This window comes from Corapipo altera, unplaced genomic scaffold (genome assembly GCF_003945725.1).
Source record: "Corapipo altera isolate COAL_440 unplaced genomic scaffold, ASM394572v1 23b, whole genome shotgun sequence".
NCBI lineage: Eukaryota > Metazoa > Chordata > Aves > Passeriformes > Pipridae > Corapipo > Corapipo altera.
In genome coordinates, this window is record NW_020884885.1 from 13,326,292 (window position 1) to 13,470,470 (window position 144,179).

Here is a 144,179-nt window from a genome sequence, read left to right on the forward strand (position 1 = left end):
TAAAGCCAGATATATAAACTTTTATGAAAGTAGTGGTATACAAAATGAGTCTTGATACAAATGCTATTGTTTTCTGTTGTTAACAACCATATAATTGCTTCCAATTCCCATAAGAATAAAATAGAAGGGGATCCTAAATAGCAGTGGGTAGTAAACAATGGCCATAAAAACATTGTGCGCAACTGATGCTTTAAAGTATGGAAATCAAGATACAGTTCTATCTCTGGGGATCAAAACCTAGAAATAATCCACAATGCACCTCCCCTGTTAACTTAATTTTACTTAGTTTATTGTAAAAGAATATAAGTAAATGGGGAACAAGCTGAAATCCAAAAGGTTACAGATACCAGCACTTGAAGCAGAACTCTTTGTACTCTATTACAATTTCACAAAATGTGAAAAATACTCTGGAGAGATAATTTACAAATCTGTGAGAATCAACATTGCTTTTATGTGATACACCAAAGTAAAGTAAAACTTAAATGTGAAAACTTGCAAAAACAAGAAAAATGTATGATGGACAGGTTTTAGAGGTACATAGAAAACACATCAGCACATTTAATCAGGTTGAAACATTTTAGAAATAATCATATGAATAAAGTCAATTTTTTTGTATGATTCCTTATATATTATTGTACAAAGTCAACAGGAACTGTTGTAGCCCTTGAATAACCAGTGTTACATCATCTGGACTAAATATTCACCTTGTAATAAAATCTACATGTGATTAATGTGTGTACACAGAGCATTTCCAATACACTTGGTGGTATCTTTAATTCCCTGCAGATCAGTACTCAAAATAACTTCTTCACAGGAAAATTGAAGCAAACATGAAAATGAGACAGCTCCAAACAAAGACTACTTTTTGTAACTTTAAACAGAATGACACAGGTTTCATTGGTGTTCCTTTGATCAAGCTGTTCTGATGGTTCTTGTAAATCTTAACTCTTGAAGAAGAAGGTTGAAGGTTACATCTCCATAATATCAATTAAGCACTAGTAGGTATCATCATTATGATATGAAGAATTATGTTTGTTCCATGTTCACAAGTTTTATAAATCACTAATATTGCTAGAAGTTAGAATTCCTACATATTTATTACTTTTTAGGGCAGCTATTTAGTATTAGATCTCCATCACTTAAGATAAGAGATTCTATTAAAGCATGATTAAGAACAATTTTAATGGAATTTGTTTACCTTGCTTAAGTAAGACTTCCAGTTCCAGAGGGAGGTGTTTCCTGAGCAATGAATGCTTGCATAGCCAGTCTCCAGTGGGGTACTTCATTTTTTCCACTTTTTCTATTGGTTCGATAGACTACTGGAAACTGAATGAGGAGGGAGGAAGAAAAATTTTCAGGAACAAAACAGGAACTAAATATTTCTTTACTAAATGCATTCAATCCCTAAAAGACTGGCATCTATTCAGATATGCCAAGGGTTTTCTAAAGCTACTGTGTAAATGTTCATTGAAAATTACTGTCTTTTCTATTTCTTTTGCACATCTTTAGACACCGAATTCTTTTGGCTATAAAAGGTCAGAATTTTTGTAGGTATTAGACCCGATAAAATATTAAATAAGGAGAGTACAACTTCCATGTTACAAAGTGAGATACATGAAAAATTGGAATGAATGTGGAAATTATGAAAGCAGAAATATAAACAACTTGTAACTGAGGCATGAAATATTTTAATGTATTGAAGCTGGAAGGAGAAAAACAAGAACAACACTACATTCTTCTACCAAATAGTGTGGAAAAACATTCATTGCATTCATCTCTGATAGCAGCAGTAAGACTCCAAGAAAAGCCCTCAGTTGTAAGATAGAATAATTTTAATTCAGGAAGAACTGCATTACAGGGAGATGCTGAATGTAGCACTCGTTGTTAAGGATCCATATTTCTTCACAAAAACAAAAATCTCAAAAATATGCTTGGCTTGAAAAGATTATTCACTCTGTTAGTAAGCTCCTATGGGTGATGTTAGTAAGCTCCTATGGGTGACTGCTTCAACCAGTTTTGCTTTTAACGTGTTGCTTTTAGCTATGCCTATCTCAGGGAATCCCTTTGTCAGGAGAAAGTTCCTTTTTCAAATAAACTTCCATTTTTAAAAACTACTCAAACAATACAATAATCAATTATACAATAAAATTCATCATTTACTTTAAAGAAATGTATAATTTGCCCCATAAAGCCCTTGTGCACACACCTGATGCTTTCAGTGGTTCTGCTGCATGCACTTTTTAGTATGCTTTTGCAATTTTTTTGTTACAGCAATTATCGTGACCTTTTAAATTTGATGATGTAGATTTCTGTGCAGGGCTTTTGTATGTATTTGGTGGATGACTGAAAGGTAGCTTAATGGATAATAAGTAGAGTATTGCACATTACAGTTCATTAACTGTTCTGCTATCTAACTATGGAAGGAGATCACTTAAATGGTGATATGAGGAAATTTCAAGAGCTTCAGGAAGAGGAGGAGAGTTCTGACATTAATTTCAGTGAGAATAAGGTAGGTTTGAAGATTTTTGGTAGGAAAAGGCAGAACATTATGGGGACTACTGCAGTAAGCAGAGTGTATAGCCACCTAAGACTAAGAGTTTACTAGCATAGGAATGCTCTCTTCTGTGACAGCTGGTCTGGCAACAATTCTAGGCTTAAATTAGTAGCATGGATACTGACTCTGAGATTCAGAGTTTAATATACAGATTTATATATAGGGAATTTCCCTGATCCACAGATCATTTAGAGCTAATTCAAGGATGCTAGACAATCTATTGTTAGCAGACTGTCATGGTTTTCTGTGGTACCTTAATACAACTGGAGAATATCGTATCAAGACAAAATACTGCATGTAAACATACCGAGTCATTATACTATTCCTTTTCCTTCCACTTCTGCTTTTAAAAAGTAGTACTGTTTATGGCAAAGCCCAAAAACTTTACTCAGAACACCTGTACTTATAACTTACTTGCACTGAAGAGGAATGAGGAATAGGAATATGCAGTAAGTGCTGGCAAGGGTGCAGCAGGCTAAACAACAGTTTATTTAACAAAAACACTAAGCCTGAAATCAATTAAAACTCAGTTGTGTACAGCAATTGGGAAACAAATAGATTTTGTTCCTTGCAATACTCCTACTTTTCCACATTAAATTCTTTACTGATTTACAGTCAGCTCTAAACTTACTCTTTCTTGATCAATGTGATCCAAGTATAGCCTCAGATAAAGAACAGCCTATAAAAAAAATAAAAAGGCTGGGAAATGTTCCTGTTGATTATTCTTCAATCCAGAGATCAAAGTCAGGTCACAGGTTTTTGTTATAGTCCCTTTACTTTTCTTATCGATACACATGCTCTTCACATCTCCATCTGCTCTCATACCAGCATGATCACAAAAAGTAGGGTTATGTGTGTAGGTTTTGTGTATGTGACTACAGAATCACAGAATCATTTAGGCTGGAAAATATCTCTAAGGCCATCAAGTCCAACCTTTGATCATTCACCATCCTGTTAACTAGACCATAGCACTAGGTGGAAAGCTATCTTGGTTTAAAGACAAATATTGGGGCAGGAACTCCTATAAAATGAACTCTCTCCCCTAATATAGAAATACAAAAATGAGAGGAGGTATGAGTGGGAACAAAGGGGAAAGAGAATGGTGGAGAGTCCACCCCACCAACCACCTCCATCTGTCTAACTAAACAAAAGAAACAATGGGAGAACAGGGCCAAAAGCAAAAAACTCAAGAAAACAGTGCTGCTCACAAGGAGTTACGCTATTAAACTAGCCACTCTACATCCCTGGGTAGGTTCAGGTCTCAGTTGCAGGGGTGGTATTATAGACTAATTGTCTATAAAATAACCATAACAATTGTCCTCATCACTCTGAATTTAAGTAACATAAATTGATTGGAGTGGCCAGTCAGTGGTAGTGAAACGCTCATAATTTCCAGTTATCCAGTTTATAGCAAAAGATGCTCTCACTGGTACCCATTTTCTAGTCTAAATTCATGTCCTGAATAATCTAAGATAATAAAAAGATTATGGTTTGAATAAGTAAACATTTAAAATCATTTTTAATATAATAAAAATAATTATTTCTGGATTTGTTTATAGTCTCAACAAGGTTGTGTTATGTTACCTGTTATCCAACTTGAACTACTAAGTGCATCAACTAAATAATCTTTGCCATTTTTATAGATAAATGTCAGTGGCATCCTGATTTTTCTTATTCTGTTGCAAAATAAAATATTGTAGGAAGGGCCATGAAAACCTAACAATGAAGCTGAATGGAATTAAAATAGAAATTAGTCATAAGGTAACTCCTTTTAAATGTGTGTGTTCTTAGTGATGTTATAATTAGTAATCCTCATCTTTGGCTAAGATTTTAAAAACTGAATACATCAAATACAAAAGTAAAAATAAATGAGGAAATAAAAAGTCTTGATCTATCCTATCACACTCTAATTTCCATTGACTTAGAATGTAAAATGGTTAAGTTCAGCTTTTACTTAATTTTCTTTTTGCATGGTTTTTTAAGTACAAGTTATTTCCTGTAAAATTCTGCATAAACTTGGTAGTATAGCATAGGTTAATTCATAAAAATGCTATTGAATAAATTACAGGTCTACATCTTCTGAAAACAAGCAATACAGAAACTGTCAGGGTACTGCAGGGACTGAGGGTTCCCTGGGGTCAGGGACGTGTCCCACCACCCACACTGAGGGCATCCAAGGGCAACCCCAACCCAGGATATCAGGCACTTCCACGGGGGCAGGAAAAATGAGGACAGGTTGGAATGCCCATCTGAGAATGGGGGACAAAACCCAGGGTGAGACACAGCTCCAGTGTGGCTGGGCAGGACCACAAGGACATGGCCAGGCTGGGTTTCTGTTATCTGCAAGTTCCAGTTCATCTTCTGGTATAATTTAGAGCATCCAGACTGTTGCTGTAAACTATACTAAGCTGCAGTTATAACCAAATTAGTTTGCCTAGTGCTCTGAGAAACTGCTTCCCCAATACTTTAGACTTGTGATAATGCTGGAAAAAAGAAGCTTGGATGGTTCAGCAGGCTCTATCTGTTCATGCAACCTGTCTGATTAAAGGCAGAAGATAGTGGTATGAGAAAGATATAAAAAACAGTGTATTGGATTTGTGTTTTATTTGCTGATGTGCCTTTAAAATTGGGATTTGTTTTTAAATCCTAAAATTTGGATAAGAATGGCAAATTTTAAAATTTTTTTTTAAATGGTAACTGTTTTTCAACCTTAAGCAGAGAGATCATGGTCAGAAGCAGATACATTCAGAAAAGGAATTATTTGAATATACTTTTATTTGCTTTGCCCAGGACTATTAAGATTTGTAGAAATTATCCTGCCTGGGTAGAGAAAGAGATAGGATGACCTAATAGGTCTTTTCCATCTCTTAGTACTATTGTTCTGCTATTACATTAAATACATCAAAAATAGATTTGTATAACACACTGGAACAGCTCCAAGCAAGCCATTTCAATCTCTGAGGAACATAATAAATATGTAATTTAAATACTGCATAAAAATGTATTTACTGATCTGTCTGCATTTATTCTTCCATTGGAGATTACCGAAGAACTCTCCCTAAATAATGTCAAAATCTGTCTTTGCTGATTGAAGTCACACACTCAGAGGAAAGACTGTGGCTTTGTACCTTAGAGCATATTGCCTTATTTTTAAAACCTGTAAGAGCAAGTTTTGAAAGTAGGACTAGTCTTAAATCATTGATGAATTTCAACAGGAGTCTCTTTGGTCACAGTACCATGATTAGCTTTGAAAAATGCACTTTGAACCTACTTTAAAAGAGCTGCATATACATTGCTACACTGGATTTTCCAGCTCTAGTTACTAGATGGCTGTGTTGGTTTAGTTCAACTGTATTGTCTTCACATGTTCCTATGGAGCTGTTTAGTTCTCTTCGAACTTGCAGTACCAAATTCCATGTGCAAAAGACACCAGACTGATCTAAAAAAACAGATTGCAACCATCCCTCTTCAGGTTACTTTCGGGCATGTACAAAACCATGTGCAAGATATACATAATTTAAAAATACCAATAATTTAAAAACAGCTACTGGTTTATACAACATATAATGTAGCTGCAGAAGAAAGCTGCTAGATGCTCAATGTTGACAACCCCTGACAGTACATCTAATGAATCCTTCACCAACTGGTCTTTGATCAGGTGGGGAAGAATGAGGCTTCTTTGCTCCTTGGATCAAGTTGAGCCTTGACATTCCTGAGCTGCTCTCTGCCTAATCTCTATTTTTTCCTTTTATGCTCTGGTAACTTTTTCTGATAGCATTTTTCCTTATGAATGCTTCAGCTGCTCACAATCCTCTTTTTGTTAAGTTTACCCGTCTTTGGTTTTATCTTCCTGTCATGATTTAACCTCATCCAGAAATCAAGTAGCAGCCACTTGCTCACCACTAGCAAGATTGGATAAAGAATCAGAAGAGAAATTGAGAAAACTCATGGGTTGAGATAAAGACAGTTTAATAGGTAAAGGGAAAGCTGGATGTGCAAGCAAGCAAAATGAAGAATTAATTCACTGCTTAAGGGGCAAGTGTTCAGCTATCTCCAGGAAAGCAGGACTCCATCACACTTAATAGTTACCTGGAGAGACAAACGCCATGACTCCAAACATCCCCCCCTTCCACCTTCTTCCCTCTACTTTACATACTGAGCATGATATCATATGCTATGGAATATCCCTTTGGTCAGTTGGAGTCAGCTGTCCCAGCTGTATTTCCTCACACCTTCCCATGCACCCCCAGCCCACTTGCTAGCATGGTAGTATGAAAAGCAGAAGAGGCCTTAGCTCTGTGTAAACACTGCTCAACAATAACGAAAACATCTTTGTATTATCAACAGTTTTCAGCAAAAATTCAAGACATATCCCCACACTAGCCACTGTGAAGAATATTAACTCCACCCAAGCCAAACCCAGCACACTTCTTTACCTTGTATGGATCTAATATGTTCTTTCTCACAGTTCTGTATTACAATTTAGCAATTTTCCTGGAAGTCAAGAACTTAAAGTTTTGCTATATCCCAAATAGAGTTTGGATCCACATTGATAATTAGCAGACTGTAAGTTCAGTGACACGTCTCTGTCTCAATTTTGCAGAAGTCTTAGAAACATGGTACATAGATACCCAAGCTTGTCAAGCAGGAAGTCAGCACAGGTATAACAGAATTCACTAACTCATTGTTCTTCATACCTTAGGAAAATCATAGTTGTTCTGCCATAAAATACAGTTGAGTTATTAAACCTTGTCAGATCCAATCTGATTCTACTATGCTGTCAATTCAAGTGTTTCTGAACCTCTAACACTGTTTACCCACAGCCTGGCTAATTGAAAGGTGCATATTTGATAATATCATGATTATGAAAGCCTTAGTATTTTATTTGGCAATTCTTGAAGAAAGGACATTAGTCTTTGTAGCTTAATTTGTGGAAAGGACAGAGTTCAACAACTGTGGGCCAAACTGCAGGCTATCTTTTAGAAATGTATCATGTCTCTGATAAATTACTTCAAATCATGATGAAATAATGTTCACTTATTTAGCTCTAATACTTTTTGATTCTTTACAATGTTAAGAAGATATTATTGTAAATTGGAATATTCTTTTATGTTTAATTTATATATTTCCAACTTTACCTTTCAATCACTGGATCTTATTATGATTTTATCTATCAGATTAAAGGACTTCTTCACTGGATTTTCTTTAATCAATTTTAAGAAAGAGAAAAGTAGAACTTCTAATAACCATAAGCTTAATGAGCTAATTACTATTGTAAATACTAGGAGCAGAGCTTAAAAAATGTAAGGTAAAAATTGTAAATATGAATTTTCTGAGTCTATATATGAAGTCTATATATGAAGAGGAAAACATAATTAATGAAGCAGACTCAGAATTTGTATTAGAGTGCATTTATAACAGCAAAAATTTTGTCTGGCAAAGTTAAAATAGTCCTTTACCATGCCTGTGTAACAGGAAACAAAATCCACAGGCTGCTTCTGGTGGAAAAGTGTAAGAGTAATGTACGTCAATGTTCTTTGTCTCCTTTCTGGGTTGAAACAAAGCAATGCATCCTGTAGATACGTTAGTCTCATGTTGTTTTTAAGCATTTATATTTTAAGTCTTCCCTATTTTTACAACAAAAATATATACATCACACACCTTTCTGTTAATCTGCTTTGTTCTCTCATGGGGAGAGATACTGGGAGTCACTCTATCTAAGGATAGAAGAACTTAGAAAAGGAGTTTTTCTTTTTGTTATTAAAAAGACCAGCTCTAACTTTGGGTTTATATTCTTTAAAATATATGACAGTTGAAAGAAAGAATTAGAAATAGAAAAAGAATGAAGGCTAATCCTCAATTTAGCAGCATGAATTAAAAAGATCACTTTCAAGGCCTGCTACTTTTCATTCCAAAAATCTTAATAGCAGCGCCTCTTTCTCAGTATGATCCTTCTTATCATTCAGTAAAGGAGAGCTTTTTTTAAAGAAAAAGAAACAGATATGAGAGCTTCAGTAAAGTTTTCAAAGACCACGATGTTGTCATAGAAATTAGAAGAAAAAGATCTCTTCATACAAATCTGTCTATGAAGAAATCAGAATTTTAACATAGGATATGGGTTATCATTTATTTCAGATCTAATTAAGCTAGCGAAATTGCCTGTTTAGGGTTGATTTTAAATCATATATTTGTATATATAAATATAGGTTCCTGTGTTCCTTTCCACTTTCTTCCTGTTTAAATTTCTTAAAATATCAGGCAGCCTACAGATCTGCTGCTGTTGTGCCCATGGCCGACCATTGATTTCAGAGAGCAACAATTGGCAGCCATGCAGCTCTGCTGCCAGCAGGTCCTTCCTCCTTCCCTCCTCTGCGTCAATGAACTCCAGCATCTGAAGAACAGTGATAGCAATGCACTCAAGAGAGTTTTGTAGCAGTTTTAGTTGTTCAGTTGTGCTGTGGTGTTAGAAGTGATTCAGATGTCCTACTAACTAATCTTACATTTCTATTCCATGTTATTTGAGGGGCCTGTCAGTTTCCTTCAGTTCCCTGAGATTTAACATTCACATTACAATTTTGTAACCGAACAAATGCCATTGGAAGCTGTTTCTTTAGTAAATCTTATTTTAGTGAAAAGTAGAGGAAGCATGGAACAAGATTTCCCCAGACAACTAAAGCAATAAAAATAGCATGTATCTCTTTAAAGAGGCATTCATTCTGATTTCCAATCAAACAGGCAAATTTATCTTTCTCTTCTTCTTTCTTTTTCCTTTTTTTTGTCCAAAAGTTTAATAGAGGTTATAGTAGTGTGATTTCAAATAATATCAGAGAATCTAATTATTCTTTTAAGAATCATGAAATACTTCTAAGCAGTACTGTGTTACATACCATTTCAAATCATATTTAATTATTATCTCCTAAAGAAAAGGAAGGAATGAAAAACTATGAAGACTGCACAGATGATCTATTTAAATCCACTCCCTAAACCTTGAGCTCCTAATTTGATTATGAATTGAAACATTTGTGGGGACTACTAATTCCATTGCAATCTTCATTTCGAATACCCAGACTCATGGCTCTACTTCTCTTAATAAGCTTTTGCAGAAAGTACCAAATTCCTTTGGGACTTTTTATTACTTTTTAACAAAGCAAAGAATACTTTCTGACCTCAAGTCTGCAGTTAAAATGACAGCAGATGAGAATGCTGAAATCACAACTGTGGCTTCATTTCCTTTCACTAGATGACTTTCTTCATTTTGAATGGGTACAGGACCAGGGAAGCCCTACTATTGGCAGAAAGGGAATTGTATTACTACCTGAATTGTTTGTATGTGCATCTGAGTATCTGAAATTAAATTAATTATGATTGTCTCTATAAATGCTCGGGAACTTCCTAGCTTGGTTTGATGACAGAATTTGAAGGAGTGATTTTTTTTTCCCCTTCCCATGGTAGATCAATATTCTTCTTTCCACTTAATTTTTAAACATCTTCCCTTACTTTTCTTTAAACTGACTGCCAAATGAGTAAAATGCTCAGATGAAATTAAAGAGTTACACACCAAAAGACAATATTCTTTTGTCCTGTCTACTCATACCTAGGGAATTCATTGAAAATTTTGAATTAGAGGCAGATAAAAATATTGAAAGGCACTTAGAAAGATGTTGCTCAGTTCTCCACTGCAGGTTCATTAGTTTATTGTGGCAATGGATTTGCCATATGCAGGATGGAAGAAGTCCTGTCAGAGATGGATTAGTGAAGAAAATGAGAGCAGTTCAAATGTTACAGAAACTGAAGTTTTTAAGGTGGTTTAAACAGGTTTTAAAATAGCTTTTACCTTTTTGCAGAGTCACTGCCTCTTCTTCCCAACACCCCCTGTGCTCCCACACAAGGTGTCCTGGGAAGGTGTCCTGAAGTGTTTCCCATTGGCCTTTGTTAACCCCTTTCTGTTGGCTGTTGACCCTTCACCTGATGGTTTTTTCTATGTGACCCTGAACTTGTGATTGGTCCCCTTTTGACCCTCCTGAAAGCCTTATAAACCCCTACCCCACAATAAACTTCCTCTTTTGTCCGTCCCTCCCTGGTGGTCTGTGTGCTCCTTGCGGGGTCGCGGGGCCACGTGCTGGGGCGGGGGGAAGGGCATTCACCTCGCAGGTAATGGGCTAGCAGCCTAAAGCCTGGAGGTCTCCCCCATTCCCACTAATCCGTCGGAGTTTATTAAGAAACTTGTATTACCAAAATACCCCTGCAAAAGTCGGAATACTTTACTATGACATCTACCCGATGTACATGGTTCCTGTACTAATGTTTCATGGAGGACAGACAAAGGGCACAACGTGGTAAGTAAACATTTACTCTTTCAGTGCAGCAGACTCTACCTAGAGTAAAACAGGAACATATTTTCCTGTATTCTATTGCAGAGCTTCTGTGGCTACATGGAAAAGTTTCTGGACTTTTCTGTAGGAATGGGCAGCTGACACACTACATGTCTTTAGGAATTCTTTATCTGCTGGCTAATTTGAATCATAAGATAACACAACATTGGTTAAAAAATATCCAAACAACAGAACTGGTGATATCAGAAAAAAGAGGAGCTCTTTAGAGCATACTGACTGACTGTAAATCAGCCCAAATGAAAAGAGTAGGATTTGAATATTTATTTTAAGAAAATTAGAATAGGTAGTGATGTTTTTCATAAAACTTTTAGTTAGGATCTGTAATTTGTGTCCTCTCTATGATGAGTTTGTCCTTCTTCTGATATGAAGGACATTGCTCAAATGCAGCCAATTCCTGCTTTCTCAGGTTATCAAGGCAAGAAGGAAGAATCTATAGTCTGTTAAATAACACAGTTAGGTGTGGTTTCTTGTTGTTTGTTGAGACCTATGCTTCAAGCAGAAGAGACTTTCATAACAAAAGGTACTAAGGATATGTCCTGGATCAAGCTGTGAGGAGATCCCTGGTGAAAAGACTGTATTACTCAGTTCCAGCTTTCTCATACTATTTATGTGATGCTGCACTTTGTTAATAAGCCCTGCTGATTAACAGAGAGATGACTCTTCATAGTTCAGGGAAAGTTCTCCACAAGTGCCTCTAAATAGCTTTTAGGGGTCCAAATTTGTTCAGGTTCCCTTTCTCAGCCCACACTTTTGACAATCGCTATTTCACAAAAGAGATGAACAACTTGGTAGGCAACAATCAAAACTTAGTATGCCACATCTATGCCCTAAACATACATCCTTTACTTGTTATCTACTTGGTTCCATGAATCTTGCAATGTGTCCAGCCCCCAGGCAGTCCATTGCTTAATGTGTTCTCTATTTTTAATCATCATTCTAAGCTATAACTCTCCCCAAATCTTTAGAGAGAGCCTTTATCTTTAGACTTGATTCCAAGAACCAAAAAACTAAAAACAGTATGGTATTTCACTCCTGGACACGTCTCCACTAAATCTACATTTATATATGTATTGAACCGGTTTCTGTTAAGCACTCTGCCTAAGATTTAGGCATGGCAAAGTTTCACAGTACATTTTTTTGAGGATGAAGCCGACTCAGATTTCATGCATTTTCAATAGCAGGTCTGTCTGCAAGGTTTATCTGATTGTTTTTCTTTCTAGAAAAGAGTTTTCACTTCTGTTCGCACTGTAGAGTCAGAGGAGATAATGAGCTGGATTCTGTCCTGTCTCAGCACCTACAGAATTAACAGCTAAATTCTCATTTTAAAAATCATTTTGAGGGAATTATAATAAAGGCAATTAAACAATTTGGTAATATTTTTGTGTCCCTATGTTAATTACAAGTACTAGATGCTGAGAATTCTTCAGAGAATGTGTTTGAACCTTATAGTCAAACCTACAGCTCCCAGTTACATGGAAAAAAATAAGTCAAGCTACTTCAAAGCAAAGACAGTAAAAGATCTCTAATGGCAGTATATTTGTTGTCTGAAACAAATTTACTGTAAATTACATGTTCTAAAGTAGAAGTATAAATTCCACAATCCAAAATTACATTCAAAGGACAAAGTAAAAAAGAATTCCTGCCTTGTGTAAGAAGCATCAGGAATAACAAAAAAAAATGGCTGAAAATTTGTGTGACTGTTGGGAACTATTTTATTAAAAATTGCTAAATTTGTACAGAAGAAAGATGGTAGAAATGTTCAAACACAACATGAACACCATAGTGACAATTCATCAGAATAGCCAGGTGGGACATTTTTGTGTCCATGAAATACACTACAAAATCATAATGCCTTTTTAATTTGCTCTCTCCAAGCCTTCCTGGCTGCTGTCAACATCTTTTCAAACCCATGGCTAGAACTCTTCCACTTCATTGCCAGTTTTGACTTCTGCCATAGCAGCACTACTTAAAATGTTATTTCCTTCTCTAAAATTTCTTAGCTATGTTGGTTTTTTTCAGACCAGAAGTTAGTATGAATCTGAACAGCCTATTCCACCTAATTGCATAAGCTTTTCCTTTAGACTCCTCTGTTCTTCCTGAAAAGAGTGTTTGCCATGTCACAAAAACACGCATACTGTGTTACTCACCTCCTTCAGTTATTGTCTTTAACTGGTTATTACTAGTTCATCCAGTTTGTACTTGCTGATGAGGCAACTTCCTTTAAACAGAAGCATGGTGGGACCTCCTGTAAGGAATTGTATGGGACCTGCTTTCTTAAGTTCTCAGTTCTTCTTGGACTGGTAGAAGGAGCTCTGCTAGGAAATGAAGACAAAGCCAAAGATAGCTTCATTTCAATGTGATTCTGATTTTTTCTGCTTTATTTATTTTAATCTTCTTTGTTAAGAGACAGTCATTGTCTTTAAACTTCACAGAATGCACTTTTGTATCTTTGTTAGGGATCAAGGGACAGAAGGAAATTTTTCTGTAGATTTCTGAAGCTTTCTGTAGTTTAGTAAATCTAGCACAAATATACCATAATGTCTTTCCTTTTAGGGCAGATTAAATTCTCTCCTATATATGTAATACACTGAGCTAGCACCACACTTGACTTTTGTAGGAGTTAAACTCATTTCCTGAGATGCTGCTTTTATTTGATGACAGAGAATAAATTCAAATTGGCGGAATATTTTTCTTGCTTTTTCCTTATAACCATATCCATTTAGGCTTTGCTAAGATATTATCTAAGTGCCCTCTTTCTTTTTCCCAGGATCAGTTTTGGTTTCACCTCAAATTCCTTAAAATATTGATAAGAAAAATATGGATTTTATTTATGATGTCAAGTTTCTGTTTTCACCCCAAGTAGATGCTACACATTTTCTTTATTTAACTATTGGCTTATTGTACATCTATTCTTTAAGAATGAATGAATTTATTTTTTTTAATAGAAAGTTACTCTGTACTTTTGAGAAAATAATAGTGAAATAAGGAGATTGCAGACTGTCACATCACTTGTGAAGTCTTGTTGTTACTGTAGGACTGTTCGCTACAATGTCTCCTAATTATTTTCAAGTAGCTTATAGGATTTCATGAAAGAAGGAAACAAGAAAAACAAAATTAATCAAAATGAATGCTGCTTAACCTTCCCTGTGTTGCTGTTGTTTGGTGAAATGTTATTACTGCAAGTTTAGGCATCTAACTTTAATTTGCAGTTACTCCTCTGAGATCAGTAGCTGATTTTTCTGCCGAGATTTATTTGAAATGCCTCAGTAGCATTAATGCCCCTGCAAGTTGGGCTGGTATCTTCAGTTTGCCATACCTGAGTTTCTCTTATTGCTTAAAAAGAAGAAGAAGAAAAAAAAAAAGGCAACACTGACCATTTTCACTCTGGGTTAAGTACAAAGAGAATAGGGAAGTTGATGGTGTTGATGGTCTCCCCTGATGGGCAAAAAATGTTTAGAGGTTTTCTTCTGTCTTGTAGATGTAAAGATGATTGATTGTGGTTTCTTACTTTTCAAACAGTTTAGTTTTGTAAGTTAACTGTGGTGTAAGCAGATCAAGTGTCTTCAGTTGGAATATCATAACTATCTTTTACTGTTGGTATTGATGCCACTAAGTGCTTTGAACAGAAAATAAAATGGACTGATAGAGCAACAGATATTGGCCTGAAATACTTGAGCCTACATTATTAATTTGAAAGCTACTACACCCACAAATTGCACTAGTTCTGGAGTACTTTGGAACCTTGAATAAAGGAGGTAAATAGCCACAGTCCAAAGCGGGGAGAGGCCTATATGTTTGTATAAATATGTTCATGTGAAATATCCCTGCTATTTCAGCCTGAAAATTCAGCACTTGCTTCCATCAGAAATACTTTGATACTGGGTTAATGGAGTTTATGATGGAAATTAAATTATTAAAATTGATAAGGGAAAGGAACTGGTGTCAACTCTACCCTAGTCTTTCAAAAATTAATAGTCTCTTATGGATGCTATCTTCATTTACCTCCAACAGTTCAATTAATCTTAATTAGACTTGTTTATTAGGAGATTTGAGTATGTGTATTTAGCGCTGAAGCTTTTCTGGTGCAGTCCAAACAGATTGAAAAAGAAGTGCAATCAATTAAATGATGTAGGGAAGTAGGAAATGAATAGTGTTTCAGTAGGATGTAGGTAATGTGTGATCCTAAAGATTCATTGCACCTTTAAATCTTTACTATTTCAAGAAAACCAGTTGAAATACCTCCCAGAACTCACTGTGCAAACACAGGCAATGAAGAGAATATATTAGACCCAGTATCTCCATGACAGCGCCTGTATTAAAAATGGATGGACAGCTTCCGAATACCCATTGTTTGCTGTCTCCACAGATAGGATTCAGCTAATGAAACAGCTAATTAGATTTTTGTAATCCTGTCGTCATTGTTTGAGAGTGACACTTTGCTTGAATTTCTCATGTGGATCTCTTCAGTCTAGGAAGAAATACTTTTTTCAGGCCAATTTGGCTCTCGTCACTTTGCTGGAATGGTGGTTCCCTCTGTTGGTGTAATGAAATCACTGCTTTTCCAAATAGAACTATGTCACTCAGCATTTAAATAGAAAAGAACAGAAAAATGAGGATATGATTAGTCAAACAGGCCCTGTGTTCAAAATCCATTTCTGAAATCAAATAGTAGAATTGGATTGAGTTCATAATGGAAGAATTACTTAGGTATTATTGCAAGCTGTATTGCATATTCATAGACTTGCTGAATGTGCATGGATTTGTCAGGCATTCTCCACTCTCCACTCCTCATTTCTTTCCAGTGCAGATGCAGTGAAGGGATAACCAAGTGAAAAACCATTTAAATTAAGGAGTGATTAAGGCAAGTTTGGGTGTATGCTGAATGTTAATCTCACAGGCCACACGTAAGAAGGTGCAACTTTCACTGGTAGCTCTCTGACTTCAGCAGTGCATCGTGATGAGACTAATACATGAGAGACTGTAGTCCTTGAAGCTTAATTGAGTTGTGTGTTGGTTTTTTTTAAAAGCTTCCTTGGTAATAGCATTTCTGATGGTATTGATTTCTAATGGTAGTTGGGAGGTATATTCCCTTCGAGATTCTTGTAAAATCCCTGCAATTAGAGATACATAACTGCACTGACCAGGAAAGCTGTATTAATTGGTAATTCAATACAGTTTGACCCAGATCACCTGCATTTCTGCATGGATGGTCCCCTGCCATCTGTGGGGCTCTGAGTTCTGCCTGCAAGAAGCTCATTGGGCAGTTCTAATTATACTCTGAAAAGTCTTTGCAATAAGAGTCCCTGCATTTAGTATGTTAAAATAACAAAGTTGAGTGAATCAGTGTGCAAATTGCTAACCTTCACAGCAGGTACAGTCTGCTGAACAACTCTGTGATGTCAAACATATTCTGTAGACTTATAACAACTACTGTTATGTAATTCAAAGAATTTGTGTGAATTTATATAACAAATTACCTGCACAACTGACCAGATTATAGACTTACCTGATAAAGTATCTTGCCTGCTGATATTGTTTTAATATTAACACCACAAGCCTATTTGGTTTAATTACATAAACAGTATATATGAATTTCCTGCATTTCTATAGCACATCTGCATACAGAATCTCAAGGACTTAATGCATAGCCTATCTCATGATATCTCTGTTGTAGTAGATGCCATCTTCACAGCTAATTCTATTTCTGTAAAATTTCATCAAATTTTAGCTCCACTTTTCATTAATTTTCTTTTCCATTGCCATCCTATGTCTGTCTTATGTAAATTAAGAACTCAACTGAATAACTGATTTGGTTTCTACAGATGCTGTCATCCATATTTTGAGAAACTGAGATGTTCTGTTTTCAGAATGCATATGAAATGGACTAAATTATATGGGACATAAATACTTTCACAGCATTGTTGAAAGCCTGCTGCTCTTTTTCATGGATCCTTAAATTCTTAAACATTTAAATGTTTAAACTTAGTGTATGCATCTAAGAGGTTTTGTCTCATAATTTTTAGTTTCTTTTGTTTTTATAAATTCTTGAGATTTTTTGTAAAAATCTTTTATAAACAAAGCAGTATTTACTTATACAAAAGAAATTGGAAATTTTTAATCATAAAGTGTTTTTATGAAAAAAAACACAATTCTTTTTAGGTACTGAAATTTTTTTTTTTTTTTTCTCTTGCTGATATTGAAATACTTTTCTTTCTGAAAATAAGAATGGCTTAAGTAGAGGAAGACGGATTTCTTCAAAATACTTTAGACCTCTCCTGACCTAAAGGGACTATTTTTATCACGTATAGGTCATGTCAACATTTCAAGGATGCTAAAAAGGGCAATTTATATTTTTTTCTGGGAATGTTGGTTCATTTTTTTAAATATGGACATTGTCTAGGAAGAGATAGATGAAAAAGTATTTTCCCGGTCTTCTTGAGTTTTGAGGTATTAATAAGTTTGATCACTACAGAAACAAAGTCAGTCCTCCTAGTAACATAATTTTAGTTTAAAACCCTCTGAGTCATCTAGTCTTTCTTCATAGTTACTAATTATTAGTGGTAATTACATGAAAAGGAAGTTGTTTGTCTGTTCCTGCTGCTTATTCTCTGCTAGAAAGCATAATCCTTTGTTTGTGGACAGCACAATTAGCAGCTTTGGAGATCATAAGTATTTCATACCTGGGGTTTGGAAGAAACCTGGGGAAAAGATATTCTTAAACCTTGTCTGAAAACTGAATTTACTTAGAACTACTTTTCAAAGTTCCGGTTGTTTGAGACATGAGTATATCTGTAAAATGCTCAGTACATGAGTATCTATATGGATGGGTTACTGGAAAATTTGTATGGAACAGTCCTGATCTAGTTACTGTACACAAGGCAAAACACAGCAATAACAAAAAGAAACCCAAAATAACGACACAAGGTGTAGCACAAAAGTAAAGATCCAGGCAACATTATCTTACAATAATTTTCTTAACTGACTGAGAGACAATAGATTTGATATTCCTGTGTAGCTCATCAAACTTACATGAGCTACTTGACTGAGAAGTCTGAGAAAGAGAGAACCAAATCCCTAACTACTTGGTAGACCAAGTAGTGGTAGCTTTTTCTTTCCCTTTGGTAACTTAGGTTCTTGTAATAGGTGTTGATATGGTGTCATTGGCCATATTTCCAGTGTAGGTGTGATGGTATCCAAATACATGAATTTTCCATTTCATACAAGTTCAAACAAACTTACATACTTCAAAAGGCAAATTTATAACAAATTTATAAATTAGCTTACTTATCTAAAGCAGCAGGGATTATAAAACTCACATGTAACTGTTCCAGTTCAACTAGGGAACATTCTGGTGTTCCTGTTCACACTGGATATGCATTGTATCAGACAGCAGCCGATGACAATTTTAGCTCTGTAATAAATCACATTTTCTGTTTTAAAAAGTAGCAGTGGATTTCAGTTTGGTAATTTATCAATACTTTGTATCACTAGGACTCAGTGTAGATAGTATGCTCAGAGATTAGAAATTGCTGAGATTGAAAACCAAATCATCTTAAAACCAGAACTTTCTGGTTCAGTTTATTTCCAAGTCTTTGATTTTGAAAAGTATCAGGTGACTTTGGTGCCTGGGATGAAACTTTATTTCTGTAGGCCCAACTCATCTGTAAAAGAGCAATCTTGATTCTGTTTTGATTTCTTCATCTTCGTTTCTTCAGAAAAATGACCAGCTAAATTGGCAATTTTCTATCAGTGGTAGTAATTTGACAAAAATACAGAGCTCAGTTTTAAACTCTGAGCTGAGTTAGTGGCTAAGACAGCAAAAAAATTCCTCCACTGAAGCTGAGCATACTTGATTTGTGGTTACTGAAAAGGTTAATGTTAAACCTCAAAATACATTTTACTTAACAGAATTGGTTTAAAGTAGATCAACATTAAAACAACACTTAAGCATGTCAAATAAAACATATTAGCATCTGTTTTATTTTTCCAAACCTGTAGTTCATTTCAATTTAATTTTATTTATAACCTATTTAATCTTAAGTAGGAAGAAAACACAAAAGTGGGTAGTTTTTACTTTAAAAATCCCTGAACATTATTTGACCTGTAAGAGCACTTAGTGGTTGCTGTTGAAATAAGAATCCATTATATATACCAAAAATATATATAAAAAAAAGACATTATATATTCTGAAGAATTTGTCTAAACAAAAGTGGTATGTAAGTACCTCTAGGGAATGAAAATGACAGATTTGGTTGTATGAGCACACTGCATAAATTTTAGCATGTGTAGCTTGTTTTTTCTGAATACATTGTTTCATAATGTTAAATATTCTGCACAGACCCATACCATCTTGGTGTTCTCTGAGTGTTCTTTCATATGCAATTACCAACAGTTGCTCTTCTTTATGTAGTTTCCAATATTTCTTTGCTGGTCTGTTTTTTTCTTCATATATGGTAATCCCCAAATACATATGCACTAACCAGCTTTTGAGAAAATTACTTGATTTAGAGTCCAAGGCTCTAAAAGAAGTACTAGATGGGACACATTTTTTTGGTAATAAAGTCATCCATCATCCCACTCGGGAAACAGTAGAGCATGTCTGTTTATAGAAAAGATGTCATCTGAAAAGCAGATTTGTTATGATCCTGTGCTCCTGAAAGCGAGGCCTGGAGAACGGTTTTGTTTATTGACATTGCTTAGTGTCCTGGAATCTCCTTGCAAAGGTATTACCTGAAAGGACAAAAGTAAAATGGAGGGGAAACAAATCCTGGGAACTCATGCACTTTCTAGCTGTTATTTCACAGAAAGATAGTGATGAATATAATTTAGCCCTCTTCCTTGTTTTCTAACATTTATTTACTATGAAAGAGATTTAATATATCCATTTATAAATGTATTTAATAGCTACTGACATATCTTTCAGCAACCAAAATCAGTGTTTTACACATCAGATTGGTCAAAAAAAAACCTTAGTCCAAAGGTCAGCAGTGTTTCTGAGCAGAAATACTGAAAACCTGACAGTAAAATTAGCTGGAGTTATATGTGTCATCACTTCTGGTTATGGGACCTTTACAGCCATTAATTAAAAAAAAAGTAAATTAGAGTGGGGTCCAGTGTTAAGGAATACATCTTGTGTAGGTAGCTCAGGTTGCAAGCTGCCATTTGAGATGCAGATTGAGCTCTGGGTGGGAGCCATGAACTGCCAAACCTCTGGTTAACAAAGGGCATGAAGATTAGTGGTGCCCACCAGGTGAGTGGACACTGAGAGACACAGCAGAAGATTGAAGATCATTGGCACTAGCCAGGTAGAAGGACAGTGGGAGATACAGCAGGAGCGGAGGCCTCAGGAGGAAGAGTGAGACTTGAGTGAGCATAGACTGTGAGAGGACAAAAGCCCAGGGCTCCTTTGTTGGAGGAACCTCCTCAGAGGCACCAGCTTGGGCAGTTTCTGTGTTGCTGTATCATGAATAAATAGCTTTATGGAATGGGATATCTGAGGCTCTGCTATGGGAAACAGGGGGTCAAACTGGTAGGGAAACCTGGTCTGACTGTGTGAGAATGGAGTGTGCAGAGAGACAAATGGGGCACTCGTGGGCTCACTGGAGCTGCCTGATGTGAAGCTTCTGCATGTAGCTTCAGTCAGAAGTGATAGCTATCATGAAACTACATTCTTGTAAAAACTGCTAGAGGCCTAGCCACCCAAACAGCACCTGCTGATCTTCTGTGTACCCGTTGGATTTTCTTCAGTTGCCTTTTCCCTGATAGAACATGTTTCAGAGAAACAGACTTTATGTTCTTGTTATGTATTCTGAAGAAAACAAACAAACAAACAAAATCAAAAAACAAAGGGATAGTTTCTCTATTGTTTAATTAAAAAAAAAAGGAAATAATAATTTTAAATAGTAAAGTGTCTAACTTAGGGTGAGAAAAAAACCCATACAACTATCCATATATTTTTGTTTGGACCCTTCAGTTACGTGTTAAGGTACTTCCTGAAAACATTACCTTTCATTGCCTTGACATATTTCTTGGCCAGAATATCTGAGGAACAACAGGCTTTTCACTAAACACGTTTTAAAGGCAGATGAATGAATAACTGACTTTCTGTTCTTTCTGGAAATGGACTTCACAAAAGAAAGAACTTTTTAAATTTTGATTTTGCCTTGCATCTCAGCAGAGGAAGATCTACACAGATATAGTTTCTAACAACCTGGGCCCTCAGTATTGACCGACATTTCACAAGACAGTTTAAAATTTCAACAGAGCAATTAACCTGTTTGAAAGTGACCATAAAAACGTGATTTAGGCTTGGGATTGCTGGTGAAAAGTAGGTGGTGGTGCTTGTTGAGTAACTAAGGGCACCTAATACAATGGAAACATTAAACAAAAGCAGGAAGAACCCAGTGGGATAGTCCATGGGAACAGTTGTCTCTTACCTTGGTGCAGACAGCAGGTTTTGCTGATGCTGTGCAGTGAAAGTGAATGTTGTGAGGAACTAAAAATATATTCAAACTGTGAAAGAAAGCTGCTTTTCTTTTCTGGCTTAAACTGCAAAAGGATTGTTTTCATTTTGCCACTATTTATGCTTATGCAACCCATTGTTAATATAGCATATCTTACACATTTACGGTAAGTGTCTGTCTAACAGAGGAACTCTCAATTCTTTATATTGTAAACTTGTATGAGAAAGGACTCATAACAAGATTCTATCACTGATTAATTGTTATTTTGGACAATTTGGATAAATGCCTCTTCTCTGTAAAATAGATATGAAAGTTCATGATATAAATGTACATCTCAAAAAATAATACTCTAACTTTTTTAAAAAACCTACTATATGAGTGCTTGCTATTAAATATGAATATCATAAAATAATAAAAATCAGTGCCTAAAGAGGGACAGAAAAAACTCGAAGTAGTTTCTCTTATGAGTATAAACTTTCTTGTTCACCAACTGAACAATGCCCTCTGCTGATTGTGGGTAGAAAAATGACTAAAAATGTGGAAAAATATATCTGAGACAAAACTGTAAGATAAAATAAACTAGATTAATTCTTCTGATGTTTATTGACATATCTAAGGCTCTGTCTATAACTTCTTGGTTTACTGTAGATTATATATGTATACGTGACAAAATGTGTTTGAGGTGACACTTGCAAAGGTTTTATACAAACCTATCTTTGTGTAAATTAAGCCATTGAATAATACAAAAGATGCTGATGTCAATGCATTTTCAGGCTAAGTGGGTGGTGTGTTGTATGCATGTAGCTGTCAGTGTGATCCTAAAACTGGATGACCTATGGTGAAAGTGGAAATTCTGTTGAAATCTACAGATAAAACTAAGAGAACCAGAGTTGTCTCTGTATTGCTCAGTACCTCCCAAAAAGTTTGTACCTCCCTGAAGTGCTTGAGAAGAAGGGAAGGGAAGTGGAAGGGAAGTGGAAAGATTTAGCAAGAGCAGCTTGAATGGGAGTTTCTGTGTTTCTAGGGAGTATTGCCTGATGACAGTGAAAATATCAAATAGTTACTTCTAATCATTTCAATATTGTTTGGATCCATCACTTCATAAATCACTTCAATACTTTGCAATGTTGATTAATGTGTATGTTCCTTGATTCCAGAGAACTTGGGGCTTTTCTGATATATAATTCTCCAGCTAACTTCCCAACACACTCTCTGACAGTGGGGGGGAACTGAAGGCAACATTCCTAAACTCATAATTTCAGTCTTGTAGACTGGAATTCTGAGGTGAAAAATGTGGGTTTGAAGCATCTCCTTCAGAATTCTGAAGGATAAAAATTATTGTGTTTGTGTTTTTCCATGATATGTTTACTGGAAGTTCTTGTGAGCAGTAGAATTTTTTAAAAGTCTCAAAAAATGTCTGTTTGCAAGGGTCTTTTTGTTTTTACCACTCCCACCCTTCTGCTCAGTGCTTATGATGAAAGCCACCTGAGTCAGGTTTTGAGTTGAGACATTCTGTGATGCTCTAGTAACTACTACATTTTAGTTCTTGCTTTATAAACACCTGAGAATTTGGTGGTTTACTGCTCCTTTGAGGCCTTTGTCTCATTAGAATCATAGAATTATAGAATGTCTTGAGTTGGAAGGGACCTTAAAGAATCCAGTTCCAACCCCCTGCCATGGACAGGGACACCTTCCACCAGACTAAGTTGCTCAGAGCCCCATACAACCTGGTCTCAACACCGTCAGGGATGGGGCATCCACAACTCTGTGCAACATGTTCTACTGTCTCTCCACCCTCTGAGTAAAGAATTTCTTCCATACGCCTAGGTTTATTCTTTCCAGTTTCTCAAACATTGAAGAATTTGAATGCTGAAAAAGTGGTTTTTTTGTGAAATGTGTCATGTAAGAATCAATATTATATCAGTCATCTTTGTATTAAGGATTTAGATAATATGTCTGAACAACAAAAAGGTTTTTTTTTTTCTCTTTACAATACACATATACCTACAGGAAAAGAAAAAAAAAAAAAAAAGAAAAGAGAATGCTTAGCTAGTGGAGTGAAAAATTAGTCCTGCTTACCTAGACACCACTGTGTCTCAGGATGTAATATAACATCACTTCGCTTACATCTGCATATATTCAACTGGATTGATATTTTGGTTAATATAATGTTTTTCTCTCAATAAATGTTGGTGTTCCAGATGAACATATTTTTCTTGTTTTCCATGAGAGATGGATAATTGTTGAATGCCCTCTTAATCCTATTTTAATCTCTGCATTCTAGAATACATATCACCAATAATGCATTGCCAGAGTGTTCTCAGTTACTTTTGATGATTTTAGGCAGTATGACAGAAACTTCCCTTGAGATCTGTGGTTTGTTTACAATAGGAAAAACAAAAAAAACCTCCAACCCAAAACAGACAAACAAACAAAAAACCCCAAGCCCCAGTTCTGCACATGATTGTGAACTTTTGACCTTACTGGGCTTAGTGGGAAAGTTATTATTGCTTCAAACAACAGGATCCTGCAGACTTATATTGAAGCAATTACTTGATTAAAAAATACTCGCTTGAGTAAGAACAAAAAGGTCCGACATGCAGATAAAAATTCTCTCTATATCAAGATCTTCCATTCATCTAGAAACACTTATTTCTTGCACATATGTGTCTGCAACTGTAGCAGAGTCAGCTCTGCCATTGCTGTCCTATCGATCAGCTGTTGATTCCTGATGTCATATCTGCATATTGGATATTTCCCAATGACAAAGGGAGCAGCCAACTGTCATGCATTCCTCTCCCTGTTATGGACTGTGATTCAGCCAAACCAGTGTTCTGTTCAAAACTGAAAAGTAACCTGGATTTGAGAGTGCATCTGGGTATGTTTTTAACCCCTGCTTTACACCATCCTCTGACAAGAATACCAATAGAGAGGGCTTATTACAGTGAGGTGCAATATTAAACCTCAGTACAATAAGAAAAACACTTAGGACCAATTGAGGGAATATTGAATGCTTTTTAGGCTATTGTACTGTATTTCTCTGTCTGATATATGTCTCCTGGGTTTGCTTTCTTTCTTTAGACTTTAAAAAGTGTTTTTTACTCTGTTCTGTAGCTGTTGTTGTTTGATGTTTGGTTTTGGTTTGTTTGGGGTTTTTTTGCCCCCCTTCAAGGATTAATTAGCTTTCCTTTTTCTACAGATTTAAATGTCCAGAGTGACAACTAGAATAAATGAGGAGTACAAAGGAAAAAAATGTTAATATGTTTTAGTCTCAAGTTTCAAAGAAAAACAATCTAGTAAATCTTTCCTGTACATCTATGATGTCTTACTGTGTTTTAATTTTAATAGGAAGGCATAAAAGTAAATGGTAGCTTATGGATATTTGTATCAAACAAGTGTTGTGTTAAAGCTGAATGTGTTCTGTAAATTTTATAACAAATGTTTTGTACTATAGATATTTTAAAGACTGGACTACGTCTTGATCCCAAGTTCATTCCAAGATGTTATAATCTGCCAGTAGAAAGGATATGGGAAAGTGAATGGAAGAGATGTGGGGGGGATTGCCTTTGTATGAAACTGGCATAGTTTGTCCAACAGTCCTTGATTCTGCTGTTTTGCTACAACAAGTGTGAGAGAACATGTGTTATTAGTACTTCTAGAAGGGCCTGTTTCCTTCTAGCTGTTGACAGACTCTGAGGTCATCCCAAGTAGACTGACAAACTCATTAAATAATAGCAGCAGTTTCATTAAGGGGTTAAATTTTTAACTTGAAGTGCAGTACATTATTCAACCCTTATACCGACTCATTATAGGCAGAAAGTAAATATTTAACATTGATGCTCTGACTGTTATCTCTGTGACCAACTGTGTGGTATTACAGAAAAGTATATCAAATAAAGAGGACTAATGTACTGAACTGCAGGGAGTTTTTTAGAGGTCAAATACATTAACTTAAAAATTGGGAGGGACATTAAGGAGAAAAATCATAATATTTTTTAGTGCTAATAGCTTTAGGTGAGTATTGTATCTACTGAACAGACTGATATGTGTCTATGTAATTTATTGTTACCTTGCCATGATTTTTCTGTTCATCTGTGTTATTATCTGGTTATTAATATTACAACTTGAAATATTTAAGACCATGTCAGACAGCTGTTTCAACTTCCCTCTTTTAGACTGCAACCACTTGCATTCATGCTTACCTTATAAAAATTCCACTTTTTCATAGCACAAGACTGAAGACTCCAAATTAGTTTAAAACATTTCTTCTATAATTAAAAAATCTAGAAAATATTCTCAGATTTATCACAGTGACAATTGCATCATTATTTTTCTCACTTCCACAGTTTATCCAGTACAAGGTTTGTGATGTTTTGCAGCATGTTGTTAAAAGCTGTGGAGGAATTGGCAGCTATGGTACAGCCCTTTTGGATGTATTTTGTAGACCTCATTTAAGTCTCGCTAGTACTGTTGAATATGGTAGAATGTCGTATAAAACTACTTAATCACATTCAGATATCAATTTGTTCATTTGAAAATATATATATATTGTTTTAATCTTTTATCTTTGTGCCTTTTTTCCCACTGTACAATGAATCAATGGAATTTTTCTGGGATCAGCAGTTTCAGGACAGTTACAACGAGCAAGCCTAAAAAGAACAAATTTGTGCATTGCTGTGGCTAAGTCATAGGCATCAAAGGCCTTGTGTGACAAAAAGAAAGGACATTTCTTAAAATGAAAATGCATAATAAATGTAATTCATTAGAGTTTTGGAGAGAGTAACAATTTATCTTCTATAGGAGCATTGTGTGTTTATAAATTAATGCATTTATCATTTGGAGGATCGTTTTGGTGTTTGGATCCAAATAATTGCTTGAAATAATAATACCTTACAGAGGTTTGGTTCGAGTTTTTAAACATACTTATTTCTTATGCAGTTGTATACATGCAGACCTCTACAGGACTTGAGCTGTTCTGAGGACTGAGCAAACTCCTCCATAGAGGAGTCAGTCTGCCACTCTGTCACTCCATGAAACACTTAAATCAGCTCACAGCAGTAATGACTCAAAGCACAGTGTCCAATAAAAGCATAAGTGTGAAAATAAAAGCAGTGTGAAAATACAAGATATGTATTGTACATATCTGCAAAAAGAGAGGATGTAATGTTGTGGGGTAGAAATACAGAGGAAATATACCTTTATCATCACAGAAGACGTGGCACTCTAGATAAGCTTTTCACGGACTGTGTTGGCTCCATGGGGCATATGAACTGTGTATAGCCATCATTTACCCTACAGAGCTTATTTGCTATATTTTCAGCAATTCTGTATATCTAAAATTTTACTTTCCATCCATACCCTTACAGAAGTGATATGAATGTTATTGTGCTGTTCATAAAAATGTATAAATGTGAATTTGTGAAAAAGTTTGCTCACGTGAGAAATTGTAGAGAGTTCTAGTACATCAGTTTATGTTATTTTGTGGTGTAATACTTGCAAGCACTTTCTACCTCTTCATGACAATGTCACAGTTTGAAAAATATTGTAGTCATAGACAGCCTTCAATTTTTAAAAGCAGTTTGACAAAATGTTTTGTTGCTAATACTAGCTTCTCTGAGATATAGATACTGATATTTTGATTACAGCATTTTTTGTGTATTACAGAAAAGTTTAACACTTGCAATGGTCAGAAGGATTATATTTCTTTGTATGCTTACTACTGTCATTTCTACAATTTCTAACAGTGCAGACACTGAGCACTCTTCTAAAAATTGTCAATGGCAAAAGTAGAAGCAATGCCAATAGCCAAAACTTGCATCTGTTGCTCAAAATTGCATAGTTATTAGAAATTTTAAGTAGGTGGATCTTAAAGGTCTACCTCACCTTATTTTAAATCATAGGAAGTCTTCTTTCTGGCATAATATTGTGTGCAGTTTTGGGCACCACAATATAAGAAACATACTAAGCTATTAGAGAGTGTCCAAAGGAGGGCAACAAAGATGATGAAGGGCCTTGAGGGGAAGCTGTATGAGGAGCAGCAGAGGTCACTCGGTCTTTTCAGCCTGGAGAAGAGGAGACTGAGGGGAGACCTCGTTTCAGTCTACAACTTCCTTGTGAGGGGAAGAAGAAGGGCAGACACTGATCTCTTCTCTGTAGTGACCAGTGACAGGACTCGAGGGAATGATCTGAAATTGTCACAAGGGAGATTTAGATTGGATATCAGGAAAAGGTTCTTCACCCTGATGGTTGTTGGGCACTGGAACAGGCTCCCCAGGTATAGTAGTAGCAGCACAAAGCCTGACAGAGTTCAAAGAGTGTTTGGATGATACTCTTGGGTACATGTTGTGACTCAGGGATGCTCTTGTGATGGTTGGACTTGATGATCCTTCTGTCACCCTTCGAACTCAGTATATTCTGTGATTCTGTGAGTCTATGAATCATATTCCTTTGTACATATCTAAAGATTTCCAGCTTTCCTTTGTAAAAACACTAGTTCTGTGACAGCTTTTTGCAGAAGTGTTATTTTTTTGGATGCATGCCATTTTCTCTGAACATGAGTTCCCACTGTCTTTTACACTTGCAAGAAAAAGTATTGCTGAATCCAAGTCCTGTTTCAAGGTCAACTTTACATTCAGAAAGATTGGAAGTAGTATTACTCATTTTGTGAGTCAGAATTGCATGCAAGATAATACAGGCTCTGCCTCTGTAAAACTGAGTATCTAGCTTTCCTCAGAGTTCTACATTTAGCTTGAAGCTGGACGATTCATGTGCACTAGAAACCATTGCTACTTGTCATCCATTCTTTCTGTCCTGTTGTCATCCACCGTATAAAGTATGCAATCAAATTGAGCACACTGTTTGAACCATCATTGAATACTACAGATTGAGGAGACCACAATCTATTCATTCCTTGTACATTTGGTGTCACTACTCGTCTGTTAATTAGATCTACTTAAATGGCTATTCCGTTGTGTTTTGTTGATTCCAACTGTCCCATAGGAAATGGTTCCTGTTAGCATATTTAAGTATGCGTTAATAACATAGTTTTTAACATGGTCAAATTTGTTGTTTCCCTAGATTAGGAATGTATTTCTGACTTTCGTCCCTACATACTGTGCTTTGGTTCATATTATAGAACTCTCTTGGAGTATTCAGCTGGAATTTTGCTAAAGAACACACAATAATAGGCAATATTAGATATTCAAGAAAACCATTGCAAATGCTTAAAACAACTGTTGGTTCTTTAGCATCAACTATTTTGTTCTACAGAGCTTATACCACACTACTTGCTAATGTAGAAATTTACACTTGAAATGACAATGACTTTTCAAACTAGTTTTTAAGAGACTCATATTTTTTAAAGATGTACAGTCTTCTTGTGTATGTTTGATTTACTTGGAGTCTCCTTGAGTGATCCTTTTTTTGACACAAGACAATTCAAAAGTTTTGTTATTTTTCATTTTAAGCAATCTCAATAATTTCTAGTGATACTGATCCACTAATATTTCATCCCCAGTCAACTTCAGCCACAAGAATGTAATTTTTAGATCTAGACAATTTTCTGAAATGTTTGAAGGTGATATTAGATAAGTATTTGGATCTTCTGCAGCTTCCTAAGTTATTCTCTTCTGTGTTTATTTGTAGATTGTGATCTGGCCTTTTAAATCACTTCTTAGCTCCATGAATTTGACATTTATGCTTCAGTCGTGCAACAAAAAAAATTGTATGTACTCTAATATTTAGGCACTCATGCATCCCCTCCCCCCCAAATAAATCCCTGAAACTATTATTTGGAATCCTATAAATAAAATCAGTAATAGAAATTGTGCAAATTAGATAATTGCTGTAGCACTCAGATTTTGTTTTACTGACCGTTTGCCATTTCATTACCAATATGGTAGAACCTGAAAGTATATGGCTATAACTATTTAATATAAACTTCAATATAAAAAATAAAAGTCTTTTCACAATTATCAACTATGAACTCAACAGTGTTTAATATTATTATTACATACACTGCTGCATGCATATTAAGTGTAATATTTCTTTTCAATGGACTGCGAAATTGCATTCATCTACCTCATAATTACAGAACCTTCATGTGTATGCATCTTCTGCTAAGAATTCATCATACCTTCACTATTTTGCTTAATACACAAGGCTAGGAATTTATTGCAATTTTTATCTGGAGCACCAGGTTTCTAGCTTTAACTCTGGATGTTTCATATTCAAAGATAGTCTGGAATAGCAGCTGTTAAACATTAAGAAAAGGGTTAATCCAGTATACCAGCAGTTACAGATTCCTTATACTTGGAACAAAAGTCTTTTTTATCAATATGTACAAAAAGCCCACAAAGTTTCCTCTGGAATCAGAGGTGACTGTAACAAATCTACAATTCTAGTCTACTGTTGTCATTTTCTGAAACAATCTTGTCAAAACACAGTGATGGTTTTTTTCTATGCTTATGAGAACATTTGCTAATGAAGTGGCCTTTGTATAATGCATCAATTTCTGTGCTTGGTATTGCATATCTGACATTCTAAGAATTACCAGCAAGTATATGGCTATTATGAAGTACAATAAGTTAGACATAAGCAGTAGCTCCTATTATTTCCAATCCAATGGACTGAAATAAAATACTAAATCAGTGTCTGAAAAAGGATATAGAAGAGGACACCAATTCAAAACTAAACTTATTTAATTAGTGCATTTCGCTAATCAAACATTGTCGGCCATAGCAATTCCACTTAATAAGAGACTGAAATGGATTATCTACCATGACAGAACTTGATGTGAGGGACTAGATATTTGCAAAATATTGAATGATAAGTATAAGAAAAAGAAAAGGAAAATAATGAGGGGATCCACAACTGCTTTATAATTATCAAATATTTTCAAGAATGGCAAACAGCAATATTATTACCCACTACTTTATAATCACTCTCTCATATGACTCTTAATTTCAAGAGCACAAAGTGTCAAGAAAAGTAGTCTTATACCTGTTCACACATATGAAATTATTTTAATATTATTCATTTGTTGGCAGAGGAAAATTTGCAATTCTTTTAACTTTTACAAAGTATCTTACAAAATCAAATTAAAATTTTAAAATTAAAATCAAAAAAAAAAAAGAAAAGGCAACTTCTTTGGTAAGAAGTAAATATTGAACATCATTTTAGTGTAACCTTCAAATCTCAGTTGAATTGCACATAGTAAGAAAATATAGTTGTGGCTATGTTTCCAAATCAAGAATGATATTCTCTGTTTAGGGAATTTTGTCTACTGTCAGTTGGGGGTTTAACTGAACATGGTCAACAGAAACTCACAAAGAGAAAACTTACCACCTTTATTTTAGTTATAGCTCTATTTCAAAATTTTGACCCCCAATGTATAAGTGTTTTGACTGAAACAGTCATAAATTTACTCTGAATGTTTTGTCCTCTAGATTACTTTTATGCTCTTACAGACTTGAATAACCTCATCTAGAAAGTTTCAGGAAAATTTTGTAATGTATGTGCTTGCTTGCCATTATGTTACACAATTACTAGCAGGGTTAAAAATAGATCACAGAGTCTTAGAATCACTAAGGTTGAAAAAGATCCGTAAAATCATAGAGTCTCGTTATTACCCTAGCACTACCAAGTCTACCACTAAACCATGTCCATAGATATCGCATCTGCACAGCTTTTAAATACCTCCAGGGATGATGACTCAACCACTTCCCTGGACAGTCTGTTCCAATGCTTGACCACCCTTTCAGTGACGAAATTATTCCTAATATCCAATCTATACTTCCTCCAGAGCAACTTGAGGACATTTCTTTTCCTATCGTCATGGAGGTAGACAAAAATCAACTTCATGCAGGTCATACATTCAGACAAACTAATTTGCAACCAAAATCAATGGCCAAAACTAGTAAAAAATGGGTGTAACCATGATGACACTCCAGTGACATTTAATAGGTTACAGGTTTGGTTTATCAGTCAGGGACACTGGTGCTACACAGACAAGAACAATGATGCAAAATGTGCATGCACGCACATACACAAGGAAGGCCTCTCCCTCATGGGTACCATGACTGGTATCCTGAAGGTTGGTTTGCTTCATTCATTCAAAGTGTTAAAGGATCACTCAAGGGTATCCAGTGGAAAAATAGTCACTCACTATATAGTTGAATACTATATTATTATATAGTTGAAACTATTATAATATAATTGAAACTATTATATAGTTGTATTATATAGTCATAGTAGAATAGTATAGACTATTCATCTTCTTTACCCTAGTCAAAACTAACACAACTGTTTAATTTTTTTCTTTATACAAAGAAATGTAATGTTTAAAATCAGGAGTCACAAAAAAGCCTAGTATTCTCCAGTATTCAACATAAAATTAATAAAGTCATAAAATACTGTTATTATAGAAGTGCAGTGAACTCCTCCTCCCCCAGCTTTCATTTAATAATATATACAAACATGAAAGACAAATATATTAAAATCCTACACTGCAATTTTATAGGACGCTTTCCATTGTCTGATGATACAAATGGAGCTAAAATATTCATTATTATTATAATTTCTGTACCAAATCATTTTAATCTGTATGTTCTCACAAATTACTGGTGAGGAAAGTAGATACTGTCACTTCAATTTTACAGATAGGCTTAGAGAGAAATATATTTGCCCATGTCTTTGAAGGGGACAGGATCTGAGGTCAATCCTCTCAAGTCTCAGGAACTAATTATTAGTTTGTCTTCTTTATAAATTGTAAAAGAAATCCTGCATTGGCATACCTAGGGAATGAACTCCTGTGTTTATTAACAATAGAGGTAAGTCTGCACTGAAAGAAAATTTATATTCACCCTTATTGAGAGGGACAGGTTAGTGAGGAACAGTGGAACAGCCTTTTTGTCTATTCAAGTCTTTGTATCTCAGCTGAGACTACCAAAAGAATGCTGGTTAATGCTGGTGGATTTTATGATAGATCCTTTGACAATCAGAAAGTGGAAAAGCATGGCCAGCTTATTTCGTATAACTTTTTGTTTCCTAAAAAGTACATCAAAGTGGCTTTCAGTAGTTTTGGACAATCAGAAATTTGAAAGGTGTAAGTATGGATTTATCAGTGGGGGACAGGATGTAACACTGGAAATGGAAATATTAAATAATATAATAATTATTAATTTAATAATAACACAAATATTAAATATTTAAATATCTGATTGCTTTAGAGTTGTTCTCTTTGGAGAAGAGTAAACTCGAAAGATGGCCCTCAGTTCATCTCCCATTTCAATTTTACAATTAGAAAGTTACATGTCTTTTTATTCCTGGGTAGATACCAAGCTTCTAAAACAAGATGAGATTTTTTCATCTTCTGCAGCTGAATAGCCATTGATCTGCCAGAGTAATTGACTCCTGATCTAGACCTGTGTGTATGTAATCAGATAGTAGATAACTTTGTAGTATCATTTAAAAAAAAAAAAAAAAGAAGCTTAAGTTACTTAAAACTTAAATGATAGTAAAGCTTGGTATTAGAACAATCCACTTCATTTTTCCAGAAATGTACATCTTAGAATGTGAGAAAGCTCTGGGGATAGCTAAGTCACAAGAATCATCGCTATATCTGTCCCATTTCTAACTCTATAAACTCTTTACCTAAAGATCTGCTAGGTCTTATGCAAGTAGCTCCTGGGACCCATAAAGAAAATCTTTTTAGAGGAATGGTTAAATTGGTTGTTAAATATTAAATGTCTACCTGTAGCATGGACTCAAGTGCCTAAGGGTTTTGAAAGAATTAAAACTGGTTCTTTCTGAATACTTATGTTACTTACCAGGATTTTAGACAGTTTTTCATCTACCCTGCTGATGGCCTTAGGGTGTGACAAAGTCAGTTAGTGTTCAGATGCAAAGAAATTCCATCAATTATTTGTGAAAATCACTTAATAAGTTCCTACAGTAGCTGGCAGATATTTGATATTTTGAAACTACTAAGTAAACCATAACACATTTAATCACAACTACATAACACAACTCTTTTTCATTACGAGACCACATTTAATCTTACTTTCTATCACACATATTTAGGAATTCCATGGACTACTTAGGGTGGATAACACTAAAATAATTAACAATACATGGAACTGTTCCTGCTGAGTGAAATCACATTTTGTGCTTCAGAAATAAAACATTAAAGCTAAATAAGAAATGTCTGGCACTGCAACACAGAGGGCTTCTCTACAAAGTGAGTGTGTTTCAATGACACTTCCATAGGATTCTGGCACAGAGAGCAGTCTTTCTGTCTCCTGGGTTACTTTTGGCCAAACTTAGCACAGCAACACAATAAGTGTGTGCTGTGCAGCCCGTATGTAGGTTCACTACAGGTGAGAGTGCAGCTTTGTCCTTCTACCTTCCCCTACTGTCTAATATAATAAAGATTAAAGAAAATACTTGGGGATTGTAAACAATAATATTCACTCACAGGGAGAAAGTCTCTGAAGAAATGTCAGAAATGGTAATGGTAGTAATTTATGCATGGAATATGATAGTTGTCTTGAATATTTTGTGGAAAAAATAGAACTGCAAGTTTCTGTCTAAAGTGTCTTTATTAATACAAGTTCAGAATTAATGTGGCAAAGCTAAGCTATTTCATAAGTAAACTATAAAAGTTGTCAGAGGTATAAAGAAATTTAATTAAATGTGAAATTATAGACAGGGTAGGAGTAGAGGATGCTGAGTTGATAGATACACCACATTTTAGGATGCATACTTGAATAAGGATATTTTTCATGCAACATAAGTGTAATAGGCAGGAAAATAGAATTAAAATATAAAGGAAATGTTCTAACTGGAGGGTCAGTTTATATAAAAACGTTTTGGTGAATTTAGTACTAGGTACATTTTAGATAATTTGGTAAATAAAAAAAAATGTGGAATAACAAAGTCTGAAAGGAAGTGTTTTGCATTAGCTAGATTGCCTTTTTCATCTTTTGAGTATTTAGCTCTATTTCTTACTTGAACTGGCTAGTTTGGACAAACTGTGATTATCTCTATTTCTGCTCATCTGATTTTAGCTTTGACCATCTCTAAGCTGTGTCAGCGGAAGCAACACTGTCAAAGATATACTCTGCCTTTGGAGTTGTATTTTTAGATTGCAAATGATCAAATAAGAGCTAAGCTTTTCTACAGCTTTTTGACATAGCAGTTGGGTCTGTTTCTTTTAAACTGCTTTTAAAATGATCACTGTAGATGGAATCACAAAATCACAGAATATGCTGAGTTGGAAGGGACCACAAGGATCATTGAGTCCAAGATAATGCAAGATCTGAGTATGTGGATTAGCCACACAAAGCAAACCATTATTCAATTGCTGGGGCATTCATCTGTCACTGGTTAGATGCAAACACTCCCATGGTGTCTTCTCAGCAAGCAACCTTCTACTTACGGTCAGGAGGCATGACAAGTTTAAAGTGTATTTCCCAGAAAATGTGTGATGGATTGGAAGACTATTACACTCCGAGTACTGCCTAGAAACATACATTTTACTAGAAGCAAATATCAATGTAGCAATTATCTGCTGTCACTATTTGCTACAGTCTTGTCAGTGCTCACACATTAAGCAAAATCAAAATAAATAATTAAAATTGTGGTATCAAGGTTTTTCCTCAAAGTTTCCTATGAAAAATAGTATCAAGGCAGAATGAACATTTTTGCATTATGAAAATTTTGTCTTGGCTTGTATGGAGCAGATGTTCCTTATATGGAACATTCAGGTTCTAATGCATATAATTTTGTGTACCTAGAACCCTGGAGGAATATTTGAAGTAATGGCACTTGTAAGGAGAGGTAGAATATTTTATATGTGAAAGTTTCTCAAATAAGCACTGCGTGCATACTTGATACTGTTTGGTTGCATAAAAGGAAACTTGATTAACCGCTGTAGAGATCTCAGAGGACTTGTCACAGAGATGGTACTTCTAGCATATTACCTAACTGGTCTAAATTCATCAGTGGAACTAGTTCTAGTTGCATGCAAAACTCTGATAATCATCCTGTGTGATACAGCTTGTTCTTCTTACATTATATTCCACTTATTATTTATGTTTAGGATGATTTGGGGGAGGGCTGCTTTTCCAGAATGTTGTTAGACTCTGGCAACCCAACAGGTGAGCAGACAGAAAATCAGGCAGTTTGTTGTTCCCAGCCTTTCTGCATTTATTCAGTAATTCATCAAAACCAATCTATTTTTGCAAAATGCTTCCATTTGGCAGATAAGTATTTTGTGACAAAAGTTCAGTTTAATCAGAAAAATCCTACTTAGTGCTATTCATTATATGGTAGGAGAGAGACAAAACAGATGCATTTCAGCCTACTAATCACAGAGCATGACTGGATGAGTTTCAATCATGTCTCTATCCTTTTTCTCTTAATTGCTGTTACTAATACTAAGATGGTAGCTATGAAACCTGCAAACTGCATTGCAACTTTTTATATTGACAGCTGTTGTTTTCAAAATTAGCACTATGTACTTAACATCTTATATGTGGAACACCATCTTCTGAGCAAATGTTGCTCAAGTGTTCTTTGCAGACATCATTGGTAGGTCACTTAAACTTCAGAGGATTCCTCATTATGGTTACGGTGATTGATAGCATCTGAAATATGCACAAAAAATAATACATTTGTAAATAAAATTAAGGCTCAGGTCAAGACAGTATTTATGATCTTATGATTTGAAATGACCTTAAGTATAGGATTGCAGAGGCATAAATGTATATAAATCTTTTTTTGAATTAATGACTAAATACTTAAAGTACAATCAGCAAATGAAACATCTAAATTGTGCACTGAATCTAATAAATAGGACAGCTGTGACCAAATATGTAGCTTACCAGTTTCTGGCTGGTATGGAGTTAATTTTCTTCCTAGCACCTGGTATGGTTCTGTGTTTTGAATTTAGTATGAGACTAATGTTGATAACACACTGATGTTTTAGGTGTTGCTAGGTAGCACTTACCCTAAATCAAGGACTTTTCCAGTTCCCACATTCTGCCAGTGAGAAGGTGCACAAGAAGCTGATAGGGAGTATGGCCAGGAGAGCTGACTCAAATTAACCAAGAGGATATTCCATAATATAGACCATCATGCTCATTATACAAGCTGGAGGAAGCTGGCTGGCAGATACTAGTTGCTTCTGGCTAGGCATTAGTCACCAGGTGTTGAGCAATTGTGCTGTGCATCAATTCTTTTTCTTGGGTTTTATTCCTCTGCGTCATTTTCCTTTATTAATATTATTATCATCATCATTATTATCACCATCATCATCACCATGATCATCATCAATCAATCATCATCATCATTTACATTTTACTTTATTTCAATTATTGAATTCTTCTTACCTCAACCCATACTTTTTTTCCATTCTCCTCCCCATTGCACTGGAGAGAGGCAGAGTGAGCAGTTGGCTACGTGGTACTTATTTGCTAGCTGGGGTAAAACCATGAAACCTAATAAGAATAGCTGAAAAGAATAAACATCATTTCTTTATTATTTTTATTAAAATAGTAAATTTTTATTTTTTAATAAAATTGTTGGTATTCTCAGCAGTGACAATGCCTCGGATTTAACTATTCTTACTTTTTTTGTGGTTGTATGTCATTACTGGGCTTTTGTTTAGTTAGAAGGAGTTTTTGTGAGAAAATACCTGTCATCAAAAGGAAAACTGTTCAAGAAAACATATGTGAGCCCACCCAAACCCTTCTCTTTTTTTCTTTTTTTTTTTTTTCCTTAGGAAGAGATATATTCTGGAATATCCGATAACTGCATGGTTAGAACATTTGAGGGAAACAAGAAACTGAATTTCAGCTTACTGCTTTGCCCTTGAATCATCACCGTTCTCTGCAAATGATCCAGTCACTTTGAAGCATAGCAATGTTTTGCTTTTGCTCAAGTATACAGTAAAATATAGTTAATGTGGTGGTATTATCATTTTAAAGCTTTGGTTACAAAGGAAATGCATGAGAAAATAGTACCTTTTTGGGATATACACTTGTCCAGCTGGTGTAGAAACATTTGATATAGCCTGAAGGCAGCTTTCCACAGTCACAGCTCTGAATAACTTTCAAGCAGCACTGCAGAAGAAACAAAAAATCAAGATTCCCTAATGTTGTTCCCAATATTCAAAGAAACTAACAAAAAAGTAGTATGTAAAGAAATATCTCTGTGAAACTCGATAAATTGGTACAACTCAAGATGTCTGACTAACACTTTTTTTTTCCTTCAATCTAAAGCCTGCCTTTTGATTTTATGCACTTAGTCTCTGTTGATTTGTTGTTGTTTTCAATAAAAAGTTGAATTCGTGACAACACTTTTTTTCCTTTTCCTTGACTTATGAGTGGGTGAAACATGAAGAAACAGAAAGACAAATGGAAAGGGGGAGAGAAATACAAGTTTGACTCTATTAAGCCTTAATTTCTTTCTTTGTTTAAATCTGGAACCTAAATTTATTCCAGCTCTTGGCTGAAGCATAAAGAATGCAAAGCAGAAGAAGTTTTTAACCAAACAGCCCTCATCCTTTCTACTGAATGGTATGGACTTCCATCTACAATTTCTACTTTATGGCAAAGCAAACAAAGGTTCCACTAGAAGGAAATAAAGGGTATTTTCATTTAGCCACCCTAATTTTTTTCTTGGAAGTTCACTTGTATTCATTTCCCTCTTCTAATGCAAGGGGATAGGGTTAGTTTCCTAGTATGCCTATAATCATCATAGAATATCCTCAGGTGTACGAGACCCACAAGTATCTTCCACTTCAACTCCTGACCCTGCACAGGACAGCCCCATGTCCTGAGAGCATTGTGCAAACATTTCTTGAACTCTATCAGGCCTGGTGCTGTGACTCCTTCCCTGGAGGGCTGTTCCAGTCCCCAGCCACCCTCTGGGTGAAGAATCTTTTCCTAATATCCAGCCTAAATCTCTCTGAGACATCTTCATGCCATTCCCTCAGGTCCTGTCACTGGTCACCACAGGGAAGAGATCAGTGTCTGTCCACATCGCCTCAGGAGGAACTTGTAACTGCAATGAGGTCTCCCCTCAGTCTCCTCCACCCTGAACAGACCTTATCTGCTCTTCATATGACTTTCCCTCAAGGCCCTTAATGGACAGGTACGTTGGTATGAATAGAAGAGGATTCAGCTCTATATAATAAACATATTGTTTAGACATTAAATTGACTATTTACTATTTTTCTTGAGTTCCTTTTTTGAAACTTACGTAAATTTTGTCTATTTTGTTCAGTAAGAGTAACTTACATACTTAAAATACTTAGAGAGAAAACAGATGGTACAGTGACCCTGAGATTAGCTCAACTGGTTAGAGCACGGTGCTAATAATACCAAGGTCATGAGTTTAATGCCTATATAGGCCATTCACTCAACAGTTGGACTTGATGATCCTTGTGGGTCCCTTCCAACTCAGAATATTCTGTGAATTATAAAGCTCTTATAATTATGCTAAAAATGTGGTTCTCTGGCTGATCTGGGAATCCAAAAGGAAAAACTAATTTATTTTATATCCATGAATGGGAAAGTTCATTAAACTTCAGGCTTGGGAAACAATTTAGTATTGATTGTGGTTAAGACTAGAGGGCTAAGAACTGGAAGGCTTGGCTACCATATTAAATTCTTGTGCAAATTTGCTCTGTGACCCTGGAAAAATTAATTAATTTACATTCTATAGCTCAAATCTAGTCAATTTTTTAAAGTCAGTCACTTAAATCAAAAGGAAAATAATTTAGTTTCCTGATCATTTGAGTTTAACTACATCTAGCTAATGTGGATGAGAATTGCTACTGCTGACTTTTCTCTCTTAAAATAAACTCTGTTTTTCACCAGCTTATATATAGACAGAGATATCATTATAAGGCCTCAGACTTCAAACCACAGAAGTCTGCCATTGTTAGTTAATGACTTTTTATTTGAGATTTAATACCCCAAGTTTTTTTAAATCTTGATATTAATCAAGGCAGAGTGTTAATAAAGGCTTTCTAATATTTTCAGAAGTAACTACATCTGGTTTAATTAAATTTTACTGAAACTAGATGCAACCTTTCTAAAATTTTGCAACCATTTTGGGGGTTGGAAGGAGATGATCTTTAAAGTCCCTTCCAACTCAAGCTATTCTATGATTTTATGATTCTCGCTGTCACAAAAGATTTCTTTAGCAGGTTTTGACCTAATTGGGGCTTTAGGTTTGGGTTCGGGTTGGGGTTTTTTATTTTTTGTTTCTCTGTTTTTAACTTCTGGGTACTGTAAAACAACTCTCTCATTCTAGTGAATTCATTTTTATTAAATGATGAGTGTGTTTCTGGGAGATTCCTTTACATGAGGAGAAGTGATGTATTCATGCATTTTATTAATATATCTAGGACTACTATAAGCCCTAGTTTATAGCATTCTGTAAGGTTCTGCAGTATATAGATAGTAAAAACTTTTGAGAAAGCTTTTTTTTTCTCTGTTGTTTATCCTTTTCACTATTTCATCCAATTTTGTGGTAGGTATCATCTCTACAAATCAAACTGGGCCTTCACTCTGGGTTTGGTTTTTTTTTAAATCTCCTCTAACAGTAAACATGTAAAATCTACTGTACTGTAACACAGAAAACTTGTTTTATTGAAGTACTTTATTTTAAAATGTCAGAACAAAGAATGAGAACCAGACCTTATACAGTGATGGAAACTTAACATTTGTCTCACAGTAACAGCCAACATCTTCATTATTTACAATACACAGGAAATAGAAGTAACCTCAGTTACACAGAAAATTCTGTTTTGTTTCTTAAGAAAAATATTGGCTAAAATACTCCAAATAAAACCTGAAATAGCTAATTCATGAAACACACATCCAGGCATACTGTTGTGATTGTTGAATAGGATTTGGTTATTGTCCACTACTGACAATTCTTCACACATAAATATACAGAAAGCATAGAGAGATTTTGCAATATATAGCAAAAAATATCTTCTGTTTTTAAGGAACTGATAGATGAATCATAAAAACATCCATACATGATTTCTTTCATTCTTAGTCATAGTCTTCTGGAAAACAAGCTGATATTTATAGGATAAGGATTTCAGGGAATGCAGGGTGTTGAAAGAGCAAAGCTGTGTGTTCCATTTTTTGGCATGCTTTTAAGTATGGAAGCATGAAAACTGGTACCTCAGCTATTTATTGGTCAATAAAAATAAATTAAGAAATGTTTAAACAGATTACCTAGTCCCACTGAAGCTAAAAACTTTTCCATTGGTTTTAATGCAGCTGAGACTTCATCTGAAATTCTCAGCATTCAAATCTTAAGATATTTCCATGTTAACTCAGTCTTCAAAAGAAAACTATGTCATTGATTCTTTTCTTGTACCTACCAGTCTCACAGAATCACAGAATATACCAAGTTGGAAGGGACCCACAAGGATCCTCAAGTCCAACTCCTGGCCCTGTACAAGACCACTCCCAACACTCACACCATGTGCCTGAGAGTATCATCGAAACACTTCTTGATCTCAGACAGCCTTGGTGATGTGACTCTTTCCCTGGGAAGCCTGTTCCAGCACCCAGCCACCAGTAACACTATTACTAACCCATCAATGTAAAAACCCTTCAACCATCATAATGCATTTAAACCTGTGCACCGTGGAGTACCTTCAGAAATGATATTGAGATAGCATGTATATGATATCCATAAGCACTAGATAGCCTCTGAGACAGCTCCAAGGCATAAACAAACCATAAAGATTGAAGAAATTCCAATTCACATCAAACCTTTCCAGACAAGGAGTTTCTTGTATGAATTTGGAGGAATAAGATTCAATGAATTTGGAGTTGAGCAGTGGCAAACTCAGGTTATAGTTGTGGTTTGTCTTCAATAAAGCCTAGTTTGGCTCTAAATAGTTACGTGGAATTGAATTTTGGGAGCTTCAGGTAACCAGAAAAATGCTACTCCAGGCTATGTTTTATTAATTTGCTTTTTTGTGATTATAAAACAAACATATAATTTGTTTCAAAAATCTTAGTTGGTTCTTGTAATTCTCCAGACTATATGATCAGTTCAATACTGTATGTAATATTCAGTAGCACGCATGAGGTGGCTGTTAAACCATCCTCTGTAAGGTTTTTTCTACATTTTGCTGCATATCTCACTTTAAGAGTTTGTTGCATAGCTGCTTTGATTCATTTTAAAACTGAGGTATTGTTTCACATTGTGTTTGATTACAGCTCAATCAATACTAGTTAATTTCCCATTGTCTTTATCTGAAATAGTATATTTCAGGTATGTGTCCACCATAACATTCAGCTATAACATTTTAATGTATTTCTTTTAACTTTGGATTCACTAGTTTTGCTCTTTGCAGGATTGTCTATATGCCTTGGGTCTGTGCCAATTTCATCAGCTCTGATTGGAAATGGCTTAGCTTGGGATGACAGGTTGCTTTCTTTCAACATTCCCTTTCTGTGTTTGTCCATTAATTTCATGTTTCACATTAAAGTTTCACATTGTTATTTCACATTTTGTGAATTCGCATTCACAATATACAGTCATAATATGAGCGCTTATTAGTATGGGTTAATTTATATCTTTTGAAAGTGACCACTGTTTGCCACCTATATCATTGAAACTCTCCATTTTATAGAATTGTATTATAGAAATTCCAGTTTAATTCCCCTCTTGTAGACTCATGTACCATCACTTCACATTTAGTTACATCTATGATCCAAGTCAATCAAATTGAGTGATATTCAGCTATATCTTTAAAGGTAATAGTTCCATATTAATTTTCTATACCAGTATATTTACCCAAGTTTTAAACAAATTAAATGTCATTTTTAGAGTTTAAATCCAGTAGTATAATTTCACATGGTTTCAGAGCTGACAAGCTGTTATTATAGATTCAGTTTCTATCTTTCATTGAAAAGATGTAAGATCAGTAGCTGTTTCTCTCTTCAGTTTATTGTTTGAAGCTGTAGATAGTTCGACAAATACTTTTAAGTTATTTTATCCTAGGGAGCTTTATATGAAGCATGATGAGTTTTATTCTTCAAAATGCTCATTGCAACATTGAAAGTTGCTTACAGCTCATGTTTAAACTCTGCTTGCTCTGTGGACCAGATCCACTCCAAGTTAAAGGATTGTATTTCTATAGGTTTACAGTACACAGTCCAAAATAAATATCTATTCCATAATATTGTATGAGATGATATTGTTAAGGTTCCTTTAATATTTTTAAATAAAAAAATAATTTAGTCTTTTCTATCATGTTTTGCATTGTGCCACAGGACAGAGATTAATTCTTGCTTGAAGTGCAAGTGCTTGGATATTACTGTTATAACTGCATTGGGATTTTTGGGGTTTTGCTGAAATGAAACTCCCAACAACATTATTTTGTGAAACTATAATTTTTACAATTTTAAACTGAATTATTTTATTTTAGAATTTTGTACTACTGATTTCAGCAGCATAGTATTATTAATTCCAATTAAGATAATTTTCACTAATGAAATATGAAATACATGTCAGTCAGATTGCGGTTAGCAGCTTCACTTTCTGTATTTTGTTCCAAATGTCAGTCTGCTTGTTATGTTTTACTCTTTTTTACATTATTTCTATTTTATTAAAATGCAACCAATTCTTTAGCTAAGATAAATTCATTCAGAGTCAAAGGTAGTATCAAAATTCAAAATTCAGATTGCAAAATAATGAGTTTTTATGTTGCTACATAAAATGACCAGCTCAGGTGGTCATTGATTAATATGGGAGAAGGTAGAACAAAACCCAGAAACTTCATCCCTCATATCAAGACTTCCACACCTTAGTAAATCGCTTTCCTTGTATATACATACTTGAATCAATTTAAATTTTTTAGAAAAAATTGCTGGGAAAAAAGGTATAAAGACAACACTACATATTAAACTAGCCCATATGACACACAAAAGTATGATTCAGTAAAGTGTTTATATGACTGGAGCTGCTAGAACTGCTGTATTGCTGCTTGGTTGTTTCAAATTTTTTTGGCCACCCTTTTCTGAGGCAGCTGTATAAGCAAGAACTTAGAAGGAAATAATTTCATTATCAAAGACACTTGAGCTTATGCTTCGTAAAACTTCTCCATTTTACCTGTCTTCTGAATTTATGAGATACCAAATGTGGTTAGTAAAGTAATTTGAAGTAATGCCATAGCTTAAATGCAAAGGTAGTATTTAAACTTGAAATAATTTCAGAGGCAGTAGATCAATGTGGCATCCTATAATGAGCTAAAAGGTTATGAAGCATATGTGAATCACTAATGTCAATTTTTTATTTACATTGAAATGTTTGTATTTGGATACTTCAGAGCAGCGATCTACCTCTAGCTGATATTTAACAACTCCTTTTTAGCCCCATCTAGCCCTCTCATAGGTTCTTCTAAGGCATATGCCTCCAAAGATATTTCTACAATGCTCAGATATTATGTAAATTCATTACATAGGTAGAAGGATGCTTAACAACAGAATTATATTTATTTCGTTGCTCAGTAGAATACTTCTGTCTTCACTATTATACAAGGAGACTAGTACTGTATAATCCTACCTGGGCAACATGAAGAAAATCAATGGGCCAGAGCCACTTCCTGAGGTACTAAAGAAGTGATGTGTTTTATGAGAAAGGGAAGAGCATTCTTCATGTCCTTCAAGGGCAACCAATCCTCATTAGCCCAGTCTGCAACCTGATAAAAATTTGAATATGTTGAATTAGTCATAATTTTTTTCCAGCAGACTTTCTTTCATTTTAGATTTCGTACCTCATAAATTTTACAGTAAGCCTGAACAAATTCCCACAATTAATATAGCAGTCAGTAATTGTGCTTAATAATGGTTTCAGAATTATAGTTATGAACCTGAATTTCTTCAACTTTTTTTGCTGTAAAGAAATAGCTGTCCTTGCTAAAACTATATCTGATTCCTACCTGAAATTAATGAATATAGGTTTGGTTGAGGTTCTACACGAGACCACAAATAAAAACGGAATTAATTAAACATCTGTAGAAGTTGGCATTTGAGACAGCATCTAACCTTATGCATCAAGAAGATTCTTACAGAAGTGTTGCTGCTATTACAAAATCTTCAAAGGTAAAATTCTACCTCACCCCACCTTGCTTTGTCTTAGTACCACTGTCATCTTTAGCAGTGCTTTAGACTAAAACCATATGAAATATCCTCACTAAATCTCAAATGTTATACCATGATCTGAGACATTAATATTTTTTTAAAAATCAGCATATATTCATAACAGTTCACAGGTACTGAAGGAAATAATACAGACACCAAATTTTGCTCCTGCTATTTAACTCACAGAACTGCCTTTCACAATGCCTTAATGCTGTTATTTTGCTATGTGCCATCAATTGACAGAAATGGCAAAGCATCTGCATAATTACAGCATTGACTTCCTTTATATAGTGACCTATGATGAGAAAAAAACCACTTTTTTCATTATTTTGGGAATACTTTGTTGACCTGTACCCTTAATCTTGGTTGGGGTTAAGGAGCAGTAGAACTTCTAAACTACCTATGCAGCTCAGATGAGTATTTCCTGAATATGTCTACCACAGCTGATATACAGTCATGCAAAATGCTCTCCAAGTCTTATATTAGGATGATTTTCAGAAGAACTTCGTAAAATAAAAAGCCTTGTGGTATTGAGCAGAGCATAAATACCACTTTAGCTGAAGGAGGTAACATAGTTTCTTTGCTAGAAAAAAAATTTGTTAAATATAAAAAATTTTCTGAACCTCTGGGTAGAAAATAAAAAAAAGATGTAATGAAAGTTGAAAGTCAGTTGCAGGAAGGAAGGGAATATGTTTCTATGATCTATCAGAAGACACTGAGATGTGATGTCACTTTTCAGGTTTAGTTCTCGTATTTGATATCCACTTGGACATTGAATCCAGCTCTTTGAGTGTCACCTTCCAACCAATTCCTTATTCACCAAGTGGTGCACCCATCAGATCCATGTCTCTCCAGTTTACAGACAAGGCTGTCCCTTTAGTGAATGAAAGTGCACACAGGAAAATAAAGCCTAGTGATGTATTGTGCACAAAGTCATTTTGCCGAATTACTCATAGAATTGATGATTCAGTTAGGAGAACATTTTTCTTTCTCAGGTGTGAAATTCCATGCAAATTGAAAGGAAGTCTTAAAAATAGTAGTGGGTGCAATTATATTTGTAATATGCCAGATAATCATGTAATTTTTCAATGACAAATTAATTAGTGTTATTTTTCATATGAACACTCTAATTGTTTTCCTCTGAGGATTTCTGAATGATACAAAGAACATATAATTAGGCCTCTAAACAACCATTTGAGGTAATCATTGTCTTTCTCTACTCACAGGATACTGAGGTACCAAGTCATGAAATTATATTTCTGCTAACAGACATTGAGGAAAAATAAAAGTATGGATTTTTTTTTAGTGTTAGAACACAGGATATTTTCACTTATAGTGTTTATATAAAAATAGGATAACTTTTAGGCTTCAAGCAAATTTCCTAATTTGAACAACCCTAAAAGAAATAAGTATAGAACACAGCTCTAATCTTAGCAGACGTCACTAAGCACTTTTTCTCATCTACAAAATGTATTAATCTAGTAATTAATCTGATGACCATTTTATTGTTTGCACACAAAGAGAGAGCCACTATTTACATGATCTAGTTCTTTTTCCTGCTGTCTTGACTTGTATCCAAATACTGACCTCCTTGAAAATATTTTACTAATTTTAATATGATGAAAATGAAATCAAAATTCATCAAATCAAATCAGTTTCTACTATAGAACTGATGGTCAAGTACATGACAGTTATATATCCTTTAGTCATAAAAAAGGTATATTTTATGCCAATTATAAGAAGTATGTAGTATTTGGTTAATATTACTAATGACATCCAATCTGTCAGTTTTCAATTACAATTTCTCACATATCTAGAAAGTTACCCGTTTATACATTATTCAGGTAATTATGCAGTGGTAGAAAAAAACCTGAAAACTTGGTCCACAATCAGTGTGTTGCAGGATGACTGATTATGACACCATATTTCCTAATTAGCAGGAAGATTCTGCTTGGCTAATGTCTCTGCCTGACACATTATTCCAACCTGATTTTTGTTAGTTTTTCATCAAGATCGGCAGTCCTTAAAGGACCTTCATTCTTCTGCTTCAGATCTCTCTTCTGCCATTCTTTCTATTTCACCTGAGTTTGACCTCTGAGACTTATGGTATATGTATCTTAAATATAAGTCTTGATGAAAGAATCCCTAGCTACACAAAAGAATTCTATTTTTATAATCCTTTTCCAGTTATTGGACTCAACTCTATGTCTTTGTAAGAAGAGACCTACGATAAAAACGCACACGCAATTCTCAGTTCTTCAATCCGAGTAAATGTAGCAACTTAACAAAGAAAGTTTATGAATAGATTCCTTTCAGTAAAACACCTAGAAAAGTGCGAAATTTTAGGTGTGTCATGAATTTGAAAAACTATGTAGGTTCTCCTCTGAGAATTCACATTATGTTCAATGCTCTGGTGTTTATTACCTTTACTCAAAGGCGTGTTTGTTAAAAAAACCCACCATAAATGGTAGGAAAGATGGGTACTTCAAAGTATCTTCAATGTTTAAGTACAGAGAGTTCTAAAAAAATAGAAATTATCTTCTCTCTATACTTTCCACAATGATTTAAAATGGCATTGAAAATGGCAGTTAAAAATACAAGTAGGACTTAAATTGCAGAAATTCATAGAATTTAGTATTTTTCCAGGAAACACCAATTACTAACTGGCTACAGAAACCCAGATGACAAAGAGTGATGTTTTAAGGATGTTTTATGTATATATATAACAATCTTTTCATCATAGTTTTTAATTGGCTATGTATTTTTTAATGGAAAATAAATCTAAATGTGTCTTCAGCTATTTTTAAGATTTCTGATTAACCACAGTTAATTTTCAGTTTAAATGTTCAAGAGAATTCAAATAGTCTATAGTACTATTAACCCATTCAACAGCTTAATTATTACAGTTTTATATCTAGCTCATTTGTTATTTTATTTCTTTGTCTCATTCTTGGGATATGGAAATATTTATTTTTTTAATTCTAAAAAAAATAAATATAGAAAAAATTATTGAAAGCACTGAAATATTACAGTCAAGAAGGATTTTGATTTTCAGACTGAATTAATTATATATTTTGGTTAACTTAAGGATTTAAAACGAAAACAGAAATATATGCATATGCAATTGAAACTCAGGTTTTGTTAACACAGAAATGTTTATAGGAAATTCAAATACTGAAGAGCATCAACATCTGGCAATAGGGAATATAAAAATTAATAAATTTTGATTTTTGCTTATAGTAATTTACAGTAGTGAAAGTTTAAGCCAAATGGGCTGGGATTTTATGTCTAAGCTTTTTTTTTCAAATAAAAATAAACACTGGGACAATTGAAACATGCCTTTCTTTCAGAAGCATTTGATGTGGTTGTAGAAACCACTTCCCTTACAACTCCGCCTTGTGAAATCACAAAGGGCCACACTCTCTATTTGCTTTAGCTTAAGATGAGGCGTATTAGGTGAATGAATTCAGATGAACCACTGACTATGTTCTCTCATCAGAAAGGACTGATGAGTACTTTTTCCACACCCAGAAGATGAGAGGTGAAATAAGTAAAACTTTGGCAATGGCTGATGTTACATATACTTTATCTCATTCAAAAAAAGACATAATGCACAAGTTCTGAAGGAAGCACTGAAAAAAGAAGGTACATGACAAACAGAAAAGCTTGCTAATGAATCACCTACTGTATGTTATTAAAATCAAACTAAGACCCTAAAAAGGACACCAAGAATAACAAAAATGCAATTAATTTAAGCTTTGTTCTCATTAAGCTCCCATAATTACACTTTCAAGATGATGTGGGGGTCAAGCCATTTGAAACATGATTTCTGTCACTGAAACTATTTTAAGGAAGGTCAGACTGAGCATCTTAAATGTTAACAAGATACATACACACTTGGTTGGAAATGAACAAAAAAGGACAAAATTCATAGCACAACTCCTTTCAAAAGGATTGCTGCAAAGATACTTCTTTTTTGCTTACAGTGTTGAATTTGGTTTTCATCCATTGCATTTACAACAAAGATTGGAAAGAAAAAATATAAGCAAGAGGAAAAATAGATTCAGAATTTAACTCAATGATGCTAATGCTCCCCCTGTAATACTGTATTTGAAACTCTACAAAGGAAACCCATTGAACTGTTTTGAATAAATTTTGCTGAATGAAAGATTAGATTCTGTTAATGGGCAGGAATTACTGAGAGGGCATTTCAGACTTGATCTGAAGCTGGGGAATGGATCAACATCAGAAGAGTCAATCCTATCTTTCCTGTAGTCTTTAGAATTTGTAGCTTTATGTGTTTGAAATGAAGATACAAGGAAAAGATGCCCTAGTGTTCTCCTAAACTTATAATTTCATGGCTCAATTCTAAATAAATAACAGAAAAATAAAAAAACCTAAAATATATAGCTTCTGTTTAATTTGCCATATTTTAAAAGATCTGTGTTCTCCTCCACAATTTTATTATTCTCTTAATACAAGAGTAAGATGGTAGAATAAAGAAATTTAAAGTAACAATTCCTATAAAAAGTATGTTTCCTGTAAAATCTTATTGGTGTTATAGGCTCAACTTCTTTCTGACATTACAGGTGAAATAACTCTGTGCACCAAAGTGAACCATGCAGGCAATCAGGGCTAACCACCACAGGGGGAACATTTTCTACAGAATTATTTTATCTCTGACTCCTCCAGTCCTGATTCTCAAGGGAACCTTTTTAAAATACTTCCAAAAATGAACTTGGGAAATGAAGCTTTTATAGATCTGGAAGCTAGAAATCTTGAATTCCATAGAATTAACATCAGTTTTTATATTCCAATACAATTCTCTCTCTGATTCATCTCTGTTATACAAGTTCGGGAACCTCTTTTCTCTCTTTTCCAAGTGAGTTAACAATGTAACACTTATCTCCTTGATAACACACTTCTCTTTTCTGGTGGTGTTCTTCAATCCTTCCTCTTTCATTATCTAAAATAGGCAGGTTAAGCTAAGAACAGTAGTGTATTGTTCTGTGTTCAGTCTGGATTTTTCTCATTCTTGTCAAACCTGAGTAAAGTACTGTGACCTTGGAAGCTTTTTTTTGATCCAACTGTATGGGTGTTGTATAAACAAACAAACCAAAACACAACCCCTTTCTTCTGGTAGATTTTTTCTGTCTTGTATCTGTACTCCATGTGGCTGCAAGATCATGACTGCAACAATTGAAAACTAGTATAACTCAAAAAACATTGCAGAATTATTTAGTACCTCGATGCTATCCTAGGTTATAACTGGAATATAACCATGCAAAGAGAATATTGAAACCACGCAAATGTTACTACAAGATCTTCAAGTAGTTGCCAATTTTTATTTTTGTATTTTATTTTGTATCTAGTGCCATTATAAAATGTGGAGTCTCAAGGTTGAATATTCCGATCATTGATGCTATCATAGAATATAGTCCTGAAGTAATCTTAAAGGTTGTCTAGTACATATCCACTCATTCAGCATCAAGGCAGAACAAGCTCTACCTATGACATCCTGACAGAGGTGTATATAATTTGTTCTTATATTCTTTCACATTGAAGATTGAAGTTCTTTTGTGTATCTAGTCCATTGCTCTCATTGGTTTTCTCATTTAGCAGAAATTAATGTTAATGTAGGCATTTGTTTTCTTCCATTGTATTTCTGAAAGGTATTCTCAAATTTACCATAGTCCATAATAAATGGATGTGTCCAATGCAGTGTTAGAGAGGTCATCCCAGTGAAAAAAGTCTCAAGGGGATTATTTTTGAGTGGCAGACTTACTTCTAAATACTTAGTTTCAGCCTAGATAATTTTTTTTATTTCTTTATTTGCAACACAGCTTTTTTTGTGTCACAAAGTGTACAGCATAACAGGAAGGAGAGTGAATTGCAATTGAAAAAAGGGATTAAGAAAATGTAGAATAAGTTTCCTAGTTTCCCAGGCAATTTCATATAACTGTGTACCTCTGAGATCCAGTTGTGTCATTATTTGGGCAGTGTTTTGAGGGTTTGGGGGTTTTTTTGAGCTGTTAAGTTTTATAAAGAATTTTAGTATTTATCCAGATACATGCCTTCCTGGGAGCAGCTATTACTATTCAGTCACATTGTTACATTGCACACATCATCAGCTTATGTACAGTGTCTGTCTGGAATTCAGGCTCTTTAAGATTACGTAGCTGAATACTTCCTTTTACAAAGCTTTGTTAAATGACTTCTGTACAATCTCATTCAGCAGAGACTGACAAGACTTGTGTTTTTTCTAGTTGTCCGTGCCTAAATTACATTATGTGGGTTTTATTCTTGTTTGGTTTTGGTTTTGGTTTTGTTTTTTTTTTTCTTTTTCACGACAACTTGATTATTCTTTAGTATAGTATGATTAGAATTCTCCTATAATATCCCCTACTATGTGGAAACAGAGAGAGAAAGACAGGACATGACTGAAAAAAAAAAAGAAGAAAAAAAAAGAAATAATAAAGAAATTAAAATAGAAATAGAAATAAAGATAATAAAAAGTTGATTAGTGCCTTCTGTCTCAAGTGAGAGATCATCATCATGATACCATTGATCATGTTTTCATGAAGCCAGCTACAATTTCCAGACAAATCATTGCATCTTTCATAGATTAAAACAATATTTTAGATTGACTTGCTTTAGCTTATTAAAATATCACACAGTGTGGAAATACTTAGGGTAAAGAAAACAGACAGATGGCTCAGTAAATTAATCTATAAGCAGCAACAGAGCATAAGGTTAGTTGCTGACATTGACTGAATGTTGTGGAACATGGTAGAAAGATGACAGTTAATTAGCAGCAAACATATGAAGGTGAAAAAGGATGTGAAAGGGGATGAGATGGGTTAGGAACCTGTCATTTAAAGGAGGGTGAAAATTCATATTTGAGATTTATAATTGTATTTAAAATTTCCTACAATTTTTTTACATTTTGATCGAAAGCTCCAGTCAAACACATTATGAAAACAGCAACACATATCCAGTGTTGATCTACATTCTTTATTCCAATTTCAAATACAGCCTCCATTTGAGACTGCTTTGAATTCTATTCACCAGTTGTAATCATAATGCAGTAAAATACATCATACAGAAAATAGAAAATAGGTCAGATGGCGTCACAAGGTACTTTGATTGAAACTGCTCTGAAACAGACATTTCCCTGTTCTTCCAAATTACTCAAGATTTTTTCTCTTACAGTGTTTCCAACTGCAATATATTTTTGGGTAATATGTTAGTATAAATTTGGAATTCCAAAAACTACACTATTATATTTATGGTAAACTGCATGCTGTGTTCCAAGCTGGATTGTATTCTTAGCCTTTAGCTCTGGAAGTCAAAACTTCTTGCTCTTTAAACGCTGACAATATTACAGCTATAAAAATTACATTATTTATTTTTCATATATTTTAAAATAGATAATTCAAGTTCACTGACTTTTCTGGAGCTGTATAAATTCATAATAGCTGAAGACCGAGAATAGAATGTTTTCAATTTATTTCACTCTCATTTCTGTAAACTTACTGAACCTGATTTGGAAAAAATCCTGAGCAGTCCTTCAGGTGCTGAGTATTGCATTTACTTGAAATTTCACTTTTTATGGTCTTCTGATGAAGGAACCAGGGTCAAAAAAAAACCCCAAAAAAACAAAAAACACACCACATGAGCACAATTTAATATCTCCATGTATGATCTTCCAAAATCTGCTAGTCTTTTATTCTATGACAATTCATATATAGAGACTAGAAATACATGACAAAATGGTACATAAATGCCTATATTAAAAGTCAAGCATTCCCTTATTTGTTTTCTAGTGATATTTGACACAACTTTTCTCCATTAATAGCCTAGTGGTGGAAATATTTTATTATTTCCACTCAGTGGATTTAAAAGCAAAATAACCAAATATCTTACTACATCATATCTGGCAGAATGACTGATGTCAGAATCAGTTTGGTGTGTTGAATGGGATATGGGGTTCTTTGAGTATTCTTTTGTGATAGAAATCTGCCTTAAGTGCTTCTCTTTGAAGTTTTCACTCCATTCAGAGACATCTCTCTATTTAATCTAGAAAAAAAATATTGCAAGTGTTTTCTTACTCGTATTTACTGATGCATGAAAAGTGAAATTTTTTAGGAAGCATATGGCTTATGGGTTGAATGCATATAATTTTACATTTTTCATTAGTCCTTTTATGCTTCCATACCAAGACTTTCAAATCAAAAAGATTTTTTTTCTTTAAAGAATAAAAAGAAAAATGTAATTTCCCAGGATCTTCTGAGATTTGTCATTGACATCAAGACTGACAATGAGAAAACAAATCTTTGGCTCTATTTCTGTTTTTAGCCTCTTATATTTGTAAAAGATCATGTTACAAAAACAGAAAGTAAGAGTATGTTTATGTATGATAAAGATTTTCATGTAAAAATAATGTTTTAAAAGACAAAAGCATTTGACACTAGGTCATTGGTGATTTAAAATTTCTGATTTATTTATTCATATTTCTTAGCCTGCACTTGACTTTAATTCTGTGCCCTTAAATCCAGCTTTAAAGCCTGAGAAGAATTTAACATGGTCCATGGATCATATAGACATGAGAGAAATCAATTTGCAGCAGAAGCTAAAGACTGAATATTTAAGAGATATGAAGGGAGTGAGACGATGGACTCTGGGACGTGTTCCACAAAAAAATGTTTGATGCTGAAACTCAGGTCCTGAAATGGTGTGTGGTAGTAAAGAAAAATATTTATAAAAGAAGAGATTGGTGGCATAGCAGTGGCTGGGTGCTGATAATCATTCTATAGACTGAATAATACTTCACAGCTCTAAAAAAAAATACTTTCTAATACTAGGATATTTTTCTTTAAATAGTGATTGTTAGACCTATTAAAAGTGGATCTGGTTGCAATAAATCACTGAGTATCTGAAAGCTTATGCTTATCTTTACATGTTTCCAGCTCTTCTTGTTTAGAAAAAAATACTGAATGTGATATTTTACAGTGCACTTCTAATTTAAAAGAGTAATAGATTAAAAACATCACCAGAAGAGAGTGTTTGTCCTCTGGAATGGTTTACACATTAGTGAACATAAAATATATAGCTTAATTCTAGCTGTATAGGTATTTTAAGAAACCTAAGCTGTTATTTGAAAACAAAATCACACCATTCCGCCTTTTTCATAGCCGTTGAATTTCAGGTAGCATAAAGGAGATGGAAACAAACATCTGTGAGTCTCAAAAAGACAGCAGGAAAAAATTAATGGCATATTCTGGCCTGAACCATGGCTGAGTGCTATTCTGATCCTTGTTCCTCCTCAGCAGAGTTCTGCAGGGCTCTGAGCACAGATATAGAAAGCTATGTCCGGACCTGTGAATTCCTAGACCAGGAGCTACTTGTAAATTCTTGAAAGAGAATCATGCTGACTTTCAGCGCAAAGTGTTTGTAAATGTTTCACAACTGTTAGTTCTATTAAAGCATTACCTCTGGAACCATGAAAAAGAGTAAGGAATTTCTTATGGCCAACACATATAGACTCTCATTTCTATGTGCTTACACAGTTGTCATCTGCTGGAGGTACTGATCTATCTGAAAGGAGTTGGCATTGTGTATAATACATGACATAGAATGAGTGGAATACTCTTTTAAAATTAATGTTAGCTCATATCTGGAACTCTGTTTCCAGGTTTCTGATATTATTTCAATAATGTTTTACAAATGCATTTTTAAAGTTTTTTTACATAAATCTCATTGAGAAATTAGGTGTGGTTTTAGTTTTCTCCCCAGCCCCAGCCCCCAGATCACACCCTTGGATTGGAAGGAATTAGGCGTTCTTCACATTCTTTCTAAAAATCTTTTACAAATTCATTCCTTTAAATGGATTTTAGTTAGCAATGTTTACCTCATAAAACAAGTGCTTTGTATCCTCTGAAGACTAATTTACACAAAAATTTACATATCTGCCTACAGTTCTCTGTGCAGTAAGATACTGCGTGGTATAAATAAGTATACCTTAATAAGAGCTGTGCTTTCCATTTCTGAAAATTTTTTATAACCTTGAATTTTGAAAGTCTGTATGACTTTACAGACATAATCCCTACAGATAGGAACTATTACCTTTGTTTTTTCTTTTCATCTTGTTTCAAAATACCTTAAGTTTTAAAAAGGCCTCCAGGTTTTTTTATAAAAGGAAGACACAGTCACACAGATACACACATGCATGCACCTACACACACACACACACTTTGATTTTACATGGACTGTCCTACAGAATCTGATTTGTTGAAGCCCTTAAGGTTTATCTCAAAAGTGCATTGAATACATTCCAAGGATCAAAAGATCTGGAATCTGAATATTGTTATTCTCCTCTTACAATTTTTAAAGAAGAGAAAGCATTCTCCTGTAATAGAAACAGTGGATGTTTCAAGGTCAGGTGGCCATCGCTAGCCTACCTTCTCTTTATCAGCAGTTTGTGGTTAAACAGAGGAATTAAACATCCTTTTTTCCCCTGGAAAATATATGATTATTTTTTCTTCATTTAGCTTGGCATAACTAAATTGGCTTTTCAGTTTTATATGGTTACATATACAAAAGAATGTAAGAAATCTAATTCATTAGTTACTAACATAACTGAATCTGTCAGCTTTGAATACTATGTTATTTTAGAACACTATCTAATCTACTAGTTGTAGACTAAGAATGCTTTTATGTTGTCAGTATTTTGGTTAATTTAATAATTTTAAATAATTTTTTAATACATGGTCCAATTTACTAGATTGTTATTCAGATTCCTCAGTAGTTATTCCTTTTCCTCTTCTTTGACGGGAGGAAACACAAGAAGAGTTTATTATTCAGTGTGCCTTCAGTTCTGTACTATTCAAGTTCTGCTCTCTCCATTTATGATATCAAAAATTCTTGGCTGATTTAGGAGCTGTTTATACATGTATTCCCAGTTACATTCCATTACCTAAAATGCATTGATAACAAAAAGACCTTCTTACAAAATTACCAGTGTCACCTTGATTTCCACAGGTGTTATTTAACAGTGATTGTACTTTTCCAGTTTTATTGTAGAACAAATTGCTCATGATCTCTGATGACATGCAGCTGCTAATGCAGGTGCATTTATAACACAGCCTAAGGTAATACAATGAATATTTGAAGCAATAAATCTCATTTTGATTTCTGTAAGAAGGATAACGTCAGCTCTTTTTCCTGTCCTTCATCTCTTCATCAGTCAAAAAAAATTTAAAAATGCAATTATTTCAAAGGCACTTTAAATAAGAAAAGGAAATAGAGAAAAAAAAGGAGGTGACAGGTGACAATGACATCAGAATGAGAAAATACAGCAAATATTGTAACCAATATTTGAAAGGTGGAGTATTCTAGACTTGCTTTATCTTTTGAGATTCTCCTAGGTGAGTCTATTATATGATTTTCCAATAGCATTTGGAAAGTAATCCAAACAATCTTTTATCTTAGCTAGTACTGATTGGTTACTAATGTTTGAACAACTAATTTTTGTCATACATGGTGATGTCTTCTCTGGTCATGTCGGGGGAGCTGAAGGAAGAGTCAATACCAGAAATCAGGGATTTCAGTGGCATTGACAAGTAGGTGCAAGATGGCTCAGTTTTAGTGTTCGGGAGGGCTCTATGGTCAGTTCACTGACATTGGCCTTTAGCAGCACAGACAATGACAGTAAACATGTTCTGAGAGAAAATGCTAATTGGCATGTCTGGTTCAATTACCCTCTTGGTTTCCTAGTGTAGAACTTCCCCGGAGCATTGAAAATGCCCTTCACTGCAGACTGTTGCACAAAATGAGGCTGACACACAACGCAGCTGAGGCTACAAATGCACAATCAGTTTGTTATAAATGTCTTGCTCATTCTTATTCTAAGTAAATCAAAAAGCACTGAATGGTTTTGAATAATTTTGTAACATGCTTTAAGAAAAATTTTCATTGTTAATCACCTTTCTAGTCAAAATCACACTATTTTAGTCCTGAGAACTAAGGATGGGTAGGGAATAGCGCAGTGTGGCCTTTCCATCACAAAGCATTGCAGAAGCCCTCTCAGTGCACAGCGACTGACATCAGAACATCTTCCTTTGACTCCTCTCTCAGGAAGTAGTTGCTTTGGTGGTTTTTAACTTCAATCATACATCAAGAAAAATCTAATGCCATGTACCTCATTAAATTAATATTCAGTAAAGGCTGACTATATTAATGAAACTTTGAATATTTATTCTCTTTTTTTAAAGATTTTTGTTTCTTTTTAAAGGGGATATATGAAAATTAAAGTCAATAAACTCATTATGATATGAAGATATTCTTTTTCAAAGAATCATCTTTTATGTACCTTAGTTTTGGGGGTTTTTTTATTTATATGAGCTTTTAAAGATACTTGGGATGGTGTATTTTACAGAAGAGTCCTTATAATATAATTTAAGGAGCAGATTAAAGGAATTGATTTCTACAGTGGGACTAATCTCAGTTAACATTAACTTTCTCCAGTTTTTCACTCTCAGTTTATTATCCAAGTTCCCAATACATTCAACAGAATTCTAAAAATCACCTTCAAATAGCAAGGCTTTTCTGCTACAGATATTACCTTTGTGTATTGTTTTCCTTAGATCTGGGTTTTCTGATAAGAAGGCATCTCACAGGGTTCTACCATGTCCCTGGGTCAAGGTGGTCTCATTATGCTGTAGTGCACACTCACCAGGTTAATGGCATCGACTTGAGTTAAAGATTTGTCTCAGTATAGAGAAGTCCACAGACAAAAATTCATCATTTGGCACACCAAATACAAGACACTATATGTGTTTACAGATTACTTATATGGTTAAAAAAATCCTGGTGAAAAATATAAAAGGTCAGAGATGCTCTACTTGGAGTACTTCAGACTTAAGGAAATTTATTAGGGAGCATCCCTCTAGTATATTTTGTTAGGATAAACAAAAGAGGTTCCTCCATTTCATATCTTATGTTTAGGTGGTATTTTGTCTTCCTATGATTTACAAACATTTCATTCACTCTCTTTATTTTGCTGTTAGGTAACTGATAAACAGAAAGGATAAACTGTGGTAAAGATTTAAGAATTAGTCTGTGACAGATCTCAATGGCAATTATTCATCTAAATATCTTTGAGGATCTGGGCCTCACCATTTCATTGTTTGTAATTCTCTGTTCTGACATTACTTTAAAGTTATCTGATTGTTGTTCACTGCTGAGGCTCCTGAATGTTAGTCTCTTAAACAATAACAAAGATGTGTCTAATCCTCACAATCTGTTATTGGAGATACACCAGGACTACTTTGCCATTTCAGCAATTGCAGTTGAATTCTGAAGTGTTTCCGTTTGGGTGAGCTACTGATAATTGTCTGTTAAATAGAAACCTCTGAAAAAGAGGTAACAAACCTCTCCATTTTTAAGAGTGCTATGAAGCTGTAAATAGAGGCACTGTTACTGTCAGTTATGATATTGGAGTTAAAATAAGAGCGAAAAATACAGTGCTATCCTAAGATAATGCAATACATTTCCTATATGGCACAGCTTGATACAAAATGAGGAGCAGAGCAGTGAGAGACCTATTGAAAAAGCTGCTAAGAGAGAAACATGCAATGGTAAGCGGGAAAAGCACTATTAAGCCATGTGAGAAAAGCAGTGCAATGCATTATAGTATGAAGTGGTTGCTTACTTACATGTACAGCTATGTTGTTATACCATCAGTAGAGAAGAAGGAAGATTCATGGTCTTGTTTTCTTATCTTCATGTAACTGGTAAAAGTTGTGTGTATTAGATAAAATAGTTAAAACCACAGACAGCAGAATTTAAGATTTTCAAGCTGGAATCAGGACAGCTGAAGTGGTAAAAGAGTGTAAGATCATAATAATTACTGTGTTTTCTCTCTTGTCAATATTATTTTTTTACCAGTCTTTTTTTTTTTCCCATTTTACTCATTTAAAACCTACAATATATTTCTAGTTGATAGAATTTAATGGTCACGATATATGCAGAGAATTAGATTAAAAGGTACTAGGTTTTTGGTGTAAATTCTGCAATGATCAGAAGCTCGGATTTAGCAAAGAATGTTCTTCCAAATGCCAAGTACTGTAAAATATCTATTGAATCCTTTTTATTTTTTTTCAATATTTCCAGTAATTGTGTTTCCAATACACAATTACTTTGTGGATAGAAATTGATTTCTGAGCTTTGACTATCTCACCAAATAAATTCACAAAAATAAACATTGGAAATATATTTGAAGAAATTTTCCTAGAAATATTTTAATTCATGAAAAATGAAAAAAAAACAACCCACATGTATGGCAAGATTTTGATTTTCTTTTTCAAGAGTATTCAGTATCTGGAGTCTGAAGAAGGAAAGCTGGATTCATATGACCAACTGTAGCTTTTTAGGGAGACTCAATAATAACATATGTATATTCATAAGGAAAAACATTCATTCAATTCATCAGGAGGATGGTAATTACCTCAGTATGCAGATTTTTGCAAAATCTTATTCAGTCACAAATTACCTTTGTCTATATTTAGCTCAGATATGATAAATCCACTGAGCTTACACATTTAAATAACATTTGGAAAAAAAATAAGCTTTCAATAGGCAATTAAACAAAAGGACTACAATTATCACCATGTATATGACCAAGGCAGATATAAAGTTAATAAAAATAATTCTGGTGAGATGTATCACCCTTTAATATTATTTCTGATTGCTATAGCAATTAATGTCCCAAATCTGTACACTCTCAATGTAGTTTTCTATGAAAATCTCTAAAACTATGTAGGTGTTTCCTTTTTCCATTATTTTTTTCATTTTTTTTAACGCCACTATTTCATATTTAAGGAACTGAATTTCTGTGAATATTTAGGAAAATTAAAATCTGAATCCAATTTTGAAAAAAGACTTTTAATTGCATAAGAAAACATTTTTTTTATGATTCACTAAAGTCTCACTTGAGCTAGTTATTATGGGGACTGAAAGTAGTTCAGCTGTGCTAAAAAGAAACTAGAATAAGTGACCTACTCAAACATTTTCTCACTTTCTTGAGTAGATTTTGTAGTAGTGACTATTGTGAAGACACAAGCTGCAAGCGCTTTTTAAAGCCTGTTTAGCTTTTTCAGGTGTCTTTGAAAAATTGGTGCTGAACTGTGTTTTAACACAATTTGTTCAGAATTCCAGATACAAAGAGCAGCTAACAGTTGTACACTGCACATTTCATATGTTTTAATTAAAACATTTTCATGAGGATGTAGGTGCTTTACTACAATAAATCTTGGAAAGAAATATTATTAATAACTTAGAAAAACAGTAAACTTAACTAACACAGTTATTCCAGTGCCATTCAATTCACCGATTGTTTTTAAATAACAACTCCAAGCTATCAATTGAAAAAACTAGTTCCATAAATTGGTGCTCTGAGCCACGATGTGTTAGAGGCTGCTCAAAATGTCCCAAGGGCATGGTGCTCACATGGTGCAAAGGCATCAAGATGTTTTTTTCTCTTCAGTGTTCTCATGCCAAACTTTCATAAGATTATGAGAATTAAGGTAATATTACACACACAAAAAATGTGCTATTTAGTCTCCAATGTTTGCAATCACAGTCATTACTTACTCATACTATTGGCTACTGCACAAAATTATGATAAAAAGAATGGATCTTACAGAGCAAACAGATCACATAAGTGTAAATTTGAGTCACATAAGCAGAAATGTTAACTTTAAGAAAACTACTGGTTTCATGCTTAGAATCAAGATGTACTTCTGTACCTGCAGTTGTGGACCACAATAGAGATAATCTGATAACTCTGAATGTACTGAGCTCTTTAAGATATTGCAAATTTTATTTTGTAAACTGTGTTCATTATTTATTTATATAATTGTTTTCTTTTCTTTCCTTTTTTTTTTTTTTCAAACAGTGAAGAAAAAGGCACAAAAGTTCTTAGAACTATTTCAGTGTCTTGGAACATGAATTCTAAGGGGTTTACAGATTATTTTTGATGACCTGAATGTTTCTGAGGAGCACCTAAATAAGAATGTATAATGCAATAAAATAACTTTAACTGTTGAAAAGGAGACCATATAAAGAAAGAAAAAGCATATTTCATCTAAATTGTTCATAGGGCTTTTTATTCTGTCAAATATGACTGATACAATTTGACTGACATAAATTATTATTGATTTCCAGGCTCTGAGAAATCTTTTAGGCCCTGAAAAAAAGATTTTAACCCTTTTTGGGTTTTAAATATTATTTTTATATTATCTTTTACAGAAGGTTTTATGAAGTTATTCATCTCATAATAATGACTGTAGTTAAACAGTACATTTACAGAAGATGACAAGGAACTGCCTCATCAGAAAGACTTTTATGTCCAGAAGTAAGGCCCAAATCTTTGCTATATATATCAAATGTCAGTAAAAGTTCAATTTAACACAGATAAGTGAATGCATTTGATAGAATTTTTGTCAGGAAAAGCTAAATAATCGAAAATATTTAGGTTCATAGACCTTGTAATGACTTACAAAAAGGTGTGATTAAAAGGATCTCCAAAGATTACCTTCTCCAAAGCTTTTTGCATATGCAGACTCCTTTATTCAGGACTGTAAAGGTATCATGAAGGGATGCTCACAACATAACGCAACGCTTTTATTTAATCCGTAATGAATCACATCATAACCTGCTCTAGCAATTAATATTCAATAGACTGGCAGACACGTAGGCACCAGGCTCTGGATTACTTGCATGTGTGGACTATTTTCTGTGAGACAACTGAGTATTGCTTGTTCCTCTTTGAAGTCATGTGGGAGGAAAAGCAAGTTGAAGCATCAGTGCAAGCATTCCTTCCCAAGGAAAGTCATTAACACATCTGGTCTGTTACCTACAAAACTTGGGAATTAATTGAACAAATATACACAAAGATGTAATGTGTTTGAAGAGATAGGGTCTTTAAGCTCTAAAATTGGTCACGTTTAGCTTTATTCCTTCTACAAGAGAATAGTAACTTGAAGTTCATGTCAGTCTAGTGACCTATGAAAATCCATGGGAACTTTTCCATTGACTTCATTGTATCTTGGATGGGTCCTCTCTTACTCTGATTATAAAAGTACACAAACTTTTAAACATTGCTGTGAAGCAGCATCTTCTGTACATAAATTCTGTAATGGCAAACCCAACATTTATAGTAGATATTAAAGGCAATGGCTGACAATATGTAACCCATGTAAGACAAAAAAACCCTGTAGATCAAAATAAGAATTTCAGAAGAAAATCTGTGCTCCAGAAGGAAATTTGGCCATCGAACTAGAAATCAGCAGAGATAGGGTTAAATACAACTTATGTTACTCTTTGAAACATCAATGCATGACATTTCACAGCAGTTAGTATGCCCAGATGCCCCCAGGGCTCAGCTCGTCCCTCCTCCATTCTCCACTGCGCTTTGAACAGTAAGACACCGCTAACAGGCAGCTAGCCCATGTGCTTTTGAGCCACTTTGCAGTAAAAAAGAGCAACACATGAGCTGGACTTACGTCAAATCCTTTCTGGAAATCTGAACATGTGACGTCCATTGAATTCCATTTTTGTCTCCTGTGGTAGTCTTATCTTCAAAGAAACCTAAGCAGATGGTGAAACTTGCCTTTCCTTTCTTAGAGGACATCAGTCTTTGCTCACACTGTGTATTTCTAAGTGTTTTTCCTGTTTTGATCTCTGAGAAAGACTTTGTAAGACACTTCCTGCAAGTGAAGTTTAACGACATTCTCAGATATGTTCTCTTTTGTTAGTCTATGGCTCCGTGATAACTACCTGAACCTACTGAACTTCAACTAAGACATCTTGAAAAAGTAATACATACAGAAGCTTCCCTGCAACTCTGGTCCTAAATCTCAGCTCACCATGGGTAAATAATAATGACTTCCATTTATAAGAGCACTTTTAAGCCCTAAGATCCCAAAGGTTTTGCAAACTATTGTCCTGATTCTTCAGTCATCTATTTCAACAGGTAGAGGACAAAGTTCTACTGCCACAGATGGTAACTTCTGGAATTGCAGAAGTCACAGACGGGACAAAATTTTTCAGGTACAAAGTAGAATAAAATATATGGTTAGGAATAAATTCATGTTGTCATCATTTTAGAAAATTCTGGTACAATTTGTTCAGCAATTCAAACATCTTGATTCAAACTACATTTTGACAGAAAAGTAGAAGTCAAGACTCCAACAACATTTAAACAGAACCCCAGTAGATTTTAAATGAGCATTAGTCCCTGAGCCTATTTTTATATGTATTTCCTATGGTTCATAAATGCATGATCAGTGTAGACTCTGTTCTATACTACTGAATTACTGTTACTACCTCAAAGAGTAATTACATATTCTTGTAATATTTTCTGTTCAGATACCACCCAGACCAAACACTTTTTAGTCTTTAAGAGTGCAAAACAATGCTGAAAGTTGTGCTTGATCATGCTATATTTGTTCCTGACAGCATAAGAACAATAATAGCAGTGAAATTTTCTAACAACTGCTTCCATATCTCTTTTGGAAGTAATAGTCTTTCAGGGGGTAATTTGTATTGTGTTTGTTTCTCTTCAGTCAAAAAACAAAAATTGTCTGTGTGGACTTAGGGTGAAATCAGTTTGTGGAGGAAAATGAATCCCTTTCTTTCAGGTACTATAAATAAGTGTATATTTTATGCCTGTGTTTTATATTATGCCATAACAATGTAATCTCTTACAGATATACCAGAGAAAATTCTGCAGTAAAGCTATATTATTTGTTGCTGACATATCACATCTAAAACAACATTTCACTGTAGGGTAGGAATTACCCAACAGATAAGAAGTTAATATATTTTCAATGAATAATTTGAAAGTTATGGCCTTTTAGTCTCTTTGGAATCTAACAATAAGTAGTACATGGTATTGCTATTTTTATTCACCATAGTTGGTAATTATTAATAAATAAATAAAAGGTTTTGCATTAGTCATGTCATGGGCCATGCCATTTCTCTTATTTATTAGGTTACTAGTGGCACATGATATAGCTTCTCCCCTAGAAATAAACAAATGGGATTATTTGATAAAAATATAATCAATGATAACAGAGAATAAACGCTATTTATTTATGCTCAAAGGCCTTTGATTGTAGACAAATATAGGCGATCAGAAAAAAAGTACTGAGAAAAATTTTCTCTATTTCCCATTCTGACAGTTTGCACAGTACAGCTATAAGAGATGGGTAGCAGCTTTGGTGACTGAGGAGAAAGTTGTAAAAAGATTAACTGAAGACCATATTAAATTTCAGTTGCCTCAATACGAGCTCGAGAGGACTTACTGTCCTAAATTAGGAACTTTACCTTCAGTTCATCTCTCAGTTATAGAAATTTTATATATCTTGAAATTTATTTCCATTTAGTGAACAATCTTTTATTTCTTATCTGTGAATAAAACACAATCAATAATATATATTTTCTTCTAATCTTTGCCTTTCTAGTCTAATTGTCTGAGATAAAGGCATTGTGATATGTAAAGTATATCTAGTTCAATACAGTGTTTGACTTGGTGGAAGAACTTGTGGGCAGTGATCAAACTAATGCTTGTTATAAAATACAGTATGGAAATTGTTTGTATTTTACTCTATTAATAGACACTTTCAGATTGTCACCAGATAGTTGATTTTTATTAACTGAAAACTCTGCAGTTTCAGGTCATTTCAGTTCAAATATTATAAGCTGAAAACTAAGAATGTATACAAGTTCCAGTAGCAATTAAAAAAAGACAAACACAATCCACTTTCTTTCCAATAATTCTTTTATCCCTATGGTTATGTACTGGGACAAAAAGAGAGGAAGAAGATGAGAATAAAGACATCCTGGACCATGCAATATGTATAATTCCTTTTGGATTTTCACCTAGCAAAAATTTATGAGTTATAATTTCTTTGTCACCCAGGCCTGGAGGGAATACATGGAAAACCTATGTAAAAAAAGCCTATTTTACATATGTTCCTGAGGGATGAATAAGCATTATTTTATGGAGAGCTGTTTAGTTAAGCTAGAGAGTTATGTGTAAGCATACATTCTTCTTTTTCTGCCTAAAATAACTAAGGAAATTGAGTGTTTCAAAGAATAAATTCCAGATGAAAGATGTTTAAGTTATGTGTTGCTTTACACAGATACATAAAGTTGTAAAAAAACCACTTTTTTTTTTATTCTAGACAGAGGTTATTCTTAGTTCATCAGGTACAATGCCTTACCTCCATTATTGACCAAAACTTGTTTATTCAAAAGAGAGTAACAATTACTTGCTCCCTACTTAGCCAAGTGTGCTTGCCACATACAGACAAAGGTATTCATTCTTGTCTCTTCCTGATCAATTTATATCTTGAATTTATGTTCTTTATGTCCTATATTTTCTTTTGCATAGTATTGCTAAGAGCAAATATTTGATAGAAAATCAGAAATAAGTATCTTTCAAAAAATGAAATGTTTAGACACAAAGAAAAAGGAAAGAAAAAATTAAAATTATACCCTGTTTTTCAACATGTATTTTGAAACAATCATACTTATGGTTAAGTGAGACTTTCATCTTTAGCACATCATCCCTACTGTACTTCCATGCAACTCTGATAAAGCTGATAATCATAAATGATTTCCTAACAGTTTCTGATGGAACATTTCCATTTAAATATGGTAGAAGATATTAACAGACAAAGAGAATACATTTCTAGCTGATCATCAAGTAAATTAGTACTTGATTAGCCATAAATATAGTTATCTAAAAGTCTGCTTGCCTGCTTTTTGGTTTATTCAGCATCTGTTGACAATTTGTTATATGACAGATGTGTCATATAATAAAGGCTTGTTTAAATTTGGTTCATTATAACAAAAATAGTGGGTAGTAGATATTTCCAATGTTTTCTGTCATGATTCAGATAAGAATATAATAATGGCTGTAGTGAGTCAATCATTCTGCTCCAATAGTGTCATATAGTCCAATAGCTGTAAGCAGGTGACAATACTATGACAAAAAAAAGGAAAGTATATATTAATAGCAACTTCTAATAATACTCTTCTGACTATTTTCCCAGTACTATTTTTCCAAGTACTTTTACCTCAAGACACACGTGGGGAGATTTTCAAGGAATTGATTTCGTAATCCTGTTCAGTTCTGTTCAGTGTTCCTTGCCTCCATCAAAACTTTCTGCAGCTACACTATCCTTTACTCAGAGTGAAGCAAAATACAAGTAAACCAAGCCAAAAGATTCATATAAAAGTTTATTAACTTGTATAAAAAAAAACTGTCAGTGACAGAAAATATGGTGTCTTATATGCCTAGTCAAAAAGGCAGTTCCTGTAACTGTGACCCAAAGTATAGCACATGACCTAGTAATACTAATTTCTCAATACCTCCTAAATGAGCATTCCATTATCAGTCAGTGGTCCCAGGATAATTATCAGTAAATCTGGAAAATCGTCTACAGGTAAATAGAAACTTAGCTCATGAGGAGACACATTTTCTTTGAGAGAAATGACAGGGCTCTTGGACACAGAAGACTGATTTTGGTAAGGTCTGTCCTCATAGAGAGCTAAGAAGTCAATGTGTTTTTTCTTTTTCTGTCTACTGGTATAATTGTATTACTGTGGCTCTTGCCTATTTCAATTTTTATTGAAGTACCATCTTAGAAGATGGTCCTGAAACAGAGCTCCTACATCAAGGTCTCTCCTGATATTGATACAAAATTTAGAAAGACACTGTGGAAGTGTCATGTCCTCCTATATACTCCTCTTAAAGGGTGATGTTATTTGATCTCTGTCATCACAGAATAACAGTTGTTTTCATTAAGTTACCATTTAGTCCATATAGAACTGCATTTGGAAAGCTTGTGGGTACATCCTTTGAATTCACACAATCATGACTATTCAAAGTACTGTAACACATGAGGAACTTGACTCACTTATTCCTTCATCTTGCCACCTTGGCATATGCATATTTCAAATTTACATTAGCACATTGATTCATGTTTTTCCATGGTTTGATTGACATTCAGAATACTAAATTACCTCAGTTCTGGCACATCTTTAACTGATTATAGCCTTGAGACACCCTCTGATAAATGGCTGTGCTCTAATTTTCAGAAGCAAACACTCTCATAATCAAAGGAACCTTCTGTTTATGCACTTCTCATCTGGCAGTATCACAAAAATGCTTTTAAATTAGTCTGTGAGCTTTAAAATTTATAGGTTTATAAATACTATTATCTAGTTTCATGTTTGAAGTTATAAATCCTTTTTATTCCATGTCACTTGTTTTAAGTTTATTCAGATTTCTATATCATCTGTTTGACTTCTATTCCAAGACAATCCATGGTCCCAAGAAAATGGTTTTTTTGCTACATTTTTGAGAAAGACATAATTGTGACAGCCATATCCAGCTAATAAATAGTTATAAGAGCCAGAAATCAAATTTCTTGGGATGATAAGGAGACTGCAAAAGATTATAAAGAATGATGCATTCTCTAATATATATATAAACCACCTATTTCAAAGATTCAGCATAGACTTTAAGGGAGATCCTAAACTATTTTTGAGATACAACTGCCAGAGAAGATCTAAGAAATTAGTACCACCTCAATAAGAAAAATGTTGGCTTATATTTATGAGATAGGGCAAAAATCTTACCAGGGAATTCTGATCAGAGTTTGGAAGATCCTTGGATTCAACTGAACAGGTTGCTCATTCTAATTAATTCTAATTCACAATCATATTACAAATAAGAGTTTTTTCTGCTCTGGGATTAGCTTCTGTAGGTCCAAAAATTATACCTTAATTAAATGTATCATAGCTAAAACTTACATAAAACATGAAAAGTTCTAGCTGTGTTGAATTTCTCATAGACAAACATTCAGTTGCAAAGAAATTCCTATTGGACCTAGAACTCAGAATCAATATGGGTCGAGATGAATATAAGATTGAATTTTTCCCTCCTTCTTTGTAATGCATTGATAAAAACCGATAAGAAGTTAAAATCTTCAGCCTCACAAATAAAAAGGGAGTTAAAAGAGAAAATTGATTCTCCATTTTCTTTTAAAGATCAATAATATGTTGATAAAAACCAGTTAACATAGAGAAAGAAAACATAATTTGTGAATCTAATAACACCTAAATTGGACCTCTTAATCTCATTTGTTCGTGGTCATTTTGATTTCCAAATTAACAGGAGTGTATGGTCAACAGCAAATTAGGCCACAACTGTCTTACTTTCAAAGTATTTATGTGGTGTGATCACACTGGCCTTTATCTTTGCCATGTCAACTAAAAGCTTAATTTTCAACTCAGGTAATCTTGTGCACTTGTAGCAGGTTTTACCTGTGGATTATGGAATAACTCACATATGGTAGAAAGACCAATTTCACTAAAACTCAGGATCAGAGAAGTTCATTCAGTACATTCTGAAGATCCTTGTTTAATTTAAGCTTGCAACTGTCACTTTCTTTACAAACCATGAACAAGGCCTCCATTTTGTGAAACAAATCTAGATTTGATAATCCTTAGTGATCTATGTGCAATCCTGGAATATATATTCACTTCTTAACTGAAATTATGTAGCTTGTTGGTTTACTGAGAATATTTTACTGTTTTACAGGACCTTTGCAAAAACAGCTTGAGGGGTGCTGTACTGGTTGATTTACCCTCTATGAGCACATAGTTACAATGAAACATGAAGTATTTCAACATAGTGTGGTATAGTGGCATTCGAGGATAACCAAATTGGTTTGTAATAAAGCTTCAATGTTTTTGTCATCATGTGGGATCTGTTAAATGCTTTCCTGTAGGTCACCCAACCCCTGCCTAAACAAAGCAAAACTAATTCTTGGCTTGTGATAAGAGTCAGACCTTAACAACAGTATGCATATTTTAAAGTTTTAAAAGTCTCAAAGCTATATTACATCAAACCCACTTCAGCTATTTAATTTATTTCATTCATCTATGACTACAAAAATGTAGTATTCTTATGGCACCTTATGTTTTAATATGTAAAAAAAAAAAATGGACTGGGGCTGGGACATTTAAGAATGCGCTCCCTTCCTTCTCTGCTCAAACCCCCCAGAAATCTCAAAGCGATTTAAAATGTCCAGGATTCTTATTCTCATTTTTTACCAGAAGTGATAGAGTCACTGAGGCCTAGAAACATTGAAGTAACTTGCAAAAGTTCAAGAAGTTTGTGACCTTGCTAATCAGTCATCGGATAAGAATAAAAGCTAAAACCACTGGCACTCAGGAAAGGTCATTAGGCTGTACCTTGCAACTTGCAGTAGAATAAAGCCATTCTTCATATGCCTTCATTCAACTATTCTTCAAAGCCTATGGTAGTATGTAACCACTGAATACAGAATTACCTGTACATAGAGAAAGTAAAACTACTAGACTGCTTAGTCTGTCCTCCTACTACCACGGAATTTTAAATTTTTTCAGAATTTTGTCAAGTATGATATTAATCGTTGATGTCAAATAGTAGCAAACATATGAAGTAATCAGGGCTAAGATACCATATTTATGATGTAAATATGACACACAAATACAGTCTTTTTCTGACCCTACAATTAATAAAGTAGGATTAATTTAGTAGCCTCTGTTATCAATCCCAAAATACTATTCTCTCTGGCTATAGCTGGTAGATGGACTGAAATCCAGGCTATGTCACATCAGGTATTGGAAGTTGCTCTTAGCTTTGTTAAATTCTGTCCTATCTTATGGTTGTTACTGTCCACAGATGACAGTTCCTGTTAGGTCCTCAGTGCCTGGCTTTTGTCCACTCTTATTGAAAACATCAACAGCAAACAAATAAACAAATGAATAATCATATTCTGTGGTTTGATAAATAACATCTTCTTCCTTCCAAATTCCTTTAGGTGAACTTCCATCTTCAGTGATATCCAGGATCAGATTTTCTGACCCCTCTCTCCCCTCTCCCCAGTCATTCTGACAGCCTAGGGGAAAGGAAAGCTCAGATTTTAGCACAGTAATTTAAAGTGTTAATTAATGAATAATGAAGTGACCTTGATATACTTGTTTCTCCAAGACTGTGTGTTACAAACTAACTCTGTGGTTAGTTTGTAAGAGGTAAGGAAAGATAAGGGGGCAAACCTTCTCCCAGTATACTCATCGTTAATCAGAATCATGACTCACATTTGCTTAAAGAAGTATATCAGTAATAAAAACATAAGCAAGTGTCTTCTCAACATCTGGATCCAATTGAGTTGTGCTAATTTTAAAATAAAATTATCCATAAAAACACATTTTTTGAAGAACTAAAACTTCTGTCTTATTAAGCCTTACAGGAAGTTTAAATGTAAGTTACATTGGCAGAACAGAAACAATTCATTCTTTCTTTCAGTATATAAATTAAAGTCTCTAATTCAAAGTGTGGACTCTTAAGAAATTTTCAGTTTTGCCACATTAGTGAATAAATGAATGGAACAGAATTAAAATGGTGATTCATCACTGCAGGATGATACACCACAAAATATGGTTTATTCAATTATCTTGACAACTGAGCTACAGTTTTAACTATTTACAATAATGCTTTCATAAGGTAGTAGTAAATATTTTATAATGTTTTTTATGAAAATAACAAAGACTTATAAATTCTGCACTGCACACTAAAACACTGCAGCACACTGCTGTGAAACCTTTGCCAAGAAGCAGGGAATATGAAGACACTTCGTGTGTAAATCATAAACTTTACACATTATTAAAATACAGCCTCTTCTATGCAATCTTTGAAGAGGTAGCAGAATCAAGTCACATTTTTATCCTTTCTGAAGGCATGATTTCTCAAATGAAGAGTCAAATGCTTCTGGCTTATACTGGAGCATGACTCGTACCTTCAGCTCTGCTTCAGATTTTCTACATAGACTGAAATTGTGACAATTTCTCCTGCACAGCTCCAGATATATTAACATCTCTAGTTGCTGTTATACATATGTAATTAAATAAATGTAATTTACAGGCTTGCCAGAAGAGCTTTAAACAAAAGACTTAAATTAAGGCAAGATATTCAATTGACAGACATTTATTTTCAGGTGCACAAGATTTGTTCATATTTTTAAAATAGTATCACAATAAAGACAAAAACTCAATAAATGGTAGTGCTCTGTAGACTAATTTTTAAAAATGTTACCTCTGATTTATCTTTTTTCTTCCATACTTGGATTTTATAGATATAAATATCAGGAATATGTCCAAAACATTCTAATAGACTTGGTAATTTTCCTTATCTAAGTGAACCAATACTTTTTATCTAGCAATGTACAAATAAAGTAATGAAAATACTTTACTTCTCCTGTCACTCCAGTGGCAATTAGAGCAGACAGACTGTTAAAGAAAGAGATATAAAGGGCTTTAGGAAACAATTTTTATGGAACAACATCTTTATGTGACTAATTTATCAAAACAAAATAAAATGAAGTAAAATTTTAAGGATTTTCAAATACTTATTTTTTATTTGAGATGGAGAGAAGAAAACTCTCTTCATAGCTTGGAACAGCATTTTTTTATTAGGTGCGTAATTTGAATTCTTTTTTTTCATAATAATTGAAATAGGTGCTTAAAATGAATATATTATGTAGCATTTGGACACAGTTTTACATTATCAAGAAAATTTGTCAGAATTGTATAAAGAAAAGGAGTATGGTCAATCTATTAGAGACATCAACATTAAGTAGTAACATTATAGAAGTAATTTTAGAAAATATAAAAATCAGCATTAGCATTCTTTTATTTTTTAGAAAATCCAGAGTGCTTTAAAGTATCTGAGCAGTAAATAATTTATCCTGTAAATAATTTTTTCCTACGTCGTCCCAGTTAGTTCTTTTGTACGAAGTACCTATATTTCAAAACTTCTATTTGGAGCCTGTCTGTATTCCTCAAATCTGCCAAATTTGGGTGGTATGGGGGAATAGAATGTAATCTCAACAATTTTCAAATGCATCTACTGGTTATTGTATTTAAATATTACAATAACTTTTTTGGACATACACAAATTGTGAATACAGCCCTACTGTTAAAAAAAAAATAGTGCTGAATAGAACCTCTTAATTGTTAAGTTCTTATATTGATATAACAAGAATTGTAGGCACAACCTTCTCTTCACTATAATGCGGTTGAGGCAACTTTTAATAACAGAGCTTTCCAGACCGCAAGTGCATAGGTAGCTCTGATAATTATACTTTCATTTAATTTTTTTAGTCTATTTCAGGACGTCCATTATCTTGAAGTTTCTGTAGCAGGCAGTTCGTATAATATAGCACAGCTGGTACCTCTCATGGCTGAGGTTAAACACTTTGATTACTATTTTCTTATTTTTTACTTCTTTTTTTCCCCTCTGTGGTCAAAACATGAGTTTATAGAAAAAATTAAATCAATTCCACACATAGAAATTATTTCCAAACAACCATAACCATTTATTTCTGACTTTCCATTAAGCAGAAATCAGATTTTGTAACTTGCTTTTTTTTATTTTTTAAAGCATGCTGGAAAAACCAGGTCTGGCAGCCTCTGTGAAGGATTCCATCTCAGGTTTTTTGCCCAGCAGAGCCTTCCTTAATCTAACTGCATTTTACATTGGTAAATTATTTTAGTTTCTATCTCCAGTTCGTGCATTATCTTGGTCATTTGCTTCAGCACAGAACTGTTGCTCTTCTCATTTCTAACATACAGAATGTTTACCATTAACTGTGATGAAACCTCTTATATTTTTCTTAATAGTATAAATAAACCTAAATATTACATCAAAATTCTCACTAAAAAATCCTATTTGCATCAGTATAAATGAATTGGATTAACACCATATTTCCTGCTAGAATTAAGGAAGCAATAGATCTACCACATATCAAACCTCTGCCTGTAAGGTGCAAGAAATAGGCTGCTTTGGAAAAAGCGAATTGTAGAGAAAAAGGAAGAAATCAATAATGTGTCAAGTTTCTTTTCTGCTTTGAGAATGCTCAAAAAAGATTAAAAAAAGATCCAAACCGCCACTATATTTGAATACTCCCCAATTTATTCCCAAAGATAAAAACTCAGACTGATTTCTCAGAAAACAAAGACTTGTCCTGTTTTATTCAAGGCATAAGCTAGTTTATCAGCCTAAATAGGTCTAATACCCTAAACAGAACCACAGTTCATGGTATACAGGTAAAGGACTGATAATTTTCTTGTCCAAAGTATCGACTTGGAGTGAAAAATAAGAACTATGGAATAGGATGAAGAAGAAAGAGTAACCTTAATAGCTGTATGGGCAAGGATCTAATATTCTTTCAGAAGCAAAGCCAGAAGAGTCTCCTTATAAATTCTCAAGTCTTCTGCTTTAGGCATATTTCATCACTTGTGTGCATATAAAACCAGAATTATCTCTGCATACAGTGAATATTCTTAACAGCCTAAGGATCTGCATTCAGCAATAGTAGCCTGAGAAGGGATTTATATTGGAATAGAAAGATGAAAAAACTAACATGAAAGACAACAGTAGAGAAAAAAAATTGTCCTAATAATACCAGCTAGTGTCCTCCCACCACATATTTGTGTTTCAATCTAATCTTAAATCACCAAAATAAGAGTGAATATGATCTATCTTCAGCTGAATTCCCTTACTGAATCACAGTTAGGGAGATAAACAGCATAGAATGAATTTCTCCTGGTCCTCTGGATTAAATCACAAAAATCAAAGACCCCCAACATTCAACTCTTATTTTTGCTGACAGCATAACAACTTACCAGCTACTTGTTTGATCAGTAGAGCTATTTCTCTACATCTCAATGAAACAAATTACTTTCCCAATTATTTCCTAGGTTTCTGATTTAGACCCAATATCACCTTGTAAGCAAAAGCCAAGAAAATGCTGTAAGTGGATACTGTCAGAGACATTAGCCAACAACAAAAGACACTATGGAAAAGTTCCATATGTATACTGTGAAGTGCTAGCTGTAACTTTTAACTTTTTAACTTTTAATATATGAAATGTTGTTCATATATGAAATTTCCATTTTTTTTTTAATAAAATGCTATAACTGCAGTGTTTTGCTCACACCTGGACTGCTGAGACAGGCCAGAAAAGATGTGTCTGGCTGACATTCTGCTATGTCCATTCACTCTCCCCAGCTCCCATAGCATTCCAAAATGAAAGATTCATTTTTCCTTCTGCTGACACTAATGAGGTTATTTCTTTGATTTCATTGCAGGAAGAACTGCACTATTACTGAGGAAATAATCCATATTTTTCCTCTACCAATCTAGATATATTTAAGATTTAAAGGAAGTAATCCAGAACAGAAACCTACTTGAAAGTGGAGCATAGCAGTAAATGGTAGAATCCAGGAAAGGTCTGTCCTTTTTGAATCAGAGCTGCAGTCTTTTTGCAGCAGAAGATGTGTAAGGTGAAAAATGTGACAGCAACAATAGATCAGGTCATATATTGGGCAGCGTTTTGAATTGCGACCTAAATGTGGTTTAACTTGATTAACTCATTGCTATACTTGTCCTTTTGTTTTCTACTAGAAAAGACTCAGACAATAACATATGTTTTCATAAACATGTAGTTAACCGTTTGGGGGTTTTTTGGAAGATCTCAAATGAAAAACCTAATGGGTGTTAATTTCTGGATAACTAAAATCTCTAGCTGACAGGGATTTGATGAATCATGTAGGTATCTAGGAAAATGCTTCCACACTCATGACAGTCATCATTTGTAATAGTGACTGAAGGAAATGTGATAAATAAGAGACCCCTAGAGATTGAATACAGCTGAAAATCAAGTAGGACATAACTCCATTGTGTATCTGCCAAATGTGACAAAGTTAATGAGGAAAGCATCTGTAAGTATAATCTTTACCCGACAGTTCTCTGTGTAACTTGTAGCTCAAAGATTTACCACCAACAGGTTCAGGGACCACTTTCATGGAACATGGATCCATTCGTAGTAGCCTGTCCTACTGGGTGTCTTATATCATTATTAGCACTTCTCATTCTTGTTTTTGTTTTAAATTAAATTGGAAACTTTTAAACTGACTATAGTTATTTGCATGTATTGGGGACAGGAAAACAGCGTCTTGATCTTCTCTGGTCTTTTAGTGACTACTGGCAGAAAAACAATAAATAAGAATCTTCACACGAATCATATATATATATATATATAGATGTGCTTTTTCTCATCTAGGAACTCACAGTCCTCCTAGGTAGTGATCTTGCACAGAGAAATTAAATAACCTGGAGGGTGGTTTGATCACAATCTCTGTGAATGGGAGTCAAAAATCTGTGTGCAGATTTGACAGCCACAGCCTTGATAAGGTAACAACATGCTTTTTAAGAAAGTAAACAAGAAAGGAAAAGTATCGTGCAAACATTTTTTAAAATTCATGGGGGGTTGTATGTTTGTTTAAAAACACAAAATATATCTATTTTCTCAATACTTCTCAATATTTCTTTAAAAGCATGAAAAGCACCATGAGTTGAGCGTGCCATCCTTTACTTTACAATATATACATTTTTCTTCCTCGTGAGAATAAAAAACACAATACAAGCAAAAGGAGCTAGTGCTGAGTATATTCATTCAAAAAGTCTTTTTGACACAATGACCCATAAGGTCATTTTAAAGAGAGCACAATGAAACATGTTCTTCTCTAGTGTACATTTTCTTGTGTGTTTTTTAAATTCTTTTTTTAGCGTATAGAGTTACAATCTAATCTTTTGGGAGCACAAGTCACTTTCTAAACTTTCCATTGAACATGTAGTTTAAAGAAGCAAAAATGCTGAGTGCTTTTGTTCTGCAATTCACAATATAAACAGAAAAAAAAAAAAGGAAAACTCTGCAGGATAAAAATGCTTTCTTCTATTCCCTTCCCCCATGCCTTTTTTCCCAGTAGGACTTGTATTGCTCTGCTTCGCTGCTTGATGAAACTTCCAGCAAAACCAAGCACAGGAGAACAAATGTTCAGGAATCTCTAGATATCATATTCATACCATGCTGTTTCCTAGTAGCACTACTCAAAAAATAACTAGATCATCCTCTAATGCTAGTTTTGAGATGAAGATATTGCTTTATTTAGCTTACAGTCTAAAGGAAATGTAGAGATAAAGCTTATATTTAGTCTTCATGATTTTTCTTATCATTATTCATGTGTATTGAACACTCAGTTCACTTTATCTTTTCAAATGTCTCATTATCAATTGCCTCTATTCACACTCTTCATGAAAGTGAATGTCCAGAGTAAAAACATTTGGTTTGCTGCCACAATTTGTTTTCTGTTAATAAAAGTAAAGGTTGAAGTTAGGGAGAAATGTTCTCAATGACCACTCCTTTTATGCTTCTTTCACTGTTCCCATAATCTTGCTATAAACCATTTATCAAGAACAGATAACTGAAAAATGAAGTATTCTCTTAAACAAATAAAATAAAAAGAAGCTTGAATGATGACAGCTTGTTTAATATTTGCCAACTATAAGCAAAGACCTATAGAAGAAAATGTGATAAATGTCCCATGAGCATTTACACTGTGCAACTACCATGAAATTCTTCAGTGTAATATTTTAGAGAATGCAAGGAACAGTAAAAGGATGGAAAATATAAGAAGAAATGGAAGAAATGTACTCTGAGTTGCAGAAAGGAGGTCTTTTTAGAGAAGAACATCTCTTATTTGTGAAAACTGCGAAAAAATGGTGTCTACAAAAAAGTAACGAAAACTTCAAGTATGATACTGAAGAACATAAAAAGCTTGAGTAAATATCTTTAATGAACTTAGTGAAAGCAAGATGGATTTCATCTAATATAAATACATTTCTAAATTTCAAATTTCTTAGAGGGTAGAAATTCATTAAAATAAGAGATTCTATCTCAGTTGTGCAAAATATAATTTTATAGTTTGTTCTTCTTTTTGATTGTCAATCAAAATATGAGTAATAGTTTGGACTTTAAATAGGAATGAAACAAACATTCATTTCAACAGGACATCTGTTTGCTCATTGTTCATATCACTAGACTGAAAGACAACAGGAAGAGAACAGGAAAGATAGTTTATCAACTTGCTTAAGCACTGTAATACTCTAACTTCTGAGAGAAACAATTGGCCATGAAGAGACTAATTGCATTGAACTACTTATACTACTTTGGAATCACAGTTATCTAAGAGTCACTAGGGCTCTTCTGAAAAACTGCAAAACAGATTTTGAAATATCAACCTGCACTGGTGTAACACAGGTGACCAGTTAAATACTTAACTCAGAATTCTTTGTGTAGCTGTGGAAATACATCTGGGGGTGACTTTTGGAGCAGTGAGGTTTTGTTTTCTTCCTAGCCTACGCTTTTTTTTCCATGCTTAATCCATTTCTGGAGCAGTAATCCATTTGAAATTGCAAGGAATTTAACCACTGAGAAGCAAAAATTTCCATGCCTTCCTATGCATGCCTTCATGCATTCCCTCTCTCAATGATACTCTTCAAGTCACTGACAATATTCCAGCTATACAGAAGCTTAACCAGTAAGCAACAGCCTACTTTACCTGCAATGTCTTTGTCAATTAGCTACTACTACAATCACCAGTTTCCAGTTTCCAACAATTAATACTCTTTTTCCTCAAAAAACCACCAAAATTATCTGAAATGTTTCCTTCTTTTTACTTCTTCTTTTCTCTAAAGTTATCTGTAATGTCCTTCTCCTCAGTTGCCTGTTTTCTTATGCCTTAGTTTACTTTATTGAGTCATCAAACTGAAATATAAGACACATGAGAAAAGTTGAGATTTGATAGAGATCAAAATGACAAGGTGTAATCAGTGCTACATTTTTCAAACATTGTAAACTTCCAGTTTATCTTATTCTGACTTTCAAGTGTTGCTTATTTTAGACTTCCAAAATTAAAATAAATTAGAAATATAAATTTTTGCCATATTTGTTGCAAGATGTCACACTAGTTATAGTGGAAAAGAAGTCACTATATAATTTTGCGTATACATTCAAAAATATGAGATGAAGAAAAGCAGCGATGCACTCTGATTTGCAGCAGCTTTGCCATATCTGCAGGCAATAATGTTCTGTGACAGGTGCTATCTTTAGGTTACTTTGTCCTGAAAGCTCAAGTCACTCTTTGATTCCTTTGTAAGCAGTCATACCTGTACAGGACTTTAGTGAACTTGGCTCCCTTGAGAAATATTCTTGGAAATGAGACCCATTCTCTCTGTGGTTGGAGAAGTTTTTAGAACAGAGGCAGTAATGTGACTTCTGTGGTTGCACTTTGCCCCTAATTTATATTTAACACCTTTGAGCTTCTTTTAAACAGTTCTCTGAATAGGTTTGGACAAAATATTTTGGATGAAATTGCTATAACAGAAATATTCTTTCTAAAGTCTAATTTCTTCTATTTAAACTGTAAAACTTCATTTTGGAACACTTTTGTGTGTGTAAGTGCATGTCTGTGTTTTTTTACTTGAAACACGCATACACAGATGCCCTCACATACAAGCACCTGTGTGTAAGAATTGTGTTAGAATCAACATTTAGTTTCATGCTGTAGAAACAATGAAACAGCTCCTTCCATCTGAAAGGCTTTTGAGATATTTGGAGATAAAGAAGTAAAATATTTAATACAGCTACACATATCCACGGCCTCAGAAGTTTTACTGCCATAAAATAATCCTGTTTCAAAAGAGAAAAAGGGAGAGAGCAGAAGGAGAATGTACTATTGTCAGTCTCAGAAAAGTCATTTTGGTTCAGCAGAGAGCAATGATTGCATATGAATAAACATGGAATTTTTTTTAAATTGTCTAAAAGTGTGATATCTAGAGAGGGGGAAAACTGGAGTATTGAAGTGGGAATGTATAAAGTAATGTTTTGATCTTTGATAGCAAAAGTATGCACATTACAAAAATGGAAGATGGTGTGCATATAAATGTTGAGATGACAAGCTGTATCATATGAAGTTAATGAAAAAAATCAAAGAGAAAAATCGGAGTATTTCTAACAAGAAATCACACTCATGCAACGAGACTGATGAGTTCAAGACAATCTATACTGCTCTGTGTCTATTTGTGTATGTATGTATGTATGTATGTATGCATCTATCTATCTATCTATCTATCTATCTCTCTATCTATCTCTATACTGTTCATGCTCTGTAGGTTGTTCTAGGATGGAATGTGGACTGTTCACCTGACATTTCTTCCAGACTGTATATACTGAATAATTCTAATAATCTCATTTATTATTTGATAAAAATATGTTTTATTTAACAGCTTCTGATCTTCCTGTCTGAGACAGAGATTATAAACATGAGAAAAAAAATGTAGATATGAATTGAAGAAGAAAGTTATAACAGGAAACTTAGTACAATTTTTTCTTTCTCTCCTTCCACTTTACATGCTTGTTCAGTACAGCACTCATTCTCTGTTCTTACTCACTCTGTGAAAATATCACTCTTGTGCATGGTTACTACCCTATTTTACTGCTTTGTATGTTTCACTAGAGATGTATTGCCTTCTTCCCCTACATTGCTCATGATAAAACTTAGACTTCCAAAACTAGTGCTGTATTTGACTGGTGAATTGCTTCCTTTTTTTTTTTTCCTTTCTAAATAAAAATGAATTTGCTTTCAAAAAGATGGTAACAAAAAATTTCCACTAATAGCCTTGGTCTCTCATCTGGTATCCTTTCATTTTCAGTTTGTTCTTTTGACAAAATTCAACCCCCTGAATATGCATTATTTAGGAGGTTTTTGAATGTTAACAAAGGTATTATAATCATTCGTTTCAAACCTCAGGTCAGCCAACTGCCATATAAAAGTTTAATTTTTACATAAAAACAGTGATGTGTTGATCCGTGTCTTGCAGATCTTTGAAATCTAGCTGAAAATGCAGACAATAGCTATCTCTTCAGGTTATTCTTTACTGTTATCACAGCAAATAATTTCTTACACAGATGAACATCAGCTTCTTTTTTCTTTATGTCATCTGATTTTGTGATAAAGAATAGTTGAAAGAGGGTTTGTTTTTTTCCCCTACTCTAAAGACAAAATACTAATTGCTTAAGAAAACAAGTGCCTAATTTCTTTATCTTCTCTTTACTGTGCAGCTGATTACAAATAATGACATTTTAATTGAAAAATTAGTATATGAATTAAGAAGGATGATTGTTTCCAATCTAAAATATACAGATCACAGAAGGAGAAAATAATAAGCATTCTTTAGAAAATAGAAAATAAGCTAGAAAAGTTAATGCTTTAATTGTATTATTTATTTTTAATTCTACATGCTTATGAATCTTATCCAATCCTAAAGCTTTGCTGTCATCAGAGATTGTATATTTAATTTTTTTTTCTCTGTCTTTACATTTATTTCCTACTTTCATAGCACTGGAAAAATTTGAAGACTCGAGTCAACCAACAGCAATATATAAGCATTGGTTGTTGAGAAAATATATAAATATTAATATTAATAACTATATGGGTAATATAATCTCTCACAATCTGTTACATAAAGGAATTTAAATGTTTTTTCTTAATCTTTTTGAGTACTGTCATTGTAATATAGTTTATGCTAGAGTATCAGCGCTATATACTATTTTTTATAGTTCCTTACAGAGTTCTTAATATCTTCTGATTCTTAAGCTAAAATAATTGACTGCTCTTACTGTTTGGCAATTTTCAAATTTGCTTTAGAAAATTAAATTATATAAACTATACATGTTTCAGGTATATCTTATGGATTCTGGACTTGGCTTTTGAACATTTCTTTTCAAACATCAGTTTCCAAGGGTTATTTACCTGGGTTGACATTTCCCCATATGAACAGTCAGATTTCACAGAGGTAGCCTGTTTTACAATTGCTGTAATTTAAATTAATAGCCTATTAGCATTTTAATTTTGTAAGGATTGATTTAACTCAAGTTTTGCATTAACTATCTTGGACAAGAGTTGCATTTTCAAACAAAAGATTTTGTTGTATAGTTCTTTATTCTCTTCAACCTAATGTTAAGAAAAAACATAGAACTTAATCTAATCCTCAGAGATCCTTTTTAGCTATTAGGATTAGATGAGGGTTTTATAATCCTCTAGAGATTGCCCTTTTTTTCTTCCATTAGTAGTGTTGGCAAAAGATTATTTTTTATCTCGTGCTTCTTTGGTAAAAGGTCACAAACTCTTTTGTTATTTTAGACCTTCTCAAAACATCACCAAATGTTTGAGCACTTAGGAGCTATTTGAGACTCCACTGAAGACAACTGTACGATGTCAGAGTAGAAAGGGTTTTGTTAGGACATAGAAATCCCTTACTCTATAAAGTCTGGCCTGCCAAATTCCAGTACGATAAAGTATAAAGAATAAATACAATCCCTGACGGGGCTGCACAAGATATTCCTTTTTAGTTCTGTCATATAAATCTCCATTTCTGTGTTTCAGGCACTAAATTCTATTTCTTATTCTGTCATGTTTCACTCATGATAATATTTATATTCCTCATAAGATAGTTTATGCTTTGTTGATGGTTCTGGACATTAATTTCCTGTCAGTTATCAAGGATAAGATAAGAAATATTTTGTTAAAAGTTCTACATTTAGAATAATGCCTGAACATCACAGTACAAAAGTCAGACTAACAAAACATAGGAATTGAAGTTGAATTCGATAATATTAAACCTTTTACCAATTACTTGGTTTCTCATTTGTCATGTAAAGGGATCTATGTGCAATTCCAAAGTCTTCCCAAACTCCTTTTTTTTGAGTTTCAATTTTAATACAAATAGCAAGAGTTAGTTTAAACTCTGAGGATCTAATTCAAATTTATGTGATGTCAACTACATGGAAGAAAATGAAATACCTGTAGTTCTCTCTGGTCTCCATTGCCTTTCATCCTTTGCCTGTTACCAGGCAACTTGCATTCTTGCTAAGGTTTGTCTGGTTTTCGAAGTAGACATAGGCACAGAGTGCAGACACAGTTCAAAATTAATTATACGTCTTGGTACAAGCATATTTGTTTCAAAAATTTGCAGCCATTTTCTTATGAGTGATATAATAGAGCTTCACAGTGGCCAGAGCTCAAATATGATGGATTTATGCTGTAACCTTACAATAATTCCCTGTGTTATATCTTTTTCTCCCTGAAGTTCCTCTTGTTTTTCTGTAACAAGAGCCAGTCATCAGTGGAATTGAAACAAAAGAGGGACAAATTTGCTTCTAACCCTCTTCTCCCCATATGAAAAAAGCCCTCTTCTCCTCATATTAAACTTTGTCTGGTACTGGTGCCAAACTACTTATTCAATTCATGTGCAAAGACTTCAAGAAAAATATTGCAATTTAAAATGCACTTCTTTGCTGTTTCCTATGCACAAGTTTCTCCAAAAAATTTTTTACTACATTTTAATCACAGATATTTTGGAATGCACTAAGCAATGTGCCAACATTTTTCAGATCTAAGCTAAAAATTTTAGGAAACAATGTGTGACAGGGACACTGTCTCAGCTTCAGAAATAACTGAGATAACCCAGGGATACAAAGAGTTCAAGCCTAGGTATGTATAAGAAGCACTGGCAAATATCCATCTCTCTGGAACGCTGCTTATGGGATAAAGAACATGATGTTCAATTAGAAACTGAATCTCATAAGCAATGCCTAATTCAATGGACTCAAAAGTTTAGTTGTTCTTCTATCCCATTATAAAAATGTTTAGAAATATATAGGATATATGACTTTCACAGCACTAAAGACTTAGAGAGAACACTACAGAGAACAACCAAAGGGTTAGACCCAGGGAATGCTGTGTGACACTTTCCCATCACTCAGTGCAGTGGTGTTGTACAACCAGAGTGAAACAGGATTTGTTTTTAGGCAGAATGTATTGCTATTTAGAGTACTAAAAAAGAGAACAAATCATGGCCTCATTCAATGTAATAAATTCATAAAGCCAAATTTATACTTTCAGTTTTATAATATAGGTCTTCCTTTCAGAAATGTAGTACATTTCCAAACTCTTTTTCAATAGTTTATTCTTATCTGTAATTTTATTACAGTTTAAAGAGGAAATATTAGGTACTTTTGTTCTTCATATCTTTTTCACCAGCAGAGCCACATGTTGTACAGTTGTTTTCAATATACAGTAATACCGATCTCTGCAAAGAGATGCAAGACATTTCTCCTCCCCTCCCCGAGCACCTCTCTTAACCTGAGAATAAGGATTAATAAAATGTAAGGCTTGGTGCTTCTGAGGATTAACTACAGGTAGTTCGCATTTCTGCCCATCAGCTGTAGGTCAGAAATTACTGAAATCCCATAGTGGCATCAAGATTCCTGGTAGGCCACTGGTGCCATACACACAGAAATAAAGTTAGTCCTCTGAAGTGCTCCAAAATAATGTGCTCCAAACACATTATTTTTAAAATCTTAACTTATAGATCCTAATCTTACAAGTATTTCTGCATGCACAAAACCTTATTCATGTTAGTGATACCAGGCACATTGTTATCTTATTCGCAGGATTGGGTCATATCAACAAAAGACAGAAGTTACTAAAGTCAGTAATGGAATGGAGTTTTTATTCTTTCAATAAATATGTGTGTTTACTATACAACCTCTCTAAAAGACAATGATAGTATTTACTGAGTGGATAATAATAGAAAAAATTATTCTTTAGATTTGGAAAATTAGGAATAAAATTAGATAGTCTCAGTTTCAGATACTATTTTATTGTTAGATACAAAACATTTTTATTGTTATATCTGAAACAATAAATGCATGCAAGAGGTAAGCAGCATGAAAGACTTCAGTATTCCATACTGAAAGGGTTAATAGGAAAAGATAAAAAGAAAATCAAACAAATTAAGTAGTAGTGGTCAGTTAGAAATAACTTAGTGAAAACTACAAGGTATTATGGAGTAGTTCTCCAGTCTTTGATAACACTATTTTTATATGCCTTCTAGTCACAGTTGAAAAAGTTTTTTTCCTAATTATGTGCGTGTTTTGAGATATATATTATACAGAAGGAAAAAAATCAAAGTCACTATGTTACAAAGAAGCTGGAAACAAGTAAAGCCTTTCAAGAAAGTTGACCTAAGACTTGCTTTAAAAAAAAAAATTGATGACTAACCTTACCTTCAAAATTTTTCCTGCAAAAAATACCCACCTTACAGTGGATGGATGGCATCCTGATATTACTTCTCCCAATCTGCTAACAAATTCAAACTGCATATGGGATAGTTTAGAGCAAAATCATTCTTATTCCTCATCCACTTTTCTTAGGCCCTATTGCTACTTACCATTTACATGTTCTGTCTTCACTCTGAGTCTATAAACATCTATAGTCAAGAATTTTTGTTTATTTTGTGTCTAGCAAAATGGGTCCTGTTCTAGATAATGCTTCTGGTGACTGTAGAAAAATATGAAATAAATAAAAATTATTTGATTGGTGTGAATAACTGCAGGACAGCAAAATGAAAGTCTTCACAGACTCTGAACTACTCCCACATCTATAAGATGGATGCCTAAAATATCTGAATTCTAATTCTTCTTGAAATGACAGAAAAATGCCGAGACAAGAAATAGACAAATAGGTGATAAATCAGAAGGTGGGATAAGAGGGAAGATGCAACCTCTAATTAACCATTTTAAATTCTACTTATTTTTGATTTAGCATGATGTTAATCTTAATAAAATAACAGCAACCTTGAAAGTATTGATGTTATTTTCATGTAATTTATGACAATAAAAAATGTGCTGAGGTTATGGGTTATGTCATTCCCATTATGGCCAGTGAATGAGATAAATCTTAAAGTTTATTTTCTGACTGCATACTTAGCTATTGCAGTTATCTCTAAGACATTAACTTATTGAAAAGAAGATATCATCTTTCAAGAGAAACATGTCAAAAATATTTTGATAAAGTATTTATAATCCCTGAAAACAGATGGCTGTTTCATAAAGATTGTCAGCTGAGAAGATTTACTGACAGAAACATGTTAAACGTCTTAAAATTTTTTGAGGGAAGAACTTGCACCACAAAATCAGATGCATTCTTCCATTAATCCATCACAGCTGGTTGATTTTTTGACAGCAAGAGCATGCTGGACCTAATTTGATTGCCTTACACTTTTTCTGATTAATAATACGTGGGTAAGTTGAACCTTGATGGAGAGAGTATAAAAGCAGATCACTTGCACAAAGCATAGGTAGGATGATGGGAGAAGAAAATAATTTGATATGTGCAGATAAAGTAAAATCCATGGGATTGTATTTATGCATAAAAACACTGGGTTTGTTTTGGCTGAGATAATAATAGACAGCATTTAAACTTTCAGAAGTATGGTATAAATCTCCCCAAAGAATACAAATTACATAAGCAGTATATAGTATTTGAAATTTCACATATTATTTTAGTTTTTTCTGTATGCATAAAGTGCCTTTTTGATGGAAGGAAAAACATGTGGCAAGGCAGAGCTCAGTAAAATGTTCTGTTACTGCATTTATTCTCAGTTGAAGAAGTCAATAGGGTCATGTAGTCTAAGGTGCAGAAAGATACCGAGATACTGAGAACTGTAATCAGAAGAACAGCTGCTGACATATATTCTCCTTCTTAATATGTTATTTGGTGATACTTTGTAGTGGAAGCCTTTGTTGCTTTGTTACTTTGCAATTGTGCATTCTGCAGGGCCAAAAACCATAAACCTGTACCTTTCTACCCAAACCCGCTTATACTATAACCCTGTAGACCTGCTTATACTATAGACTGTATTGGCAATATTTAGATACTGTATCAGCAATAAATCTAGTCATAATCATCCATATGATTAGTGTCATATTTCTCACACCTGACCAGGAGTCTTCTGTCTACTACTCTGCCACACTATAAATCATCATAGTAGATAGGAAAGAAAGTAATTTCCATTCCTGCTAAGGCTTGTTTTTTCCTGGGAAGGATACTTATTCATACAGGAATATTTTCAGACTTACTCTGCGTCTCTGGGTACGTTAAGTATTGTTGTGCACAAGAGTTGTATCTAGTCTCAGGTGTGGGTCAAGTAACAAAAATTAATTCTATTATTATTGCATCATTCTTCTGTTCGTTTTAAGACGCTGGGACTCATAGCTGATCATGAATGGCAGCAACAATGGTTATACCATCACGCAGACTGTGTCTATTTATAATGAGTCACTGCTTTTAGTAGGCTCAGTGTGGGAATACCTGAGTGAGAAGATACACAAGGTTATGAGCACCCTAGATAATTTTGAATGAATAATATGAATATTCACTGGAAGGGATATTTTTAGTGTTTACAGAAACTGAAATAAACTTTGCAAGAACTACCATACAGCTAAGAAAATTTTGTCTTATTTACCTTCTTGAGGAAAAGTTACAGTAAGTGTTAGCATGACATCACTTTCCTAAGTGGTTTACCTGGCCCATCATAACTTCCTAAATTAATATGTAAATGTACATATATTTTTTCCTAGTTAACGAATCAGATTCACATTTAAATATATATATACATGTGTATATATATATATATACATATATATATAAAAATAGACATTCTTTAATGACACCCAAACCTGTTAAGATCTTTTCCTGGGTCAAATTTGTCAAATATCATTCTTTTTTGCAGTCTAGATTAGAGAATTCATTTTTTCACCCATCTAATAGTAGGTATTTGATCTCAATTAAGCAAATGTGCTTCGACTGCACTCAGTCTGACACAAGAGCTAAATAAGGAAGTTATCCTGAGAAATACTGTGGAGTGTTGTATTCTGTATCCTTTACAAGCTCAAGTGATAATCCTGTAACTTTAGGATGGCAAAGAAAGTATGAGCCATGAGAAGTATGAAAAAGTCTTCAACTGACCTGTTTAAGCTTGTAGAAAAAGGTGAAAAATGTACTCTTGTTACATGTATTATCCTGTTAAAATTTTTTGTGCTTTAAAGTATGATACCAGGTACACTGAGCCCCAAAACAAATACTTTCTGTAAGCAAACAGAAAGAAAGAAACAAGCCAACCTTCTACTAAGTCCAAGGTTCAAAATGTATTGATTTTGACTTTTGAAAAGTAGAACTCTATCATAGAAAATAAAAGGTTAACAGAAACAGCGAAAATTAATTTCTTATTTAACTCTTCATTGGTAAAACGAGAAATGAAGCGCTACATAGCGATTTTTGATAATTCTTAGGGACAAGGAATGAATCTTTTTTTTTTCCTGATCATTGAATACTGAACGGCCTCTTTTAATATGAAAAACCCCTCTGTTTGTGTTTCTACAATGTTTTCTATTTCAACTACTCTTCCAGATCAATTTTATGAGGTTTATTACCTGCTCATTTATGAGAACTTTTGAATCAGTGTTTAAAAACATGAGAATTGTCAACCAGGAGCATTTTCAGTGTCTGCTTTTCACAGCTGATGTCATTTAGTTCCCTAACTTTTTTTTCCCTGAAAGCCCCTGTTGACCAGGTTTCACACTGTGGTTTGCTTGAAAATTATGGAATATTCACACTCTGAGTGGGACTCTGGCAACTTACATTTTTGTGCATGTGCACATATCCACTGCAAAGAAAAACCTCCATTTACTCTAGTAATATATCACCGTGTTACAACCATCAGGGCATTTAATTTACAACTCAAATCAATTGGGACTTGCTTCTGCTAGACAGTAATATACAGTCAGTTTAAAAAACCTGGATATTGCAGCTCAGTGCAAGATGGGCTGTCAGTCAGCAGAGTAACAAAATGACAATTTATGGTTTGTAAATATCCAGCAGATAAATTGCAAGAAAAATGCACTTTGACTTTAGCAACACACTGTGAGGAATACATTTTTGCTGAAAGAACTGTGTACTGTGCGAGGAAATTACTTCTATTAAATAGAAATACTTTGCTCTCTCTTTATTATATGTTTTTTTAAAGAACCTGTTTACTGCCTAATACTTTTAAAGAAACCAAAATATATATACTGGACCTTTTTCTTTGGTGATGTAATGACTTCTCAGACAGTCATCTTATGTAGATCTATATAACTTCACTAAAGCTCACCAGAGCTGTACAGAAGGTTGGTAAGTGTAGTGCAGTGTGTGCTAGGAGGAGGAAATACATACTACTGGGTGCTGGTATGGCACTTAAATAGCCATGAGTCTTGAAGAAACAAGATGATTCTTAGCACTGAAGAAACACAAAGAAGAAGAGACAGATTTCTATGTAGACAAGGGCCTAATATTTCAAATTTCATGAAGTCAAAAAGGAGAACTTTCTCTCTACAGTATCTTCATGGCCTGTGTAAGCAAAGCAAAAGATGAATCAAGAATCCATTGATGACCACCTGAAAAAGCTTGAAATGAAGGAAAAACACTTTGTACAAATGGTTTCTACTTTCACCGTGCCCTAGGTTTTGACAAGAAACATAAATAATAATTTTTTGAGGGTGGAGGGAGGCTGTGCTGAATCATAGAATCATAAAACCATAGAATCAACAGGGTCGGAAAAGACCTCTGAGATCATCAACTCCCACCCTTGATCCAACACTGCCATGGTTACTAGATCATGGCACTAAGTGCCACATCCAGTCTCTTCTTAAAAACCTCCCTGATGGTGAATCCACCACCTCCCTGGGCAGCCCATTTCAATGCCTGATTACTCTCCCTGTAAAAAATTTCTCCCTAATATCCAACCTAAACCTCCCCTGGCACAGCTTAAGACCATGCCCTCTTGTCCTACTGCTGGTTGCCTGGGAGAAGAGACCAATGCCCACCTGGCTACAACCTCCTTTCAGGGAGTTGTAGAGAGTGATGAGGTCTCCCCTGAGCCTCCTCGTCTCCAGGCTAAACAGCCCCAGCTCCCTCAGCCTCTCCTCATGGGACTCGTGCTCAAGTCCCTTCACCAGCCTCGTTGCTCTTCTCTGGACCTGCTCCAGTACCTCAATATCCTTCCTGAACTGAGGGACCCAGAACTGGACACAGTACTCCAGGTGTGGCCTCACCAGCACTGAGTACAGGGGAAGAATCACTTCCCTGATCCTGCTGGCCAGGGAAGGCCAGGATGCCATTGGCCTTCTTGGCCTCCTGGGCACACTGCTGGCTCATGTTCAGCTTCCTGTCAATCCAAACTCCCAGGTCCCTTTCTGCCTGGCTTCTCTCCAGCCACTCTGTCCCCAGCCTGTAGCGTTGCAGAGGGTTGTTGTGACCAAAGTGCAGGACCCGGCACTTGGCCTTGTTGAACCTCATCCTGTTGGAATCAACCCAACTCTCCATCCTGTCCAGGTCTCTCTACAGAGCCCTCCTGCTTTCCAGCTGATCGTCACTCCCTCCCAACTTAGTGTCATCTGCAAATTTGCTGATGATGGACTCAATCCCATCATCTAAATCATCAATAAAGATATTAAATAGAACTGGGCCCAACACTGATCCCCGGGGGATACCACCAGTGACCAATCGCCAACTGGATGCAGCCCCGTTCACCAGCACTCTCTGGGCCTGGCCATCAGCCAGTTCTTAACCCAGCAGAGAGTGTCCCTGTCCAAGCCATGGGCTATCAGCTTTTTCAGGAGTATGTGATGGGAGATGGTTATCAAAGGCTTTGCTAAAATCCAGATCCACATCCACAACCTTCCCTTCATCCACTAGGCAGGTCACTTGATCATAAAAGGAGATCAGGTTGGTCAGATAGGACCTGCCCCTCCTAAACCCATGCTGGCTGGGTCTGATCCCTTGTCCATCCTGTAGGTGCTGTGTGATTGCACTTAGGATGATCTGCTCCATAATCTTGCCAGACACTAAGGTCAAGCTGACAGGCCTGAGGTTTCGGTTTTGTTTGCTTGCAATTTCTTTTGGTTGTTTGTTGTTTTTTCATGTGTGGCTTGGTTTTCGTTTTATGGTGGATTTTTTTTTTGTGGAAGTATAAAAATAACTTTTAAAAAGTTGCAAGTTTTCTCCACATTGAAACTGCCTAATCCCAAAGAAATGGCTTCATCCATTCAAATATCATGTGAGTTAATTTTCATGAGGTTTCCCATCTTTTCACTCTTCATGAACAATTTTGAAAGAAAAGGGTTGATTGGCATCAAATTATTAATTATCATGTATAGTGAATCTATAAAAAAGGAAAAGGAAGAAAATTCATCACATTCCACATAATTTGTGTATTTTTAAGCAAAGACAAATATTGCTGTCTTGGAAATTCAACAATTACAATTAAATAGAGAGAGTAATTTTACCTTACCTCTTGGAATATACATGATTTGTATCCTAAACACTTATTCTCCTGTATTGTATACTTTTAGTGCTGTTCTGGTCTATTGCATACTGTAATTAATACACATTCTCTTTTTTTAGATTGAATTCTACACCCTCGAAAAGCTATTTGAATATGAAGTCCCTTACTATACTCTCCTAACAAAAGAGTATTAAAAGCATATAAAACAATTATTATCTTATACCCCTTCACTGTAACTCAATCTTGACCCCTAGGGATATTTACTTTTGAAATCTGCGTAAAAAGTTGCAATTTTGTCCTCATATCCTCTTAAGATTTGGCCATTCTGCTAAAATTCTCATGGCTGATAACAATAGAGATGAAGGAGGATTTTAGATTAATTATTTCTGATATGACTGATGTTCATAGAAAAGTTTTCATATAGAAAATATAAGTGGCATAGGAATTAAATTAAATAAATTAATTTAACACAAGAATATTGCCATTATTAATGCTCTACATGACAAACTATCTAGTTGCTGTTCATTCATAATCTTTATGCAATTTTTTTCCCCACATGGGTCATAAATCCTAAAATATTAGATTGTTATCCTAGCTGCATATATAGATACCCAAGTCTCAAGAGATCAAGTAAATTGTTAACAATCTTAAAGGGACTCAAACTGAAAAGAAATGTCATCTGACTATTTCTAAGTTCAACAGACATTTCTGAATCATGAAACAGATTGTAATAGCTGATATTCTTCAGTAACTGATAAAAAGACCTTCTTTCTCCAAGGAATTACTTGTATAAAAGTCATGATAAATGCGTAATCCTGAAGCTCTTGAGATCCTGTAATTTTTATGAATTTAGCATTCCCTGAACTCAGAATTCAAGTTCTATTCAGAGGACAGTCTTGTATTTCTAGCAAAGACAATTATTGTTGGAAAAATTCTCTGCTGATGTCAGATTTAGTGTGTACATTAATAAAATATATATTTAGTGTTCTATTGCAGATGAAAAAAAAATCCAAACACATTCAACAAATTGAAATTAATCAGAGGCACCTGAGATCACGATTATATTTGTTTAGCTCTTCTCTCGGTTTTCTTCTTTTTTCGTTTTTTCCTTGTTTTTTTTCCTTTTTCCTTATTCATCTAGGTGAAGACTTCTATCAAACGAAGCGGAATATAGTCATTAAAGTTAAGATTTAAAAAAAAATCCAGCTTCACATCAATACTTATCCTTTCTATTGTGAAATTACTTTTCTCACCTCATTTAATGATAGAAACTTGGCAACCATGATGTACTTCTATTTTATTCTTAACTTCACATCTGATAGATACATGTGTGAGAGTCATGAAAATTACAAAGATATTTTTGTCACTTACTATGTAATAGGCTGCTGTCATTTATTGCACAGTAAGACTCTACTATAATAGAGCATGAATCTTTTGATAATTCAGAAGAGATGCTCACAACTGGTTCTGTGCTGGAGATACCTTTACGTTGCAATGCATTTGTGTCTGTCATCAGCAATGTCCTTTTAAGACTCATGGCTCCCAGTGAGAAGGATTTATGAGTATTTTTCTCAACCTATGCAGAGCTCTGTGTGCATGGCTGGGCCTTTTTAGCAGTAATCCAAGTGGGGCAGGTAGCCCAGGTTGAGAGTAGCGACCTTATTAAGGGGTGTTATAAAGGGGGCATGAAGAGAGAAGTGGAGTAAGACAGAGGGAGTGTGGATCAAATTATTTTTATGGTGAGTTATTTGGCTTTGTGGGAAGCTGTTTCACATCACTGTCAGTACAGCTACCGCTGGGTGGTTTTGTTTTGTAAGAATGAATAGAGAAATATGTTCTTTGCCAAGGAAACCATGCCATGTGAGAGCAGGTGAATTATTTGCTTGTAAGGCCTTTGGGAACTATGTCAATTTCTCCTGTCTCTGTTACTGTGCATGTGGGTAATCTGTTCTGAACACTGATTTTACTGAGCACTAGTAAATCTGAGCTTTTGCTTATTTTCATCACTAGAATAATAAGGCAGAAAAGATAAAAAAATATTAGTGAATCTACTCATTGTATATGTTACCTATGGTGAATTTTGAGAATGTGGAGTCAGAAAAAACAGAACCTTCAAGTTCCAAAATGGAGTGTATCTGTCACTGAAGGGATCTATGTGATGGTGTTTGGTTACCACAAGCACAGACTCACGGTTGAGAGTAGTGTGTGCTGTATCAAACTGGTGGGACTCTTCAAGTATTGTAGGCTGTTGAATTGATGCAAGATTTTGAAAATCCTAAAGAAAAATAGACTGTAATAGAATATAATGAAAGGTAAAAAAGTCATTCCTTTGATTAAATAAAGGTATATCTTCTGTCAATAAGTTGGCTTTTACCCACTCATTGTGTCTACAGCAGGTGTACTGTAACTTCATCACAGTTTCATAGCAACTAGACCCTGAATATTTTAGTGTTTATCAGTAATTACAGCTCTGCTGTAATTGTTTTATCAGAAATAAGTCTTCTTTGCCTTGCTTTGCCTTCTTCCCTGGTTTTAATGTATTTGCCAAGATTATGGCTTTCTCTTTGAGGAAAAACACCTATCAGAAAATGAGTTGAAACAAGCAGATGTGTTTCACCTCACTGCTAAAGTGGGTCTGCTATGCTTTGTCTATAAGCAATGAATGTGCATATGATACTTATTTAAACTTTTAACCTGAAAACTTTTTTGTCCTGCATTTTTCTCTACATTCTCTGCATTACCTTACAGAAGTGACGGACATTTCAATGAGTTAAGTAGAATAGGATCTGCACAATTCCTATTTACGTGTGCTTAGAAGATTTTTTAACTTATGAAAAAACAGTATTTGAAGCCATTAGAATCACTTTGATGAAAGGAAAAATACATATTTTCTATAAGTCTTTACATAACACAAGGAAAACCAGAATAAAGTATTCTAGCACCACTTATGTGCTTGGTCATCACTGATGGATTATTCCTCTGAATCAGCCACTAAAATAAGATACAAATTCTTATTTAGAGCATTTCACAAATCTTTTCTAGAAGATATAGCATTACGCTCAATTTGTAAGTTACAAAATGAAATTTTCTACTACGCTCAGAATAAGACAATAGTAGGAGGTTTTTTGTTCTACTTCCAATTAACAAACAGTGCTAAATATCTTTATTGTCTGAAAATTTATTTTCAGTGAAATTAGCAACATAATTGGAACTGAAAGAAAATACTGGTATTGCTAATCATTGAAGTGCTTTGTCATACCACTTTTGGTGTGTCTTGAGCAAGAAAATAGATTTCCCTCCTCTCATTAGGAATGATTTTGATTAGCACTGAGAAACACAATAAATAATGTTTATGTTGGCTTGTTCATCTCTTTCAGTGATTAAAATTTGAGTAAAAAATGGTAAGGTGAAAGAGACTTGGTGACACATATCTGGAACCTTTCTTATTTCAAAGTTGAATGAAACTACCACTACTTGTGGTACGAGGTTACATATGGTAACATTGGAAGGATGGAGATGAATGCCACAATACATTTCAATAAAATGTTGGCATAACTAATGTGTGAGTAAGAAAGGAGCTGCAAATGTGCTCATGTAAAATTAGGCCATCTCTTGATTCATTGGTGCATGTATATAAACTTGAAAGAAAATTCAAATATTTGGTAGCAATAACACATCATTTTTTCCTCCAGATCCAGTGTTCTACGACTGCGCATAAGGAGTTGTAAATAAATTGTAAACATAATTATTCTCCTATCAAAAAGGTATTTTTAATGTCTTACTCTAAAAGACACTACTTCTGCAAAACTTGCTAAAATTAAGTATAAACATCAAATCCAGGATTGAACCTGATAAAATAACTCCTGTAGGAAGTATTCTGCAAGTGTCTCACTGCCTTTAAATAAAAGGCACTGAGGAGCCAAGATCAAGACTGGCTAATCAGGGAGACTACTAAATGGATTATGTGGGCTCAGAAAAACAGTCTTACCTTGGCCTGTCCATTCAGGTTCAGATTGGTTGAATAATGGAAAATCACTGTGCTGGATGTCACTACAACATAGTTTTTTGTTACCTACTCTGCCTCATTTACAGTATTTTGTACTAAATTTATTTAATTGTATTTTGTTTTAAATGTCAAACAAAATTGAATTGCTTACTTGGGTATACAAGTGTTGCAAAATTGGAGTACACGGGTACCTCAATCAGTGTCTTACTGGACAGTATGAGTGTTATCTGACATGTATCTATGTAATCATGATGACTTTCTCCTCCTTGACAATGTTTATCTGTTTTATTTATTTTTCCCCGTAATGATTGTTGTCTCTTCTGCATCTCTTAATTCAAAGGAAGAATGTATTTGAAGTTTGGAGAAAACAATGTAGATTTCTTAGTTCTCCTTATGCTCAGGCATGAGAATATAGTATTTATAATGCCTTTTTCTGTAGATGTTCTTTGAGATGTAACTTAATTTCGGTAACAGGTAAACCTGAGGGGTTTTCCTTCAAAAAAAACCAATAAAAACAATAATGTTTTTATTGTTACTAATTAAAATGACATCCTAAAATAATTACTTAAGATCTATGTTGTAAAAGTAGTAATATTCCCTGTAAATATTACTGGTCTAGAATGCTTGCTCAGCTAATAAATATATTCCTAAATATGCCAAATTAATCTCCTACTGCTCTAACTATGGCTTACATTTGTTTTCCATGGTCAGCATACACCAAACTTACATTTCCTGAACAAAGAAATGCTAAACCATTCTTAAAAATAGTTTGATGAATCACTGTAGGACTCTCGTCCACCACACTCTCTCTTTGGTCTGACATTAGTGGTAAATTTACCTAGAGATTTCAAAATCAAAACACTGTTCTTGGCAAATGGTCTTGTATCTTGAGAATAAATGGGTTTTCTTGAATTTCAGAGTAGTTACTTTACATTCTGAAGCATAATTCTGAACTTTAGAAAACATAAAGCTTAACATTCAAAGTTATACAAAATCATGAATGTCAGTACGTTTCAGTAGCATGGCCTCTGGTTTATTCCTTACTTCTGTGTCAGACAGCCTAGTTTTCAGCTCAAAGTACCAAGTGCTTTTGTTTTATTATGGACCTCAGATTTTTTCTTGTTTTTTCTGAACAGTCTCACAATGTTGATCTAGCAAGGCCATAAACATATTGAAGCCAAATTGAAAGAATTCCTGTATATAATCTAGTGTGGAAAATGAGTAATCTGCTTGTCTTACACTACAAATGTGTAACCTTATCATGGAGACTGAGAGATGAGGAAGAGTTCTTTCTACCTTTATTTTGAATATTAAGGCAAAGAACATTAAGTGATGTGAAGTTGGTTTATGATATTAAAAAAATAACATAAACTGGCTTGAATGGGATTTTATCTGGATTCCAGTTAACTTTTTCTTAAATGAGGTGTTTGATGGGAGTTGAATGGTGCACAAGACATTGATGTTGACTGCTGTAAGGAAAAGTTTTTAAATGCAAAAATTTAGCTATGGTTAAAGAATGAATCATATATGATTAACAGCATGTACAGAGAGAAAAGTAATAATTTAAACAGTCATTACTTAGTATCTTAGTGTGGTAGTAATGGTTAAGCAATAAGATGAAGATAAATCTCAATAGATTAATGAGACATGATTTAATTTATCCTTTAGATGTTCTTACCATAATTATTACAACATGAATCATGAAAACTGAAGTCCAATCAATAAGAAAAATCAGACCGGCCTGGGTTGGAAGGAACCTTAAAGATGATCAAGTTCCAACTCCCTGCCATGGGTAGGAACACTTTTCACCTAGACCAGGTTGCTCAGAGCCTCATCCAGTCTGGCCTTGAACACTTCCAGGAATGGGTCATCCACCATTTCTCTGGGAAATCTGTTCCAGTGTCTCACCATCCTCATAGCAAAGAATGTCTTCCTGATAGCTACTCTAAACCTACTCTCTTTCAGTTTGAAGCCATTCCATCTTGTCCTGTCACTACATGCCCTTGCAAACAGTCTCTCTCCACCTTTTCTGTGGGCTCTCTTCAGGTACTGGAAGGTCTTAATCCAGTCACCCCAAAGCCTTCTCTTTTCCAGGCTGAACAATCCCAGTTCTCTCAGCCTTTCCTCATAGCAGAGGTGCTCCATCCCTCTGATCAACTTGGTGACCTTCCTCTGGACTTGCTCCAACAGTTCGATGTCCTTCCTGAGCAGGGGACCCCAGAGCTGGACTCAAGGTCTCACTAGAGCAGAGTAGAGGGGGACAATCACCTCCTTTGACCTGCTGGCCACACTTCTTTTGATTCAGCCCAGGATACAACTGGTTTTCTGGGCTGTGAGCACACATTGCTGGCTCACGTAGCTTACAGATAAGTTAATGTTTTCCTAGTTTCCTTCTTTAAATGTCCAGAAACTTATTTTGTTTTGTTTGAATTTTATGAAATCTATAGGAAAAGACATGCATGTTAAAGGGTAAATAGGAAAAGAACCAGTTTGGGGTATTCAATTCTCATCTTTAGTTTCTTCTGTAGCCAATACTTTTCAGTGAAAATAGGTATCATACAATAATATAAACTGACAAGAGTTGTCATCACATGGTATTTGGAAAGTATCACATTTTCAGATGACAAGAAAGTGAAGAAAATGCCATTTGATACTAAATATCATGATTTTATGTGCAGGATCGATGTGTAACTGATGTTGGTGTCTTTGACCACAACAAAGAAATCCCTGATGCATATCTCAGAACCAAATTAGACTGAAGGATGCACCATGTGCTTGCTTACACATCAAAATGTTCAATGTGTTATGTTTTAATAGGAGCTGTCCAGGTTAGTTACTATGCAAGTTGGAGCATTCCCTGATGAATAAACATCTGGCAAAGCCTAATGTGAACATTTCCAAAGAATTCATTACTTGTAACTTTTAATTGACAGATAAAGTATCTTTCTTATCTGTAAAATCCAATAAATGCCTAGAGAGAAGAAACATGAAGATCATCTAGATAAATCTTCATACCACTGATGCTGGAATTTGGTTATTGTTTTTGGTTTTTTTTTTAAATTGTTCCTAAATTCTAATAATGTACATTGTTCAAATATCCCTAGTTGACTAATTATTAACTAATTTCCGTTAACAAACTTTTTCCTAATGTGTAACCTAAATCTCCTTCAAAATTTTTTTGTTTTTTCCTTTTTTTTTTTTTTTGGGGGGGGGGTGGATGTTGATTTTTGTTTGTTTTGTTTTACTGCTATGTTTTATTTAGAGTAGTATAGATGATTGCTGCCATAACTACCACCTTTCTATGTATGGGGAAACTTCTTGTGTGTGGTTTTATTGCTTTTCTAACTCTTTTACTTATATCTTAGTGTGATAGAAAAATTTGAAGATTGTATACACACTGATATTTCTTTCAGGGTGAATATGCAAAATAAACCCCTTAACATCTTAAACTTGATACATCCATGAACTTACCTTTTCTGTGGGACAAAACCACTCATTACTTATGATAGCTTTTCAATTGTGCTGGTTATGGATGGGGTAGAGTTAATTTTCTTCACAGTGGCTGGTATGGGGCTTTGTTTTGGTTTTGTGCTGAACACAGGGTTGATAACAGAGAGATGATTTTGTTATTGCTGAGCAGGGCTTACACAGAGCCAAGGCCTTTCTGCTTCTTGTACTGCCACATTAGCCAAGAAGGTGGAGGTTCTTGGGAGGTTGGGATGAGACATAGGCAGGACAGGTGACCCAAACTGACCAAAGGGATATTACATACCAAAAAACATCATGCTCAGTATATAAAGTCAGGAAGTATATTAAAGTATAAATAATGTATAAAGTATATTAAGAAGAAAGAAGGGGGGATGTTTGGAGTGATGGTTTTTGTCTTGCCAGTTAACTTTTACATGTGATGGGGCCTTGCTCTCCTGGAGGTGGCTGAACACTTGAGTGCCCATGGGAAGCACGGAATTAATTCCTTGTTTTGCTTTACTTGCATGCACAGCTTTTGCTTTCCCTATTGAACTGTCTTCATCTCAACACACAAGTTTTCTAGCTTTTACCCTTCTAACTGTCTCCCTGGTCCTGTTGGTGGGGGAGTGAGTGAGCAGCTTTGACTTGATTTCTGTCTGGGGTTAGATCATGACAGGCTTGGCGGCTGGCTGGGATTAAACCATGACATCAATTCACTTAACCATGGAGAGTTTTCAACAGTGCATATGATCAGATAGTTATTTTATATTTCTATTTTGGAGTAATTTTTCAATAGATACAGAACTCTACACTTAATTACATTGCATTTTCTCTATAGAATATTTTATCAAGTCCATTTGGAATTCCCATTATTTTTCTCAGGAGTGCTGAAATTTTGTCAGATGGATGACATATGCAGCTTTTTTTCTTTTGAGCAAAACCATTGACAAACTATAAGAACTTGACTAGAGACAAAATTGTAACGGATTCCACTTGAAATGCTTTCCTTAGTTATCAAGTGCAACTTCAATCTGGATTTGCAGACAGTTGCAAATACCTTATATCACCTAGGCATGTTTCTTCCCTTCACTTGGAAAAATGTCTTATAAATGTCAGAAATCAGATGGGACTTGTCCTTGAAAAATCTTTTTCACTTACTTCTTAGCTTAATTTCCTAAGGAAATTAGGTTCTGCAATCACACTGTGTGTGTCTGTTCTTCCTGATTAATAACCTCTTTTCAACAAAATTTGACATTGACCAGAGGGATAGAAGTCTCAAATATAATTAAATCCCTATGCACTGCAGGGAAGTAGGGAACTAGGTAAATGAAAAGTGCCTTTTATAAGATAAAGACTGAAAATTCAACACATCCAGAAACACCAGTGAATCCTTCCAGCAAAGACATTACTTATTCCCTGACCTTGGAGAAATTTCAGTGAGTGCTCAACATATTATTAGACACCAGAGAATTTGTATGGTGGTGTTCCAGATGAGAAGCAATGCTGACTTTTGATACTGACCACGTTTAAGTGAAGAACCTGATGATCTGTTTTAGTATTTTTTTTAGTCATGGAGGTTAGCTGACAGGTTTATAATTTCAGATGTTTGTTCTCCAAATTTTTTTATGTGATCATACTCACAATTCTGTCTCTTGAAACTTACTTATGAGTTTTTGTAAAAAGATGATAATGGCTCAGAGAGTACTTCAGAAATTTTTTTGACAATATTAAACATGTATTTTGGAAAGCTATACCAATATAAATATGCATAACTTATCTAAACTTTTCCGAATTTCTTTCCCTATCTTAGCTTTTATTCTCATTTAAAATTAATTTTGCTAACTGCCACGGTCCGAGGGGGGAAGGGGCCGTGACACAGCACGCATGAGTCCAGCAAGAAGGTAGAGGTGCAACTGGAATACTTTATCGAGGTGTGCCGAGGTTTTATGGGTTTAGGCGGGGAAAGGGCTAGAACACGAGGTGGAACATGAGACAGACAAACTGGGGAACAAATCGGGGTAGGGACACAGGCAAAGGGGGAGGAACGTGGGAGGAACCAGGGAAGGAAAGGGCGAATGGTAGCTGTCTCCTCTCTGCAGCTTCTGCAGCCTGTCAGAGAGGGGAGCGGGGAAGGAGGGAGCATGCAAACTCGTGGGAACCCCTAGCATGCCCAGGCTGTGCACTGTGTAGTGTGGATACAGTGAAACCACATAATAACAGTAAAGTCCATATAATAACTGTAAGGTCCATATAATAAAGTCCTGTCAATTGCTGTATGTTTTTCTCCACACCTGGAACCTCTCTCATCCTGAATCTTGTTCCTTCACAGCTAACTGTATGACTACTTAAAGACTACAATAAGGAAATTGTTTGACTTGCTTCATATTGTTTGTTATATGCCCCTAACTTAACATGGATGGAAAAAAATACTCTCCTGCTTTCTTATGTCTTTGTTCTTCACCCACATTGCAGTCCTTAGTCTTTGTACCTTTCCTTTCATAGACAACCATATTTCCATTTGTTATAGATTTCTTGGCTTTAAGACTTGTAATAAACCTCCAGAGACATAACTGTTCATCATGATGCTATGAGGTATTTAATACAGTCTCTTTCATCAACTGCAAGCTGTCCAATATTCCTTTAACATTTGATACTATGTTACTCTAACAAAACATGGCTTGAGTATGAGGGTAAATAAGCAAGTAAGTTTCGATTCGATATTGCACAGAATCAACCATACGTATTCAAGTTTTTTCCAGAGATTCCTTTTTTTTAAAGTATTTTTTTTTACCCTCTAAATGTTAAAACTTCTGTAAGACTTTGTGGATAGTCTGAATTACATTTTCTCCAGTTTACAAGCATTTTTAATGGCAACTGTCTCTTGGATCAGTAGAGAGATTTAAATAGTGTTTTCCTTATACATTAACAATTGATTGATTCTTTTCAGAACACCTACATGCAATGCAAGAATGAAAAAAAAACCCCTTCTGGCTCAAACAGGGTTGTTTTTTGGTTGGTTGGTTGGTTTTTTCTGTACAGTCTGTAGAGCTCCTCCAATACTGTTTTGTCATTACTTCTCATCTATAACAGAAAACAAAATGCTCACTTTTGTGTTATTTTTAATATTTTACCAAAAACATAATTGCAAGCAAAGCAGATTTACTTATTTTATTTTTGTGTTGTTCTCTTCAGTTTGGCTATGTCTGAAGGAAGTGGTCTGCATAGCAAATGGACAGACGGAGCTGGAAAATAAGTCAGCAGATGCAGACCGAAATCCCATGTTGTCGAATTGTTCCCAGTGTCTTTCTTGCTTTACTTTAGTCTATTGAAAGATACATGATTCAGAAAGAAGGAATTCTGGCACAGTGAGGTAGCATGAGCAGATAAAAGCGTATGATTTCACCTAGCTACTTACATAATTTAGATAAATATTTTTTTTCAATCCCACAAAAATACCTTCAGTTTAGCTTCAGAAAATTTTTTACTGTATCCCACAGCCATTACAGTGTAAGTGTGCACATGAAAAAGCTACTCAACTTTTCCAGTTTTTTCCATAAAAATTTACAACATCAGAAGACATTTATATATATGTAGTTACTAAACTGGCTCCAACTGGCAATCAAAATAAATTCCTCAAGTCATGTAATTATACTGCCTCCTCCTCTAATAAAGAAATGCAGCAGGAAGCCAAGACTTCTTGGGTGTTTCTTTTCGAGGATGAATAACTTGCTTTCCTTTTCAGTTTGTATTTCTTAGTGTGGGTATATTCTAATTCCTAAGGTTATTAATGAGGTTCCTCTTTGTCACACAGGGAATGGATGATCCTGTACTTCAAGGGTCTGGGGCAAGATAATTCTCTGCTTGGGTTTTCATCCTGGCATATGTAAGATGAGCAAGATACATCAGAAATGATAGGGATGTTTTAATTGGTCAGCTGTAGCTCCATTTTGCCACAGGTAACTACATCATGCAAACCCTTTCAGAACTGATAGAGCTTTTTCCTAAATATAGTTCAATTATTCCTGAGGAACATTAAGAGCTTGAACTGATAGCACTCACCACAAGACTAAAAGGTATAAATTTGTATGTCAGTTTTCCAAAGTGAAACATTGTGATTCAGATGACTGAGTATTTTCAGTTAAGGTTTAACCAAGCTCTAAAGATGTTCTTTAGATTTTCTGACAACAAAATTGTGTAATATCTGCAAAATCAGCAGTTTTCTACTTTTTTCTTTCCCTTTTAAAAGATAAATTTTTCACACATATTATTGACAGCAAATTTCGAAGCAGTGCTTCTACTGATAATTTTGTTGTCCTTATTCAATAGCTAACTAGACAGCTGAACATGGTAAAGTTAGATCTAACTATTAATTTAGAGTGCATGATGGTAACTCCTTTTCTAATTATAGGCTACAAGGCTATATGTACTTGAATATGCAAGTCAATTTCCAATACATTATGAAAAACTTTACTATAAAAATATCTTTGAGTCTAGTTATGTGATGTTAAAATCAAATGTGCACACATCAGTCAGTAAAAAGAATTCAAGAGCAGGCACAATTGTTAAAGTTTTGTGCTTTGGGATTTCACTACAACTTCTGAATCCAAACATGGTGAAACTCCAGTGAATCTGGTGTATCATATTGCTCTTGGGTTTTTTTTGTTTTTACTATAACTATTATTCCACACTTGCACGTACAATAATCTAGGAAACTACTAATAGAAAAGTACTTCCACCTTCAGAAGTCACTGAGTGTATCTTGTTACCTTCTAGTTTATTTCCTGTCAGAAAGAAAATTACCCCCATATTCTTTTACTTAACAGTTAATTTTGGAGGTGATATAAAAGTTACTAGGTTTGTGCTATTAATTAATAACATTACACTCCTAGCAAGATATTTAAAAAAATGTCAGTTGAGTTCTTACTAGACCAGTGAATATCTACCAGATATTTTGCAAGTAAAAAATATTCTCTAACATTAGGTGAGGAAATAATGATAACTAATATTTTACAGGCAGTGTAGCATAATTAGTAGATATTATGGGAAAATGTTTTAATATTTAAATTGCAAAATTGAAAATTGATTCCTTTTCTGAAAAAAAGCAAAGAAAAAATAAAACAAACCAGCAATAAACCAATTCCAAGCAATGGTGCATTTGTCTTCTTTAAAGTGGCTTTCAGTAGCAATTATTCCTTGTTGGGGTAGAATGTTTCATCTCAAAACATTTTGCAAGGAATCAATCCCTGAGCAACACTTCTCTGCATGTAGTGGCACAGGTGGGAGCCTGTTTTACAAAAGTTCTCCTTTGAACAGAGTTAGACCAGATGCCTTCCAGAGATTGTTTACAACCTAAATTATTATATGAGTCTATGAAGCGTCATGGTTTTTTGCAACAAGATGCACTGTTTTATTAGTGATATTTTCAAGGTGACTCAAAGAGGTTACTCTCCTTGTATTGAAAACTACTTATCAGAATCCAGATTGTTCTGCATTTTCATCAGAAATGTTTGGGATTAATTAGTTTAAATGTTACTAGTAATAGCTATGTAATTTAGAGAATTCCGATTTTGTGATCAACTCAGAGGGATGACATTTTTAATAAAACACTAAAACCAGTGCTAATAAATGTGCCTTTATATAAGAAACGTGATGATTATCCCAAGGTTCATGTGAGGTGTAAGGAGTTCTGAACAAATAGTAACTGGAAAATGATCTAAAATATGTTTAAAAATAAGTAACCAATAAGAGAAGGTGAAAGATCCAAAGAAATATAGAAAGCTAGAGTGAAGTTATTTATTTCAATATATTCGTACACTTAATGTTCTGTTTGGTTGGCTTTGGGGCTTCAGTTTGCTCTAGGACAATTCAGAACTGTGTTTATAATACAGACCTGTCCAAGTATATCCTGGGGATGTGTTGATTGGTTGTTAGGTGCGATAATTCTAGTTAACAAGAAGACACAATAATCTCTTCCTTGGTTATCTAATGATAAATCTTTCTAACTTGTGCAGAGTCATACTGATGTCCAGATCAGAGATAAGGAAGACATTTCCAATTAAAAAATAAAAAAAAGTCAGTTTATTTGCCCTGTGTATTTCTGCATAGAATTACTTTACACACTGAAAATCCTAGTAGCTGTCTCGTGCAATCCCTTCTTGGCTTTTCATTGCTAGACATTTTTAAATGTCAATCTTCTCCACTGTCTGTCTGAAGAAATAGTTATTCAAGGACTGATTTGTATTTTGTCTAAAATTTTTTTAACTCTAACAGGAGGTGAATGGATAAAACTGTATCCTCTACAAATCGTAAGTAGTTGAATCAGTTTATTCTTGTCCTAAACTCTATGAAATCTATAACTTTAGCAAATTTTCTCACCAGCTTCTTATTTATCCTTCCTATTTTAATAAAGTGAAATACTGTAACATGCTAACTGGATTCCTTATACCAACCTGGTATTAAACAGCCATGATTAGTGTTTTCAAACCAATCTTTTATGTGCATCAATTTAGGAAAGAAAATACTTTAATTGAAAAGAACACTTTTTATAAGTTTCAATGTGTTGTAGGCATCTGTAAAATCCACAGTAAAGAGAGACCACGGCTAGCTAATTTGTCACACATCTTAGTTGTTTGATGTTGGCTTGCAGTAACTGGTTTTTATTTCCCTATTGTAAATTACAAGACTTGTAATACATTAGTCATATTGTAAAGCCGGAGAATCTAAACAGATCTCAAAATAGGATGGGAAAGGGCAGGGAAAGTCATAAGCCTGATGCCTCTACTCTGTTCCTTCATCCTGAAATTCCTTTACTGGCAGTTAAGAGCATCAGATGTTCTGAAATCTCCTATTTGGTACCAGTTGATTGTTTTGCCCTGGACACTGGGTGAAATTCAGGTCAGTCTGTTTCCATCTGACTGCTCAGCTGGAAAACCAGTTAAATAGTGCTTAACATGTTTGAGAAATCTAAGACTGAGCCACAAGTGGCATTTGTAGCTTAAAAAGAACAAATCTCTATTTTCTTAGTTTAGGAAGACTTGGTTGTGAAACTACATTAGGATATAAGTAATACAGTTCAGAAACTTTCAGGTAAATATCAACCAGGCTTTTCACTTAGTACAATGAAATGTTAGATTTATTTCAACTCTGTAATAAATACATAGTAAATACACTGCAGAATTATTCTGTAATAAAATAAAACTTCGTATCATCTAGCCCCTCTTGTAGCATTCTTAGAAATACCTGAGGCACATCTGTACAATGAAGTCTATCTAGAACTTGTCAAGTCTACACAGTTGACATGTCATAATTATTCTTCATTTGCACTACCTAAGCACACCTAGCAAAGGCAAAGTGATACTGATTGCCCTACAGTCTAATAATGAAGACAGACCACAAGTATAGAAATAGTAAGAAACAACTCTCTAACTTTTTTATTTCTGAAGGTGCTGCTGCGAAGAGCAGAAGCTTGAGCTCCCTTTCAACAAACAAAAGAGTTAGTATAAAGATAGATAAAGCATATGGACTAATAATGAAAAATGCAGAGTCCTGTAGATGAGTTTCTTAGATTCTGTCACAGTTCCTCAGTCTGAGCACCATCTGGACTCCTGAGACAAGCTGGAAAGGATGAGTCACTCCCATGTAAGGTGTGCATGGCACAGTGGTATCAATATCCATCCTCTACAAATACTTGCGTCAGCAATTGAAATCTGCAGCAATAGTGGTAGGAAACATTACATTCCTCTGCAGAAGACTTGACTTCTTGATAGAAATCAGGATGGAATGACCTTCCAGTGTTTATTCTGAGAGTAGTGACAGGGGCTTCTCTGCAGCATCAGGACTGGACCGGAGAACTGGAGAAAAAGTTACACTGACTGTGCTATGTCCCTGTAGTTTGATGCTCCCTGATGTGCTTTTCAGGCTGTTCTGGAGTGGTGTCTAGCTTGGTGCCTTTGCGTGTTCCCCTTGAGAGTTTGTTACTTCTCATCACAGTCACGTACTCTGACACAGCATGTTGCTAAATGTGCTACCATCACTACAGGCTACCCTGTTTCCTTGCTTTTCCCCCTGACACTGCCCCTCCAATAGAACTGAACATAATATGTTAAAGGTTTACAGGAAAGGGTGACAATAAGGTAGTTCTTCTAAAATCAATAGTGAAGCTGAAATGAAGATTCTAAAAGCCACTTTTGAGACACATTACTAACCTTTGGTATGCAGCCATTTCTTCTTTCAAATAGCTTGAAGGGATTATCCTTTACTTTTCTATCTGTGGGTCCTCGTTGCTTTGTTATTTCCTCTTCAGTTTCCTCTGCCACTGTAAAACTGTTCCATATTATCCTTGAAACCATTCTGTCCCTGAAGGGTTAGTTGATTTAAATTTGCCTCCAAGTAGATGGTGTGAGTTATTTTATGTAGTTTTGACTCTTTCAAGGGCTGTCTTTATTTCCCTTGAGGCAGTTCCTGAGCCTAGGGGAGCAGGCCCTTGTTTTCTTTCTAATTGATACTTTGACTTTGTCAGAATGACTGTCTGTATACATTGGTGGGAAAGTTAGTGAAATTGGATTTTAATGCATATGTTTGGACAGCATGGTAGAATATATCTATTACAGACCTAGTGACTTTCAGAGAAACAAAATATTTTGCTGCAGCAATGCAGCAATGCACTATCTGCTGCATACAGGTAACTTAGCTGTGAAACTTCTTGGAGTTGTAAAGGATAAAATAAACATAAGGGTATGAAGCAGGAGGTTAGCACAGGCTGTCTTCAAGGAAACATGCCTTAGAAAATCAAGACAAATGATCAAGGTGCAGCACTTTGAATGGCACTTCTGCTTTCTAATTTAAAAACCTTGATTTGAGGAGTTCTACCATATCTTATTGAGTCACTTACTAGAAAATAGCTATCTGAATGTTTCACTGTTTTTTTCAGATTAGAAGGTTGTCTTTCTTAGGTTACATGGAGCAGCACTTAACGTGGCTTCTGAAAGATATATGTATAACATGAAACCAGAATCTTGTAGGGAAAAGTTCAGCAGAAATTCACATGAATAAATTTTATAATCTAAGGAAGTGAGCCTATGCTTGCAATTTGAAACAAATCCTTTGACACTTTTTATTATCAATTATCAAAATATTCCGTTGAACATATCAACAAGAAGATTTTTCCAAACATACATTTTGGCTCCTGAACAACATCATTATCAGGCAAAATTATAATGACTATTTTTAGAGGCCCAACAGCAAACAGTCCAAAGATTTAACATATGTCTCATCTGATATATTTATTGTGCCATAGACTTCCACAGTGTAAATGACACAAAAGTCTGTGGAAATTACTCTTAAAAACCAGACACAATGTTATTCAGAATAGACATGCAATACTAAAATACAAAATTAAAGTATGTAAAATTAAAATATGTTCACCTTTGAGGAGCATATGTTTCATAATGAATGACCATGAAGATACCACTTTAGCAAGCTTGCTAGTTTGCAACTCATTACCTTGAAAATTGAAGTATAGATTTAATTTGAGAAGACAAAGGGAGAAAAGTCATTGACTGTATATTTTCATTTTCTCTTCATGTTTGTTTTCAAAAAAGAAGATGAAAATTGAAAAGATACCCCCAGGTTGGATTTGGATGCCCAGGAGGTGATTTACTGTAGTGCAGTAAATCTCTTCTCTGTGACTGTAGTCAATGGGCCTGAGACAAATTGAGTCAGTCAGGCTTTATCTCTTCATTTCTCTACTCACTTGTCAAGAAATCCTTGAAATAATAACAGAAAGAAGGAGGAATTGTTTGGAAAGGTACCAGAGGTGGAAGTTCAGACACAGGATCTCTCCTTAAGTTGTCTTTTCTATATGCTGTTCAGCTAGAACACAAACACTGTTCAAACAGGTATCAGCATATCGTAAAAGCCTAATTTCTGAGAACATAGGAATTTATGTATGTAGATTTTACATTAAGATTCTGGTGTTATACTAAAGAAGAATATAATGGAAAAAAGGTTAAAAACTCAGTACGAAGATGCAGTAGCATTTTTGTTGCTCCAACAGCAAATTCATATAGTATGTAGTGCTCTGTCAGATAGATTCCCAGGACAGGGAATCCAGGAGACTAATTTATAAAAGCTGGATACAAAGAAAGCAAGAGTCTATTTGTGTGAAACAAATTGAATCTGACACACAAAATCTAGAGGACTACTCATAGTATCGTTGGCATCTATGTACTGCATACTTGCAGCTAGTGAATATTGGAGATCTGGATAGGATTAAGTGCAGTACATGAGCCCCTGAAGATGCAGAGCTAAAATTAAAGCTTCAGAAAGGGGACTTTCAAGTGTAATTGGGGAAGTGTAGGTTATAACTCACATCTGAGGCAATATTCCTTGCACTGGCCACTAATATCTGCCTTTGAGAATGAGGAAAACAAAATTAAGTACTTGGTTTCAAGAATAAAAATATTTACTTAATGCAAGGAATTATATCAGGGAGGAAATATACATACCGATTATTTCCAGAAATGGTGACATCTCTCCAGTTGATAAAAGCTGAGAGGTGCTTGATATCTCTTTCTTTGGCAGAGTAAAAACCAGATATTTCCAAAGTCATTGATCCTCATTGTCATCTCTGCTCAATTGGTCTTTATTTCCGGACTTACTGCATCTGTGTCAAACACTTTTTTTGCAGTCCTTAGCTCAAATGAGTTTTCTTCTGAAATAAGTGTTTCAGTAAAGCTGCCCAAGGAGGTGATTGAGTCACCATTCCCAGAGTGATTTTAGAAAATACTGGATGTGGCACCTCGTGCCACGGTCTATTTGACATGGTGGTGCTCAGTCACAGGTTGGACTTCATGATCTCAGAAGTCTTTTCCAATTTAATTGATTCTGTGTGTGAGTCTGTGTCTGTAAATAAAGTCGGTATCTCTTTTTAGGCCAATTGATAGTTAGAATAATTAGGAACCTTTTCAGCAAACATACATTGTTTAGACCTGAAACAGAAAAATTAGATTTCTAAACACAACACAAACTTAGAAAAATTTCTCATTTTTAACTCCTATTTCAGACTAAGTCCCTGGAATAAAAATGGTTGGTGAATAGGGAGCAGAAAAAAAAGTGGGGAGAAAAGTAAGGAGTTATTAATTAAGTTATGTAAGGGAAAATAGACAACAGTGTATGTCATGCAAAATAGAAAGCGTAGAAGATGGGAAGACTATAATTTACCAAACTCCAAATTTTGTAGATATAAAAAAACCCACAAAAATTAATTAGTCATTTTAATTTGCAGGATCTTCCCTCTCAGTAGTTTAGCATGTTCCACTTTGGTTTCAAAACTAAAACTATGATGGAATTTGAATTTTACGGGATATGTTCCTCTATTAGAAGTGTGTGGTCCTATTCATATTTTGTTTGAATTATCATTCTTGTATGGAAAAGCTGCTTAATTTCACCTCCGTATTTACCATAAGATTATGATGCACTGCGTGAAGTATGCAACTGTAATATATGTTGGCTACTAATTCTTCTGTTATATTTATTGTAGTAGATGTTGGTATATTTTTTAATCTTTACTTGTACAAAAACTATATTCATTTAGTGTGTTTAAGAGCACAAAGAGTTTCCTTTCAAAATCAATTTAGTGAGGCTTCAGGGCTGTTTGAAGAACAAGGAGTTTCTTGTATTACAAGTTATAGTTATTTAATGATACTTTGTTCAGCTTCTGGGGTAGGATGGGATGTGTCAATAGAAGATTGGTGACAGGTGGAGGTGTCATGTTCTATTTAAACATTTCTTCACTTAGTGTTTCACATCTCCTTCTAAAACTCTCTTCTACATGAGCAATCCTGATGTATGTAAATCTTCTTTATTGCTAACGTAAGCTCTATGAGTACTCTGCTGTATATAAAGGTTTCTGAGGAGCCTGTGTACATGCTGGCCTTTAGTTTCCCATTTATCACACTTGCAAAGCTACCACTGCTGATACTGTAGGGAAATGGTGCTAGGGTACAAGTGTTGCAGTGACAGTTTGATAGAGAATGGTGATTACTGAATTTGTGGTAAAAATCAATAAGGGAGTCCAAATTTCCAATACAGATGATAAAGATGTCATCTATAAATCTTAGGTAGAGTGTTGACTCAGTGATAAAATTATTTAGGAACTCTTTCTCATTGCAGTTCTTGAAAAGCTAGTCATAATGCAGGATTGGAGAGAAGCTATCAAAAGAGAAGGATGTTTCATTTAAGTTTTGCAGATAGCTGTGGATTTAATCCTATTCAGTAACTTCATTGATGGTTTGAATGATGGAACAGAGAGGAGGGATGTCCTGTATTTGGTACAGATGTGAATGGTATTAAACTATTAAGATCTGTAAGACTGTACAGGGTTGGAATAAAAAATACACTAATGAAATTGGGAAAATGACTGGAAAAAATAGAAGGGAATTTAATAAGTGCAAGGTTAAGGAAACAAAATGTTTTCCACACACACAAGATGAAGAAAAAGCTGGTTAGGGAATGGATAATGGAAGAACCATAGCAGCTCCCAGTACTTTGCTGTTGTAAAATGGGCAAATACAGCTCAAGATAAATTTCTTCAAATTATCAGAGGTATTACAGAAATTTATACATACATTTCAAAATTCGATTGCATAATTTCAGCAGATGATGTAATGCTATATTTAATGTAACATTAAATATGTTATATATTTCAAAATTCTTCCATCCTACTTACGAACTTGGCATCAAACTATCATGTTGCCTCATTGTGTAAATATATTCAAAGTTGTTTATAAATGAAAGTCTATTGCTGTGTAGTACTAAACAGAACACATATGATTTAAGATCTATACTTTGAAATGTCATGAATTCTTTGAATGGTGATTTACCTATTATAACTCTTGACCTTCTATCCTTGTAGAGTAATATTATGAGTGCAATCAACCTACAATAATTGTGTAATGAAAACCTCTGGGCTTAATATTACTACCCATTTCTCTCATCAGAACTTAAATTGCACCTTGTTCATGTAAATTATTGATTAATCTTTAAAGCTCTTTCACCTGATGAATAATTGTGAGAAATAAATACATGATGTATGAACAATATATGGTAGTAAATAGATTGCTGAAGTGAATTATTCAGTTTTTGGCATATTTAATACTTTTACAAAACATTCATGAACATGAAAAAAGTTTATATTGAATTTACACATGTACCTACTTTGTAGTTTATTACATCCATAATTGCTTCAAAATTGCTCAGTGACTGTAATCTTTATTTTCTTCCATGTTAGATATATCCTTGCAGATAAAAAGTTCTTGCATAAACTGTATCATAACTCAATGCAGAACACAACATACTTTTTTTTCACGAAACTGCTATTTTGAATGGGATTTTGGATGTCACATGTTGAAAATGGGGAAAAAATATGGAAATAGTTCTTTATATGTTTTTCTTTACAGAAAGAAAAAAAGTACAGGGTGTTTGTACAGAGTAAGAGTACAAACACAAGTGCTATATTATAAACTCTTGTCATCTCCCTGTCCATAAGCTCTTTTGATCAACATTGACTTTTGACAGTCTGAAGCCCACTGCCACAAAAGAATTCACATTAGTTGACAGCTAAATTTGTAGAAAGAGATTTCCAGCTGGTAGACAGTGCTTGTCCCACTCTGCTCTGTGATGGTCCAGTGCCACCTGAAGTCCTGTGAGCAGTTTTGGACACCACAATGTAAGAAGGATATAAAGCCATTAACATCTAAGGGAGGGCTACGAAGACGGTGAAGGGTCTGGAGGGGAAGCCATATGAGGAGCAGCTGAGGACACTTGGCTTGCTCAGCCCAGAGGAGACTGAGGGGAGACCTCACTGTTGTCTACAGCTTCCTCATGAGGGGCAACAGAGGGGTAGGCACTGATGTCTTCCCTCTGGCAACCTGTGGCAGGACCTGAGGGAAAGGTATGAAGCTGCTTCAGGGGAGGATAGGTTGGATATCAGAGAAACGTTCTTCACCCAGAGGGTGATTGGGCACTGGAACAGGCTCCCCAGGAAGGTGATCATGGCATCAAGCCTGACAGAGTTCAAGAAGTGTTTGGATAATGCTCTCAGGCACATGATGTGGTTTTGATTTTGGGGTTTTTCTTGTACTGGACCAGCAGTTGGACTTGGATGATCCTTCTTTGTACCTTCCAAATCAGGATATTCTGTGATCCTAGATGTGAACTTTACTTAAAGCTAGACAGAGTTTTGCAAAGAGGGATGGTAGAATCTGTCTAAAATAAGGCTCAGAATGATCAGGAAGTCTAATTCTATGTTTTCTACTGAGTGGTATTTTTTTCAGCAAAACAGTTGCAACCCTATTCCATTTCAGTCCTCCTATTTACACACAGCATGCAGGATTTAGGATAAAGATAAGTTTTCATCACAAAGTTCAGTGTTATAAATGAAAGTAGAAACAGATTAAAAAATGTCTAAGAAAAATCCAAGGCTTGAAATTAAAAGAAAATTTTCAGCCATCAATGTTACCTCTAGTGGTAGAGAGATGACTTGAGAGCTTTGATTTCTTTCTCCTTTTCCCCTCTACCTATATATTTAATTGCATTTGATTCTCCCATGTTCAGAGAAAACAAGATAAGGGTTTTTTCATTTTCCTACTTTTTAATTTAATTTTTCCAACAGCAGCAAAAATGCAGATTCCCATGACTTTTAATTAAGAAGTCCTTGAGTTAACAGCGGTGGTATCATTTTAGCCTTCCAGGTAGGTAGTGTTTTGTGTTTTAGTCATTACAATGCAAAATACAAAACTAATACATTATTCTTTCACTATACTTCCACAACTCAGTTGGGAGGGGTTTTTTTTTTAATATTTTGCTTTTCCTGATGATACCATGTATTTATCTGCTGCCTCTTCACCAGATATTTTATGGACAGATTGACTCATTAACTTTTTTCTAAGTAATGCCAGGATTTTCTTTTGATCATGCAAATCTTTGTATAGCATCAAGTACTTACTCAAAGACCCATTAAAAGAGTCTCATATATATTTAAAGGAAAAGAAAGGGGAGTAAGGGAGGAAAAGGAATTATCAATGTTTGAAAATTCATAGCAAGTGGCATCTTTTAAGAAATGATAGCTCCTTTATGTAAACCAAAACAAACAACAACCAACCTCCCCCACTGAAACAAAAAACAAACAAACAAAAAAAACCCAATACCATAAAGCAAAAAAATCTCAAACATGAATGGATGTTTTTGCCAGATACCAGTAGATTTGAATTGCTTTATGGCTCACCAAATAGCTACTGCAGGGAGAAGCCTATTCTATTCTTTAAAAAGCTAAATTCTTTGCTTCATGCCCTTGATCTCCGAGGACAGATAACAGGGGCAGACTGCATGAAACTCCCCTGTTTATTTTAAGTCTGGATAAGCGGATCAGAAAGTTATAAACAAATAGATACTGCTAATAAATATACTCTTTGAGTATATTATGATAACAATTACTCTATTTTTTTTTTGCAGTGGAAGCAGATAGAGAGTTAAATTACTGTGTTATCTAGCTGAGTCCTCTTTGTATTAAAACACATAATGCTTAACCAGTAGTTATTTCGTGCATTAGGATCCACTTTTGCCTGTCATTCTGCTCTTTCACGGTATAGAGCCATATTAACCTTTAAATTAAATGTATCAGTTGAGAACCTGAGCAGATGTGGATATTCTACTTCTTGAAACCAAGAGATAGTAGGACCCAGCTGATGAAGAGAAATGCTTTTCACTCAGACATTTGTTCTGCTGCTCACTTTCTGCTCTAACCTTAATCTCAAGATTCTTATTTCAGTTATCATGCATCTTGACAGTACACAGCACTACACATAATAGTTTGGATGATCTTGTAAGTAATTCTGAAATTTTATACAATGTCCTTAATTACTCTAGCTGTTATAGGATAGTTTTATTGAACTTCAAATCTCAGTGATTCAGTGATTATCATTTTCACCTATTTAAACTTGAATTTTGTTAATTTTTATGCCATTTTTTTCTGTTTTGTATGCAAGAAAATTATATGCCTAACTTATTTTAAATGGAAAAATTGACTTCCTTCTATTACCCAAGGAATTCTTTATTTTAAATATGTCAGACATGAAAGATTTTCTTCTCCTCTCACTTTTTTTTGATGTTCAGTTCTGTTGTTCAAGCTCAGATTGGTCTCTAACTGTTATGAGTTGATGCAATCCATGATTATGTGGATTTCTATTGGTCTAAGATACTGGAGACTCTTAAGGATAACAGCTGATTTCATTTTCATGTTGTATATATTTTACCCAGAAATACCTTATTCACCTTGGAATTTGTGATACAGATTTAAATAAAGACGAGTCTTAACAGTTTAGGTTATCTACTCACAATCTTTGTATTTCAAGTTATTGATACAAGGCCTGTAGTTGGACACATTTCCAGAAAGTGCATTAATGTATACATTATGGTTATAAAGAGGGTGAAAAAACAATTTAGTTTTATTTGAATAAAAATTAACTTAATGAGCTTTGGAAGCTGATAATGGTATAAATCTATCTCAGAAATGAGGTCTGTTTTTAAGCTGCAATTGATAGTTACTAAAGTACTATAAATTTTAGAACTTCCTTCTATATTGATAATATATATATAGTGATACATATAGTATCCTCTTTCTATCAGCAAGGACATGCAACAATATAAATGCAAAAAAGGGAAAATGAATTTATTTAGTTTAAAAAAAGAACAAACATACTTCAACTTGATTTTAAATTTAACTGAAAAATCTGCTTGTGTCAGAAGTTCCTACACATGGGAACTAGAGTATCTGGCTGATTAAATCATATTATATGCAATTAAAGCATAAATTAAGCATATGTGTTTCTCATTATCTTGCAATACAAAAAAATGGTGCATATGCACAAATGCACAATGAATCATGTGTATGTCAGAAAGGTCAATACACATTATGATTTTAAACTAACATTTTTGAACAACATATTTAATAAGATAGACATGGTAAGTTTACCATTAAGATTGTTGAACTCTTGCATATTGCTCATAGAATTATGTAATTCTTTACAATTAATCTTTTGCAAACTGCATTCAACAGTGTACCAACTATGATTTTGCAAAGAAAGCAATTTGAAAATTACCTTCTCAGAAGCAAGCTTTCTTTTTTTTATCCCTTCAGCTCTGTCTATTGCTTAAATCCTGTCAAGTTTATGCATACCTATGAAAGACAAACTTTAGATGATAGTAGTGTAACTGGACAAAACCTAGTGATACAAATAGGAAAACCATGGTGTTTTGTTTGTTGTTCATAATACTGATTAGTAAACAACTTTCCAGAGCTTATTCACTCATCAGTTTTATGTTCCTCTAAGGTAATTTTTATGTATAGGACTTAAGTGTAGCATATGAACAATTTTTTAAAGGTTCAAACATAACCTTTATGTTTATGAGAGGGGAAATCTTGATTTCAAAATAATATTAAATTCCACTTCAGATTCCATATCTGTATCTCAGTATGCCTTGTGTGTGTATATCTTGATTTTTGTCCCTATTTTCAAAACCAGTTTTTCTCCTGCTTTTTTGTGAAGTACCTACCCAAGCAGAAAAAATGGCAAGGACAATGGTAAGGAAACAAAATGCTTTTATCTCTAATCTATGTCAAAAACATTTGATTATTGCAAATATTAGAAAAGAAAACAAGCTTCAGTAATTTTCATATATAAGTTGACAACATTGCTTTAAATTAGAACTCATACTAATTAGTTTCTTCTGTCATATAACACACACAGTTATTTTTCATTGCCTTGGCACATGAAGGTTTAATGACAGATTGTCTGCTTCAATAAGCATTGCCAAAAGTCAGTAAATGTTCCCTAAGTGGCTTTTTTCCTGAATAAACCATTCAAGACACATTCAACAACATATAAATATCTTGGTCATGAATCATCCCATATATTTCAGAATACTGGTTCGTCTTATGTATTCTGTTGTCCTTTCAGATTAGAAGTCATGCCAGCTGATTAACATAACCATGCTGGAACACCATGTAAGGTTGTCTCAGTTTTTTCCTTCTGTTTCCAGCTTCCCTCCCCTTAATTCTTGGAGGATTGATTCACATATCAGTGTATAAGGCTACGCAAGCTCATTTTAAGTTATCATTTCCTAAGTTTGGAAACAGTATATATTTTTCCAGTATTCTTTCACATTTTATCACTACTTCTGTGATAACATCAGTAATTTCAAGACTATTTTGCAGATGCTTCATTAGGCTTCTTGTTATCGTTGACTTTCAGTTGTCAAGTTTGCCACAATACAATAAAGCTGAAATTATAATTGCATCAGATAGTTTTATCTCATGCTGAAGGATATATGCTTCATTCTCCAGATGTCCAAAACATGTAGGCACTTTTTATATTCATGCATTTTGCTCCTCACCTTCTATTCCATTGCAGTTTGTAGTTGCATTCAAATATATAAGGCATCAAGTGCATTTCACTGCTGATCACTGAACAGAGTTATCTCTGCCTTTTCAGGTTGTAAATAGATACATCTTGTTTCATGCCTTGTTCTGGGCTGTCAGCAGCAAAGATACACCCTCAAAACTCCGACATGAAAGCAAGATTGCTTTCTGTGAGTGTATATGAGGATAGCAAACATGAAAGTAATTTTCTCTGAATTGCTGAAAGGGTGCTCATCAAGTTATGCTATCCTGAAAGTCTCCTGCCTTTTTCCGTGTTTTATAAACTGTTGAGGATTTTACTGTGCATAAAGCCAGAGGAAGCACATCAACACCTCGTCTCATCCTTGCATAACATTGCCTGTTGCAGCTCATTTAACAACCCTTGTGTATAAAAAAACTGTAGCTTCCATAAGTCCGTAGACTCTTAATTCAAAATATGAATATAGTTGCGGCTACATCCACTTTCTTTGTGTTTGTCTAGTTACGTTTAGTATCTGAAGCCTAATTTTCAAACACAGTGGGTGGAACGTGAATTTTGCTTCCAAACATCTACCTTGAAAGTACTAGGAATATAGAACCTTATCTCAAACTGAGGTTTCTTCAGAACGAGTTGCTCTGAGCTGACTCACAAAGCAGCTAGTGCTTCATAATATTTTTATAAGTATATAGTTCAAAAGTATATAGTGTAAGTTTATAGCTTCTTTTCGTTCAGATAGAGTGTTTCAGACATTTTCAGAACATAGGAAACCTGATTTACTAATTTAAATTTTCCTCTGTGGTATAATAGCATTAAACAGGATGTCTCAAAGAGAAAAAGACCTCTGAGTTCAGCAAATGCTGAACTTGCCTTGCCTTGCCTTGAGAATTTGTTACTGCATTAGCAACTTCAACATTTATGAACAAGTGGGAGAATACTTAACCCAATGCAAATCAAAGCAGAAAACACACCTGCTGTGTTTTCTTTTGCAGTAGTCATCTTTGTCATTCAAATACAGAGACACTGATGGTATTTGGGGATTGCAGTTGAATGGTGCTTTTTGAAGGCTATGATTAACTAGTTGACAAACTTCTTTCCTGATTATGAACACAATTCACTGCTGAAACTTTGTCATTTAGCCAACACATCAGTAATAATTTACACTACAACAATATGTGCAGAGCAGTTCTTTTTTCTCCACTGCAGATTCATGATTCTCAATTACTTATTCAGGAAGGTGTTAAAACATATTCCTTACAGGACATCACAGAGAAGGTATATTGGGAAGAGAGTATTTTTAAAAGGTAGATAAAATAGCAAGCATAAAGAGCAAAATGGCAGTTATCTTCACATTCCCTTGGCATTTTTATTAGAAAAGTGCATTGCTGCTCAGTGTTATTTCCAATTTCATTTGTGAAACGATGTTTTCCTTCCCTGATGTAGTTTGATATTCTTTGCTATACTCTGTTCTATTCCTAAGATGGCTGTATTTAAATAGGAAATTAAGAAACTCTCTTAAGTACATAGATTCTACATTTTACCCCCCATATAATTATTTGGAATAGTTTTTTTGGGAAAAAAATATGTAGGAGAGTACAACTGATCTCTTACTTCTCCAGTTTTCCCTACTTCTTCTTTTCCTGCTTTGTAAAAATGTCCCCAGTTAGAACTTCTCTAAACTGGTCCTACCACTCTCACCAGTGGACACCAAAACCTTATTCAGCTTGCTTATATTGTATTTTTCATGTCAGGACTATGCAGTGTTGCAGATAGGAAGACATGAATTATAATTACATAATAGGTTCGATTACATGGAAAATTTGGTAGAATAGACAGAATTTGATGCTTGAAAAGTTTCATCTGTATTGTATGAACGTACTACCAGAAGGTATATTCAAAATATAGATCTCTAAAAGAACTTCAGAAGGTCCAAACGAGCCTGAGTGGCTAAGGTCTAAAACTGTAGATGAAATTAAGAAGTTTAATACTAAATGATTAACACAGATGCAATAATAAAAACAAAGAGAAGGTAATTATTTTCAACACAGAATGAAATCTAGGAGCTAGGAAAATGTTAGTTTGGTGATCAGTAGTGGTCAGGAAGCAAATCAAATATTAGGAAAGATGATAAATGCAGACAATATCATTAGGACACTAAAACCTTAGTGTGCCAACAATTTGGATACAATGTCCAATACAACCTCATAGAGAAAAAATTCAGAAAACATCAGAAAGATGGTCAGTCAGTCTCTATACAAAGAGCAATTGGATGGATTAAGACTCTTCAGGTTGGAAAAGAGATAGCTCAAGTGAAATACATTGCTGGAAGTCTATGATAACCAGGGTAAAAAGGAGTAAGGGAGTTTTTTGTCAATTGTATCTTGAAATTTAGAGTTCCAAATCAACACGAGGAGAAAGTAAATAACACAAAATCTCCACTGTGTTTTGTTATTTTATTTATCAAATAATATGATTGCTAACTGTAATAGTTTGGACTTGGCTCCCCCGCCAAGCACCCAAGACCACAGCAAACAGCTTCCCTTTTTTATGAACACAGGGGAAGGAAAGGGAAGGAAAAAACCCACCAAAAAACCAAAATAACAGAACCAAAGCATTATATATATATTTTACACTTATATACAATTACAAAAACTATATACATATAAGAAAGAGAATCCCAACACCCCAAAGAACCAGAAAAACAGACATATACAGCCAATAAAAAACTAGCAAACAAAATCTTAATCTTTTCCTTAAGAAAGCAGAGTCCACACTACCAGATCTCTCCTCTCGAATCGGGAAGAAGCAACAGCCTCTCAAAAAAACTTACAGGCCTACATGCCCATATGAGAAACCAAGCTGCAGAGAGGTTGCTTTCTCCAATTCCACCGGAAGAGATCTCTTTTCCAACTTCCTCCCCCATTCTATTTATATTTCTGCTTACGTAAAGAATAGAATGAAATATTAGGATATGGGTAGTTCCTTAGTTTCAACCTGGTTGCCAGGAAAAGGCCTAAACTAAACTACTACACAACATTCCCCTTTTTTCATATACTCAAACAAAGTCTATTATTTCCAAAACTATTTAATCTTTTGCTTCTTTTAAACCTCACATCTTTATGCATTAGGACAGGAAGAGAAGCATTATGGTGCTCCTTTTTTTTTATTTTCCTAAATTCCATTCTTTTTGTAAAGACCACTTTATTATTGCATGAAGAACAGACTTATTTATTATCTTGACTTTTGTATTTAAGATAAGGGTAAGAACAAACAGGACTTTTTATGCAGATATTTCTGCCTCTCAAAAGGTCAGCTGCCTCATCTACATACAAACCTGCAGATATTTCAGAGGTTCGATATGCAGAAAGTAAGATCACAAGTTACAAAAATATACACATTTACAGTAGACAACATGGAAAAGAGAAGAGTACCAAACACCTTAGTTCCTTTTTCCCTATGCAAATTGACTATATTTTCTTACCCTTTTACTGCTATCTGGCAAATGCTTACTGTTGAAAAGTAATATGTTAATGTGTAGTGATGTGCCATGTTATTCTGTGCCTAATGCTGTTCTCTGAATCCGTTCTTAGATTTCTAGCACAGAAGTCTTCCATACCTTTGTATTAGTAATGTCTGACCTTTGTAAAATCCTGTATTTAAAAAAAAAAAAAAAAAAGAGAAAGAAGAAAAAGTTCTTGACTATGTATAGCTCATATGTGCTGCAGGTTTTAAAAAAGAAAACTGACTTTTACTCACAAATACTGATATGTAGCTGCAGTTATAGATATATTTTTGGCTAACATTTGACAGAAGCTACTTCAGATGGCTCTTTCAATTCTGTTTTTTCATCTCTGTCTCTGTATACCTTCTGTTTGAAGATAAGCCACCTGAGTGGCTTAGGGATCAGGGTAAGTTCATCCAAAAGGTCATGATATAATAAATAAATCTTGACCTACTCCTACACAGACCTATATCTATTTCTGTAGAATTGCAACTACTGAGACAAGGATTTTATATCCAGTACTTAGTACAAGTAATTGAAAATTAAGAAAGTACTTGTTTTCTTTCTCCAGAAAGGGGTAATACAGACTGTCATTTGTGTTTTCACGAACTATTAGAGATTTACTCTCTGATTTTATTATAGCATTTATTATTTGCAAGCTTTGAGCCATCTAGATGCAAGATAAAATAGATTAAGTATTTTGAAATGTTTTTCAAGACTGGAAAGTTCTAGAAGTTAATAGAAGTATGGAACAAGTTTTCCTATTAGTTTTAAAAGGCTTGTGGTTCCCGAATTAGATGGTGAAGAGCAACAGTAATTCTTGAAGACTAAAGATGACCATTTATTTCAGCACAAAATAATTCTTTTTGGAAATTTCCCCAAGCAACTTTAAAATGTACGTGTACCATAACAATATGAATGGCTTAATCCAATGCTTTTCAAAATGTCTTCTTTTGAGAACACAAACATATATATTTACTTTAGAGAGTCATCAATTGCTGGCGTGATTAACTCTTAAAACATATAACAGTTCTCTTAGCCTAAAAAAATGGAGTTTAAGGGTCTTTTTATTTTGAAAGTCTTAGTAATTGCTAGCAGCCTACATTCATATGTACAGAAGTGTCTGGAAGCTTAGCTACTTAAATATTAACCTATTTGTTATCCAGCAGTCCTCCATGAATGTTTGAGATTTTTCATTCTGATGCTCCACATCTATGTACTAACTCAAAAGTTTATGTAGCAGTTTGCTTTGATGAGGTTAAAGTTACTGAACAGGATTAGATGGGGAAAGAAAGGGGAATTTTCTCTCCAAGGCATCTAAACTCTTCAAACTGAGACCTTTCCCTCTTCTTCCATGGAATAAACGGATTCAGTGCCAACTGAGAAGATCTTAAGGTATCATCTATTACAGATATTTTCCCTCACCAACAGGTCTGTTGCAAAATATAGTTAGGAAGAACTATGAACTTGCTGGTTCTTTCCTCTAACATAATAAGTACTGATAAAAACACAAGCAAAAATTAACCATAAAACCTTCAAAAGTCTTTGTGCTCCTTGCTCTATAGTCAAAATTTGAATGTTTGTGGGGAAAAAAGATCTTGTTGTCTGCTATATTAAGTATAACAGATACAGAGATATCTCTACTGAAAGAATCAGGAAAATAAGTAAATTTTGAAAGTAAGGATACATAGTGGAAAGAGAGTTGTCTGGTGAATAATGAAACAGTAAAGGGGACCATTACACAAGAAAGGAGTTTTGAGACAGTTTAGTTGTCTGTTGTGTTCTCTTTCTTACTCTGGTGGAAATTGAGACTTTATGATAAAACTAAATTAATATACATGCAATTTGTGAAAAATGTAAACAGTAGGAATACATGGTAATGCAAACTCTGCTTTTATGTGACAACTCTTGTGGTCATAATTAATAATCCTTGACAGTGCTATTATTCATTGACTGCATAATAAACATTAGAGATAGCGAAGTGATTTGGCAACAATCAATGGGTAACTGTAATATGTGATTATAAGATATCAAGGAAGGACCTTTAGGTCATGAAGACTGGGAGAATTTTTATTCATACAAAAGATTCAGAATTTGAGATCACCTTGCTGAGAGATTATGGAGCAGAACATCCATGGTCTAAAAATACAAAGTCTTACAAATTAAAAAGTACAAACATGCTATCCAATTTCTTCAGTTAAACAGGATACTGACTGCAAGATAGGAAAAACTGAAGTAATTTCTTCAAAACTGTCACTAAGCAGCATTCTTACTAGGTGAAAATCTGCCTCTCTGTTTCTCACAAGACTGTTGCCTTGTAACAGATTTGTGGTCAAAAATATAACGAGATTACTGGAACTGATTCAAAAGTTATTTTCTCCCCAGCATAAACTGCTTGAATTCTTAATTTTACTGTCTATTATTAGAAGTAGAAAATATTACCAAAGCGGCATAAGAGAAGTGACAGTGGTATATGATAGAAAAAGCACAGCTAGGTATATCACAACAGGCAATGCTTTCTATCATTTCAGTGATTCCCATTGTACACGTGTCCGGATTGGATTTGCAGTAGCCTGTCTCTATGCCAGGGCAATGTCAGAAGTCTTCAATAATAACATGAAAAAAATCTCATTGATCTCTACAGAATATTTTGTTTTTTCAGGATTTATTACTTGCAAGAAGAATGATGGATAATTATTTTACACAGTGTATTCTCACAGCACTGGCATCTTGTCTAAAAATATTATAAGTCTGAGTCTTCAGGAACATCCAGTTTTTAAATAGGGTTGCACATGAAAGAGAAGAGCTGAAACAAAGTTCCAATGATGCAGTGTTATATGAAGCAATGCCTAATGCTTAAGAGTTGGCAAGCTTTCCTACACGATGCTTTTGTCTTTATTTCTACGGTAGTGTTATTCCAGTTTCTTTGGAGCAAGCCCCATATACTAGAATGATCTCAAGAAAATAAAGGTATTTTAATTTAGGTCTGTGCAGGAGGTCTGAAGATTCATGTGATTTAAGTCCCTTATCCATCCTCTTCATTATGCCTCTAGGATGCAGCTCAGGACCTCAACTTTGGTGTTTGTAAAGCAGCTTTTTGTGTTAACCTCTCTTGTTTCCATGGAAATCATCTAATGCATTTTTGGCAGTTTTCATTTGCTGTTAAATCTTCCAGTCTTCTTCCATTCCTTAAAAAGAATACTACTTTCTTTCAAAATACAGACTTTCTGCTCTCGAAGCTCTTGTTTTTACTGTCTCTGTATTGTCAGCCAATGTTCTCTGTACTTTTAGTTTCCCTATACCAGTATAAATTATCTCTGCCTGATCTAGCTTGTTCATTGGATCCTAGGGCAAGACCGCAGAATTAGGTAAGCAGGGATGTAAGCCTGTGTTATCACATGGAATGAAAAACTATTGCATTAAATCGAATACAAAATATTTAATCATACTCCTCAAATGAAGCAAAAGTTTCTTTCTGTTTTAGCAGAAGATAACCAGTACTGCTTTACATATTATTCACATACTACTCGATCCAGATAAACACACTGTTTTGTTTTCACTTCATTTCAGTAACAAGTAGGAAAATAGTCACATAAATGAGGTAACTTTTTTGTACAACATACTAGTGTGTTCCTAAATTGAAATACTGTGTCTAGATTCCACAATTTAGAAGGTTCTGGACTGATTGTAAATATTCCAGTAATTACATTAGAAAGATGGAATAATTATAGAACTAGAAAATATGGTCTACATGGAAAGAATGAAAGAGGAAATATTTTCCAAATATATAAAATATAGCTGATGAAGGAAAGGAATATTTCCAGAAAGGCAGGAGGGAGGTGGTTTAAGTTATAACGAAAGAGACTAGATTAAAGGAGAACACTTAAAATATTCCCTCAAATGAAACTACTAAAATATTGAAGAGAATTTCCTGTTATGACTGTGGAGCTGCTATTGATGGAGTCTCAATAATTAGAGACTTTTGAGTTCAGATAATTATTAAGCAGAAATTACAAAGGCATAATTAATCTTGCCTTCCAGCAAGAGAATGCATCCTTTCTAGTTTGTCTTTTAAAGTTATTTTTATGATAGATGTCTACAAAGCCACTGATATCTCTTTCAGATTTCTCTTTTACAGTATATCTATTTTGAGCAGAAAATACTTTTGAATCCCAAATTGCTTTCATTAGACTGCAAATCTCCTTGATTTCAAGTCAAGGATTAATCTTTAATTACAGCTACTAAATTTCATAAAACAGTATTTCTTTGTCTATAGTGGATCATTTCTGTCTGTAAAAATACATAGTTCAGTCTTTCAGTGCCCAAATGAGCAATTTGTTGTAACTTAACCCCAGCCAGCAGCTCAGCACCATGCAGTCCCTCCCTTACTCCTCTCCATTCTCAACCTACCCTGAAGAAGGTAAAACCTGTGGGTTGAAATAAGAACAGTTCAAGAATTAAAATAAAGATAATAATAACAACAAAAAATAATAATAATTATGATGAGAATAATCATAATAATGGTAAGGAGAGAGAGAAAAAAATTAAACCCAGGGGAAACAAGTGATACACAATATAATTGCTCACTATTGGAGTAATTACTACATTCACCAATGTCCAGCCAGTTCCCCTGAAGTGATTGGCACTTCCCAGACAGCTCCCTCCAGTTTGTTTCCTGAGCATGACATTCTATGGTGTGGAAATTCCCTTTGGCTAGTTTGGGACAGCTGTCATGGCCGTACTCCCTCCCAATTTCTTGTGCAGCTTCTCACTGGCAGAGAGTGGGAAACTGAAATGTCCTTGACTTAGCCTAAAACATCACCGTGTTACCAATATTATTCTCATACTAAATCCAAAACATGGCACGGTATCAATTGCTAAGAAGAAAATTGACTTTATATCAGCTGAAACCAGGACAGGGTTAAAATTCTTTAATCTGATGCAGGAAACCCAGGTAGAACAACCTTGTCTTCCAATTCGAATAAACACATGTATTTTCTGAGACTGAAAAGTTCGTTCATGTCTTTAGTGATGCTGTGTTAGCACAGACAGTGCAGATGGTGACAAGTATCTTCTATGTCAGTGTAGCAGGTGTTTCCTGTGTCTCATTTTCTGCAGTACCTTCCAAGTTTATAGCTATTTCAGTCACCCTTCTTTTGTCATACTGTGGATCTGTCATCATTCATGTAGGGATCTGCTTTTTCTTCATTTTTCATTATTTTGCAAGAAGAACCTGAGAAACTGGGATTCCTGCTAAATTACCTTGTAACTCTCCCTTTCTTCTCATACTACTGAAATTTTTGTACCACCTTTGGATTGCAACTAGTTCGTCAAAAAAACTGATGCAGTCAAAGTTCTGCCATCTATCTAGGTTGTTCAGAAAGCATTAATCATCTGGGGTTGAGCATCACTTTTTACTATTCATCTGATGTTTTAGCCCAGACAACTGTGGAGTGACATACAAGAAGGAGGGGAACTAGTAAGTGTACATATCAAAGCATCCTGGTATGAATGTAGAAACTTCTCCAATATTCATAGCGCTTCAAACCACAGCCAGGACAATGTGACCATATGGCTTCTGGACACTTTAATCCCACAAATATTATGGTGAAGATTTTCAAGATTCTTTTTTAGTAGCAAATGGTCCATGGGTATGAGAAAGAACTGCAAAGATTTGCAGTAAGAGGAAAGGCCTTGCAGTAGTATCTCGAATCCTCTTGCAACTACTAGAATCTCTGTTTTTAAACTATATGACTAGAGCATCATGTATGTTCCTCAGATAATAAAAACATGGTATTCCTTTTGCTGTGAGAAGAACATAGGACACTGAATGTTTGTAGCAGTTGGAACACAATTCATATGCCTAGGATGGCATTTTTCATTTATTTTTTTTCCTGAATGAAATTTGGTTCATGCACTCAAAATTTCTCCACAATGTGAATTGAAGCATGGCAAGTGTTGCCCAGAGAGATTTTGAATGAAAGTGTTTAAGGCCAGGCTGGATGGGGCCCTGAGCAATCTGATCTAATGAGTTACTTCCCTGCCCAGGGCAGGGGAGTTGGAATTAGATGATCTTTAAAGTCCCCTCCAACCCAATCAATTCTATGATTCTTTGAAATGGAGTTGACTGGAGATTCAATTCAAAGGCACATTACTTCTCCAAACTAAAAAGCTCATGTACACTCATATTTCAAATTTCTTTGCCTATTCTGAACCTTATTTACACTTGCATGTCTAATACATAGCTCTGAAATGTTTTATTTGAAAAAAATGTTTAAAATTTTGATGTGTTGTGAATCATTTTATTGCATGTATTTGTTGCAGAGGCAGGATCTTTTGAGTGTGAACAACTTATAAAAGAATTTTTTTTTTCTTGGTGTAGTGGGTTCCTGTGTCTGGGTTTTGGTAGCAGGAGGGGCTACAGGGGTGCCTTTTGTTAGAAGCTGCTAGAAGCTTCCCCTGCCTGGTGGAGCCAATGCCAGCCAGCTCCAGGATAGACTTCCTGCCGCTGGCCAATGCCAAGCCAATTAGGAGTGATAGTAATGCCTCTGTGATAACATATTTAAGAAATGAAGGTATCATGCAGAAAGAACTCCATCCAGGGAAGAGTGAAGTGGGAACATGGGAACAACAACATAGACAGCAAGGTCAGTGCAGAAGGAGGGGCAGGAGGTGCTTCAGGCGCTGGAGCTGAAGCCCCTGCAGCCCGTGGTGCAGACCATGGTGGAGCAGCTGTGCCCCTGCAGCCCATGGAGCACCACTGAGTTGCAGAGACCCACCTGCAGCCCATGGAGGAGCCCATGCTGGAGCAGGTGGATGCATGAAGGAGGCTCTAACACCATTGGAGGCCCAGGATGGAGCAGCATCCTGCCGGAGACCTGCAGCCTGTGGAGAGGGAAGCCCATGCTGGAGCAGGTTTTTCCCGGGTAGGACTCATGGCCCCTGTGGGGGACCCACATCAGTACAGCTCATTCTTGAAAGACTGCACCCCATGGAGGAGTGACCCATGGGACAGCGGTTTGGGAAGAACTGTTCTCATGTCAGAGAGGTCCATCAAGGACTGTCTCCCATGGGAGGGACCCCACGGGAGCAGAGGAAGGACTCCTCTCCCTGAGCAGTGGTAGAAACAACAACTGACCATAACCCCAATTCCCCGTCCCCCTGCACCGTTGGGGGGGAGGAGGGAGAACATGGAAGGATGGAGAGGTGGAGGGAAGGTGTTTTTAAGACTGTTTTCTTTCTCCCTCTTTGGCTCTTATTCTTTTAGTAATAAATTTAAGTACTATCCCCACTTTGAGTCTGTTTTGCCCATGAAGGTAATCAGTAACTGACCTCTCCCAGCTCTTATCTCTACTCATGAGTTCTTAGCTGTTTTCTCTCCTCTGTCCAGTTGCATTGGGAGAGTGAGAGAGTGGCTTTGGTGGGTACTTGGCATCTGTCCAGGGTCAATGCATGACACTTGGTCTGCTAAATAATTCACTTAACCCATCTTTTTAATGAATTGATTAAAAAAGATATTTTTTGCTTTACATTGTTTACTGATTGGCTTTCAGAAGTTATAGATATAAAATCTTCAAATTTCATATCAGTCAATACTATCTTAAAAGGACTTTTTCCATCTCTGAAATGCAATTCTTTCTTTACCATGTAAATCGACAGTCTTTAAACAGTACTATTTAAGGGGAGATAAAACTGGAGATATAAGTCATGTTATAGCAACTTTCAAGGAAACTTAGGTATGTGGTACATAAATGGCCACTTGGCACTCAGCCAATACTGGGGCTAATATTCCGACGCTTACAGAAAGTACTGTGTAAAGTACACAGTTTTAATATTATTTATTTTATATCTTCTTAGTCAAAAAGAAAGCACACACTCACAGATGGGACTCATGATGATACACAACAGAATTAAGAATATTTGAGTAACCTTATGGCTAAAAATGATAAAGAAAAGAAATATATGACCACTGGAGAAAGTGGGAAGACACAAAAGCTGAGGATGCTAAAGAATAGTCATCAATCTTGATTTGTGAGATATGTTTCCTACCTTGTGCTAGAGAGACTGAAGGTTACTCGGTTACCTCTTGATGCTAAGCACAGACAAATAAGATTGTCTCTTTAACCATCATTTAGATGCCCAGGTGTTCATCGAAGGTTGATTAGAATTCAGTTCCTGCTCTTGCTGTGATGCTCCTCACAGTGATCCTTTGAAGCATAGAATTGCAGATAATTTCTCAAGGCACCCTAACCTTCTTGAAAAGTACGAATAGAAAAACTTTCTTTTTATTTTTCTCTTTGGAGCACATCACTGCTGTACAAAATTCAGTATTTTTCTCTTTGGAGCACATCACTGCTGTACAAAATTCAGTATTTGTCCCCTTTGGACATTTAAGATTGCCACTTCAGTAGGAGATCACTGTTTGACATGCTTGGTACTCTGGTGTCAATTGAGAACAGGGTAATCACAAATGTACAAAAACTGATAAAAAAATATGCTATGCTATGCTGTATGTCTTAAAAAGTTTAATTTTTAAAAATTTTTTTTTAACTTTTAGCTTATTTAATTTCACCCATTTTACAACACAAAAATTAAAACAGTGTAACAAACTCAGACGTTATATTAAATGTTTATCACCATAAAATCAAAGGTCAGAACAAGCATTACATAAAAGATAGTAGTTGACTAGTTAAGCTCTGTTTCAGTCTGGACTTTTTTCACATATAGAGATACTAAAAATTTTCTTTAAGACTCCTGTAATTCTTTAGCAGTATTAGCTGCCCAAAAAATAACTTCATCTAGCTTCATAAGTCAATGAAGAAAAATAAGCACTTTTAGGTGGTGATTCTTGGATCTTAAAATCTACATTGTAAAATGTTAGAAGGTATTAACACTATGTGCAATACCACCTATTGGAAACAAAAGACAATTCTAAAATTATTGTATACATTTATCTGGATTATAATGAAATGTATTGTTCCTGAAGAAGGAATCAAGAAAACCATAAGACACTTCTATTTAATTCTGATCTAAAATGGTGTTTTTTCTGGGCTTTCAAAGGCTTATCTACTGATAGAGCATCTCAATCTAAGTTAAATGGTTTAAAAAAACAGGATAGACATGTAATGTTTTACATGGAGGTTTTTGAAATGCATCCTTAATGAGAACCCTGGATGGTTCACTGCATCTTTAACAAGTTCATAAAAGCTTTAATGTATTGAACAAAGACAAGGGTAAACTTGTTGAAAGGGATATCAGATCATCTTATTTCTCTAAGAACATTTTCATTGAAATAGACATCTCTACATGACATTTTTTCAAATATTTTGGAGACAGTTTAATGATCTCAGTATATTCAAAATAAAGGCTCTTTAAAGATTGAAATAACTTCTGGTTTTTATATTTGTTTCCTTTGGGATTTGGTTTTTCTTATAGTGCTAGCAACCTTTCCTCTCTAGGTGGATAAATATTTCACCTAGATTTCTGTCACTCTCACTGGAAAACTTAGATCTCTACAGTGAAACTTTTTTGTTAAAGATCTTCAGTGTGTTCAAAAGTAATTAGTTAATAGGAACTTACAGTTAAAGATATTTCAAGTAGAATGGTGTCTGGTTTATAATTTCAGCATGTTCTTTCCTCATCAGTTTTAGCTGTTTCCAAATTTTTTTAGAATATCTTTCTCTATTCCAATATTTTGACTTTAGAATGAGTACTGACCCTTCTCCTCTTGTAATCATGGATATAAAGATTTCAATGATAACTTTTATTATCTTTATAAGAATTTTTAAAGGCTTGAATCAAATTTATTCTCTTTTTACTCTAAGTCTACCATATATATAGAAAAAGCATCATTTTAAGAATCAAATTCCAAAAGGACAAGATTTATCACCAAACTTAGATATTGAATAAATACAATGTGAAAAACTTTTCCCTTACCCCATGATTTGAAAGGTTTAATGTGTTAATATATGTGTGAAAAATAGTGTGATATGATGCCAACGGATTGTGTATGCAGTGCACTGCAGATTTTTGTGTACTGCCATTAGTAACAAAAGCTTCTCTTTTGTGAACTGGTGAGGGGTGAGGAGGAACTTGACTAAGGGAGAGGATATTCAATTTGATATTCAGGGTTTCTTTTAGAATTGCACTTAATGTGTTTGTCATTCATATAAAACTGGATCTTCACTGTATCTTTTAATCTTATTTAACTCCCTACCATTACTAGCTGTGCTTCCACCCTAAGATCTCTCTGAACTGTTCAGGTTATATAGACAAGAAAGAAGATATGATGTCTAGAAAACAGAGATGCAAAATACTAGCCAATAAGGTACTACTGGTATGTAGAGTGTCTGGGTTTTTTTTTCCAAATTACCTTCACACCAGGGTTTTAGGCACAATTTCAGCATCTACCCAACGTGGTGCCCCCAAAACTCCAAGGTACAGAACTGTAGGATAATTACTATCAATTCAGACCAGAAATGGTACAAAAAGAGAAATTAAAGTTAACTTTGGCATTTTAATAAAAGTATAGCATGAGGATAACTTATGGTTGGATGGACTATTAGAAGAAAACAAGTCTACATTTTCAGGGTTTTTTGGCTGCTTTTGTGAAAATTTAAGTGTGTGTGTAAGAAGCTAGGACTTGTATCTTCTGCTCAGCTTTCATTCACTGTGTTTCCTTAAAGAGTCTCAGTGAACAAGCTTTTTCCACTTCTGGAAAACACAGACATCTGCAAATGTAAAAATGTCGTTTAGGTATGAAAATTTACTAGCTATTTCCTTCTCTGATCAAGAGGTGTTTATATAATAATTCATATGAAATATTGATTGAACATAGAAGACAAAAATCTTATATCAAGTGTAAAAGTTTTCCCTCACCAAAGGGGCCCTTTTTTTTTTTTCAGGTTTATCTGATATCTTCTATGGATGTCTTTTTGGTGTCTGCACCTAGTTTGTAAACTATACATTACAATCCTGAAAGTCCATAGTAAATAAAATAATTCTCAAAATTTGCCACTACAATAACACCCCTACCGACTCTCTTCAAAGCCTATGTACTGTAGCTGAGAGGTTATTTTCCCCTTCTCATCTACATTTCCATTTACAGCAGATTGTCCAGAATTGCTGAGTTTTCTTGATATATTTCTGTATAATGAGGTGTTACTAAACAGCTAAGGGGGAATTGTTCCACTCTGATTGTCTTGTCTCTTCATTCTGGCATTTACAGTTTACATCCAGGCTGATTTTTAAGGTTGTATGATGTATGACACTAAATATTTAGAATGTAAGAAATTTGTTTAGAGAGGCATCTAAAAATTAGTAGAATACACCCTTATGCTCAAAAGAAATTTAGTAGTTTAGAATATTTTGAAAATTATCTCAAGTTGAAAAGGACATATCTTCTAAAAAAGAAAGATATTTAATTTCTATAAATTTCTCAATGCATTGATAAAGTTATATCTGGTTTTACATGGCTAACACAGTCAGCAGGGACAACTGTGTTTGTAAAATATGGTTACTGTGTCACACTTTTCTCTCTTATCCACCAGAGTATTGTTCAAAGAACCAGAATGTTGTTCAAAGCAAATCCTCCTAAGTAATACTGGTTCTGTCATATCATCTTAATAAATAAAATATTAATTCTAGAACTGCTGTCAAATTTATGGATAACTCTTAAGTTTTTGTTGCAAATACTCTCAATTTTATTAATTGTCAGTACATTACCACTTAGACATCCAAGTTCCGTCATTCAGAAGCACCATAGAGTCTTAGTTATTTCGCAGAGAACTTTCATTCATATAACTTTCATTGCACACAACTTTCATTCTTATCAAACGATAGGAGAATATAACTCAAGACAAGAGAGGCTTTTTTTTCTGAAAGACATCTGAGCAAATAATGTCTTTTGCCACTATTCTATATGTGTCTTTAAGTCCCATTGATTCTACTGACTTTAATAGTAAGCCTGAGGGGAACAACTGAAGTTTACTGGGCCATAAATTCTCCCTTTTTTTATCCTTTAAAAGATTGTAATTTCAAATTTATTTATGTACATCTTTTTTTTTTTACTTTAGTCCAGATTAAGGTATGTGTTTTAAGAGTCCTTCATGTTCTTCCTGGAGTATTTAGCTGAACTTTTTGTTCCTATGGGGATTACAGAACTGCTCTTGTGGTTCTCTTTTAAATGTATCAGCTAGATACCCTCTCTGGTTAGTATGTCTGGAGAAGTGTTTCTCAGACAGTGGTCCATGAGACACTGACTGCTGATCTGCAAAAAAGGAATTTTTTATGTGTGCAAGAAAGAAAAAGTACAAATAAGAAGAAAATGAAGTAGTAGTAACAAAAGGAAGTAAAATTTCAGCTAAATTCCTAGACTGTTCTGTTGTAAATGAAATCCAGTGTAGCTTTCAACACTACATAGTTGAAAAGGTAAAGTAAATATTTCATTTAAAATGCTGAGAATCCCTGGAGCAGACCATTCTTTACAATGTCTCTTAATTCTGATTAATTTTCTAAACAGTATGCATCTCAGATGTAGATTTAGTATTGATCAGACAAAATGAGCAATATAAGATTAAAAAAAAAAGAAGACAAACCAAGAGCAACTTTTTAAAAAAGAAAAAAGAAACAACTAGCTCACAAGCAGCTTCTGCATTCAGCCTCACATCAGTTTCTCAGCTGCTATACTGAAAATCCAACTGAAAGTTGTTTAGGTTAGTATTTTGCACCTGTTTTTTTCCAATATCTGTGTTTTTCTGCATAGAGGATTCACACACTATACTTCACATTTAAAAAGGTTGGTATGGGTTACCCCAATATGCCCGTCCTTTATTCATTCCACTACAACTGAAAAAAAGCAGAAGTTCAGCATTTTTGGTTTACACACTTGACGTTCTCCTTCACAAAAGGAGTATTACAAAGGAACCATTCTTTTATGTATTAAATATATTTATGTAGTAACTGTGTCAAATCAGAAATGTGTGAAAGATCTGTTTCTAAAACAGCTTTAAAGTCATCAGAACAGATCTCTCTTCACTCTATCTTTCATACCTCCCATTGTTAAATAGAGCAGGGATTTAGAAATGTCTGGAAAGAGTATCTTAACAAAGAAAGAGTTGGAAAAAAAATGGAAGTTAAGAGAAGAGAATCTTTTGAAGAATAAACTTCTGCATACCCTTCTAGCTCTTTTCTTTCCAATGCCATATTCTGAGGTTTTAGAATGCAAGTAGGTTTTAAAAAGGTAGGATAAAAAATATCTGAAAATCAGATTGCCACCTGATCAATCCATAATCTGAATTTTCCTTCAGTTGTTCCCTATCCATATTTAAAAGTGCCCTGGAAGTAATTAATTTTTAAGAAAATAAAGTCACAGGCTGCTCCTCACATAACTTTGCAATTTTAATTTTAAGATCAAAAGAAAAATAGTTCCCAGTTCTTCTTCTCTGTCAAATCTTTATATCTCATTTGGTAATACTTACTTGTTCTGGACTAAATAACGAAAAATCATTCTGAAAATTATTTATATACCCTGAAAACTCATTTTCAGTTTGATAATTCTTATTTTCCATTTGTCCTAAATATAAATATAACCAAGTAAACCTATTATAGAGATTTAACTAAACTGGAAATACATCAGGTTTTCAATCCAGCTTATTACTGGATATCACTGCTTTCCAAGAGTTTAATTTTTTTTTTCATTTTTTACTGTTTCAGATGAAGTTCAGAGAGAATGTGTGTACACATTTTGTCCTCAAAGTGGCATATGCAAGAGCTATTTAAATAGCTATATTACACTAATAAAGAAACTTTTAATTTCTTGTCAAACATGAAAAAGTCAGGAGCAAATAGATGTCTTAAAATCACAGTTTTACATCTCAGGGAAGCTTAGAACAAGTAGTACCTCTGTAGATGAAAGAGTCCTTTCTCAATAGTGTATAAATCTCAGTAGGAATGTGGGAAAAGAATCCAAGACAGGAACAATTTTTCCCCAAATATTCTTCTGATATCATTTAATTGAGCCAAGTGATCTCACCTAAAGAGGCTTTTTAGTAGTCTAGATATTCTGCAACAGCTCTGAGAACAATAGACAAAAACCTAAACTTCACCTTTGACAAGCAGCATTGCAGCACAGAGGGGTAAACAATTTTGCTTTTTTTTTAAAAAAAGGCAGTTTTCTCCAAGGAAGTTTCTGTGCCTGATTTTAGTGAGTAGATCAAACTGGAACTCTTTTGAGGTAAAAGAATTTTGTAGAAATTGGTATATACAGCATCAAAAATACATCAGCTTCAATAAAACATTGAGGTTGTTACATGTTCTGAAGACACAGAAGGAGTGTGAGAGGGATAATACAAATATTGCTTTATTAACACTGTAATGTAAGAGAGAACTTTAAAAGCTCTGTGTCCTGTATTCAAAGAGTTAAACTGAATACATCCCAAGCAAGCATTAACCTGAGCTGCTAAAATGGAGTATCACCAGCTTCACATACTGTTACTGATGCAGTAGAGCAGCCAAAAGGTACCCAGTTGTAGTCTGTCTTCAAATGTCAGCACACAGAACAGCACAAAGTATCTAACCACATCTACCTTCACTGGGACCATCATACAGAGTGCATAGCATTGAATGGTGTCAGTCCTAGGATTCTTCCCATCACTACACTATTATTGTGAAAAAATATATTTAATATCCAATCCACCTTTGTGTTGGCTACAAAATTTTTATCAGAGTATCTGGGTATCTCTGCTCTTTATACCATGTTCTGCATCATTTTTTTAAGCATCTTCCCTATGTTACTTTTATGTAGTAGTTTCCTTCATATACTGAAAGTTCTTGATAATTCATTTTACACCAAGCTGTTCAGCATATTATTCCTGTTAAATACCTTATCTCAAAAAATCCTTTCCATTTCAAAAAGTAGTCACATAGAACTGAGGGGAGAATAACATATTTTACATTCTCAAAACACAGAATCATAGAATGATTTGGGTAGGAAGGGAACTCAAAATATATCTAGTTCCAACCCCTCTGCCATGGGCAGGGATGCCACCCACTAGACCAGCTTTCTTAAAGTTCAATACCACACCTGGCCTTGAACACTTCTAAGGATGAGGTATCCACAACTTCTTTGAGCAACCTGTGCCAGTGCCTCACCACCCTCACAGTGAAGAATTTCATTCTAATACCTAATCTAGTCTACCCTCTTTCAGTTTACAGCCATTCCCACATGTGCTGTTTCTACATGCCCTTGTAAAAAGTCCCTCTCCAGCTTTCTCATAGGCTTACTTCAGTTACTGGAAGATTGTCATATTCTTCTTTGTTTCACAAAGACCTTGGACAAAAATCTTTAAAATAATATCAATAGTACGATTGATTACAATAGTATCAATTTAGTACAGTGATATTGAATTAAAATTCAGGTTTTCAATATTAAATGACATTAGGTAAATAGTTGGCTCTATTATTTTTCAGTATAAATATAGAATATAGAATATTAGTGTGTAATCAAACTTATCAGGTAATTTAAAATGACAATTTGACCCTGAGAAGAAAGGAAAACTTCACTAACTCTCATCACTGAAAGTAAGAGAAAATATTTTTTATTGTGGATATATATTTCTCCCTATGTGCTGTCTTCCAACAACACTGCAATATGCTACACAAGTATCAGTGTGCCTAAAAGTGCTCACCATAACTTAAAGACAGAAACCAAATGAAACCTCCTACAGCTATGCATAATTGTATATACAGCTTCCTGAAGTTTACTGAAAGGTTGCCAAACTAGGAAAAGTAGAGATTTACACAATCATAGCAGAAGTCTTTACTTAATTTTTAGATATACACAGATAACATATTTGGCTTTGCAGCCTAGGCAGGGATAAGAGAGTACGTGTAAAATGTGTGCTTTACTTTTAGTTGAACCTGCAATTGGAAACTTTCACCATGACCAGTTTATAGTCAAATGATTCTTGAGAAGCAAAGGTGTTTTAACCCATAGATTGTTTATAGTTTATCATGTTCATCTGGCATAGGTCTGATCCTGAAAGTCCTCTTTTTGAGATAATTTGAGAGCACCTAAGAAATAAGTTTCAGGCTGAGCAATTTATTATCAAAATGAGATCAGCTTCTTTTCATGGAGTTCCTTCACTTTTTTTCCTTTGTGTTGCATAACCACAGCCCATCAGCACACAGAATCTGTATATGTGCAACAAATCAGTTTTTTGCAGCTTGTGCCAGGTATGACTGAGTTGAGCCTTTTATTTCTTTGACAGTTAAAAGGTGTGAATAAGTCACTCTCCTGCTACTTCAACGATAACACCCCATACCACAGAGGGTGGCCATTGCTAATGTAAAGCATTAATGTTTTTGAAGAGAGACACAAGAGACATGAATTTTAATCATACTGAGATCTATTTACAGGCATTTCCTCACCAGCGCCCCATTAGGAAGATGCACCAGTACTTTAAAAACCTATGCACTCCATATTAAAGGAAAACAAAAATTAAATACCAACTTTTCGGTCTTGAAAATAATCCTGCTACAAATAGGAACAAATTAACAGCAGATTTAATTTTTAACTCAAACATTGTTTAAAATCAGATATTTATTTGAAATGTGTTACTTCTCAATTTAGTGCAGCTACCCCTTCAGTTTGTGAAGTGTGTTAGAACTCACAGGAAAAGCAAATCCAAAGATATTGGAAAAGCTTACTTGAGTGTGAGACAGACAGGAGACATCAACAAGAACGAAGTGTATACCCAAAGTGGCTTCTGTTCTGTTGCATTTCATTAGGGATTTTATCCCAGAACTTTAATTCATAAAAGTACCATGGACGACAGATCATCTGTGGTTTAAAGGAATACATTCACCAGTGTAAAGCTCTCTTTCTTTCTTTTACGTGGTAGCCAAATATATAACTTCTTGTATTTGATGCTATGATAAAGGATCTGCTAGTATACACTTTTTTTGTTGCCATCTGACCTTAACATTGCCCTTCCTGGAGCGGCAGAATGTCTGACAAAGTTTGTCTGTAACTCCAAAAACTGTCTCACAGCCATTAAGCCTACTCTTTTTTTATTGATTTGTTTAAAGAAAATGATAGCTGAAACTCTGAATTCTCATCTCATAATGGGATTTTAATGCCTAAATATCTGGTTGACCATAGTCAAAGCACACAAAGGAGAACATGAAGAACATTTTAATGTTTGTATTATTCTATCTCATTCTTATGCATTACATGATACTAGACCCAGCATGCACCCTGTCCATGCCTTTTTTTATCATATGTAAATGCAACCAATCTCTTTTCACTATGACTTTGAAAATAGCTTTCAAAAAAGAAATAATTACATTGAGGGTCATTTTGTAATCAATTCAGTAGACTATGTGGTGTGGCTCATTGTACCCATTAAAAGTGAAATTCAAACTAATTATGATATGAATAGGCTTCTGGGGCTTTTTATATTAAATTTTTGTGCAGCTTATTTGGATATCTTTTGTTTTGTTTGTTTTCTGAAAAATGTTTTAAAAGCTAGGCTGAGAAGAATAATTTTATGCATTAGGATCCTTTTAAAGCAATATCATAAATTCAAACTACAACAAAATTATTGCTCAAATATTATATTTGTAGTGATTAAAGTGAACATTTCATGTTTGATCAAAGTGCTTTTTATTGGTTTAAAATCTTCCATGAAGTTCTGATGGTGAACACGTATGTTGAAATTTTTGTCTATCCTATTGAGAAACCTTATACAGTGCTATCAGCCCTCATATTACTATGACATTTAACTACTATTAACTACTTATTTAACTACTACTACTATTTAACTACTAACTACTTATTTAACTACTGTTTAATTACTTCTATTACTACTATTTGACTACTATTAACTACTTATTTCCTGAGTAATTGCACTATTTTTATAAAAGCCCAAATCGACTGGGGAATGGCAAATACTTTAAACCTGTATTTTTTCTGATCCTATAAAATTATGGGTCATCCAAATGACCAGGGGGATGGAGCATCTTCCCTATGGAGACAGGCTGTGACAGTTGGACTTGTTCAGCGTGGATTAAAAAAGGCTCCAGAGAGACCCCATTGAAGCCTTTCAGTACTTAAAGGGGGCTTATCAAAAGGAGTGACTTTTTATATGGGCAGATCTTGATAAGAGAACAGTTCTAAAGTGAAAGAGGAGAGATTTAGATCAGATATTATGCAGAAATTCTTTACTCAGGAGACGATGTGGCACTAGAAGAGGTTGCCCAGGGAAGTAGTGTATACCATGTCCCTGGAATTATTCAAGGCCAGATTGAATGGAGCCCTGGGAAGCCTGATCTAGTGGGTGACATCCCAGCCCATAGAACTAACTGATCTTTAAGGTCCCTTCCAATCCAAGCCATTCTATGGTTCTATGTATATATCACAGATAGTACCTGATTTGGCAGAAGGAGGTTCAAGGAACTCAGGGGTAAAAAGCAATGGGCAAAATTCGTTACTTTTTTGAAATATAGATATTTGACAATTCCTTTTAGACTAATATTTTGTTCTTTATCTATATCTATTTTAATCATCATCATCAATTAATGGTAAAGTTCTGCAGAACAGATATACAGAGTATATTTTGCTCTAATTTAATATCCCCTACTATTTAAAAAGTATTACTGACAAATGCTGTTTTATTATATTATAGGAAAAAAGATAAATATTTGGATTTACTCCTTAAATGTAAATATTACCTTAAATGTAAAAATTACCCCACTCAACAGTTTTATTTTTCAAGGTATCATGAGCCTTCTCCAGCATCTATTTTTGTGGATAGGATGATCATAGTTGAATATGATATTCAATTAGATTTGATCTCCTTTTTGCAAGGAATACATGCTTAGCTCTTAACCTTTCAATTTTCAAACAAAATGTGAGATTTTTAATAAAAACTCTTTTAAAATGAACATTTTCCCCTTGCTTAAATAGCTCATATGCTGAGAGTAAAAATTTTACTATCAACAGTTTTGACTCTAAGATCTTCTGCTTGTTTCATCCTGTTTTTAAAACCCACTCCCCAAGTTCTTTTCTACAATTTAAGGGTATAGATAAATAAACAGACAAGTCTTTCCCATTTGTAGCTTTTGTAATGATCTGGTCATTATTTTTAACAGCTAGTGAAGCTGAAGTACATGCTAGAAGCGATCAAGATTTGTTTGGAGTCATGCTCCACAGCCGAGCTGGGAGTATTGCACAGGCATTCTCATTTCTAGATTCTATCTTGAGCCATCACCGGCCAAGTGAAATAGAGGGTAGAAAATATAACCTATTACTGCCTTAGTGCACTTTTCTGAGAATTTCATTTAAACAGCAGTAATGTCAAGCACAATGACCTATTCCACTTCTTAATGTGTTCCTTATTCCCACCTACTTGCTGGCTAAATCTGGTGATGAGAAATTGCTACAAGTAAAGAAAATAGCAACATGTGAATCTATTTTTGAAATGCAGCTGTAATGAGAGTGGCAAGTAGAATAAGCCAAAACTCTGTATCATGTAATCTCTAGATTTGTAATTTTGTGTTCTATTCTCTGATAGCCCTATCACTCTGCTATCTTACCTCTGCATTTGAAATGTCAAATAAATGACATCTCATTTCCCATCAAACTCCCAAATGTCCTAAAGGAAAAATTTCAATCACTATACCATTTCTGTTGTCATTTTGTAAACTGTGTTAACAATAAATGTTTCAGAGGGATCTGGTTCTTTCTAAGAAGCATTCCTTAAAGGCTCTAACCTCCACTTTTAACTCTGACTCAGAACATCTTCACATAGAATATACGATTTTGCCTCAGTGTTTCAGTAAATTGAGGAGTGAATATCAAGAATGCAAGTTTAACAGATTTTGAAACTCAGTTTACATGACTTCTTAAAGCTTCACCATTTACAAATTGAAGGTGTTAGTAACAAAAATGTTTTTAAATATAAAGTAAAATAATGTTAGCTTCATGTGAATTAATATTAATTTCTCACAAGATGCTGTTCAGCATAATATAAAGTAACAGTGCTTTACATGTTACTTGCAGTAAAGCACACAGTCAGAGAAAAAGTGGGTTTGAAGCTTTATTTTCTATCTATTATATGTATGATTATATAAGAGTTTCATGGAATTATGCAGAAGTAATTGTTGACCATTAAAACCAGATGACTGTATATGAAAATTCACATTGTTCCTGGTCTTGTGTATCAGTCCATTAGAGTTGTGCAAGGATCTGCTTGAAACAGAAGGGTAGACAGTACTCTTATCAAATCCATAGTTCCAGGATGATAGTTAAGACATTCTTTTGAAGGATTATATTTCTTCAGGCTGAAAAAGACATTCAATCCAAAGGTTTCCCACTTCCTAAGCATGTGTTATAGTTGGTTAAGGACATACCTCCATGTAAAGCTGGTATGCTTCCTGCTGATTAGTTCTGACAGCATATACTGGCTATGTTTAAACCATACGTCTTTCACATAGGTTCTTAGGGCTTAGGTATTGGGCAGATCCTGGTTTTTCAAATTGGATTTACATTAAGTTGGATTTAGGTTGAGTTGGGTGTAAGGTTATCCAGCTCCAGTGAACTGGAAACACTTCTGGAAATGCAGAGGAAAAGTCTACCTTTTCCTATAAATTACTGTAAAAAATGGAAATTACCGTAATTTCTCAGACAAGAAAAAAAAGTCAGAAATTTAATTTATTCAAATCTGATATTTAAGTCTATCACCGAGTTTGTTCTTAAACTGCTAAATTATTTCAAATTCTTTCCTATTTTGCCGTTTCTCTCTTCCACAATGAACACTAAGTATCACAAATTGATAATGGTTTTTTCACTCTGAAAAACTCTTGCAGAAAGTGAGTCAATGTCAGCTCACTTTCTAGTAGAGAGAGATCTGCATCATGACTGAGATTTTGGTAGAAGTCTCTGTAGAAAACCAAAGTTCCCACAAAAAACCAGTTTCATCTGCTTAGCCTTACAGTGGCAAACTGACATACAAAAAAATCTTACTAGATATCTTTGATATGAAGCATAAGAAAAAAATTTAGTTCTCTACCTATTTGTATTTGATCTGTAAAAATCTTTGGCCCAAATGATGTCACATTCCCAATTTCAATCATCCTTCCTATATATTAAAAAAAAAAAAAAACCTCTCAAAAAAGAAAGAATGTAACTTGTTAGCTACATAATGAACGAGGAGCGATACCACCTCTGAGTGGCTTTATAACATAATAATATATGATCCTCAGAACAACTGGTGCTTTCTGACCATCTGAGATCAATAATATAGTGTATATTTAAATAAAAAATTATAAATAAAGAATTAAATATATAGTATATATATATGCAACTATGATAAAAAAGTGTAATGCATATATAGATTAATACATATTATAGATTATTTATTTAAAAATTAACCTGAAATATCATGTCTTCCCAGTACAAAACAGCAGCCTGGAAAGACATAAAAATGGTGCAGACTCACTTGCTTCCAGTTAGTGTTAGTATGTTTGAGAACTGCTTTTTGAAAGTATTTTGAACCGGTAGCAGACCTTCAAATATTGTACCATTTCTCTCTACTTTACTATAGAATATTTTGAAAATTAATTTAATGTGGTCTTCAGAACTCTCCAACAGACTTGAAGACAGGAGCTATAGACACAGAGTGCTTTGTATATCAGTGCTAGTGATGATCTTTTTGGAAAAAAAGAAACATTAAAGATAAAAAGTTCAAAATGTTGATGCCAAACATACACTGATTCTGAGTAATTCTTAACCTCTGTAAGCATTTTTGTCACAATTTCTACCACCTTATAGATTTTAAGATTTTCATTAAAATCTCACTTTCTGGCCAAAAATATTACTCAGTTCCGACTAACTGTACTGTTCCTGGCTGTACTGATTTTTAAGAATCTCTTTTTAATCCAAGACAGACCATCTTCATGAGCAATTGGAAGTATTTATCTTCAGTGGCTACTGTAATAGCATCATTTGTGTGAAAACTTAGTCAAATGAAGTAACAGTCTTCAGATAGGAGTCAAATAATAGTGATTCAGTGCTAGTTAGAATTCAAATAGTGTTTCTATAGTGCTTGCCTGTATGATAACAGTTAAAAAAAAAAGTGAAAAGGACTAATATCCTAATGTGATAAACCAGAAAGATTTGGTTTTCTGTGTTTACTGTTCTCTGTGGCTATTTTTGAAGCACAACACATTCTGCAACTGCTTCATGCACACCTAAATAAATTTCATTTCTTCTAGGTGGCCTAGCATGAAAGCTAAGCATTAACAATAACAACAACAGCAAAATTATAACTTAACACTCTGACTTATTTATATTTTTCTCATCCAGAAGTACTGTTTGTGGTCCATCAAGATTATACCAGGGACAAATATATCATATTTGTGTCAACACAACAGTAAGTTAGCTATGCAGTCAGGTACCAGCATGATTATGCAAATAGAGGCACTACTGCCTTATCAGTCAAAGCCACTGGCAGAACGCCTGGGAGACAGATTTCAATAAAGGAGATACATTCTATCTCAGTGAGGCTGACATTAATAATTTATGATTAATCAGTTTATGGAAACATATTAACGGCTGAGGGCTGTGAGAGCAAGATGGATGTCGTACCTCCACTTTCCCCATTTTTTTTTCCTTCTACCTGACTTAATTTTTTTTTATGATTAAAAGCTATGTAGAGGACTCAGTATTTCAAAAGAGAAAAGATTAACTTATAAAAGAACCATGCAGAAGTGCTGGACTAGGGATGAAGTGATGAGAAATCATTCGACTTCCCAAAGTAGGATGGAACTGAGTTGGTGTCAAATTTGCCCCTTAGGTCCCAACAGCCAGGCCTATGTCAGGAAGTGTTAACTTCCTGATCAACCCTTGAGAAAGTTCTAAACTTTCTAAACTGTTTAGAACATCCACTGCTATGCTGAGCCTCTGAAATGCTTCTGCAACATAAAAGCCAAGCATAAAACCGTTGATTAGACCCAAATGGAGCTTGACAGCAGCAATCTCTAAGGCTAGAAAAACACACACAGACATTGTCTCAAAAAGGTTGATCTTCCACCATAGCTTGCTTTAAGAAATGTAACAAAATTTTAACTGCGTGAAGGACAGATAGAACAATGCCAGGTTTGAGCATCTAATGGGACTTTACTGAATTCTCCTGAAATTGGCTGAGAACTAATTCAGTTTTGCATGTTGCAGAGCTCATGTTTCAGAAAAAAAAAAAAAAAAGAAAAAGAAAAAGAAAAAGGAGAAAAATACAGAAACAAAACAAGCAAAAAAACACAAAACCAAAAAAAACAAAATTGGAACAAAAAATTAGTAAATGTTATATCCTACAAAAGGATTTTTCCCTTTAGCATTTAGTATAGTTAAGCTTCATGATACTGCAATTTTTGGGGTTTTTTTCCAAACTTGAGCTTTTAGTTATGCGTCTTCCTTATATATTTTGTGCCTAGCAATACACACCTCTATAGAGTATCAGAAGAGTGAAAGACATGAAAGTGCAATAGTTAAGAATTGAAACACAAGTATATTAACATCAGAATATGTATTTCATTATCCTCTTCTGCTTTGCCATTTTAATATTTGAAACCCCTAATTTATGCTTCACAATTTTAACCTGCATATATAGTTTATTGCTATTAACACCAGAGGCCTTGAGTGCCTTAAAACATGTACTAAAAGAATCTGATGTAGTTAAACTGAGCCACATTGCAATGCAGAATGTTTCTGGAATCATCAGTGACAAAAGTAATTGATAAATCAACCACTGATTGACTTGAGATAACAAAGGTACTTTTAAGGTGCAGTGAGATTGCCATTTAATTAGCTTTGTAGAGAAAGAGTGAGATTATCTTTATTACAAGATTTCTGGATAAGTCATTGGTTTAAAGAGAATAAGATAAATATACCATTAAAAACAATGATAAATGACATGGATGATCATTCTGTCTTTCTAGAGACAACTTTAGCCGCATTCAAATTCTGACAAATTTATTTTATTTTCTGATTCAGTCGTTTATAACAGATACAGTTATGTAAGATATTGTGATCTTTAAAAGAACTTATATATCCCTCTGCGGAGCAAATCTACAAAATGTGACCACCTCAGAATTTCCTAAATAGCCAATTAACTTTTCGCATGTAATATAATATTTTCCTGGAATCCCTTATGCAGGTAAGATGTTCTGTGCATTTCAAGGTGATGTAATTTGTACGTGACTGTCTACTCATTGTGGACAGATCTTGCTTATCAATAAGCAAGGAATGTTAAAACTAATTACAACATAACTTTTTATACATTTGAGAAGAGTAAGGTTTCAACTGATCCTCTGGAAACCATTCGGAACTGAAGGGATATGTGCAGATACGACTTTTATATGATTCACACTTCAATGACTGAAAGTGTCAAATACACTTATTACTATTTCTCAATACCAGCCATCCAATTTTCCTGAAAGATCAGATGAAAATATCTCATTTATAATTTAAAACAGACTATTCCTGACAGTAAATTAGGATGTTTATTCTTCCTTAGTTTGCAAAATGGATTTATTTTAGAGCAGGCTTGGCCTCCAAAGAGCAACTGCCTCCAGCCCATGAGTATAAGAAAGACATCAGGCTGTGCTGCACTGGAGGAGACTAAGTCTTGCTCTGATCTCCAAAAAGACCATATCCCAGTGTCAAAGCACCTGCTGCAAATCATTCACAACTCTGAGGGTTTCTTTCATTTCCTGATTATTCATTTCTGAGTAAATTGCTTTATCATCCAACAGAAGATGTTCCATGTTTCAAATCCTTCTATCCTTGTCTGTTTCTTGAATGCACGTTAAAAACTTTGCTGCAAAGAGATTAACAATCAATTGTT

General features: G+C 34.5%; 1 long non-coding RNA gene across 1 annotated transcript; it reads right to left on the reverse strand.

Annotated features, from left to right (window-relative positions):
* Nucleotides 1–34,041: 34,041 nt before the first annotated feature.
* Nucleotides 34,042–86,585, reverse strand: LOC113946682. Its single transcript, XR_003527512.1, has 3 exons — nt 86,495–86,585; nt 58,315–58,389; nt 34,042–36,058 (listed from the first exon to the last, which is right to left on the reverse strand). It is a non-coding gene; the product is annotated as an uncharacterized LOC113946682 (long non-coding RNA).
* Nucleotides 86,586–144,179: the final 57,594 nt, after the last annotated feature.